This window comes from Heptranchias perlo, chromosome 10 (assembly GCF_035084215.1).
Source record: "Heptranchias perlo isolate sHepPer1 chromosome 10, sHepPer1.hap1, whole genome shotgun sequence".
In the NCBI taxonomy this organism is placed as follows: domain Eukaryota; kingdom Metazoa; phylum Chordata; class Chondrichthyes; order Hexanchiformes; family Hexanchidae; genus Heptranchias; species Heptranchias perlo.
In genome coordinates, this window is record NC_090334.1 from 1,769,602 (window position 1) to 1,911,853 (window position 142,252).

Genomic DNA, 142,252 nt, shown 5'->3' on the forward strand with positions numbered 1-142,252 from the left:
CCCTATCTCCCCCAGACAACAGCAGTCGTGAATAAGATACTTCCTTCCCCTCCCCCGCCCCCAACCAACTCACCCAGAACCCCTCTCTTCCCCTGCCACCCCAATAGGTACCTGTTGCTCTGATAACTTGTACCAACAGCACCCCAACAGATGATGATTAAAGTGTAAACAGGAAGCATCATTGAATCATCGGAGCTCTTCTCTCAAGAAATAGGATATAAGAAATAGGAGCAGGAGTAGGCCATCCGGTCCCTCGAGCCTGCTCCATATCTCCTTGTTCTTTTTCCCCACTCCCATGTGAGGAGGTGGGTCAGATCTTTTCTTGTTATTGTTCCCACCAGGTGGGGATGGTCTAAACGGGGCAGGAAGGGGGAGGTGATCAGGGGCCAGGGCTGAGAACTATCACTGGCCTGTAAACTACCACAGGCAGGCTCGGCTTATTGGAAACAACATTGATGCTGCTGCTCCACAGGGACTGGACAAAGTCCCCGCCTCTAGGTGGCCTTGGCAGGCACCATTGCTTCATTTATCTTGTGGTTGGTTAGCACCCAGTGCTGAACATAGGAACAGGAGGAGGCCATTCAGCCCCATTCAATTAGATCGTGACTGATCTGCATCTTAACTCCACTTACAACAACAACAACTTACATTTATATAGCGCCTTTAACATAGTAAGACGTCCCAAGGTGTTTCACTGGAGTGATATACAACAAAACTTGACACATAAGGAGATATTAGGACAAGTGACCAAAAGCTTGGTCAAAGAGGTAGGTTTTAGGGAACGTCTTAAAGGAGAGAGGGGGGAGAGATTTAGGGAGGGAATTCCAGCACTAGGGGCCTAGTCAGCGGAAGACACGGCCGTCAGTGGTGGAGCAATGAAAACTTACCTGCCTATACTCCATATCCCTCGATACCCTTACCTAACAAAAGTCTTATCGATCTCAGTCTTGAAAGCTCCAATTGACCCCCAGCATCCACAGCCTTTTGAGGGAGAGAGTTCCAGATTTCCACTCCCCTTTGTGTTTTTTTTTATTCGTTCACGGGATGTGGGCGTCGCTGGCAAGGCCGGCATTTATTGCCCATCCCTAAGTGCCCTTGAGAAGGTGGTGGTGAGCCGCCTTCTTGAACCGCTGCAGTCTGTGTGGTGACGGTTCTCCCACAGTGCTGTTAGGAAGGGAGTTCCAGGATTTTGACCCAGCGACAATGAAGGAACGGCGATATATTTCCAAGTCGGGATGGTGTGTGACTTGGAGGGGAACGTGCAGGTGGTGTTGTTCCCATGCGCCTGCTGCCCTTGTGAAGAAGTGCTTCCTGATTTCACCCCCTGAATGGCCCAGCTCTAATTTTAAGGTTATTCCCCCTTGTTCTGGACTCCCACAAGAGGAAATAGTTTCTCTCTATCTACCCTATTGGATACGTTTAAAGACCTCGATTAGATCTCACCTCAACCTTTTAAACTCAAGGGAATAGAAGCCCAGTTTATGGAACCTGTCCTCACAATTTAACCTTTTAAGCCCTGGTATCATTCTGTAAGGTCAATGCCCCATAAATATATTTCTGTTTCTCTAAGTTAGCACAATATTACAATATGTTTCTCTTTAACCCAGATGAATAAGAACAGTCACATCATTCTGTGTGGACAGATCTCCCAGTACAACAAAGATGTGCCTTACCCTCCTACACTGCCTCCCCACACGGAGGGTATCCTAAAGGAAAGAAATATCACAAGGTAAGGAAACCGTGTGGGGCGGAGGGGGCGCGGGGTGGCGGGGGCGGAGGGGTTGCGGGGGCGGGGGGCGGAGGGGGCGGGGGGCGGCGGGCGGGGGGGCGCGGGGGCGGGGGGGGCGCGGGGGTGGGGGGGGCGGAGGGGGTGCGGGGTGGAGTGGGGGGGGGGTTTGTATCTTCACACTCTTCCCATGGAGAATAGAGTGAAGTAGTGGAAGATCCGTAGGCTGATTAACAGTCTGACAGGCCGTGAACGCTCCTTCCATGGCTGTAACCATCTTTACACCAGCCATTAGGGGGGGAGGGTTTTACGGGCTTCCACATTCCGTACGATGTTGGGGGGGGCCACTCACACCCACCGGACGTGAGAATCCCGCTAGATGTTAATGCAGAATTCAGAGCCGGAGCTCCAGCCTCCCCTCGCCGGGACTGTCTGGAGTGGGGTTCAAACCCTGCACCTTCTGACTCAGGCAGAGAATGCTAAGTCAGAAGGTTGTGGGTTCAAATATAAACTAAATGGTACAATTTTTAAAGTGGGTGCAGGAACAGAGAGACCTGGAGGACTGACAGGGCAGGTTGGGATGGCTGTTAAAAAAGCATTTGGGATCCTGGGCTTTATTAATAGGGCATAGAGTACAAAAGCAAGGAAGTTATTCTAAACCTTTATAAAACACTGGTTAGGCCTAAGCTGGAGTATTATGTTCAATTCTGGGCACCACAATTTAGGAAGGATGTGAAGACCTTCGAGAGGGTGCAGAAGAGACTTAGTAGAATGGTTCAAGGGATGAGGGACTTCAATTATGTGGAGAGACTGGAGAAGCTGGGGTTGTTCTCCTTAGAACAGAGACTGTTAACAGGTGATTTGATAGAGGTTCAAAATCACAAAGGGTTTTGACAGAGTAAATAAGGAGAAACTGTTTCCAGTGGCAGAAGGGTTGGTGACCAGAGGACACAGATTTAAGGTGATCGGCAATAGAGCCAGAGGCGATATGAGGAAACATTTTTTAATGCAGCAAGTTGTTCTGATCTGGAATGCACTGTCTGAAAGGGCGATGGAAGCAAATTCAATAATAACTTTCAAAAGGGAGTTGGATAAATACTTGAAGGGAAAAAATTTACAGGGCTATGGGGAAAGAGCAGGGGAATGGGACTAGCACAGGCACAATAGGCCGAATGGCCTCCTTGTGTGTTGTATCATTCCATCATTCTAAGAATTGAAGTCCCGGTCCAAAGACTTGAGCCCATAACCTAGGCTGAATCTCCCAGCATAGTACTGAGGGAGTGCTGCAGTGCCGGAGGTGCCATCTTTTGGATGAGACGTTAAACTGAGGCCCCGTCTGTCCTCTGAGATGGACGTAAAAGATCCTATGGCACTATTCGAAGATCAGGGGAGTTCTCCCTGGTGTCCTGGCCAATATTTATCCCTCAACCAACATCACTAAAACACATTATCTGGTCATTATCTCGCTGCTGTTTGTGGGATCTCACTGTGCGCAAATTGGCTGCCACGTTTTCTACATTACAACAGTGACTACACTTCAAAAGTACTTCATTGGCTGTAAAGCACTTTGGGACGTCCTGAGGCTGTGAAAACCACTATAGAAATACAACTTTGTTTGCTCGCTCGTTCTTGCTATGATAAGGATACACCAGCAATGTATGTCGAACGTCGTTTAAAGGGGTTTCTCAATGTAATTAAAGGACGTATCTCCACACAGCTGGTGTCTCTCATTAGCAGTAGTGGTTTATGCTCTCAAATTGCTGGCAAGTAACATTTTACGCCAAACTCTTCCCGAGTGTGACGTGAAGTTCCACTCTCAATACTTGAATGGAGCTGATGGGGCTCTAAAGCCATTCTCCCTTTCATCAAAATGTAGGGGGAAATTTCTTAATGTAGGAGAATGCTTGCTCGTCCTCTAGTTAGTAGTCCGCTAACTATAGCACCGTAGAAAAGATACAGCACAGAAGGGGCCATCGTGTCCGCGCCGGCTCGAAGAACAACCAGGTGTCCATTCTAATCCCACCTTCCAGCACCCGGTCCGTAGCCCTGCAGCTTACAGTACTTTAGGTCCAGGTCCAGGTACTTTTTAAAAGAGTTGAGGGTCCCTGCCTCTACCACCAATTCGGGCAGCGAATTCCATACACCCACCACCCTCTGGGTAAAAAGGTTTTTCCTCATGTCCCCTCTAATCCTTCCGCCAATCAGCTTAAATCTATATCCTCTAGTTCTTGAACTCTCCGCTAGGAGAAACAGGTACTTCCTGTCTACTCTATCTAGGTCCCTCATAATTTTGTACACCTCAATCAAGTCACCCCTCAACCTCCTCTGCTCCAAGGAAAACAACCCCAGCCTATCCAATCTCTCCTCGTAGCTGCAATTTTCAAGCCCTGGCAACATTCTTGTAAATCTTCTCTGCACTCTCTCCACAGCAATTACGTCCTTCCTGTAATGTGGTGACCAGAGCTGCGCACAATACTCCATCTGTGGCCTTACCAGCGTTTTATACAGTTCCATCATTACATCCCTGCTTTTGTATTCTATACCTCGGCTAATAACGGAGAGCATTCCGTATGCCTTCTTCACAACCTTATCTACCTGTACTGCCACCTTCAGGGACCTGTGCACATGCACTCCAAGGTCTCTCACTTCCTCTGCCCCTCTCAATATATTTCCGTTTACTGCGTACTCCCTTTTACTGTTCGCCCTCCCTAAGTGCATTACCTCACACTTCTCCGGGTTGAACTCCATTTGCCACTTTTCCACCCACTCCACCAACCCATTGATATCTTCTTGGAGTCTACAGCTATCCTCTTCACTATCAACTACACGGCCAATTTTGGTGTCGTCTGCAAATTTGCCAATCATGCCCCCTACATTCAAGTCCAAATCTTTAATATATACCACAAACAGCAAGGGACCCAACACTGAGCCCTGTGGCACACCACTGGAAACGGATTTCCATTCACAAAGACATCCATTGACTTTTACCCTTTGTTTCCTGTTACTGAGCCAATTTTGGATCCAATTGGCCACATTTCCTGTATCCCATGGGCTTTTACCTTTCTGACCAGTCTGCCATGTGGGACCTTGTCAAATGCCTTACTAAAATCCATGTAGACAACATCCACTGCACTACCCTCATCAATTCTCCTTATCACTTCCTCAAAGAATTTAATCAGATTTGTAAGGCATGACCTTCCCTGAACAAATCCATGCTGACTATCCCTGATTAAACCATGCCTTTCCAAGTGACAGTTTATCCTATCTCTCAGTATTGATTCTAATAGTTTGCCCACCACCGAGGTAAGACTGACCGGCCTATAATTGTTCGGCCTTTCCCTCGTACCCTTTTTAAACAATGGTACTACGTTTGCAGTCTTCCAGTACCTCCGGTGCCTCCCCTGTATCTAGTGAGGATTGGAAAATGATCCTCAGAGCATCCACTATTTCCTCCCTGGCTTCCTTCAATAGCCTAGGAAATAATCCATCCGGCCCTGGTGACTTATCAACTTTCAAGGATTCCAGTCCCTCTAGTACTTCCTCTCTTGTTATGTTTACCTTATCCAATATTTCACACCTCTCCTCTTTAACTACTACATCTGGATCATCCCTTTCCGTTGTGAATAAGGAGACAAAATATTCATTTAAAACCCTACCCACATCCTCTGCTTCTACACACAAGTTACCCTTATCATCCCTGATAGGTCTCACCTTTTCCTTAGCTATCCTCTTGTTCTTAATGTACTGATAAAACATCTTTGGGTTTTCTTTAATCTTACTAGCTAATATTTTTTCATGCCCTCTCTTTGCTTTCCTTATTTCCTTTTTTACATCATCCCTGTACTTTCTATATCCTTTAGGCTTTCTGCAGTATTTACTTTTCTGTGACAGTCATAAGCTTTCTTTTTCTGCTTTATCTTGCTCCGTATACTTCTAGATCAGATTCTCAGAAATCGCATGCCTCAATTTCGTGGGGTCCTGGGTAGTTACAAATGAGGAAAAACAGCCATTCTTCCGTTCTTCATTGAGATTGATTGCACTTCCCCAGTGACTAGGGCTGATGATGAGACCATATTAATGCACAGGTGTCCCCTGTAAAGGCCATGGATGTGCTGTTGCATTGGTATTCGGGGTTATTGACACATGCAGCGTGCACTTCCCACTTTGGTTTGTCCCTTTAGAAAGGAACCTCTTCATCTTTGGTTGCTTAAAACCCATTCAAGGTCTTTTTGTTGGCGTCTTCAGACCGTGTTGGTCACAACTTGTTTCTCTCCAAGGCCTTCAGACTCGCTTCGTTTCCCAACCAATTGAAAAACATTTGGCAGTTTTTGTTTCTCCCCCAGCCTCCTCCTTGTCCCCCTCCTACCTCCATAAATCACTTAGAGGGTCGGTTTTAGGATTTTAAGATGGAGGGTCGTTAGACCAGTTTTACCCGTGCTGCTAATTTTGCTCCTGCATAGAAGTGTCAGCCTGGAATATGCACTCAAGTCTCTGGAGAGTGAGACTTGAACCCACAAGAGCATTGCACGTTTATGGGACAGGGTCCCTTGTCAATTTTCTCATCGCCCCACTTCCCTCCCCCACCACACTTCATGGGCAACCTCCGGTACCTGGCTATTATTCATAGCATGGGACTGGACAGAGAATGATGGTCAGCTATTTGACCGCCATGACCAATCCTGCCCTCTCCTACTGTCCACACATGGACCCTTCCAGTAGGGGTCACTGAGTAATGAAAAAAGAATGGGCGCCCAGGCTGAAAGGTTTCTCTTCTCTCCATTTTTATTATTAAAGCATCGATTTCTCGCCTTTAATGAGGAGGATGCCTTGCACCGTATCAAGTATTCTTATAATTTAATTGTTAGTAATGCACAGAACTGCAGTTGCCTCCCATTTCTTTCATTCTCGGGATGTGCGCATCGCTGGCAAGGCCAGCATTTATTGCCCATCCCTAATTGCCCTTGAGAAGGTGGTGGTGAGCCGCCTTCTTGAACCGCTGCAGTCCGTGTGGTGAAGGTTCTCCCACAGTGCTGTTAGGAAGGGAGTTCCAGGATTTTGACCCAGCGACGATGAAGGAACGGCGATATATTTCCAAGTCGGGATGGTGTGTGATTTGGAGGGGAACGTGCAGGTGGTGTTGTTCCCATGTGCCTGATGCCTTTGTCCTTCTAGGTGGTAGAGGTTGTGGGTTTGGGAGGTGCTGCCGAAGAAGCCTTGGCGAGTTGCTTGTAAATAGTACAGTTGTTCGTTTTCATTTTGGCACTAACTCTTCAATAATCGCACTCCATTTAAAGTCAGGATGTTCTATGTACAATGCTTTGTACCAGAGGGTATTGTAATGCAGGGACCTCCTCAGTCTCCATGCACGTACTTCTATCCAGCGGGCTGGCTGTTGTCCGGGGTCCTGGGGATCACACCTCGCTTGTGTTCGGTGAACGTGGCGTTGGTGTGTCGGCCTGTTCACCCGAGACTCTAGGTGCAAGATGAAGGCGTTGTGTTGGCGGAAGTACTTTGTGCTCTAATTGTGATTTTTGTTTCTTCCTCCCACCCCTTCCCCTCATTATCTTCTACAGAGAGAGATTCATAGTGTTAAATTATTCCGATAAATATGACACGGGCCTGGTCCAGTTGAGCCAGTGGCTGAAGGAGGGGAAGCTGAAGGTACTGTGCTGCACTGCTTTGTGCATTCTTTGTACAAAAAAACCGCTGTATATAGTGACACCACAAGCCCGGGCCAGAATGGAGATGATTGGCTAATTCCCCGTCAATCACACATTAAGTGACTGGGATTGATTTTACCCACAAAATTTGTATTATGTATCTATCCTCCACTCACTACATTCTGCTGGAGAAATAATCCTGTTTTTATCGAGAGACTTTGCAGTAGTTTCAGTCATGAGTTCTATTTGCAGTAGTTTGTAGTGACTCTGTTTAAATAGACTGGGGGAGAAATTGGATAGGGCCTATTAGTGGGCAGAAGTAGCGCAATCTGCTATTACCCCATGCCCAGTGGCCCCTGCGCAGGCAGGACGAGACTTTCGAGAGGCCTGAGGACTTACCTTCAAGCAGCGTTCCAAATCAGCGATGACGCGAGGATTCAATGCAATTTGCACTTTCCACCAGCAGGGGGAGCCCCAATCCCTTAAAGGCAGGCTGTCTCTTTAAAAATCTCTTAAAGGTAGCTGGTGCCTATTATTTGCTGAAAATAGCAGTCTTCTGTCTGCACAGAGTCTGAACAGAGATCTCATGCAAAACACAGATGCAAAACTCCTGTCCCTATGTTTACAAACTGATGAGTTATGTTAAAATATTGAATAAAGGTTGCGCACTACTAAATCCCACATCCTTCAATCTGCATGCCAGACCTCACCAATCTGCCGATCTGAGTTTGCACCAGGCCTGTGCAAGAGGTGGACAGATGGAGGGACATCCTATATCCACAGGGGTTGGGGGGGTGGGCAAGAGGCCCTCCAGATGTATGCCCAAAGGCAGTGGGAGGCAGTAGGGGACGAAGTCAATGCCAGGTGCACAGCATCATGAACATGGATGCAGTGCAGGAGGAGTTCAGTGCTTTGACGCGAGTGGTCAAGGTGAGTGAGGTCAAGTACCAACTACACCACGTACTACACCCCCTATCATCCACATACCAACAAACTCTTTCCATCAGTACTCATCTCTTCTAATCAGATGCTTCCTCTCACCCTTACACATTACCACTGTTGCAAGCTGCCCACCCACAACTCACAGGCCACACACACTGGCAACTATTCAACCATGACAGGCACATCACCCAGACACACGTCCCGCTTTCTCGCAGGAGAAGGTGGCGCATATCAAGAGGCAGCAAGTGGCAGTGGCATTTAGCCCCTCGAGCCTGTTCCGTCATTCAATGAGATCATGGTGGACCTGTGACCCATATACCCACTTTAGCCCCATGTCCCTTCATACCCTTGGTTCACAGAAATCGATCAATGTCAGATTTAGAATTCACAAGTGAGCTAGCATCAACTGCCATCTGCAGAAGAGCGTTCCAAACGTCTCCCACCCTAACTTCACTCCTGCATGTCCTGGCTCCAAATGTTAGGCTATATTCCCGAGACCTCCAAAAACAGTTACAAATGTCTTGGCAGCCAGAAGCAATAATCCAGCCACTAACCTGTAAATCCTGCATGGTCCCTTTAAATAGCGCTGGTGGGGGGTCCTTCAGGCACTCTAAGACACGTTCAGATGGTCGGGGTTGAGACTGTGCGTTGAGTTGAGCGTTAAGTCCCAAAATGGTGCCTATCACTTTAAATCAGCATTGCACAGTGATTGTATCCATTTTCTCCTTACTTCACATGATTCCAGCGTTCATTATCTGCGCCTGCTGTGAGTCCCACCCCCTGCCCCCAACTCATTGGCTGACACAGTAGCATCAATACTCACTTCAAAAAACAAACTTTCTCCCACTAGTTAAAGACGATTGTCTGTCTTTTATCCTCGTTGTAAAAGATCCTGAGGAAAGTGCTGTCCAATTGGAAATCTGCAACACTCATAGTTAAAAAGGTTGGAATCTGGCTTTGGACATTTCTGTTCTGATGACAGCTGCCGGGTTCCATGGAAAATCGGCATGGGTAGCTTTGGGCCTCTGGTGGTCAGACCCTCTAACGGTTGTTGGTGAAGCCGGGGTGAGGGGGTGGGGGAGAAACAACGGGCAGCTTTGGGCCTCTGGTGGTCAGACCCTCTAACGGTTGTTGGTGAAGCCGGGGTGAGGGGGTGGGGGAGGAACAACGGGCAGCTTTGGGCCTCTGGTGGTCAGACCCTCTAACGGTTGTTGGTGAAGCCGGGGTGAGGGGGTGGGGGAGGAACAACGGGCAGCTTTGGGCCTCTGGTGGTCAGACCCTCTAACGGTTGTTGGTGAAGCCGGGGTGAGGGGGTGGGGGAGGAACAACGTGACTGCTGTCCGTTGCCTTCCTTCTACATCACCGGGCACCTGGGCCTCAGCTTACAGGCTGCCTGTAACCGGTCAGTAGGTGGTGCCCAAAAGCAATGCAGATTGACTCTTGTGTGGGGTGGGGGGAGGGGGGGCGGTTCTAACCTTTCCATTTTACAGTCCCCCCCCCCCCCCCCCCCCCCCACCTCAGATTTTACTCTCCATTGAAGTCAAAATCAGGTGGGTTGTAAAAGAGGTGGCTGAACCAATCACACCAGCTTCCCGCAGGCAGGTTAGGATAAAATTGCCCTTGTTTCTTTCCCCCCCCCCCCCCCCCCCCCTACTTTTCCTAGTGTAAGAACATTGAATTTGTTGATATACACTCATGGTCGCTGCTACTGGTAACTCCCTGACAACTGACTGCCTCTATTCTGTTTCTGAGCATCACTTGTTAATCAAAACGATGGATGCATCTAGGATTCATTCTGGCTGATTCAAGTCTTGCCAATCCCATTACCTCACTCGGCTAATTCACTCCTAGCTGTCGGTGTCCAGTTTTCAAACCTTTCATCAGGTAATGAGCTGATTTCTTGCCAGTACTTCAGAACGAGCTGTAAACAGCGAGGAAGCCGGAATGCAGACAGTGGTCGCACCCCCACCCCCGCTCAGTTTTTCGGCCAATGTCTCGTGCTGCTGAATGGCACAGGTGAGAAATTGGATGAACTTTCTGGGGCCAATGGTTCACCCATTGGGTTACTAGCCAAGTTACCTGGATGTGGATTAATGAGGGTATCAGTGCTGGCTCAGAACTCAGGAAGAGATGGGAAAATGTGAGGAAGAAGCACCATAGCTGGAGGACCATCACAAGGTATTGCAGAAATGGAACTGCTGGAAGATCCCATGTTCGGTCTCTGGTCTGCACTAAGTTAGCTGTTCTCACCCAAGATGCTCATTGTTTTCGATGCTCCCTGGACTACATAGGGGACAAATACAAAGCAGAGTTCCCGCTCCTAATCCATGGACTTGTGCTGGGAAGTATGCGTGTTTGGTTGTTGAGTTAAAGACCGGGTCAGCTGTGATAATCTCCATGTTCAAATAGCAAGCTGACCCTTACTGGGCTCACACATGAACAATGGCCGATTAGTCCAGATGTACCTTTGGACCTGTAACCCCGCGACAATCAGGAGAGGAGTTGATGATGGGAAAGAAAATTTGGGTCAGGGGAAAAGGAAAAATAGATTTTTCTGACTTGAGTCCAACATTGTTGACTTGGTGCAAACACTTCCACTGTTACATTTCCATGGTAGGTGTGGATAGTATGAATGTGGAAGACGTGTTTGCAGCTCTCTCAAACACTTCTGTTCCTGCAGGTCCGTGAGACAGTGGTGAAAGGATTGGAAAACATTGGAGGTAAGGGAATGGTCAGCTTTAAGCCATCTTTTGTTTGCTGTGGTATTCTCCCCTCGTTTCCTTCTAATTGATGTCTCTCTGTGCCGCGCATTTTACCCCAGCTAAGAGAATGGTGGGGAGCTGACTTGCTCCAGGCCTCCGCCATGAATAGGTGTCCAAGACTGGCCAGATTAGGAGATTACCTTGAATCATGGGCTTTCAAAGGGCCTTCAATAAGGTCCAATACAGTAGACTCATGACTATGGTCAGAGCATGTAGAGTCAGGGGACAGGTAGCAGAATGGATAGAAAGCTGGCTACAAAAAAGAAAACAGAGTAAGGGTTAAAGGTAGTTACTCAGACTGGCAAAAGGTGGGAAGTGGTGTTCCACAGGGATCACTGTTGTTCACCATTTACATAAATTGACTTGGGAATTAGAAGTACAATATAAAAATTTGCAGATGACCTCAAATTGGGGAATATAGTTAATACTGAGGAAGACTGTGACAAAATACAAGAAGATGTTAACCAGCTTCCAGAATGGGTGAGTAATTAGCAAATGAATTTCAATATAGATAAGTGTGAGGTTGTGCATTTTAGTACGAGGAATAAGGAGGCTGCCTACTGCTTGGATAATAAGAGTCTAAATGAGATAGAGGCACAAAGGGATCTAGGAGTACAGGTACACAACTCACTAAAAGTAGCAACACAAGTTAACAAAGTCCATAAAAAGTGCAAACAAAGCACTAAGGTTCATTTCTAGATAAATAGAATTGAAAAGCAGAGGAGGGATCAAACGGGGCAAATGTGAGGCAGTCTAAGATGAGTTTGGCGTGCGTGTGTGTAAATGTACGTAGCATGGTAAATAAGGTTGGTGAGCTGCGGGCTCGAGTCGCCAAATGGGATTATGATATAGTGACAATAACAGAGAGCTGACTCAAAGAAAGGGAGGATTGGGTACTTAATATTCCTGGCTACAAGGTATTCAGGAAAGAAAGGGAAGGAAAGAAAGGAGAGGGGTGGTAGCATTGATCGAAGAAACTATTATGGCACTGGAAAGGGATTATGTACTTGACGGTCAAAAACCAAATCTATTTGGTTAGAACTAAGGAACAATAGAGGAGCTGTTACGCTACTGGGTGCATACTAAAGGCCACCAAATAATGGGAAGGAGTTGGAGGAGCAAACTTGCAGGCAAATTACCGAAAGATGCAAGAACTATAGACTAGTGATAATAGAGGACTTCAATTATCCTAATATAGACTGGGACAGTAACAGTGTAAAGGGCAAAGAGGGGGAATTCCTGAAATGTGTACAAGAGAACTTTGTTGATTAGTCCAACGAGGAAGGAAGCCGTGCTAGATCTAGTTCTGGGGAATGAAGTGGAGCGTGTTTCCATGGGGGAGCATTTGGGGAACAGTGATCATAATCACTGTTTTGAATAGTGATGGAAAAGGACAAGGAACAATCAAGCATAAAAATACTTAACTGGAGGAGGGCTGATTTCAGTGAGTTAAAAAGGGATCTTGCCCAGGAGAATTGGAATCAAAAATTGGTGGCAAAACAATAATTGAACAATGGGAGGCCTTCGAGGAGGAGATGGCTCAGGTACAGAGCAGACACATTCCCACGAGGGGGAAAGGAAGAGCATCTAAAGCTAGAGCTCCCTGGATGACTAAAGATATATAGATTAAAATGAAACAGAAAAAGGAGGCTTATGACAAATGTAAGGTTCATAATACAGTAGAGAACCAGGCTGAATACAGAAAGTACAGAGGAGATCTAAAAAAGGGAATAAGAGGGGCAAAGAGAGAGTATGAGGATGGATTAGCGGCTAACATAAAAAGGGAACCCAAGGGGGTGATTTTAAACCCCAAGAACGGGTGTGTTGGGGGGCGGGGGGGGGAGTTGAAAACAGTTGTTTTTTGGGTTGCGACCACATCCCGGCTTTATTTCCAGGTTTAACATCGGCGTGTAAAAGTACACGCTTCCCACTGGGAATGCCAAGTCCAAAACTTTTGCGGTCGTGACCCAAAAATACAACTATTTTCAACTCCCACCCACTCCCAAACCACCCGTTCTTGGGGTTTAAAATCACCCCCCAAAAGTCTTTTATAAACATATAAATAGTAAAATGGTAGTCAAAGGAAGGGTGGGACCGATTAAGGACAAAAAAGGAGATCTTGCAGAGGCAAAGTATATGGCTGAGATACTAAATGAATAAATCGCATCCGTCTTCACTAGAGAAGAGAATGCTGCCAATGTCTCAGTAAAGGAGGCGGTAGTAACGATATTGGACAGGATAAAAATAGATAAAGAGGTACTGAAAAGATTGGCAGCACTCAAAGTAGAAAAGTCACCCGGTCCAGATGGGATGCATCCTCGGTTACTGAGGGAAGTAAGGGTGGAAATTGCAGAGGCTCTGACCACAATCTTCCAATCCTCCTTAGATATGGGGATGGTGCCAGAGGACTGGAGGATTGCAAATGTCACACCCCTGTTTAAAGAAGGAGAGAGGGATGAACCCGGCAATTACAGCCCAGTCAGCCTAATGTCGGTGGTGGGGAAACTTATAGAGACAATAATCTGAGAAAAAATTAATTGGCACCTGGAAAGTACAGACTAATAAATGAAAGTCAGCACAGATTAGTTAAAGGAAAATCATGTTTGACTAGCTTGATTGAGTTCTTTGATGAAATAACAGAGAGAGTTGCTGAGGGTAGTGTGATTGATGTTGTGTACGTGGACTTTCAAACGGCATTTGATAAAGTACCACATAATAGATTTGTTATAAAATTAAAGCCCATGGGATTAAAGGGACAGCGGCAGAGTGGATACAAAATTGGCTAAAGGACAGAAAGCAAAGAGAAGGTGAACAGTTGTTTTTCAGACTGGAGGGAAGTATAGAATCTTGAAATTTACAGCACAGAAGGAGGCCATTTGGCCCATGGTGTCTCTGCCGGCCAAAAAAGAGCTATCCAGCCTAATCCCACTTTCCAGCACTTGGTCTGTAGTCCTGTAGGTTACGGCACTTCAGGTGCACATCCAGGTACTTTTTAAATGTGATGAGGGTTTCTGCCTCTACCACCCTCTCAGGCAGTGAGTTCCAGACCCCCACCACCCTCTGGGTGAAAAAAATTCTCCTCAACTCCCTCTAATCCTTCTACCAATTACTTGAAATCTATGCCCCCTGGTTATTGACCTCTCTGCTAAGGGAAACAAGTCCTTCCTGTCCAATCTATCTAGGCCTCTCATAATTTTATAAATCTCAATTAAATCTCCCCTCAGCCTCCTTTGTTCAAGGAAAGCAACAATCCAATCTTTCCTCATAGCTAAAATTCTCCAGTCCTGGCAACATCCTCGTAAATCTCCTCTGTACCCTCTCTAGTGCAATCACTACAGTGGTGTCCCCCAGGGGTCAGTATTAGGACCACTGCTCTTTTTTTGATATATATTAATGGCCTGGACTTGGGTATAGAGGGTATAATTTCAAAGTTTACAGATGACAGGAAACTTGAAATGTAGTAAACAATGTGGAGGATAGTAACAGACTTCAGGAGGATATAGACTGGTGAAATGGGCAGACACATGGCAGATGCAATTTAACGCTGCGAAGTGTGAAGTGATACATTTTGGTAGGAAGAATGAGGAGAGGCAATATAAACTAAATGGTACAATTTTAAAGGAAGTGCAGGAACAGAGAGATCTGGGGGTGTATGTACAGAAATCTTTGAAGGTAGCAGGACAAGTTGAGAACGCTGTTAAAAAAGCACATGGGATCCTTGGCTTTATAAATAGAGGCATATGAGCAAGAAAGTTATGCTAAACCTTTATAAAACACTGGTTAGGCCTCAGCTGGAGTATTGTGTTCAATTCTGGGCACCACACTTTAGAAATGATGTGAAGGCCTTAGAGAGGGTGCAGAAGAGATTTACTAGAATGGTTCCAGGGATGAGGAACTTTTAGTTATGTGGAGAAGCTGGAGTTGTTCTCCTTAGAACAGGGAAGGTTACCTCAGTGTGGGCAAACTATTAGAATCAATACTGAGAGATAGGATAAACTGTCACTTGAAAAGGCATGGTTTAATCAGGGATAGTCTTTGCGAATGGAAATCCGTTTCCAGTGGTGTGCCACAGGGCTCAGTGTTGGGTCCCTTGCTGCTTGTGGTATATATTAATGATTTGGACTTGAATGTAGGGGGGCATGATTGGCAAATTTGCAGACAACACAAAAATTGGCCGTGTAGTTGATAGTGAAGAGGATAGCTGTAGACTCCAAGAAGATATCAATGGATTGGTGGAGTGGGCGGAAAAGTGGCAAATTGAGTTCAACCCGGAGAAGTGTGAGATAATGCACTTAGGGAGGGCAAACAGTAAAAGGGAGTACGCAGTAAACGGGAATATATTGAGAGGGGCAGAGGAAGTGAGAGACCTTGGAGTGCATGTGCACAGGTCCCTGAAGGTGGGAGTACAGGTAGATAAGGTTGTGAAGAAGGCATACGGAATGCTCTCCGTTATTAGCCGAGGTATAGAATACAAAAGCAGGGATGTAATGATGGAACTGTATAAAACGCTGGTAAGGCCACAGCTGGAGTACTGTGCGCAGTTCTGGTCACCACATTACAGGAAGGATGTAATTGCTGTGGAGAGAGTGCAGAGAAGATTTACAAGAATGTTGCCAGGGCTTGAAAATTGCAGCTACGAGGAGAGATTGAATAGGCTGGTGTTGTTTTCCTTGGAGCAGAGGAGGCTGAGGGGAGACTTGATTGAGGTGTACAAAATTATGAGAGGCCCTGATAGAGTAGACAGGAAGTACCTGTTTCCCCTAGCGGAGAGTTCAAGAACTAGAGGACATAGATTTAAGCTGATTGGCGGAAGGATTAGAGGGGACATGAGGAAAAACCTTTTTACCCAGAGGGTGGTGGGTGTATGGAATTCGCTGCCCGAATTGGTGGTAGAGGCAGGGACCCTCAACTCTTTTAAAAAGTACCTGGACCAGCACCTAAAGTGCTGTAAGCTGCAGGGCTACGGACCGGGTGCTGGAAGGTGGGATTAGAATGGGCACCTGGTTGTTCTTCGAGCCGGCGCGGACACGATGGGCCGAATGGCCCCCTTCTGTGCTGTATCTTTTCTATGGTTCTATGCTACCAGAACTGAGAGAGTATACTTATCAGGAAAGATCGAACAGGCTGGGGCTCTTTTCTCTAGAAAAGAGAAGACTGAGTGGTGACCTGATAGAGGTCTTTATGATTATGAAGGAGTTTGATAGGATAGACATAGAATCATAGAAGTTTACAACATGGAAACAGGCCCTTCGGCCCAACATGTCCATGTCGCCCAGTTTATACCACTAAGCTAGCCCCAATTGCCTGCACTTGGCCCATATCCCTCTATACCCACCTTACCCATAGAGAAGATGTTTCCACTTGCGGGGGAGACCAAAACTAGGGGCCTTCAATATAAGATAGTCACCAATAAATCCAATGGGGAATTCAGGAGAAACTTCTTTATCCAGAGAGTGGTGAGAATGTGGAACTCGCTCCCACAAGGAGTGGTTGAGGCGAATAGTATAGATGCATTTAAAGGGAAGCTAGATAAACACGAGGGGGGAAGGAATAGAAAGGTATGCTGATATTGTGAGATGAAGTAGGGAGGGAGGAGGCTCGTGTGGAGCATAAACATTGGCAAAGACCTGTTGGCCTACTTCTATGCTGTAAAATTCTCTAACTTGTGGCAGAACAAGGATTTGTAAACCCAGTCTTGCCATTCCAACTTGCTGTACAGGAGCCTAAACTGAAGGCAGAGTCACGCAGTGGAATGCACTTGGTTTGTGCACTTCAGCGGATGATAAAAGTAGCAACGGGGTAGATTTTCTGTTGCTGTAATTCGGACACATGTTTGTGAATATGTATTGCAAAATTGTGTAACCCCAGCCTGTCCACCATTTTAAAGAGGTTGAGTTGCAGAAAACTTAACTCAAAACTGTTAAAGTTGCCATTTATCAGGATTTTAATATTTTTAAAAATAGATTTATTTCTTACGAAGTGCGTACTGAAGATAATTAACCCATTACGGACTTTTAGGTATACACACACACATTTGTTATTGTAATGTTTATATTTGTCAAACCTATGGGCTTCATATTTCCATTCAGCAGAAGTACTGTCTTTAATAGAAATTTGGACCTACGGTATTAATAAATGTTTGAACGTGTAAAATCTTGCAGTGTTTAATAACTGCAGTTCCAAAGTGAGGATGATAGTGTAGCATGAGATTAACTTAAATAAGAGTAATTGTTAACACTTCACATCTTATAGCTCTGAAATGGCAGATTCTATAAAAAGATTCTATACAGATTCTCTATTACAGGGAGCAGGGACCTTTTTTTTACAACATAGAGAAAAAACAATTCCATTTTAATAACCCAAACTTGTAATTGTGACATGTACTGAGCTCCACACAGGGTGTTGCTGTAATTTGGTAACTTTTAGAGAGTCCCTGGAGTGAGCCTTTGGTTTAGTGGTAGGATTGATAGAGGGAGAAAATAGAATATGAGTGAACTAGCAAGAAATATAAAAATGGATTGTAAGAGCTTCTACCAAGTATGTAAAAAAGGAAGAGAGTAGCCAAAGTAAACATGGGACCCTTAGAGGCAGAGACAGGAGAAATTATAATGGGGAATAAGGAAATGGTAGAGACTGTAAAGAAATATTTTGTATCTGTCTTCACAGTAGAAGACACAAAAAACATACCTGAAATAGTGGGGAACTAAGGGGCCAATGAGAGCAAGAAACTTAAAGTAATTAAGATTTGAAAAGAAAAAGTACTGGAGAAACTAATGGACCTGATAACCTACATCCTAGGGTTCTAAAAGAGGTGGCTGCGGAGATAGTGGATGTATTGGTTGTGATCTTCAAGAATTCCCTAGATTCTAGAACAATCCCAGCGGATTGGAAGGTAGCAAATGTAACCCTGTTATTCAAGAAAGGAGGGAGAGAGAAAACAGGGAACTTACAGGCCAGTTAGCCTGACATCAGTCGTCGGGAAAATACTGGAATCCATTATTAAGGACGTAGTAACAGGGCACTTAGAAAATCATAATATGATTAGGCAGAGTCAGGTTTTATGAAAGGGAAATCGTGTTTGACAAATCTATTAGAATTTTTTGAGGATGTAACGAGCAGGGTAGACAAGAGGGAACCAGTAGATGTAGTATATTTGGATTTTCAAAAGGCATTCGATAAGGTGCCACACAAGAGATTGTTACACAAGATAAGGGCTCATGGGATTGGGGGTAATATATTAGCATGGGTAGAGGATTGGTTAACGGTCAGAAAAGAGAGTAGGAAGAAATGGATCATTTTCGGGTTGGCGGGTTGTAACTAGTGGGGTGCCTTAAGGATCAGTGCTTGGGCCTCAGCTATTTACAATCTATATTAATGGCTTAGATGAAGGGACCGAGTGTAATGTATCCAAGTTTGCTGACTATACAAAGCTAGGTGGGAAAGTAAGCTGTGAGGAGGACACAAAGAGTCTGTAAAGGGATATGGAGAGGTTAAGTGAGTGGGCAAGAAGGTGGCAGATGGAGTATAATGTGGGGAAATGTGAGGTTATTCATTTTGATAGGAAGAATAGAAAAGCAGAATATTTTTTAAAAGGTGAGAGACTAAGAAAGGTTGGTATTCAGAGGGATTTGGGTGTCGTTGTACACGAATCACAGAAAGTTAACATGAAGGTACAACAAGCAATTAGGAAGGTAAATGATATGTTAACCTTTATTGCAAGGGGGTTGGAGTATAAGAGTAAGGAAATCTTGCTGCAATTATATAGGGCTCTGGTGAGACCTCACCTGGAGTACCGTGTACAGTTTTGGTCTCCTTACCTAAGGAAGTATATACTTGCCTTAGAGGGGGTGCGACGAAGGTTCACTAGATTGATTCCTGGGTTGAGAGGGTTGTCCTGTGAGGAGAGATTAAGTAGAATGGGCCTATACTCTCTGGAGTTTAGAAGAATGAGAGATGATCTCATTGAAACATATAAGATTCTGAGGGGGCTTGACAAGGTAGATGCTGAGAGGATGTTTCCCCTGGCTGGAGAGTATAGAACTAGGAGTCACAGTCTCAAGATAAGGAATTGGCCATTTAGGACTGAGATGAGGAAAAATTTCTTCACTCAGGGTTGTGAATCTTTGGAATTCTCTATCCCAGAGGACTGTGGATGCTCAGTCATTGAGTATGTTCAAGACTGAGATCAACAGACTTTTGGACATTAAGGGAATCAAGGGATATGGGGATAGGGCAGGAAAGTGGAGTTGAGGTAGAAGATCAGCCATGATCTTATTGAATGGCGGAGCAGGCTCGGGGGGCCGTATGGCCTACACTTGCTCCTATTTCTTATGTTCTTATTCCCACCTCTGATTCAGAAAGTCATGGGTTCTAGTCCCACTCCAGAGTCTTGAGCACAAAATCTAGGTTGACACTCCAGTGCAGTACTGAGGGAGTACTGTATTGTTGGAGGTGCCGTCTTTCGGATGAGACGTTAAACCGAGGCCCCGCCTGCCCTCTCAGGTGGATGTAAAAGATCCCATGGCACTATTGGAGGAAGAGCAGGGGAGTTCTTCCCAATGTCCTTGCCAAAATTCATCCTTCAGCCAACATCATTAAAACAGATTATCTGGTCACTAACACCTTGCTGTTTGTGGGATCTTGCTGTGCAAAAAATGGCTGCTGCATTTCCTATATTACAACAGTGATTACACTTCAAAAGTACTTCATTGGCTGGGAAGCGTTTTAGGACTTCCTGAGGTCGTGAAAGGCGCTATATAAATGCAAGTTCTTTAATTTGTTTTCTCTGAGTCAGAAGGGTTGGGTTTAGGCCTTACTGCAGGCCAGCTCTGGCTCTCAACACTGGATTAATGTCCAGTGGGGATCCTCGAGTCCCATGGATTAATGTCCAGCGGGGATACTAATGTCCCATGGATTACATAAGAACATAAGAAATAGGAGCAGGAGTAGGCCATCCGGCCCCTCGAGCCTGCTCCGCCATTCAACAAGATCATGGCTGATCTTCTACCTCAATGCTATTTTCCTGCACTATCCCCATATCCCTCGATGCCTTAAATATCGAGAAATCTATCAATCTCTGTTTTGAATGTACTCAATGACTGAGCCTCCACAGCCCTCTGGGGTAGAGAATTCTAAAGATTCACCACCCTCCGAGTCAAGAAATTTCTCCTCATCTCAGTCCTAAATGGCCAGCCCCTTATTCTGAGACTGTGACTCCAGCCCTGTAAGAATTTTGTGTGTTTCAATGAGATCACCTCTCATTCTTCTAAACTCTGGAGAATACAGGCCTAGTCTACTCAATCTCCCCTCATACGACAATCCCGCCATCCCAGGAATTGGTCTGGTGAACCTTCGTTGCTCTCCCTCTATGGGATGTATATCCTTTCTTAGGTAAGGAGACCAAAATTGTACACAATACTCCAGGTGTGGTCTCACCAAGGCCCTATATAATTGCAGTAAGACATCTTTACTTCTGTACTCAAATCCTCTTGTAATAAAGGCCAACGTACCATTTGCCTTCCTAATTGCTTGCTGCACCTGCATGTTTGCTTTCAGTGACTCATGTACAAGGACACCCAGGTCCCTTTGAACATCTACATTTCCCAATCTCTTACCATTTAAAAAATACTGTGCATTTCTGTTTTTCCTACTAAAGTGGATAACTTCACATTTTTCCACATTATATTCCATCTGCCATGTTCTTGCCCACTCACATAGCCTGTCTATATCCCCTTGAAGTCTTTTTGCATCCTCCTCACATTCCCATCCAGTTTTGTGTCATCAGCAAACTTGGAAATATTACATTTGTTCCCCTCATCCAAATCATTGATAGAGATTGTGAATAGCTGGGGCCCAAGCACTGATCCCTGCGGTACCCCACTAGTCACAGTCTGCCAACCTGAAAAAAACCGTTTATTCCTACTCTGTCTGTTAACCAATTCTCAATCCATGCCAGTATATTACCCCCAATTCCATGTGCTCTAACTTTGTTCACCAACCTCCTGTGTGGGACCTTATCGAAAGCCTTCTGAAAATCCAAATACACCACATCCACTGGTTCCCCGTTATCTATTCCACTAGTTACATCCTCAAAGAACTCCAATAGGTTTGTCAAACATGATTTCCCTTTCATAAATCCATGTTGATTCTGCCAAATCCTATTATTATTTTCTAAGTGTCCTGTTATCACAGCCTTTATAATAGAATCTAGCATTTTCCCTACTACTGATGTTAGGCTAACCGGTCTGTAGTTCCCTGTTTTCTCTCCCTCCTTTTCTTAAATAGTGGGGTTACATTTGCCACCCTCCAATCTGCAGGAACCATTCCAGAATCTATGGAATTTTGGAAGATGACCACCAATGCATCCACTATCTCTATAACCACCTCTTTCAAAACCCCGTAGATCATCAGGTCCTTGGGATTTATTGACTTTCAGTCCCATTAATTTCTCTAATACTATTTTTTTTACTAATACTAATTTCCTTCAGTTCCTCATTCTCGCCAGACCCTTGGTTCTCTAGTATTTCTGGGAGATTTTTTGTGTCTTCTTCCGTGAAGATAGAGACAAAGGGCTCGATTTTCGCGTCGGGTTTCCAGCGGGGGGGCCCCGAAAATCCCGATATCCGGTCACGTGACCGGATCGCGACGAAATCCCGGCCACTTCCGGGTACCGCGCTGACGTGCGGGGCTGCGCGCGCAAGCCCCGCTGGTGGGAATCCCGCAGGCAATTAATGCCAGCGGGGTTCCACTTGAGAGTACTTACCTTGCTTGTTGAGGTCAGTTAATGAGCTGAAGCAGCTGTCAAAAGAGGAAGTGTGGGATTTTAGGTTCAAGGCAGTGAGTTTCACACACTGGGTGAAACAGTCTCTGTCCAACCAGGCGTGTTGCAGCCAGCAGCCTGTGGCAGCTGCCAAGGTGCACTCCACGGGGGAGAGCCCTCACCCACGCAGGAGGCCACCGCGTCACATAGGGCAACCCCTGCCCCCCAACACCCCCCGCCAAGCCAGAGGACAGACCGACACGAAACCGCAGCCCCAGTCCGAGAAACCACCCACCTACCCTGCACAACCCCTCAGACCAACACCTGCTAGATGGGTGGTGCGTGGACACCCTCGGAGGACGAACAGCATGACCAGCCCCAGCAGCCTCGCAGTCCACGCCGTCCGCCGCAGAGACGTGGAGCCCCCCAACACGGGGTTGCTGCACGCCCACCTGCACAGCAGGAGGGAGGGCTACCGCAGAGAGAGACGCATCGCAGAGGGCACTACCCTCGCCACAGGGTCCACAGACCGAGGCGCAGCTCCCCGGACCTCTCCGAGCAGCAGTGCACACGGAGGCGCAGATTCGCTCGACATGTAGTCGTGGAGATCTGCAGGCTCTTTCATGCCGAGCTGCTCCTGGCTGGCCCCAGCACCAACTGCTTACCTGTCACTGTCAAAGTCACCACTGCCCTCCACAACTTCTCCTCCGCATCCTTCCAGGGTGCAGCCGGCTACACCGCCGATGTCTCTCAGTCATCGGGGCGGAAGAGCCCTGTAAATACACCTGCACCTACTCTGCAGTAACACGATGGATGGCATCAGTGGTGGGTCCTCATAGTGATACCCAGGAGCGGGCATTATTGGACACAACGGACAGGATTCGCGGAGACACGGCAGTGGTGGTGTCAATATAATGTGTGCTGTTTGTTGCTCTGAAATTCAATAGAGGTAACACCCATGACAAACCCTCAGACACCCTTGTGCACCCCCTTCATGCTCACGACACGTTTGCCTTACGCTGCCTACCGCACGTATGTGATGCATGCCCAGTGGCTGCAGCACAGGTGGTGGCAGGTTGAGTGAGGCTGGCCGTGAGGGAGATGCACGAGAGGGTGAGTATGGGATGGAGCAATGAGATTGTATGAGGATTGGGTTGCGTGTTAGTGGCAGGATGAGTACTGGCGAGGTGAGTAGGTGCAGGTAAGATGAGGATGGGGTTTGAGTGGGTATGAAGGGTGATGTGACACAGTAGTGTTGGCGGTGCCGAAGGAGATGTGGGGTGGGGGCAGTGTTGTGGCAGACGGAGTGTAGGGGAAAGACTTCGTGTTCTCACTGTGGCGGACCTACTGCGGTCATTGCAGCGCCTCCTGCACTGTATGCAGGTGGGCCATATGTTGGTGGCGCAGGTGACCCCCTCTGCCACCTCGAGCCAGGCCTTCTTGGTGGCAGAGGCAGGCCGCTTCCTCCCGCCCGCCGGGAGGAAGATCTCTGTCCTCCCCCTCCTCCTCACCCCATGTATTGATGCCTGGAGTAAGGCATCATTACACTGGGAGCAGCCTTCCCCCTGGGCTGCTCCATGCTGCAATTTGTTCCTTTGGTTGCAGCATCTGTCGTTGGAGGACTGCCCCTTTAACTAGAGAGCCTCCAGCTGACAGATCGTACTGCGCATGCGCAGCCCGCCCGACGCGCAGGCCAGCGCCGTGGACCCCGGAGGATCAGGTAATTGATGCCTATTAGTGTGTTGCCTGCTACGATCGCGCGGGCAACCCACTAATTTCGCCGAGTGCGTTGACCACGCTCCAGAAACCCAACCCGCCGGAAACCCGCAGGCCTGGCAAAATCGAGCCCAAAGTATTTGTTTAATTTCTCTGCCATTTCCTTATTCCCCATTATAAATTCTCCCGTCTCTGTCTGTAAGGGACCCACATTTGCCTTCACCAGTCTTTTCCTTTTTACAAACCTAGAGAAGCGTTTACAGTCTGTTTTTATGTTTCTCGCTAGTTCACTCTCATATTCTATTTTCCCTCTTTATCAATCTCTTGGTCCTCCTTTGCTGAATTCTAAAATGCTCCCAATCCTCAGGCTTACTACTTTTTCTGGCAACTTTATTTGCCTCTTCCTTTGATTTAATACTATCTTTAATTTCTCTAGTTCACCACGGTTGGGCCACTTTTCCTGTTGGGTTTTTGTGCCTTAAAGGAATAGATATATGTTGCACATTATGTATTAATTCTTTAAATGCTAGCCATTGCTGTCTACCATCATTCCTTTTAATGTGGTTCCCCAATCAACCACAGCCAACTTACGCCTCATACCTTTGTAGTTTCCTTTGTTTAGATTTAAGACCCTAGTTTCGGATTGAACTACATCACTTTCAAACTTAATGAAGAATTCTATCATATTATGGTCACTCTTCCCTAAGGGCTCCTTTACAACAAGATTATTAATTAACCCTTTCTCATTGCACAATACTAGATCTAAAATAGCCTGTTCCCTAGTTGGTTCCTCAACATACTGATCTAGAAAACCATCTCGTAAACATTCCAGGAATTCGTCCTCCACACTATCAGTGCTAATTTGGTTTGCCCAATCTATATATAGATTAAAGTCCAGTGGGGATACTTGTGTCTCATGGATTAATATCCAGCAGGGCTCCTTGTGTCCCATAAGAACATAAGAAATAGGAGCAGGAGTAGGCCATACGGCCCTGCGAGCCTGCTCCGCCATTCAATTAAATGATAGCTGATCTTCGACCTCAACTCCACTTTCCTGCCCGATCCCCATATCCCTTGATTCCCTTAGAGTCTAAAAATGTATCAATCTCAGCCTTGAATACACTCAACGACTCAGCATCCACAGCCCTCTGCATGAAGAAATTCCTCCTCATCTCAGTCTTGAATGGCCGACCCCTTATCCTGAGACTATGCCCCGTAGTTCTAGACTCTCCAGCCAGGTGAAACAGCCTCTCAGCATCTACCCTGTCAAGCCCTCTCAGAATCTTATATGTTTCAATGAGATCACCCCGCATTCTTCTAAACTCCAGAGAGTATAGGCCCATTCTACTCAATCTTTCCTCATAGGACAACCCTCTCATCCAAGGAATTAATCTAGTGAACCTTCATTGCACTGCCTGTAAGGCAAGTATATCCTTCCTTAGATAAGGAGACCAAAACTGTGCGCAGTACTCCAGGTGAGGTCTCACTAAAGTCCTATACAATTGTAGTAAGACTTCCTTACTCTTGTACTCCAACCCACTTGCAATAAAGGCCAATATGCCATTTGCTTTCTTAATTGCTTGCTGTACCTGCATGCTAACTTTTAGTGTTTCTTGTACAAGAACATCCAAGTTTCTCTAAACACCAACATTTAATAGTTTCTCACCATTTAAAAAAAAAAATTCTGTTTTTCTATTCTTCCTACCAAAGTGAATAACCTCACATTTTCCCACATTATACTCCATCTGCCACCTTCTTGCCCACTCACTTAACCTGTCTATATCCCTTTGCAGACTTTTTGTGCCCTCCTCAAAGCTTACTTTCCCACCTAGCTTTGTCTTGTCAGCAAACTTGGATACATTACACTTGGTCCCTTCATCTAAGTCATTAATATAGATTGTAAATAGCTGAGGCCCAAGCACCGATCCCTGTGGCACCCCACTAGTTACAGCCTGACAACCTGAGAATGACCCGTTTATCCCTACTCTCTGTTTTCTGTTCGTTAACCAATCCTCTATCCACACTAATATATTGCTCCCAATCCCATGAGCCCTTATCTTGTATAATGTCCCATGGATTAATGTCCAGCAAGGGGTACTCATGACCAGCAGATTAATGTCCAGCGGGGGTACTCATGTCCCATGGGTTAATGTCCAGCAGGGATACTAATGTCCAGCAGGGATACTAATGTCCAGCGGGGGTACTAATGTCCCATGTATTAATGTCCAGCAGGGATACTAATGTCCAGCGGGGATACTAATGTCCCATGTATTAATGTCCAGCGGGGATACTAATGTCCCATGTATTAATGTCCAGCAGGGATACTAATGTCTAGCGGGGATACTAATGTCCAGCGGGGGTACTCATGTCCCATGAGTTAATGTCCAGCAGGGATACTAATGTCCAGCGGGGATACTAATGTCCAGCAGGGATACTAATGTCCCATGGATTAATGTCCAGCAGGGATACTAATGTCCAGCAGGGATACTAATGTCCCATGGATTAATGTCCAGCAGGGATACTAATGTCTAGCGGGGATACTAATGTCCAGCGGGGGTACTCATGTCCCATGAGTTAATGTCCAGCGGGGATACTAATGTCCAGCGGGGATACTAATGTCCCATGTATTAATGTCCAGCAGGGATACTAATGTCTAGCGGGGATACTAATGTCCAGCGGGGGTACTCATGTCCAGCGGGGGTACTCATGTCCCATGAGTTAATGTCCAGCAGGGATACTAATGTCCAGCGGGGATACTAATGTCCAGCAGGGATACTAATGTCCCATGGATTAATGTCCAGCAGGGATACTAATGTCCAGCAGGGATACTAATGTCCAGCGGGGGTACTCATGTCCCATGGATTAATGTCCAGTGGGGATACTAATGTCCAGCTGGGATATTCATGTCCCATGGATTGATGTCCAGCGGGGGTACTAATGTCCCATGGATTAATGTCCAGTAGTGGGGGGGGGGGGGGGGTCCACGTGTCCCATTTACTAATGTCCAGTGGGGATATTCGTGTCCCATGGGTGCAGGTGCCCCTCCCCCATTTTAAAGAGTAGGTGGGAGAAGGTTTAAAAACTATGAGGAAGGTAAAGGGAAACCACCACAGCTGCTCTTCCCTAGTGAGTAGCTCCGGTATCTCCTGAGTGAGACATGAGTAAGGACCTGCCTGAGGGGCAGAACATGACAAACGGACTGAAGAGCCTACTGTCCTGTTGGCTAGTTCTTAAAATTAAAACTGTAAAGGCTGCCTGTGAACTTCAAATTTCAAAGTGAAGTTTTTAAAAACCAAATCTCCTCCCCTGTTGCAATTATATTGCCGCTGACTGGTCCGCGGGTGGCGGTGCGGTCGGCGGGGCGCGGTGCGGTCGGCGGGGCGTGGTGTGGGCCGCGGTGTGGTCGGCGGGGCGCGGTGCGGTCCGCGGTGTGGGGCGCGGTGTGGGCCGCGGTGTGGTCGGCGGGGCGCGGTGCGGTCCGCGGTGTGGGGCGCGGTGCGGTCGGCGGGGCGCGGTGCGGTCGGCGGGGCGCGGTGCGGTCCCCAGGATGATTTGCATGACTTCTGATGGGTTAAAAATTGGGTCTTTTTTTTGGAACAGAGGAGATCATGGGGTGATTTGTTAGAGGTGTTCAAAATTATGAAAGGATGGGACAGAGTGGTTGAGAGTTTGAGAACAACAGGACATGGATATTAGATTAAATGCAAGAGCTCTGGAACAGAGAGCAGGAGAAACTTCTTTACATGGAGTTATGGGGCTTTGGAATGTGCTACTGATGTTAGATTGATGCAGAGACCACGTCAACTCTTAGCTCTAGGTTACATAGGTGGTTCAAGGAAAAGGGGGATAAAGGGATATGGAAACTGAGTGGCAGCACTCGGGAGGCCATTCGGCCCATCGTGCCTGTGACGACTCTTTGAAAGAGCTATCCAATTAGCCCCATTCCCTGCACTTTCCCCCAGAGCCCTGTAAATTTTTCCACTTCAAGTATTTATCCAATTCCCTTTTGAAAGTCACTATTGAATCTGCTCCCATCACCCTTTCAGGCAGTGTATTCCAGATCATAACAACTCGCTGTGGAAAAAAAATTCTCCTCATCTCCCCTCTGGTTCTTTTGTCAATTATTATCCTAAATCTGTGTCCTCTAGTTACCGACCCTCCTTACAGTGAAAACAGTTTCTCCTTATTTACTCTATCAAAACCCTTCTTATTTTGAACATCTCTATTAAATCTCCCATTAACCTGCTCTACTCTAAGGAGACCAACCCCAGCTTCTCCAGTCTATCCAGGTAACTGAAGTCCCTCAGCCCTGGTACCATTTCAAATTACATTAAAATCTGATGCCTTAAACTGCAGCTGTATTGCAAATTCTGCACCAGTGTGACACAAAAATGGTATCGAATCAGCAGCATAGTCGCTATTGTATAGAATCATAAGAATCATAGAAGTTACAACATGGAAACAGGCCCTTCGGCCCAACATGTCCATGTCGCCCAGTTTATACCACTAAGCTAGTCCCAATTGCCTGCACTTGGCCCATATCCCTCTATACCCATCTTACCCATGTAACTGTCCAAATGCTTTTTAAAAGACAAAATTGTACCCGCCTCTACTACTGCCTCTGGCAGCTCATTCCAGACACTCACCACCCTTTGAGTGAAAAAATTGCCCCTCTGGACCCTTTTGTATCTCTCCCCTCTCACCTTAAATCTATGCCCCCTCGTTATAGACTCCCCTACCTTTGGGAAAAGTTACCAGTTAGTGAAAACAACTGTTGGAGATTATTCTCCGTTCATTCTCCATCCTGTTCTAAATCGCTATTCTCTTCTTACAGCTGCTTTTCAGTCCATGATGAAAGGAGGTAACATTGGGAAACAGATTGTCCTTGTCTCTGAGGGGTAATAACCCAATCGACCCAGTAGCCCCCGGGAACCCACCCACTGGCATTGTGGATGTCACCAACACCTTGTTGCTGTTGTGACTGGTGATGTCATACTGAACCTGACTCTACAATCAACTGAAGACACTAATGGTTTCTGACACCTTCATGTGTGATCAGACGGCAGGGAGAGAATCCATCTGTTAATGGAGCGGTTTAATTGTACACGACAAACCCCACTCCAGCATGCAACTGGACCTCATTGTCCCACCTGTTGTTTAGATCCTTGTTGCACAAAAGCAGTTCATATCAAATTAAAACTCTTGTACACTAGTCCATGTTGGAGTGATGAATGCCAATATTTTGCTAATTTAAAACCGAATGTTTAGATTTTCTCCTTATAATGATACCTGGTTTATGGAACCTTTTCTCAGGACTCTCTCATTGCCTCACACCCACTAATGACTGGAAAAGGCCAGAGAGTCACTTGAGGTAACTCTTTCTTTCTTCTCCCATCCCCCATGTATCTTTACCTGTTCTCACTAACCTCCGGATTGGTCGAGAGAGGCATTTTCGGTTCTAGCCAGAAGGTTTCTGGGACATTTTTCTACATTAAAGGCACTATTATAAATGTCAGTTCTTGTTTCTACCAAGTTTTCTGTTTCCAACCCTCTCCTGGCCGGCCTCCCATCTTCCACCCTCCATAAACTTGAACTCATCCAAAATTCTGCTGCCCGTATCCTAACTCGCACCAAGTCCTGTTTACCCATCACCCTTGTGCTCACTGACCTACATTGGCTCCCAGTCTGGCAACACCTCACATTTAAAATGCTCATCCTTGTTTTCAAATCCCTCCATGCCCCCCCCCCCCCTCCCTGTAACCTCCTCCAGCCCTACAACCCTCCGAGATCTCTGCGCTCCTTCAATTCTGGCCTCTTGCACATCCCCGATTTTAATCGCTCCACCATTGGCGGCCGTGCCTTCAGCTACCTAGACTCTAATCTCCGGAATTCCCTCCCGAAACCTCTCCGTCTCTCTACCTCACTCTCCTTTTAAGACACTTCTTAAAACCCATCTCTTTGACCAAGCATTCAGTCACCTGTCCTGATTTCTCCTTCTTTGGTTCGGTGTCAATTTTTGTCTGATTACGCTCCTGTGAAGCACCTTAATAAATGCAAGTTGTTGCTCTTAACAGCTCTGTTATGTATTTCCAGCATTTTCTGTTCTTATTTCAGATTTCCAACAGTTACAGGGTTTATTTTGCTTTTAGTTGATGCCAGTTGGCTGGGTAGGTCCATTATAGGTGGTGCTGCCTCTAGAGGCTTCAGTGAAAATCACTTCTTCGAAATGGGTCTCGACAGCTCCTGAACATAGGAACAGGAGTAGGCCATTCAGCCCCTTGAGCACGCTCTGCCACCTCGTTTACTAGGGGCTACCGATCGACAGCAACGGTGTGACATTATTGGACCTGAAGACCTGGTCCCGTTCCAATGGCCTTTCCTTTTATTTAATTAATTCTCGGGATGTGCAAAGCCAGCATTTATTGCCCATCGCTAGTTCCCCTGAGAAGGTGGTGGTGGGCCGCCTTCTTGAACTGCTAGTGGTTTGATACAACTGGGTGGCTTGCAAGGCTACTTCAGAAGGTAGTTGGTGTGGGTCTGGAGTCACATCTAGGCCAGACCGGGTAAGGTCAGCAGCTTTCCTTCCCTAAAGGACATTAGTGAAGCAGATGGGTTTTTACGACAATCTGATAGCTTCATGGTCACTTTTACTGATGCCAGCTTTTTATTTCCAGATTTTTAAAGAAACTGAATTCAAATTCTCAAATTGCTGTGGTGGGATTTGAACTCGTTCTCTGGATTATGAATCCAGTAACAGAAGCACTACACTACCGTACCCCCGGTAGTGTTTTTTTTTCCTGTAACTACGGTAACTAATATTGTCTATAAAATCACCCAATGGGAGTTTTATTTTTACGTGGGCTGGTACAAATACAGCAGCTCGAGTTCAGGATGTTTTATTCATTAAACCAAAGTGAAACACTCCACATGTTTCATGCCACTGTTAACTGGTTTTGTTCAGGCTGATGTACGACTGCACAGTTGTTTAAACAGCAGCAGTTTACACTGAGACTGAGTAATTCCAGCGAGACAAATCTAACAAAACCCATTCTCAGAGTGAATCATCACTAAAACAGATTATCTGGTTATTATTTCATTGCTGTTTATGGGACCTTGCTGTGCGTAAATTGGCGTTCCCTGTATTACAACAGTGACTGCACCGCAAAAGGACTTCATTGGCTGTCAAGTGCCTTGGGACATCCTGAGGTTGTGAAAGGCTCTGCAAGTCTTTTTTCCTTTTACTACGCCCATATTTGATCACCCCTTGTGTTGAAAGGCTCCTTGAGGCTGTTCTGAATTGTCTGTTCTGGGGTGAGTTTAAGGATTGCAGAATGTTCTGAAACTGACCTGACTGAGATAACAAGCAGAATGTGTCTCTCACTTAGAATTTTAAAAGTAATCCAAGCGCCCGTTTGATAACCTGCAATGTTACGCTGGGATACATTCACGAGTTACACCGGAATGGTGACTGTATGCTCTATTCTGTTCTACAGTGTGGAGCTCTCTTTAAATAATGGGCCATTTAATAAGTACTATCCACAGGATGCATTGCAGCAATTCGCCAAGGCTTCTTCGACAGCATCTCCCAAACCCGCGACCTCTACCACCTAGAAGGACAAGAGCAGCAGGCACATGGGAACAACACCACCTGCACGTTCCCCTCCAAGTCACACACCATCCCGACTTGGAAATATATCGCCGTTCCTTCATTGTCGCTGGGTCAGAATCCTGGAACTCCCTACAGCACTGTGGGAGAACCTTCACCACACGGACTGCAGCGGTTCAAGAAGACGGCTCACCACCACCTTCTCAAGGGCAATTAGGGATGGGCAATAAATGCCGGCCTCGCCAGCGAAGCCCACATCCCGAGAATATTTTTAAAAATAAGGATTTCTGGCAAGTTCTGGGACTCCAGTATGACTAGATGTTCTGGACACCAGTGTGATTCTCTGATCTCTGCTGTGCACTCAGGAGTACTAAACCGCTTCAACTCCTCAGGAAGGATATATTGGCCTGGGAGGGGGCGCAGCGCAGATTCACCAGAATGATACCGGGGCTTAGAGGTTTAGGTTATGAGAACAGGTTGCATAGCCTTAGGCTTGTATTCCCCTGAGTTTAGAAAGTTAAGGTGTGATCTAATTGAGCTGGTTAAAATTATAAAAAGATTTGATAGGGTAGATAGAAACCATTTCCTCTGGTCCCCAGAACCAGGAGCATAACCTTAAAATTAGAGCTCGGCCATTCAGGGGGTGATGTCAGGAAGCACTTAGTCACACAAAGGGGAGTGGAAATCTGGAACTCTCTCCCTCAAAAAGCTGTTGAGGCTGGAGGACAATCGAAAATTTGAAAACTGAGATTGATAGATTTTTGTTGGGTAAGAGTGTGGAATAGAGGCAGGTCAATGGGGTTGATTTACAGATCAGCCATGATCTAATTGAATGGTGGAGCAGGCTCGAGGGGCTGAATGGCCTCCTCCTGTTCCTATGGAATTATGGAGCACTCTCTACACCGACAGTCAACATTGCTGTTTCCTGAAAATGCCCTTCTCTGTGCTTAATGTGGAAGATAAAGAATCATCTAACGGTAATAGGAGAAAGCTAACATCAGTACAGCCATCGCCCTGGCCTTGTACCATATTAAAACAATATCTGTCCAACAAACTCAGTCCAATGTGATCATTTCAATAAACAAACTTTAATCAACAAAAATATAACACAGGCACACAGATAAAAGCAATGTAAAGGGGAACATTTTCAACAAATGAGAGTGGGCAGAAGACCAACCGGTCAATGAAGATCAAGGATGTAAACAGACTGGTCTCCATCACATTCTACTTTGAATTCTTGTTAAATCTCCCCTGCACTGTCTGAAGTTAAATCTATCCCATCATTCCGTCTATGCACTGTCTGAAGTTAATTCTCTCATCTGGCTCCATGCCCCCCCCCCCCCCCCCCGCTCTGTCTGATGTTTAATCTCTCAGCCGGTTTCCCCCCTGCATTATCTGAAGTTAAACCTTTCCTCTGGCTTCCCTTCCGCTGTGTGAAGTTAAATCTCTCCTCTGAATACCCCCCGGCACTGTCTGAACTTAAATCTCTCCTTTGGTTTCTCCCCCACCCCATGCTCTGTCCAATGTTTAATTTCTCCTCTGGTTTCCCCCCTGCATTATCTGAAGTTAAACCTCTCCTCTGGTACCCCCCCCCCGCACTGTCTAAAATTAAATATCTCCTTTGGTTTCCCCCTGCACTGTCTGATGTTAAATCACTCCTCTGTGCTGTCTAAAGTTAAATCTCTCATCTAGCTTCCCATGCACTGTCTGAATTTAATTCTCTCCTCTGGTTCCCGCTGTGCTTTCTGAACTTAAAGTTCATTCTGGAGGGTGAGGGTGAACAGCCTCGTGGTCCATATCTGTACCAACGACATCGGTAAAAAAAAGGGATGAGGTCCTGCAAGCAGAATATAGGGAGTTAGGTAATAAATTAAAAAGCAGGACCTCTAAGGTAGTAATCTCAGGATTACTCCCAGTGCCACGTGCTAGTGAGAGCAGAAATAGGAGAATAGACCAGATGAATCAATTACAGTTGTGAGAAGGGATGATGTGCTAAATGGGATCATCAATCGAGGCCATATGTTTGAACTAAGAAATAAAACTAGGAATGTACTATAGACCCCCGAAAAGCAAAAGGGAGATAGAACCCCCGAAAAGCGAAAGGGAGATAGAAGAACAAATATGCAGGCAAATTTCTGAGTGCAAAAATAAGAGGGCAATAATAGTCGGGGACTTCAACGACCCTAACATCAACTGGGATTCAAACATTGTGAGGGGTATAGAGGGTGCAACATTCTTGATTGGAGTCCAGGAGAACTTTTTTAGCCAGTACGTGACAAGCCCAACAAGAGGGGATGCAATTCTAGATTTAGTCCTGGGAAATGAAGATGGGCAAGTGGGTGAACTGACAGTGGGCGACCATATTGGGGATAGTGACCACAATTCAGTTAGTTTTAGCATTATTATGGAAAAGGACAGAGTTAAATCAGGAGTAAACATTTTAAATTGGGGGAAGGCAAATTTTACAGAACTAAGAGGTGATTTGGCAGAAGTGGACTGGACACGACTACTTGAGGAGAAATCAGTGGCAAGCCAGTGGGAGGCACTAAAAAGTGAAATTCTACAGGTACAATGCAGACACATCCCCTCAAAGAAAAAGGGTGGCACTGCCAAATTTAGAGCCCCCTGGTTGTCTAGAGGTATACGGGGCAAGATAAAGCAGAAAAAGAAAGCTTATGACTGTCACAGAAAACTAAATACTGCAGAAAGCCTAGAGGAAAGCAAAGAGAGGGCATGAAAATATATTAGCAAGTAAGATTAAAGAAAACCCAAAGATGTTCTATCAGTACATTAAGAACAAGAGGATAGCTGAGGAAAAGGTGGGACCTAACAGGGATGATAAGGGTAACTTGTGTGTAGAAGCAGAGGATGTGGGTAGGGTTTTAAATGAATATTTTGTCTCCATAGTCACAAAAGAAAGGGATGATCGGGATGTAGTAGTTAAAGAGGAGAGGTGTGAAATATTGGATAAGGTTAACATAACGAGAGAGGAAGTACTAGAGGGACTGGAATCCTTGAAAGTTGATAAGTCACCAGGGCCGGATGGATTATTTCCTAGGCTATTGAAGGAAGCCAGGGAGGAAATAGCGGATGCTCTGAGGATCATTTTCCAATCCTCACTAGATACAGGGGAGGTACCGGAGGACTGGAAGACTGCAAACATAGTACCATTGTTTAAAAAGGGTACGAGGGAAAGGCCGAACAATTATAGGCCGGTCAGTCTTACCTCGGTGGTGGGCAAACTATTAGAATCAATACTGGGAGATAGGATAAACTGTCACTTGGAAAGGCATGGTTTAATCAGGGATAGTCAGCATGGATTTGTTCAGGGAAGGTCATGCCTTACAAATCTGATTAAATTCTTTGAGGAAGTGACAAAGGAGGATTGATGAGGGTAGTGCAGTGGATGTTGTCTACATGGATTTTAGTAAGGCAATTGACAAAGTCCCACATGGCAGACTGGTCAGAAAGGTAAAAGCCCATGGGATACAGGGAAATGTGGTGAATTGGATCCAAAATTGGCTCAGTAACAGGAAACAAAGGGTAAAAGTCGATGGATGTCTTTGTGAATGGAAATCCGTCTCCAGTGGTGTGCCACAGGGCTCAGTGATGGGTCCCTTGCTGTTTGTGGTATATATTAATGATTTGGACTTGAATGCAGGGGGCACGATTGGCAAATTTGCAGTCAGCATAAAAATTGGCCGTGTAGTTGATAGTGAAGAGGATAGCTGTAGACTCCAAGAAGATATCAATGGGTTGGTGGAGTGGGCGGAAAAGTGGCAAATGGAGTTCAACCCGGAGAAGTCACTTCGGGAGGGCAAACAGTAAAAGGGAATACGCAGTAAGCGGGAATATATTGAGAGGGGTAGAGGAAGTGAGAGACCTTGGAGTGCATGTGCACAGGTCCCTGAAGGTGGCAGTACAGGTAGATAAGGTTGTGAAGAAGGCATACGGAATGCTCTCCGTTATTAGCCGAGGTATAGAACACAAAAGCAGGGATGTAATGATGGAACTGTATAAAACGCTGGTAAGGTTACAGCTGGAGTATTGTGCGCAATTCTGGTCAGCACATTACAGGAAGGACGTAATTGCTCTGGAGAGAGTGCAGAGAAGATTTACAAGAATGTTGCTTGAAAATTGCAGCGACAAGGAGAGATTGGATAGGCTGGGGTTGTTTTCCTTGGAGCAGAGGAGGCTGAGGGGTGACTTGATTGAGGTGTACAAAATTATGAGGGGCCCAGATAGAGTAGACAGGAAGTACCTGTTTCCCCTAGCGGAGAGTTCAAGAACTAGAGGACATAGATTTAAGCTGATTGGCGGAAGGATTAGAGGGAACATGAGGAAAAACCTTTTTACCCAGAGGGTGGTGGGTGTATGGAATTCGCTGCCCGAATTGGTGGTAGAGGCAGGGACCCTCAACTCTTTTAAAAAGTACCTGGACCTGCACCTAAAGTGCTGTAAGCTGCAGGGCTACAGACCGGGTGCTGGAAGGTGGGATTAGAATGGGCACCTGGTTGTTCTTCGAGCCGGCGCGGACACAATGGGCCGAATGGCCCCCCTTCTGTGCTGTATCTTTTCTATGGTTCTAAATCGTTCCTCTGGTTTCCCTGTGCTGAGTGACATTAAATCTCTCATTTGGGTCCCCTGCACTGTCTCAAGTTAAATATATCCTCCGGTATCCCCTTTGCACTGTCTGAATTTAAATCTCTCCTTTGTTTCCCACCGCACTGTCCGAAGTTAAAACTCTCCTCTGGTTTCTCCCCCACCCCCTGCTCTGTTTGATGTTTAGTATCTTCTCTGGTTTCCCCCCTGCATTATCTGAAGTTAACCTCTCCTCTGGCTTCCCCTCCATTATCTGAAGTTAACCTCTCCTCTGGCTTCCCCTCCATTGTCCGAAGTTAAATCTCTCCCCCGGTTATCCCTGCAATAGTTGAAGTTAAATCTCTCCTTTGATTTTCTCCCCAGTGTGTGAAGTTAAAACTCTTCTCTGGTTCACCCTGTGCTGACTGTTGATAATTCTTTCCTTTAGTTTCCCCCCTGCATGGTTCGTAGTTAAATCTCTCCTCTGCTTTCCCTGCACTGTCGGAACTTAAATCTTGCCTCTGGCATCCGCTCTGCCCTTTCTGAATTTAAATATCTCCTGTGGTTCTGTCTATGCACTCTCTGATGTTAAATCCCTCCGGTGCCCCCTGTGCTGTCTAAAGTTAAATCTTTCCTCTGGTTTCCTCGCTCCTGTGTGACACTAAATCTCTCCTCTGGTTTCCCCCCTGCTCTGTCTCAATTTAAATCTCTCCTCTGGTTCCCACTGCACTGTCTGAAGTTAAATCACTCCTCTGGTTTCCTTCCTGCTTTGTCTGAAGTAAATCTTTCCTCTTGATTCCTCTGCTCTATCTGACATTAAATCTCTCCTGTATTCTCTGCAATAGCTGAAGTTAAATATTTTCTCTGGTTCCCCCTGCACTGTCTGGAATTAAATCTCTCCTCTGGTCCCCCACCCCACCACTCGATCTGAAGATAAACCTGTCCTCTGGTTACCCCCTACTCTGTCTGAAGTTAAATCTCTCCTCGTTTCCCCCTGTGCAGTGTATAATTAAATCTCTCCTCTGATTTGCCCCCTGCACCATCTGAAGCTAATTCTCTCCTCTGGTTCCTTTGCACCATCCGAAGTTAAATCTCTCCCCTGTTTTCCCTCCTTCTGTCTGAAGTTAAGCCTCCCCTGTGCACTGCCTCGAGTTAAACCTCCCCTCTGGCTTCCCCCGTGCACTGGCTCAAGTTAAACCTCCCCTCTGGTTTCCCCCGTGCACTGCCTCGAGTTAAACCTCCCCTCTGGTTTCCCCCGTGCACTGCCTCGAGTTAAACCTCCCCTCTGGTTTCCCCCGTGCACTGCCTCGAGTTAAACCTCCCCTCTGGTTTCCCCCGTGCACTGCCTCGAGTTAAACCTCCCCTCTGGTTTCCCCCGTGCACTGCCTCGAGTTAAACCTCCCCTCTGGTTTCCCCCGTGCACTGGCTCGAGTTAAACCTCCCCTCTGGTTTCCCCCGTGCACTGCCTCGAGTTAAACCTCCCCTCTGGTTTCCCCCGTGCACTGCCTCGAGTTAAACCTCCCCTCTGGTTTCCCCCGTGCACTGTCAGGAGCAGGTTCAGGTTTTGACGTGGTATTCTATTCCTTAAATTGGTTCATCCTCCCCCCTCTTTCCACTTTTCATGACTGTTCTTTTATAAATTACTGATATAAGCCTGAGCCACAACACCCTTTAGCTGTGGTAGCTATGCCAACAGATGACCTTGTGTGTTAAATGAACATTTCACACTGAATTAATTGTACATTCTTGGAAAGTACCTAGTGTCTGTACACTTGAAAACAAGATCTTTGAAGGCTGCCTTTTCACATGACTCACTCGTAGCTCTTAAAAATATGGGATTTTTTTAAAAAATTGGATTTTAAAGCCTCGCGTTGGGTGATGCATTGCCCTGTAAACTTGATCTAGCAAGTTTGACCCTAATATTTTGCTCACAGCAGGTGCCTTATCCTCCCCATTCCGTGTTGGAGAAAGCCTGGGGAGAGGTACTTAGATAACATCCATTTGATGTAAATACTAGTGACTCTCCCGAGGAGTTGCTCAGTCATAATTCGATCAGAGGAAACAATGAGGCTTTTAGCTGTAATTAAAAAAAGAAAATGCTGGAAATACTCATGTCAAGAGGGAGAGACGGAGGGTTAATGTTCCAGGTCCACCATCTCTTGTCTTGTTTTTATTTTGGATTTTCAGCATCTTTGCTTTTTTGTCCTTTAGCTGCATTTGTTCTAAAGGGCTGAGGGTTACATCACTCCCTCGGGAGCAAGCAAGAATAACAGGCAGCCTTGGAACGTGTGTGTTTTGTTTTGAGAAGTAGCCATCTCTGGAACAAATAAGAATAGTGGGTGTTGCTGAGATCTCAATGGACTCAGAGCTTAACGGAGCAGTGTCACAATTGTGAGAACTTTAAGGATTTTAATTTACTATAGATGTATACAATACATAGGAACAGGAGGAGGCCATTCATCCCCTCGAGCCTGTTCCGCCATTCAATTAGATAATGGCTGATCTGTATCTTAACTCCATTTACCCGCCTTATTCACCTTAATCTCAGTTTTGAAAATTCCAATTGACCCCCAGCCGAAACAGCTTTTTGGGGGAGAGAGTTCCGGATTTCCACTCCCCTTTGTGTGAAGAAGTGCTTCCTGACATCACCCCTGAACAGCCTGGCTCTAATTTTAAGGTTCTGCCTGTTTGTTCTGGACTCTCCCACCAGAGGAAATAGTTTCTCTCTATCTACCCTATCAAATCCTTTAATCATCTTAAACATCTCAATTAGATCACCCCTTAATCTTCTATAGTCAAGGGAATACAAACCTAGTCTATGAAACCTATTCATTGCAAAGTTAAAAATTACACTACAGAAATCAGAGCTCAATCACTAAGGCCAGTGATTTGTTATCAGTTTATATCACAGTTATGAACCGATACTATCACTGCCCGCAGGTCTTGTTGTGGAACACTGCAGTTCTGGGGCAACAAAGCATGATACACGCATTCAGTGTACTAATTTACTGGATGTCTCACCACAACACATCACTTGTTGTAAAAACCGCACACCACAGTATGACATGTCAGCATTAACAATCAATGCTCTCACTAGCACCTGGTCATTATCTTCCCCCTCCCCTCATTGCTTGCGATTCATCCTCCTCCCCCCAGACAGTGTGTTTCTGAAATCTTGTGGGGGGTGTGGGGAGGAGGGACGTGGTTTATTAGTTGGAGACTGGGGCAGATCACTCACCCTGACCCACACAAACTCGGAGTAAGGGGAGACCCAGCTATGGTTCTCAACAGCTGCCCTGTTGGCTGGGGGAAGATGTGCTGGACCAGGAGGCATCAAGGGGAGACGGGTGCAGAGAATGAGGATAGCAGCTTGGCAATGGGAGGGGGGGGGGGGGGGGGGGGGGAGAAGAAATGGCAACATTTGGTCAAGATAAAACGTCATGGTTTTTAACTACAGCAAAATCTAAAAAGGAAAAAAAAAGTTAAAACTCTACATCCCAAACTAATAATTTATATAATCTCACAGTAGCACATTTACATACTGTCCTCAGCAATCCACAGGGAGAAAGGCCCTTTTACACATTCTACTGTGCAAAAGGATCTCGTTTTGGTTTCCTATCCAGCATTCCAAGAAAGTTCCAGAATGATTGCATCAGTTGCCTGTCCAGATAGTGATACAAGAGAACGATGCCTGTCTATATTTATATTGTTAATGGAGATGGATTCTTAATTTACTATAGATTTTTAGGATCCCATTTGTACAGAGAATTTTTGATAACATTTGGTGTCGCTATCTGTTCTACAATCCTCCGAAAACTCTGCGCTCCTCTTGTCTATCCTTGATTTTTATCGCTCCACCATTGGCGGCCGTGCCTTCAGCTGCCTAGGTCCTAAGCTCTGGAATTCCCTCCCTAAACCTCTCAGTCTCTCTCTCCTCCTTTAAACCTACCTCTTTGCCCAAGCTTTTGGTCCTATCCTGATATCTCCTTCTGTAGCTCGGTGTCAAATTTTGTTTGATAATCGCTCCTGAAAGCGCCTTGGGATGATTTACTGCGTTAAAGGCGCTATATAAATGTAAGTTGTTCCTAAAAGCCCAGCAGTGAAGTAGATGAGACATTAATGTTTTATACCAGGTGCGACAACATGCAAACAGCATTCATTTTGGCATTTTTTTCCCCAATATGGGTTCCTGTACGACAAGTAACATCCTCTCATACTAAAACGTCAACAGGAATTTCTTCCTTGCGAGAAGGCCCAGGTGATTCAACTTTTGTGTTCAAAATACATTAGAACTCTGCAGTAGTGGTCCCAGACTGTAGGAGGTTTGATTCGTTGCTTCGCTGGATAGTAATTTGGCAAATTCTTTAAAGGATTCTTTACCTTTTATGATTATAGTATTCACCTGAGATAAACTCACCAAATTAAAAATAAAAACAGAAAATGCTGGAAACACTCAGCAGGTCAGGCAGCAGCTGTGGAGAAAAAAGAACTTGTATTTATACAGCACCTTTCAAGACCTCAGGACGTCCCAAGGTGCTTTACAGCCTGTGAAGTACTTTTGAAGTGCAGTCACTGTCATAATGTGGGAAACACAGCAGCCAATTTGCACGCAGCAAGGTGCCACAAACAGCAATGTGATAAATGACCAGATAATCTGTTTCAGTGATGTTGCTTGAGGGATAAATATTGGCCAGGACACCAGGGAGAACTCCCCTGCTCTTCTTCAAAATAGTGCCATGGGACTTTTTATGTCCGTCTGAGAGGGAAGACGGGGCCTCAGTTTAACATCTCATCCACCTCCGACAGTGCAGCACTCGCTCAGTACAGAGAGTAACAGAGTTAACCATTCAGGTTGGTGACCTTTCACAGATGCTGCCTGACCTGCTGAATGTTTTCCTGCATTTTATTTTTTTTAATATCAGATTTCCAGCATCCACAGTACTTTGCTTTTATCTCACAAAATTAAATCTGTTCTTAAATTAAATTAATCAGAAGTAAGAATTACAGTGTGACACTTAAATATTCTTTGAAACATTTTCACATTGTGTTCAACACCCCTTGCTCTTCAAAGGACCCCTTGTGCTTTCAGAAAGAAATTGTTCTTGAAAACCAATGCAGGGATCAAGGGCAACAGCAGCTGCTTTACTAGAACCATTCGAGTCCTGTAGTGAAGGAATATTTGTGGAAAGGGAGCAATGTATTTTCCATCCCTAGAGAGCGCCCCTCCTCCACACACCACCACCACCACCACCAAACACCCACCCCCCCCCACCTTAGGTTCTGACCAGCAGGGACACTGTAAACCAAAAAGATGGGTGGGACAATGAGGTAAAATGTAAGATGCTTCTGCCAAGCTTCCTCTTAAGAATCATCTCCATGTTCATTTAAGTAGATTTGCAGTTTGTTTTCCTCGTTGCATTATGTTGGAGGTTTTTTTTTGGAGGAAGGAAATGAAACGAATAATTTGACTGCAATTATCTTCAGTCAGCCATGTGAATTCAGAGTTCCCAATAGGTTTGTTTGAGAAATGTAGCTGGGAATCACGATGTTCGATCACTGTGTGTTTGGCTCTTGGGCCGTCCTCAAAAGGGCATCAGGAGTAACGGCAGTTCTTCATTTCGGTTTTAAAGGTTCTGATGGCTGAGTTGTTGAGAGTCCAGGCCTTGTATACAAGGCCGACGGCCAGGACCACCGACCAGGTCCTCACTGGAGACAGGAAGAAGGCAGCTGTCCCGTAGGTTATCAGCAGGAAGTAGCAGGCGTAGACTTGCCACAAGAGGAGCGCAGCCAAGAACAGGTGCATGGGGACAGTGCGGATCCACCCCACGTACTTGACGTGCGTCCGAAAGCAGGCCCCTCGACAGCGCAGGAGCAGGCACCAGCACAGGTAGCATATCAGCGGGATGTTAAAAAATGTCAGCTGGATGAAGAAAAGGGGGAAAAAAATGAAAATATAGTAGTGGAAAGGGACATTGCCTGTTGAGATTAAAGCGGTGGTGTTCTGCCCAGTGAGATTACTCCTGTCAGAGGCACCAAGGTTGTTCTCCACGACTCTGACCATAGTGCTTCTTCACAAGAGAAGATACCCAGCGGCTCTTGCTGGAAAGATGGTGGTGGGCCACCTTCTTCATACAACTGAGTGTCTTGCTCGGCCACTTCAGAGGACAGTTAAAAGTCAACCACGATGGTGTGGGACTGGAGTCACATATAGGCCAGACCAGGTAAGGACAACAGGTTTCCTTCCCTAAAGGACATCAGTGAACCAGTTGGGTTTTTACAACAATCTAACAGCAGCTTTTTATTTCCAGATATTTTACACTGAATTCAAATTCTCGTGAGATTTGAACTCACATTCTCTGGATTACTAGTCCAGTAACAGAACCACTACACTACCATACCCGCTGACGAATGGAAATGCTGCTCTATAACAATCGGGGTGGTGCGCAATGTAATTCAAATTTTAGAGTCTATTGCTAGTTCAAAGTTGATTAACACAAATTACTAGATAATTGGGAGGTTTCTTGCATTTGTCTTAATCATAGAATCTTACAGCACAGAAAGAGGCCATTCAGCTTTGCTACCCAATTAGTCCCACTCCCCCGCTCTTTCACCGTAGCCCTGCAAATTTTTCTTTTCAAGTATATATCCTTTTGAAAGTTATTATTGAATCTACTTCCACCGCCCTTTCAGGCGGTGCATTCCAGATCATCACAACTCGCTGCATAAGAAAAATTCTCCTCATTTCCCCTCTGGTTCTTTTGCCAATGATCTTAATTCTATGTCCTCCAGTTATCAACCCTCCTGCCACTGGAAACAGTTTTTTCTCATCTATCAAAACAGAGGGGGCCCCCCCCCCGCGAGCGTGTAAAGCGGGGCGAGGGCCCCCACCCCCCCCCGCGAGCGTGTAAAGCGGGGCGAGGGGGCCGCCCCTCCCCCCCGCGAGCGTGTAAAGCGGGGCGAGGGGGCCGCCCCTCCCCCCCGCGAGCGTGTAAAGCGGGGCGAGGGGGCCGCCCCTCCCCCCCGCGAGCGTGTAAAGCGGGGCGAGGGGGCCGCCCCTCCCCCCCGCGAGCGTGTAAAGCGGGGCGAGGGGGCCGCCCCTCCCCCCCGCGAGCGTGTAAAGCGGGGCGAGGGGGCCGCCCCTCCCCCCCGCGAGCGTGTAAAGCGGGGCGAGGGGGCCGCCCCTCCCCCCCGCGAGCGTGTAAAGCGGGGCGAGGGGGCCGCCCCTCCCCCCCGCGAGCGTGTAAAGCGGGGCGAGGGGGCCGCCCCCCCACCGCGAGCGTGTAAAGCGGGGCGAGGGGGGCGCCCCCCCCCCCCGAGCGTGTAAAGCGGGGCGCCCCCCCCGAGCGTGTAAAGCGGGGCGAGGGGGGCGCCCCCCCCGAGCGTGTAAAGCGGGGCGAGGGGGGCGCCCCCCCCGAGCGTGTAAAGCGGGGCGAGGGGGGCGCCCCCCCCCGAGCGTGTAAAGCGGGGCGCCCCCCCGAGCGTGTAAAGCGGGGCGAGGGGGGCGCCCCCCCCGAGCGTGTAAAGCGGGGCGAGGGGGCCCCCCCCCCCGAGCGTGTAAAGCGGGGCGAGGGGGCCCCCCCCCCGAGCGTGTAAAGCGGGGCGAGGGGGCCCCCCCCCGCGAGCGTGTAAAGCGGGGCGAGGGGGACCTGTGTATAAAGCAGGAGAGCGGACCCTGAAAAATGTAAAATTGTGTCACACCCCTGCCACTCCAGCTCGTGTTAAGTTATAGATAAGTATTTAGTTCATTGGTTAGTGTTTTTAGTAATGGTTAGTGTTATTAGTGTTTGTGTTTTTGTGTTTTAGTGTCAGCTAAACAGTTAAATAGCCTTAAAGCTAAACAAACAGTTTTAAATATCTGTTAGCTAACATGGCAGGACAGCTGGGGCCTGTCACATGCACATCCTGTACCATGTGGGAACTCCAGAACACTGTGTCCTGAAAAACCACATGTGCAGGGAGTGCCGCCAACTGCTCGAGCTCAGAGTTTCTGAGCTTGAGGGGCAGCTGGTGTCACTACAGTGCATACAGGAAGCTGAGAGTTTCGGAAAAAGCAGGTTTCAGGAGGTGAATTCAGGATGGGTGACCACCAAACAGACTAGAAGGAACAGGCAGGCAATGCAGGAGTCCCTTCGGAGTATGGCACTCACTGACACTTCCAGGGAGTGCAGTCAAAAGCAAATCCATGGCACCATGCGAAACTCGAGTGCACAGCAGGGAGGGGGGGGCACAAGAAACCGTAGCAATACAGTTGTTATCGGGGATGCGATAGTCAGGGCGATAGACAGACAGTTCTACAACTGCCAACGTGAGTCCGCATCACGAGTTGCCTATCTGGTACCAGGGTAAAGGACATCACTGACCAGGTGCAGGATATTCTGCGAGGGGAACAGCCAGAAGTCGTGGTACATGTGGGAACCAATGACATCGGAAGGGAAAGAGTCGAGGTCCTGCAGTCAGAATTTCAGGAGCTAGGGAGGAAGCTAAAAAGCAGAACCTCAAAAAGGTAGTAATCTCTGGATTACTCCCAGTGCCACGGGGAGGTTAACTAGTGCTGTGCAGGAGAGTTTAAACGAATTTGACAGGGGAGTGAGCACCAGGATGAAACATTAGAGAGGAGAAACAAGGTGCACAGAGGACTGGGAGGGACAAATAGAACTAGAATAAAGAATAGTTCAGAAATGGGGAGGGATCAGACAGGGGGGGCAAATGCGAGTCAGTCTAAGATGAGTTTGGAGTGCATGTGTGTAAATGTACGTAGCGTGGTAAATAATGTTGGTGAGCTGCAGGCTCAAGTCGCCACATGGGACTATGATATAGTGACGATAACAGAGACCTGGTTTAAAGAAAGGGAGGATTGGGTACTTAATATTCCTGGTTACAAGGTATTCAGGAAAGATAGGGGGTGGCAGTATTGATCAAAGAATCTATTATAGCACTGGATTGTTGAGGGGTCAAAGACAGAATCTATTTGGTTAGAATTAAGGAATAATAGAAATAAAAACAGAAAATGCTGGAGAAGCTCAGCAAGTCAGGCAGCATCTGTGGAGAAAGAAACAGAGTTAAAGGTTCAGGTCGAAGACCTTTCATCAGAACTGGATGATGTTAAAGTTTTTGAGTAAGCACAGAGCCAGGGAAAGAAGGGGGGACGGTGGGGGGGGGGGGGGGGAGGGGAGGTAGGAAAGAACAAAAGGGAAGGTCTGCGATAGGGTAGAGGGCATGAGTGATTAAATGACAAAAGGGATGATGATGAAAGGCAATGAAGGCGGTAATGGGATAGATTATGAAACAAAAGACCGATCAGGAGTAGCTGTAAATGGCAGCAGCAGAACCTTTACCAGCACCTGCTGACCGAAAAAATGGGAGCAGTGATTATGATCTGAAATTATTGAAATCAGTGTTGAGTGGGGAAGGAAAGTAGAGGTGCTGTTCCTCGAGCTTACGTTGAGCTTCATTGGAACAGTGTAAGAGGCCGAGGACAGAGAAGTGAGAGTGGGAGTGGGGGAATTAAAATGGCAGAGTCACGCTTCCAGAGCGGAGGTGTTCAGCAAAGCGGTCACCCAATCTCTGTTTGATCTCCCCAATGTAGAGGAGACCTCATTGTGAGCAGTGAATACAGTATAAATTGAAAGAAGTACAAGTAAATCGCTGTTTCACCTGGAAGGAGTGTTTGGGACCCTGGACAGTGGGAAGGGAGGAGGTGAAGGGCTCACCACCACCTTCTCAAGGGCAATTAGGGATGGGCAATAAATGCCGGCCTCGCCAGCGACGCCCACATCCCATGAACGAATAAAAAAGTGTTGCATCTCCTGCACTCGCATGAGAAGGTGCCGTGGGGAGGAGAGCGGGTGTTGGGGGTGATGGAAGAGCGGACCAGGGTGTTGCGGAGGGAGTGGTCCCTTCGGAATGCTGAAAGGGGAGGGGAGGGGAAGATGTGTTTGGTGGTGGGATCGCGCTGGAGGTGGCGGAAATGGCGGAGGATGATCCGTTGAATGCGGAGGCTGGTGAGGAGGAAGGTGACCCTATCATGGTTCTGGGAGGGAGGGGAAGGGGTGAGGGCAGGTGCGGGAAATAGGACGGACACGGTCGAGGGCCCCATCAACTAGATTGGAGGGGAATCCTCAGTTGAGGAAAAAGGAAGACATATCGGAAGCACTGGTGTGGAAGGTGGCAACTTCAGAACAGATGTGACGGAGACGGAGAAACTGGGAGAAGGGAATAGAGTCCTTACAGGAAGCAGGGTGGGAGGAAGTGTAATCTAGGTAACTGTGGGAGTCAGTGGGCTTGTAATAGATATTGGTAGACAGCCTATTCCTAGAAATGGAGATAGAGAAATTGAGGAAGGGAAGGGAAGAGTCGGTGATGGACCATGTAAAGGCGAGGGAAGGGTGGAAATAGAAGCAAAGTTGTTGAAATTTTCCAGTTTGGGGCGAGAGCAGGAAACGGCAGCGATACTGTAATCAATGTACCGGAAAAAGAGGTGAGGGAGGGGACCTGAGTAGGACTGGAACAAGGAATAGTCCACGTATCCCACAAAAAGGCAGGCATAGCTAGGACCCATACGGGTTCCCGTAGCAACACCTTTTATTTAGAGGAGGTGTGCGGAGTCAAAGGAGAACTTGTTCAACATAAGAACAAGTTCAGCCAGGCGGAGAGTAGTGATAATGGGGACTTCAATTAGCCCAATATAGACTGGGTCAGTAACAGTGTAAAGGGCAAAGAGGGGCAGGAATTCCTGAAATGTGTTCAAGAGAACTTTCTTGATCAGTATGTTTCCAGCCCAATGAGGAAGGAAGCAGTGCCGGATCTAATTCTAGGGAATGAAGTGGGGCAAGTAGAGCATGTTTCAGTGGGGGAGCATTTGGGGAACAGTGATCACACTATCATCAGGTTTTGAATAGTTATAGAAAAGGACAAGGAACAATCAAATGTGAAAATACTTAACTGGAGGAGGGCAAATTTCAGTGAGTTAAAAAGGGAACTTGCCCTGGTGGATTGGAATCAAAAATTGGTAGGCAAAACAGTAATTGAACAATGAGAGGCCTTCAAGAAGGAGATGGTTCGGGTACAGAGCAGACACATTCCCACGAGGGAGAAAGGAAGGGCATCCAAAGCTAGAGCTCCCTGGATGACTGAAGATATAGAGATTAAAATTAAACAGAAAAAGGAGGCTTATGACAAATGTAAAAATTGTTACATAGTAGAGAACCAAGCTAAATAGAAAAAGTACAGAGGAGATCTAAAAAAGGAAATAAGAGGGGCAAAGAGAGAGTATGAGGATAGATTAGTGGCTAACATAAAAGGGAACCCAAAAGTCTTTTATAAACATATAAATAGTAAAAGAGCAGACAAAGGAAGGATGGGGCCGATTAGGGACAAAGAAGGAGATTTTCTTATGGAGGAGAGGGCATGGTTGAGGTACTAAATGAATACTTCCCATTGGTCTTCACTAGAGAAGAGGATGCTGCCAATGTAGCAGCAAAGGAGGAGGTAGTAGCGATATTGGATAAAAATAGATAAAGAGGAGGTACTTAAAAGATTGGCAGTACTCAAAGTAGAAAAGTCACCCGGTCCAGATGGGATGCATCCTCGGTTACTGAGGGAAGTAAGGGTGGAAATTGCGGAGGCTCTGGCCACAATTTTCCAATCCTCCTTAGATATGGGGATGGTGCCAAAGAACTGGAGGATTGCAAATGTTACAACCCTGTTCAAAAAAGGGGAGAGGGATAAACCCAGCAATTACAGGCCAGTCAGCCTAACATCGGTGGTGGGGAAATTTTTGAGACACAATAATCTGGGACAAAATTAATTAGCACTTGGAAAAGTATGGGCTAATAAATGAAAGTCAGCACGGATTTGTTAAAGGAAAATCATGTTTGACTAACTTGATTGAGTTCTTTGATGAAGTAACGGATGTTATAAATTGGATAGCCAGGTGGGGAATGATAGATCTCTATCCTAGTCTTCAGTTGCTTCCAAGCCTTTATTCACAGCGATCCATATTACCAGCTCCACTCTCTAGCTAAGCTCTCATATAAATGGATACCAGAGAGTCCCCAATTGATACGCATCACCTGGAACATGGAATCAAGGGAAAAGTACGGACTTGGTTCGGAAGTTGGCTGAGTGAAAGGCGACAGAGAGTAGGGATAATGGGTAGGTACTCACATTGGCAGGATATGACTAGTGGAGTCCCGCAGGGATCTGTCTTGGGGCCTCAATTATTCACAATATTTATTAACGACTTAGATGAAGGCATAGAAAGTCTCATATCTAAGTTTGCCGATGACACAAAGATTGTGGCATTGTAAGCAGTGTAGATGAAAACATAAAATTACAAAGTGATATTGATAGATTAGGTGAATGGGCAAAACTGTGGCAAATGGAATTCAATGTAGACAAATGTGAGGTCATCCACTTTGGATCAAAAAAGGATAGAACAGGGTACTTTCTAAATGGTAAAAAGTTAAAAACAGTGGATGTCCAAAGGGACTTAGGTGTTCAGGTACATAGATCATTGAAGTGTCATGAACAGGTGCAGAAAATAATCAATAAGGCTAATGGAATGCTGGCCTTTATATCTAGAGGACTAGAGTACAAGGGGACAGAAGTTATGCTGCAGATATACAAAACCCTGGTTAGACCGCACCTGGAGTATTGTGAGCAGTTCTGGGCACCGCACCTTCGGAAGGACATATTGGCTTTGGAGGGAGTGCAGCGCAGGATTACTAGAATGATATCCGGACTTCAAGGGTTCAGTTACGAGGAGAGATTACACAAATTGGGGTTGTATTCTCTGGAGTTTCGAAGGTTAAGGGGTGATCTGATCGAAGTTTACAACATATTAAAGGGGAACAGATAGGGTGGATAGAGAGAAACTATTTCCGCTGGTTGGGGATTCTAGGAGTAGGGGGCACAGTCTAAAAATTAGAGCCAGACCTTTCAGGAGTGAGATTAGAAAACATTTCTACACACAAAGGGTGGTGGAAGTTTGGAACTTTCTTCCGCAAATGGCAATTGATGCTAGCTCAATTGCTAAATTTAAATCTGAGATAGATAGCTTTTTGGCAATCAATGGTATTAAGGGAAATGGGCCAAAGGCAGGTATATGGAGTTAGATCACAGATCAGCCATGATCTTATCAAATGGCGGAGCAGGCACGAGGGGCTGAATGGCCTACTCCTGTTCCTAACACTAATTGATATTGAATCATAGAAAGGTTACAGCCACTTGGCCCATCGAGTCCGCACCGGCTTTATGCAAGAGCAATCCAGCTAGTCCCGCTACCCTGCCCTTTCCCCATAGCCCTGCAAATTTTTGTCTTTCAAGTACTTATCCAGTTCCCTTTTGAAGGCCATGATTGAATCTGCCTCCACCACCCCCTCGGGCAGTGCATTCCAGATCTTAACCATACAATTAACAATGGAGGGGGTTGATGTGTATATGGACTTTCAAAAGGCATTTGATAAAGTGTCACATGATGGGCTTTAATTTTGCTAACAAGTCTATGAGATTAAAGGGACAATGGCAGCGTGCATACAAAATTGGCTAAAGGACAGCTAGCAGAGAGTAGTGGTGAACGATTGTTTTTCAGACTGGAGGGGAGTATCCAGTGATGTTCCCCAGGGGTCAGTATTAGGACCACTGCTCTTTTTGATATATATTAATGCCCTGGACTTGGGTATAGAGGGTATAATTTCAAAGTTTGCAAATGATACGAAACTTGGAAATGTAGTAAAGAATGTGGAGGATAGTAACAGACTTCAGGAGGACAGAGACAGACTGGTGAAATGGGCAAACATATGACAGATGAAATTTAATGCAGAGAAATGTGAAGTGATACATTTTGGAAGAATGAGGGAAGGCAATATAAATTAAATGGTACAATTTTAAAGGGAGCACAGGAACAGAGACACCTGGGGGTGAATGTACACAAATCTTTGAAGGTGACAGGACAAGTTGAGAAGGCTGTTTTAAAAAAAAACATATGGGATCCTGGGCTTCATTAATAGAGGCATAGAGTACAAAAGCAATGAAGTTATGCTAAACCTTTATAAAACACTGGTTAGGCCTCAGCTGGAGTATGGTGTTCAATTCTGGGCACCACACTTCAAGAAAGATGTCAGGGCCTTAGAGAGGGTGCAGAAGAGATTTACTAGAATGGTACCAGGGATGAGGGACTCCAGTTATAAGGAGAGACTGGAGAAGCTGGGGTTGTTCTCCTTAGAACAGAGAACGTTAAGGGGAGATTTGATAGAGGTGTTCAAAATCATAAATGGTTTTAATAGATTAAATAAAGAGAAACCATTGTGGCAGAAGGGTCGGTAACCAGAGGACACAGATTTAAGGTGATCAGCAAAAGAGCCAGAGGTAACATGAGGAAACATTTTTTTTTACGGATCGAGTTGTAATGATCTGGAACGCACTGCCTGAAAGGGCGGTGGAAACAGATTCAACAGAAACCTTCAAAAGGGAATTGGATAAATACTTGAAGGGAAAAAATTTACAGAGCTGTGGGGAAAGATCGGGAGAATGGGACTAAAAATAGAAAATGCTGGAAAAATTAGACAGCTTAAAGAGCTGGCACAGGCATGATGGGCCGAATAGCTTTAAATTGTGCTGTACCATACTATGATACTCTGAAAACCCATCATAATTTTGAACACCTCTATAACCTTCTCTGCTCTAAGGAGAACAATCCCAGCTTCTCTAGTCTCTACACATAATTAACGCTGCCAATTTCATTACATTGGTTAATTCAAATTAACGGATAATCCAAAAAAGATTTGTGCAAAAGCCTACTTTGAATTATTAGCAGTAGACTACCGGGTTTTCTAACTGTCTGTTTTGCTTATGATTTGTACTTTCCCTAGCTCTACAGTTTCAATTGACTGCTGTTTTACTTTGAGCCAATCATCAAAGCGTGACAGCTGAAGTGTGCCAATTATCTGAAATGTGCGCTCCACACACACTATTAATGTTGGATCAATACTACACAACATGTAACCGGGAATGTTAATGTTGGATCAATACTACACAACATGTAACCGGGAATGTTAATGTTGGATCAATACTACACAACATGTAACCGGGAATGTTAATGTTGGATCAATACTACACAACATGTAACCGGGAATGTTAATGTTGGATCAATACTACACAACATGTAACTGGGAATGTTAATGTTGGATCAATACTACACAACATGTAACCGGGAATGTTAATGTTGGATCAATACTACACAACATGTAACCGGGAATGTTAATGTTGGATCAATACTACACAACATGTAACTGGGAATGTTAATGTTGGATCAATACTACACAACATGTAACCGGGAATGTTAATGTTGGATCAATACTACACAACATGTAACTGGGAATGTTAATGTTGGATCAATACTACACAACATGTAACTGGGAATGTTAATGTTGGATCAATACTACACAACATGTAACCGGGAATGTTAATGTTGGATCAATACTACACAACATGTAACTGGGAATGTTAATGTTGGATCAATACTACACAACATGTAACCGGGAATGTTAATGTTGGATCAATAATACACAACATGTAACTGGGAATGTTAATCTCGACGTTGGCTTCATCTACATTTAACAATCGGTGCAGTGTTTGAGGGGATATTGTGATCCGTTGCCCGTCCATTTACCTGAAGGATTCCAATGAAGAAAGTTAGGCTTCCCTCCAAGAAGTGGCCATCCACTACGATACCAAAGACAAAGCAGGCTCCAAACCGGCCGTCTATCACCTCACCGATGAACCAGGGCCCTGCAAGATTGGAAAAGTGAATGCCAAGGAATTTACATCCAACCTCTGCTTGATGTTGACACTGGGTTCAAAAATGATGGGTCGGGTGTAAGTATTCCCTTCTACACCAGTGCCTCACCTTTGTGAACAAAACTTCCATGAGGAATATAAATATCCGAGGGCATTTACCAGTGACTAATCCTATGATTTGTTCCATTTTTATACAAAGTACAGGTTGGGTCACAACGACAGCTTCATTAAACACAATGCACAGCGCCAGCCATGAAAATGCATTTTTAGGAATGAATCACATTTCCTTAATGGTTGAGACGGTATGATTTAAGTGGCAAGCTGTGAAGGACGAAAGGATGCAATCAAATTTATCAAAAGGTTTCTGTATATTGAAACTTTTTGCAATCCACATCTGGTCTTCCACAGACCTGAACTGGATGATTATAAATTTCTTTGTTTTGTAATCTTCTCTTTCTTCTTCCCTCCCCTCACTCGGAAGTGTTTTATATCTTCTAAATTATATCTAATGTGATAAATGATAATAAATGGATTGTTAAGTAGTGTTTAAGAGTAATCACAAAAATGTGTTCTGTGTTAGACTGGCATGGTCAGACCAAGAGCTTTGAAGATGCACTGTGTGGCGTCAACAACAACTTGCATTTATATAACGCCTTTAATATAGTAAAACATCTCAAGGCACTTCACAAGAACGTAATCGGACAAAAAGGAGACATTAGGACAAGTGACCAAAAGCTTGAACAAAGAGGTAGGTTTTAAGGAGTGTCTTAACATAAGAAATAGGAGCGGGAGTAGGCCATCCGGCCCCTCGAGCCTGCTCCGCCAATCAACAAGATCATAGCTGATCTTCTACCTCAACACCATTCTCCTGCACCATCCCCATATCCCTTGATGCCTTTAATATCTAGAAATCTATCAATCTCTGTTTTGAATGTACTCAATGACTGAGCCTCCACAGCCCTCTGGGGTAGAGAATTCCAAAGATTCACCACCCTCTGAGCGAAGAAATTTCTCCTCATCTCAATCCTAAATGGCCTACCCCTTAATCTGAGACTCTGACCCCTGGTTCTAGACTCCCCAGCCAGGGGAAACATCCTCCCTGCATCTACCCTGTCGAGCCTTGTAAGAATTTTGTATCTTTCAATGAGATCACCTCTCATTCTTCTAAACTCCAGAGAATACAGGCCTAGTCTACTCAATCTCTCCTCATACGACAATCCCGCCATCCCAGGAATCAGTCTGGTGAACCTCCATTGCACTCCCTCAATGGCAACTACATCCTCTCTTAGGTAAGAAGACCAAAATTGTACACAATACTCCAGGTGTGGTCTCACCAAGGCCCTATATAATTGCAGTAAGACATCTTTACTCCTGTACTCAAATCCTCTTGTAATAAAGGCCAACATACTATTTGCCTTCCTAATTGCTTGCTGCACCTGCATGTTAGCTTTTAGTGACTCATGTGCAAGGACACCCAGGTCCCTTTGAATATCAACATTTCCCAATCTCTCACCATTTAAAAAAACTCTGCATTTCTGTTTTCCCTACCAAAGTGGATAACTTCACATTTTTCCACATTATATTCCATCTGCCATGTTCTTGCCCATTCACTTAGCCTGTCTATATTCCCATGAAGCCTCTTTGCATCCTCCTCACAACTCACATTCCCATCCAGTTTTGTGTCATCAGCAAACTTGGAAATATTACATTTGGTTCCCTCATCCAAATCATTGATTTAGATTGTGAATAGCTGGGGCCCAAGCACTGATCCCTGCGGTACCCCATTAGTCACAGTCTGCCAACCTGAAAAAGACCCGTTTATTCCTACTCTCTGTTTTCTGTCTGTAAACCAATTCTCAATCCATGCCAGTATATTACCCCCAATTCCATGTGCTCTAACTTTGTTCACCAACCTCCTGGGATCTTATCGAAAGCCTTCTGAAAATCCAAATACAACACATCCACTGGTTCCCCCTTATCTATTCTACTAGTTACATCCTCAAAGAACTCCAATAGGTTTGTCAAACATGATTTCCCTTTCATAAATCCATGTTGATTCTGCCAAATCCTATTATTATTTTCTAAGTGTCCTGTTATCACATCCTTTATAATAGATTCTAGCATTTTCCCTATTACTGATGTCTGTAGTTCCCTGTTTTCTCTCCCTCCTTTCTTAAAGAATGGGGTTACATTTGCCACCCTCCAATCTACAGGAACTGTTCCAGAATCTATAGAATTTTGGAAGATGACAACCAATGCATCCACTATCTCTATAGCCACCTCTTTCAAAACCCCATAGATCATCAGGTCCTTGGGATCTATCGACTTTCAGTCCCATTAATTTCTCTGATACTATTTTTTTACTAATACTAATTTCCTTCAGTTCCTCATATACTTGCCATCGAGGGAGTGCAACGAAGGTTCACCAGACTGATTCCTGGGATGGCGGGATTGTCGTATGAGGAGAGATTGAGTAGACTAGGCCTGTATTCTCCAGAGTTTAGAAGAATGAGAGGTGATCTCATTGAAAGATACAAAATTCTTACAGGGCTCGACAGGGTAGTTGCAGGGAGGATGTTTCCCCTGGCTGGGGAGTCTAGAACCAGGGGTCACAGTCTCAGAATAAGGGGCTGGCCATTTAGGATTGAGATGAGGAGAAATTTCTTCACTCAGAGGGTGGTGAATCTTTGGAATTCCCTACCCCAGAGGACTGTGGAGGCTCAGTCATTGAGTACATTCAAAACAGAGATCGACAGATTTCTAGTATTTCTGGGAGATTTTTTATATCTTCTTCAGTGAAGATAGACACAAAGTATTTGTTTAATTTCTCTGCCATTTCCTTATGCCCCATTATAAATTCTCCCGTCTCTGAATGTAAGAGACCCACATTTGCCTTCTACGGTCTTTTCCTTTTTACATACCTAGAGAAGCTTTTACAGTCTGTTTTTATGTTTCTCGCTAGTTCACTCTCATATTCTATTTTCCCTTTCTTTGTCAATTTCTTGGTCCTCCTTTGCTGAATTCTAAAATACTCCCAATCCTCAGGCTTACTGCTTTTTCTGGTAACTTTATTTGCCTCTTTCTTTGATTTAATACTATCTTTAATTTCTCTTGTTAGCCACAGTTGGGCCACTTTCCCTATTGGGTTTTTGTGCCTTAAAGGAATATATATTTGTTGCAAATTATGTATTAATTCTTTAAATGCTAGCCATTGCCTGTCTACCATCATTCCTTTTAATGTAGCTCCCCAATCAAACACAGCCAACTTGCCCCTCATACCTTTGTAGTTTCCTTTGTTTAGATTTAAGACCCTAGTTTCAGAATGAACTACATCACTTTCAAACTTAATGAAAAGTTCTATCATATTATGGTCACTCTTCCCTAAGGGCTCCTTTACAACAAGATTATTAATTAACCCTTTCTCATCACACAATACTAGATAATAGCCTAGTCCTTAGTTGGTTCCTCAACATTCGGATCTAGAAAACCATCTCGTATAAATTCCAGGAATTCGTCCTCCACAGTATTAGTGCTAATTTGGTTTGCCCAATCTATATGTAGATTAAAGTCCCCCATGATTACAGTGTTACCCTTGTTACATGCACTTCTAAATTCCTTCCTAATACCATGCCCTACATTGCCACTACTGTTTAGTGGCCTATAAACAACTCCCGCCAATGTTTTCTGGGAGAGAGGTGGAGAAATGGAAAGGTTTAGGTAGAGAATTCCAGAGATTAGGGCTTAGGCAGCTGAAGGCATGGCCGTCAATGGTGGAGCGACTAAAATTGGGGATGCGCCAGAGGCCAGAATTGGAGGTGCGCAGCTATCTCGGAGGGTTATAGGGCTGGAGGAGGTTACAGAAAGAGGGAGGCATGGAGTGGAGGCCAAGAACTAGACAACAGGGAGGGAATAAATGGAGGGTGGGTCATTCCAGGCTACTTCATCCATCTCCCACACTAGAATGGCAGTGCCACTTGTTTTCTGTTACCCACACTCTGTCTGGGGATGCACGTAGTGTTGCCAACCCTCCAGGATTATCCTGGAGTCTCCAGGAATTAAAGGTTAATCTCCGAGACACTGCTGCGAGCAAACAGGGAGAAAAATCATAGGAGCATTAAAAAAAAAGTGATTTATTTTTCCATTTTCTTTAATCACTTTTGTTGATTAGTTCTAAAAATATTGAGATGGGACGGGGGGAGAAACAGGCTGTTTGACTGATGGCGAAGAATCATCCAATCGGGAAACGAAGGGTGTTCTCTTTCCATTTGGCCATGGGAAGGCAGGGCACCAGGAGGATGGACGTGTCAGGCGACCAATTGTGGGAGCCTTGGGGCAGGGCTGTTGGAGGTGGGAGGTCATGTGACAAATCTTCCAGGAATACATCCAACTGCAGTTGAGAACCCGAGGTGCACGGTGTGGGAAGAGATGAGAGGACAACAAAATATCTCACGCAACCAAAAGTGAGGACGGTCAAGGAGAAATAATGCTCCAAAGGCTTTTAAAATGAAACGTATTGGAGGCAATGTCGCCATGACAACACTGAACCATTTGTTTAAAAAGAAACCCAACAAGACTTGTTAAAATACACAATACACCAGTCGACAGATTGTATATAAATCGAGAGGGGCTCGCAATGTTATTTGGGATAACTGATACATACTGAGAGTTAAATACTCACCCACCGCAGTGTAGCAAGTGAACAGCAGCACAGGATAGTAGAATACACTTGTCTTACTGAACATATGAAACGAAAAAATTGTCAAAGTGAAGAAACCAGGGCTCTCTGGAGGGGAAAAGAGATTGAAACTATTTTACAAGAAATTAATACAATTTTAAGTTTTAAAAGAGAGCTCAGAGTTATCCAGCACAGAAGGAGGCCATTCAGCCCATCGTGCCTGTGCTCTTTGAAAGAGCTATCCAATTAGTCGCACTCCCTCACTCTTTCTCCATTGCCCTGCAAATTTTTGCTTTTCAAGTATATATCCAATTCCCTTTTGAAAGTTACTATTGAATCTGCTTCCACCCCCCGTTTAGGCAGTGCATTCCAGATCAGAACAACTCGCTGTGTAAAAAGATTCTCTCATCTCCCCTCTGGTTCTGTCGTTTTCTCATTTTTTCTGGATTTTTTTGAACTCTCACTCTCCTCTCTCCTTCCATCCAATATTCTAGCCTCATTTCCAGGAACCACTGGCTGAAGTACTGTCCCACAAACAACATTACCCCTCCCAATTGGCTTTTCTTCAGGTGCGAGCTTTAACAGTAAGTATTGGTGGGATATTCCATCACAGGAGTGGGGGAAGAGGAATCGTAGGACGGACATGTACCTGCGTTGGACGGACATGTACCTGCGTTGGACGGACATGTACCTGCGTTGGACGGACATGTACCTGCGTTGGACGGACATGTACCTGCGTTGGACGGACATGTACCTGCGTTGGACGGACATGTACCTGCGTTGGACGGACATGTACCTGCGTTGGACGGACATGTACCTGCGTTGGACGGACATGTACCTGCGTTGGACGGACATGTACCTGCGTTGGACGGACATGTACCTGCGTTGGACGGACATGTACCTGCGTTGGACGGACATGTACCTGCGTTGGACGGACATGTACCTGCGTTGGACGGACATGTACCTGCGTTGGACGGACATGTACTTGAACATTGCTGTGGAGAAGTGCTTCATTTCTAAATGGGAACAAACACTACAAGGAAAAGTCCAGCCCTGTCCAAGATGTGTCTCTGTGGTTCCTGCTAGCTTAGTGAGTGTGCGCAGCGAGCTTTACACACCGGGGGAGGGCAGGGTCATTTTAACTATGAACAGTTGCTGAGAGCCACTGAACAAAATAAACATTTTCAACGGCATCTATTATCGAACCCATAAATATAAACTTGCCTTTAAGCTGTGGTTTCCTTTGGTATCGGAAGGCAATGATTAGCATGATATTAGCCAGCAAAACCATAACAAATACAACTCTGGCCTGGAAAATAAAAAGGCACATCATCATTTCAAAATCTCCAGTTCACAGACTGCCCTGCTTCAACACTGACCATAAATCTCCACATGCTTATCTTCCTTTAGATTGGTCCTCCTAGACCCATTCAGAATGGTGCCATGTTTCGGGTGAGCATTGATATGTTTCCAATCTCTATGGAGAGCAGTGCTGAGTGAGATAATACAATATTAATGGGGGAGAGTTATCAGGTAATATAATATGGCGGCATGGGCGGGGAGGGGGAGGGGAGGTGTGGCGGCATGGGCGGGGAGGGGGAGGGGAGGTGTGGCGGCGTGGGCGGGGAGGGGGAGGGGAGGTGTGGCGGCATGGGCGGGGAGGGGGAGGGGAGGTGTGGCGGCATGGGCGGGGAGGGGGAGGGGAGGTGTGGCGGCGTGGGCGGGGAGGGGGAGGGGAGGTGTGGCGGCATGGGCGGGGAGGGGGAGGGGAGGTGTGGCGGCATGGGCGGGGAGGGGGAGGGGAGGTGTGGCGGCATGGGCGGGGAGGGGGAGGGGAGGTGTGGCGGCATGGGCGGGGAGGGGGAGGGGAGGTGTGGCGGCGTGGGCGGGGAGGGGGAGGGGAGGTGTGGCGGCGTGGGCGGGGAGGGGGGGTTGGAGGGTGAGGAATGTATCCTTGTGGAAGGACAGGGTCAGTGCATCTGTGAACTGGGGTTGTGGGAGAGCAACCGTTGAGGTAACTTTTGGATAAGTGACGGGCTGATGAAAATCCAAATGTGAAGTAGTTATTTTGTTGGTTTAAAAAAAAAAAATCAATAATTGGGAAATATGAAAATGCTTAAAATTTAACAGAATGCATCATTGTTAAAAATTCAAAATTTTCCATGGGAGCTCACCTCCAGCAACCCCCCAGAAATGCACCGTGAAGGTGTAGAGGTACCTACAGCTCTTGACAGTTCAACAGGAGCCCACAGGTCAAATCTGGCCTGCAAGCTCCTTTCACGCAGCCCACGTGTCGCTTTTATTACAACTATAAAATCTCATTCCTGCGAACATTCTTGTGAATCTTGGCTGTACCCTCTCCATTTCTCTAATATCATTGCTGTAATGAAGTGCCCAGAACTGCACACAACACTCCAACTATGACCTAACCAATGTCCTGTATAAATGCAAGGCCCTCTGCAGTGCTTCTGAAGTCTGCAGATACACCTACCATGATGTAGTGGTGAGCCAGGAGGATGAATGAGGACACAATGTCAAAATGGAGCACTCTGTTCTCTTCCACTGCAAACTCGTGACCTTCGATCGTAGTTCTTCCAGCTGTGTCCTGAAAACGGGAAAAGAGGAGATGTGATGTGTGTGTGGAACAGTGAGTGTGAGCGATACACCTGGCAATGGTTCAGGGAGATTTATATTAAAGGGAGGCAACTCTGAAATGTCAAGGGTTCCAGCAAGGGTGCTGGCAAACAGATCCAAGCCCTGCTTGAGCAGATACCTGACTGGGCAGGAGAAGTCAGGAGCAAGGCTAAATGGCTCCTGCAGGCATCGCTTATAACATGGCCCGGTGTCTTGGGTCTGATCACAGGCAGGCTGACCTCTCAGACCACCTGTACAGGCCAATCATTCATCATTGGCACTGCTGTCCTGCGTGTTACCCTCCCCCGACATGGCCAGGTCAGCAAGGTTGCACATTGCTGACTCTGCACGTGCTCAGTCAATGTGGAAAACGGGGTAACGAGAAGGGACATGATTACAGATTGGCTTGTAACGGAAATACTTCAGTGATGCAAAAGGGCCACATCTGTTGGTTAGATTTTGGACAATCCCGAGTTAGCAACAGACAAAGACATGAGGCGAGTCAGGCTCACAACTGTAGCATCATTCCTTCAAAAACCCGCAGTAACCCAATGTTGCAGTAGATCAGTGAATGTTTTAATATATATTTGCTTTTGACCATTTTCTCATCCTACCCTTTACCTTTTAGGGGGACTGTCCATGGACATCAGGCACTTTGTCACTGCCATTCTTCATGTGTGAGCCAAGACATTGTGGGCGGGCAATTCCACCGCAGGAGGAATCACAGTCAAGCCCAATTCACTCATTCGATGTCCACACATGCACTTTTGAGCATCGCGATTAAGAACAGAAATTCTGGCTAATTTACCCGTCCTAAATGCCCCAATAAACCACTGTGGCTGAGATCAACTAACAATACAGACTGGGAATCAAGCCCATGACCTTCTGTTCTCTGCAGCTGTTACACGTTGCCTTAGTCATGGTGTATATTGATAATGCTGCATATATGACCCTGGAGTGATTTCAGTACAGCATTCTAACCACCGGGCTCAGTGCCTTCTAATTTCTCTCTGATAACCCATTATTCTCTCCAACCATCACAACTGCTTAATTTCTCAAAAGATCTGCTGCAATTTGCAGTTAATCAACAGTAAATTCAATGGTCAGTGTATACTGTAGAACTGTCATAATGTTCCAGCATTCCACGTGTAAGGGAAGCTCTGTCACCATGGCTTTGGGACTGCTAAATAAAAGAAAGGATTTACATTTATTAGCGCCTTTTCACAACCTCAGGACAGCCCAAAGCCCTTTACAGCCAATTAAGTACTTTTGAAGTGTAGCCAAAAGAATATAAGAAATAGGAGCAGGAGTAGGAGTAGGCCATACGGCCCCTCGAGCCTGCTCCACCATTCAATAAGACCGTGGCTGATCTTCGACCTCAACTCCACTTTCCTGCCTGATCCCCGTATCCCTTGATTCCCCTAAAGTCCAAAAATCTATCCATCTCAGCCTTGAATATACTCAACGACTCAGCATCCTCAGCCCTCGAGTGGAGAATTCCAAAGATTCACAACCCTCTGGGTGAAGAAATTCCTCCTCATCTCAGTCTTAATTGGCCGACCCCTTTTCCTGCAATTATGCCCCCTAGTTCTGGACTCTCCAGCCAGGGAAACAACCTCTCAGCAAATTACTGTTGTAATTTTGGAAACGCGGCAGCCAATTTGCACACAGCAAGCTCCCACAAACAGCAAGGTGATAATCTGTTTTTAGCGATGTTGGTTGAGGGATAAATAAATATTGGCCAGGACACTGGGCTCTTCTTCGAAATAGTGCCACGGGATCTTTTACATCCCAGAGGCAGATATGCCTTCAATTTAATGTCTCATCCGAAAGACGGCACCTCCGACAGTGCAGCACTCCTTCAGTATTATACTGGGAGTGTCGGCCTAGATTTTGTGTTAAAGTCTCTGGAGTGGGACTTGAACCCACGACCTTCTGACTCAGAGGCGAGAGTGCTACCACTGAGCCAAGGCTGACTACTTAGTCATAATAAGATTAATAGTGTTATGCTTCTGCTAAAATAGAGGACAAAGGAATCACAGATTGTATTCATGAACTTATAACACCAACAGTAATTTCTAGGCTAAAACGTTGGCACTCAGACTATCTTTAACCAGCACCCTGAAGCATAAAAGCAGGAGTAACTGCAAGACATCAGCAAGTGTACACTTTTCTGCTTTTTGTAACACTGAGGATCATGGGGCACATCAGCAGAATATACTTCAAGATTCACACATACACCCTGCGCAGGCAGAGAATTCACAATTTTTCTGAAACAGTTTAATTCTGACTAAAAAAGTTGATGTTCAGTTTTATTTCATGCTGTGCAATGCTTTGCAAATCCAGCAGGTGGGGCCAAGCCATTGGCAAGAGAAATTAAGGTGATTTAAACAATAAACACAGTGGAAGATTTAAAAAACTATCAACTATAGGGACTGGCTGACCAGAATGCAATAAAAATCTCCTGTCCAGCCGAGTCCCTGCATGTCTGTAACCCACCCCACATCATGTCTATTACTCAGTATTGATACAAGATCTTGCTTTTCTTTATATCTATTGATGAATGACGCCCATTGACCAGTCATTATGAGTGAACTATACAGCTGAGGAGGCCTTCAGCAATGAAGAATAAGGTCAGTGTGACAATGTTGTACATGGCATAGTAGGTAGCATTCTCACCTCTGAGTCAGAAGGTCTCAGGTTTAAATCTCACTCCAGAGACTTGAGCAAAAAACGCCCCAGGGAGGGCCGCACTGTCGGAGGTGCCGTTAAACGCCCCAGGGAGGGCCGCACTGTCGGAGGTGCCGTTAAACGCCCCAGGGAGGGCCGCACTGTCGGAGGTGCCGTTAAACGCCCCAGGGAGGGCCGCACTGTCGGAGGTGCCGTTAAACGCCCCAGGGAGGGCTGCACTGTCGGAGGTGCCGTTAAACGCCCCAGGGAGGGCCGCACTGTCGGAGGTGCCGTTAAACGCCCCAGGGAGGGCCGCACTGTCGGAGGTGCCGTTAAACGCCCCAGGGAGGGCCGCACTGTCGGAGGTGCCGTTAAACGCCCCAGGGAGGGCCGCACTGTCGGAGGTGCCGTTAAACGCCCCAGGGAGGGCCGCACTGTCGGAGGTGCCGTTAAACGCCCCAGGGAGGGCCGCACTGTCGGAGGTGCCGTTAAACGCCCCAGGGAGGGCCGCACTGTCGGAGGTGCCGTTAAACGCCCCAGGGAGGGCCGCACTGTCGGAGGTGCCGTTAAACGCCCCAGGGAAGGCCGCACTGTCGGAGGTGCCGTTAAACAGAGACCCCGTTTGCCCTCTCAGGTGGATTTAAGAGAACCCGTGGCACTATATCAAAGTGCAGAAGAGTTCTTTCTCCATGGTGTCCTGGGCCAATATTTATCCCTCAACCAACATCACTAAAAACAGATTATCTGGTCATAATCGCATTGCTGTTTGTGGGATCTTGCTGTGTGCAAATTGACTGCCATGTTTCCTACATTTCCCCAACAGTGACCATATTTCAAAAGTACTTCATTGATTGTAAAGCGCTTTGGAATGTCCTGAGGTCATAAAAGTTGCTGTATAATGCAAGTTCTTTCCTTTCTTAGTAGCAGTATGGATCAGTTCCATACTGAGGGAGTGCTGTACTATACGAGGTGACGCTGAATCCAAGGCCCCATCTGTCTGTTTTAAGTGATTCGGATGGATGTTAAGGGTCCCCTGACACTGTCCTGAGAAGAGAAGGGAGTTCTCCTGGTGTCTAGGCCACCATTTTTCCCTCAATTAAACACCACCAAAAACAGGTTAACTGGCCATCAATCGGATCTTGCTGTGCTCAGAATGGCAGCTACATTACAACTGCACTTCAAAATAATTTGCCGAATGTGGAGTACTTTGGAGCATTCCTGAGATGTGATTAGGAACACATTAAGCCGTATATTCAAACATCAACATTAGCGCATAAGGATGATACGTTGGCAGAGTCAGTTAGTGCTCTAATGTAGCACAACATGATATCCACCCAAGGGTCCTCAGGGAGATGGGACACGTGCTGTGCGAGCCCCTTGCCAGTATTTTTAATAGCTCGCTGCACTCTGGGACGGTTCCCGTAGACAGGAAGGAGGCTAATGTCGTCCCCATTGTTAAAAAAGGAGAGACGACAGGCCCAGGGAACTATAGGCCCATCAGGTTGACATTAGTAATAGGTAAGATGCTTAAGGGAATCATTACGGATGAGATATAGGATTTTTTTTTTACGGGGGGAGGAGCTAAATACGATTAAAATCACTCAGGAGATGGTACTCAGTAAAATAATGGGACTCAAAGCGGATAAATCCCCTGGACCTGATGGCTTCCATCCTAGGGTCTTGAGGGAAGTGGCAGTAGGGATTGTGGATGCTTTGGTGATAGTTTTCCAAAATTCCCTGGACTCAGGAGAGGTCCCGGCAGATTGAAAAACTGCTAATATAACACCGTTATTTAAAAAGGGTAGTAGGCAGAAGGCTGGAAATTATAGGCCAGTTAGCTTAACATCTGTGGTGGGTAAAATTTTGGAGTCTATTATTAAGGAGACAGTAACGGAACATTTAGATAAGCATAATTTAATAGGACAAAGTCAGCATGGCTTTATGAAGGGGAAGTCATGTCTGACAAATTTGCTTGAGTTCTTTGAGGATATAACGTACAGGGTGGATAAAGGGGAACCAGTGGACATAGTGTATTTAGACTTCCAGAAGGCATTCGACAAGGTGCCACATAAAAGATTATTACTCAAGATAAAAAATCACGGGATTGGGGGTAATATTCTGGCATGGGTGGAGGATTGGTTATCGAACAGGAAGCAGAGAGTTGGGATAAATGGTTCATTTTCGGACTGGCAACCAGTAACCAGTGGTGTTCCACAGGGGTCGGTGCTGGGTCCCCAACTCTTTACAATCTATATTAACGATTTGGAGGAGGGGACCGAGTGCAACATATCAAAATTTGCAGATGATACAAAGATGGGAGGGAAAGTAGAGAGTGAGGAGGACATAAAAAACCTGCAGGGGGATATAGACAAGCTGGGTGAGTGGGCGGAGATTTGGCAGATGCAATATAATATTGGAAAATGTGAGGTTATGCACTTTGGCAGGAAAAATCAGAGAGCAAGTTATTTTCTTAATGGCGAGAGACTGGAAAGTACTGCAGGACAAAGGGATCTGGGGGTCCTAGTGCAAGAAAATCAAAAAGTTGGTATGCAGGTGCAGCAGGTGATCAAGAAAGCCAACGGAATGTTGGCTTTTATTGCCAGGGGGATAGAATATAAAAACAGGGAGGTATTGCTGCAGTTATATAGGGTATTGGTGAGACCACACCTGGAATACTGCATACAGTTTTGGTCTCCATACTTAAGAAAAGACATACTTGCTCTCGAGGCAGTACAAAGAAGGTTCACTCGGTTAATCCCGGGGATGAGGGGGCGGACATATGAGGAGAGGTTGAGTAGATTGGGACTCTACTCATTGGAGTTCAGAAGAATGAGAGGCGATCTTATTGAAACATATAAGATTGTGAAGGGGCTTGATCGGGTGGATGCAGTAAGGATGTTCCCAAAGATGGGTGAAACTAGAACTAGGGGGCATAATCTTAGAATAAGGGGCTGCTCTTTCAAAACTGAGATGAGGAGAAACTTCTTCACTCAGAGGGTGGTAGGTCTGTGGAATTTGCTGCCCCAGGAAGCTGTGGAAGCTACATCATTAAATAAATTTAAAACAGAAATAGACAGTTTTCTAGAAGTAAAGGGAATTAGGGGTTATGGGGAGCGGGCAGGAAATTGGACATGAAGCTGAGTTCGGATCGGTCAATGCCCTGTGGGTGGCGGAGGGGGCCCAGGGGCTGTGTGGCCGGGTCCTGCTCCTACTTCTTGTGTTCTTTAGATTTGTGGTTGGGATCAGATCAGCCATGATCTTATTGAATGGCGGAGCAGGCTCGAGGGGCCGATTGGCCTACTCCTGCTCCAATTTCTTATGTTCTTATGTTCTTAAAATTCGTTCATGGGATGTGGGCGTCGCTGGCGAGGTCGGCATTTATTGCCCATCCCTAGTTGCCCTTGAGAAGGTGGTGGTGAGCCGCCTTCTTGAACCGCTGCAGTCCATGTGGTGAAGGTTCTCCCACAGTGCTGTTAGGAAGGGAGTTTCAGGATTTTGACCCAGCGACGATGAAGGAACGGCGATATATTTCCAAGTCGGGATGGTGTGTGATTTGGAGGGGAACGTGCAGGTGGGAGGTGCTGTCGAAGAAGCCTTGGTGAGTTGCTGCAGTGCATCCTGTGGATGGTGCACACTGCAGCCACAGTGCTCTGGTGGTGAAGGGAGTGAATGTTTAGGGTGGTGGATGGGGTGCCAATCAAGCGGGCTGCTTTGTCCTGGATGGTGTCGAGCTTCTTGAGTGTTGTTGGAGCTGCACTCATCCAGGCAAGTGGAGAGTATTCCATCACACTCCTGACTTGTGCCTTGTAGATGGTGGAAAGGCTTTGGGGAGTCAGGAGGTGAGTCACTCACTGCAGAATACCCAGCCTTTACTGTGGCTACAAGAGCAGGTCATTTATGTTAAGTTTCTGGTCAATGGTGACCCCCAGGATGTTGATGGTGGGGGATTCGGTGATGTTAACGCCGTTGAATGTCAAGGGGAGGTGGTTAGACTCTCTTATTGGAGATGGTCATTGCCTGGCACTTGTCTGGCGCGAATGTTACTTGCCACTTATCAGCCCAAGCCTGGATGTTGTCCAGGTCTTGCTGCATGCGGGCTCGGACTGCTTCATTATCTGAGGGGTTGCAAATGGAACTGAACACTGTGCAATCATCAGCGAATTGGATATCTCATACTTGGATAGAGAGGGACATATTCGGGACACCCAACATGACCTCAAAATAAAGTCACGTCTTACAAATTTGATTATATTTTTTGAAGAAGTCACCAAGACGGTGGATGAGGGAAGCCCAGTAGACATTGTCTATTTAGACTTCCAAAAAGCTTTTGATAAGGTATCGCACAAGAGGCTTCTCTCCAACGTCGAAGCCTCTGGTATTAGTAGTAAAATATCGAGCTGGATTGAGAACTGGCTGGAAGGCCGCAGACAGAAAATAGTTACAGGTGGGTTTGGATCTGTTTGGAGACCAGTCACTAGTGGTGTCTCATGGGGATCAGTGCGAGGACCGTTGCTCTTTACAATTTTTATTAATGATCTAGATATTGGTGTTGGGGGCACAATCAGCAAATCTGCAGATGATACCAAGATCTGTGCGAGTGTCAGGACTGTAGAAGATGCTCGACTGCTTCAGGTGGATCTTGATGTGTTGGGGGATTGGGCTCGTGACTGGCAAATGATGTTTAATTTGGAAAAGTGCAGTGTTATGCACGTGGGCAAGGCAAGTGCTCAACATGCATACACCCTTCAGGGAACAGTATTAGACCGGGTGGAGAAATAGAGAGATCTGGGCATTCTAGTGCAGAGATCTCTGAAGGTTCATGACCAATGCCGTGAAGCGATATCTACAGTGAAGAGTGTGTTGGGGTGCATTTATAGGACAATTGACTATAAGACTAAGCATACTAATTTGTCCTTGTACAAGACCTTGGTCAGGCCTCAGTTAGAATACAGTGTCCAGTTTTGGTCTCCTCATATGGTGGGTGATAGAGGCTTTGGAAAGGGTGCAGAGGAGGGTCACAAGATTAATTCACAGCTTGAAGCATCTTAGTTATCAAAATAGGCTAAAAGAGTTGGGACTCTACACTTTAGAGAAGCACAGACTTAGAGGTGACTTAGGCTAATATAAAAACAGATAGCAAGAGTTTCTATAGTTATATAAAAAGAAAAAGGGTGGCTAAGGCAAACATAGGTCCCTTAGAGGATGAGACCGGGAAATTAATGGTGGGAAACATGGAGATGGCAAAAATGCTGAACAAATATTTTGTTTCAGTCTTTACAGTAGAGGACACTAAGAATATCCCAACACTGGACAAACAGGGGACTCTACGGGGGGGGAGGAGCTAAATACGATTAAAATCACTCAAGAGATGGTACTCAGTAAAATAATGGGACTCAAGGCGGATAAATCCCCTGGACCTGATGGCTTCCATCCTAGGGTCTTGAGGGAAGTGGCAGTAGGGATTGTGGATGCTTTGGTGATGGTTTTCCAAAATTCCCTGGACTCAGGAGAGGTCCCGGCAGATTGGAAAACTGCTAATGTAACACCGTTATTTAAAAAGGGTAGTAGGCAGAAGGCTGGAAATTATAGGCCAGTTCGCTTAACATCTGTGGTGGGTAAAATTTTGGAGTCTATTATTAAGGAGACAGTAACGGAACATTTAGATAAGCATAATTTAATAGGACAAAGTCAGCATGGCTTTATGAAGGGGAAGTCATGTCTGACAAATTTGCTTGAGTTCTTCGAGGATATAACGTATAGGGTGGATAAAGGGGAACCAGTGGACGTAGTGTATTTAGACTTCCAGAAGGCATTCGACAAGGTGCCACATAAAAGATTATTACTTAAGATAAAAAATCACGGGATTGGGGGTAATATTCTGGCATGGGTGGAGGATTGGTTATCCAACAGGAAGCAGAGAGTTGGGATAAATGGTTCATTCTCGGACTGGCAACCAGTGACCAGTGGTGTTCCACAGGGGTCGGTGCTGGGTCCCCAACTCTTTACAATCTATATTAACGATTTGGAGGAGGGGACCGAGTGCAACATATCAAAGTTTGCAGATGATACAAAGATGGGAGGGAAAGTGGAGAGTGAGGAGGACATAAAAAACCTGCAAGGGGATATAGACAGGCTGGGTGAGTGGGCGGAGATTTGGCAGATGCAATATAATATTGGAAAATGTGAGGTTATGCACTTTGGCAGGAAAAATCAGAGAGCAAGTTATTTTCTTAATGGCGAGAGACTGGAAAGTACTGCAGTACAAAGGGATCTGGGGGTCCTAGTGCAAGAAAATCAAAAAGTTGGTATGCAGGTGCAGCAGGTGATCAAGAAAGCCAACGGAATGTTGGCTTTTATTGCTAGGGGGATAGAATATAAAAACAAGGAGGTATTGCTGCAGTTATATAAGGTATTGGTGAGACCGCACCTGGAATACTGCATACAGTTTTGGTCTCCATACTTAAGAAAAGACATACTTGCTCTCGAGGCAGTACAAAGAAGGTTCACTCGGTTAATCCCGGGGATGAGGGGGCGGACATATGAGGAGAGGTTGAGTAGATTGGGACTCTACTCATTGGAGTTCAGAAGAATGAGAGGCGATCTTATTGAAACATATAAGATTGTGAAGGGTCTTGATCGGGTGGATGCAGTAAGGATGTTCCCAAAGATGGGTGAAACTAGAACTAGGGGGCATAATCTTAGAATAAGGGGCTGCTCTTTCAAAACTGAGATGAGGAGAAACTTCTTCACTCAGAGGGTGGTAGGTCTGTGGAATTTGCTGCCCCAGGAAGCTGTGGAAGCTACATCATTAGATAAATTTAAAACAGAAATAGACAGTTTCCTAGAAGTAAAGGGAATTAGGGGTTATGGGGAGCGGGCAGGAAATTGGACATGAAGCTGAGTTCGGATCGGTCAATGCCCTGTGGGTGGCGGAGAGGGCCCAGGGGCTATGTGGCCGGGTCCTGCTCCGACTTCTTGTGTTCTTTAGATTTGTGGTTGGGATCAGATCAGCCATGATCTTATTGAATGGCGGAGCAGGCTCGAGGGGCCGATTGGCCTACTCCTGCTCCAATTTCTTATGTTCTTATGTTCTTATGTTTATAACAAAAACAACTTGCATTTATATAGTGCCTTTAACATGGTAAATGACGCTTCACAGGAGCAATTATCAAACAAAATTTGACACCGAGCCACATAAGGAGATATTAGGACAGGTGACCAAAAGCTTGGTCAAAGAGGTAGGTTTTAAGGAGCATCTGAAAGTAGGAGAGAGAGGTAGAGAGATGGAGAGGTTTAGGGAGAAAATTCCAGAGCTTAGGGCCTAGGCAGCTGAAAGCACAGTGCCAATAGTGGAGCGGTGAAAATCGGGGATGCACAAGAGGCAAGAATTGGAGGAATGCAGAGATCTCCAAAGGTCGTACGGCTGGAGGAGGTTACAGAGATAGGGAGGGGCATGGAGGGATTTTAAAACAAGGATAAGAACTTTAAAATCGAGGTATTGCCGGAATGGTCAGCAAGCACGGGGGTGCTGGGTGAACAGGATTTCAGGACTTGGTGCAAGTAAGAATACAGGCAGCAGAGCTTTGGATGATCTCAAGTTTACGGATGATGAAAGGAATAGATTGTGTTCGATTAGATAGTTTGTCCCAAATAAAAGGGTTAGGGAGGTCCAATTACATCATGACTGATCTGTACCTCAACATCTTCCCACCTTTGCTCTCTTGATAACCTTACGAACAAAATTCTATCAATTTTAGTCTTGAAAGCAACAACTGACCCCCAGCATCAACAGCCTTTGTGTGAAAAAGTGCTTCCTGATTTTGGTCGGCCTAGCTCTAATTTTAAGATTATTCCCCCTTGTTCTGGATTTCCCCACCAGAGGAAATAGTTTCTCCGTATCTACCCTATCAAATGCTTTTATCATTTTAAAGATATCAATTGGATCAACCTTCTAAACTCAAGGAAATAGTCAAGTTTGTGGACATTGTCCACATCTGTGGAGACTGAAGAGGGACAGAACAGATGTTAGCAGTGATGCCCTCCACAGCCAAATATCCTGCTGACACTCACATGAAAATGACTAATTGGGCAGGGTGACAATATAGAGTGGCTGGTGCCTCTGGAACTGTACCTGCACACATCAACAAAGAGGGGGAAAATTAGGTTTGGTGGGGTGGAGAAAGAGAGCACAAACAATCTTTTAAGGATCTTGTGAACTGGTAATTTTTTACCCAAATCATTGAACAGCAAATTTATTCATACACGGATTCGTGCAAACAGTCTCACAACAGGCATGTCAGTGAGAAAAATGTGTATCTTGTTACCTGTGCTCGGACTTCAATGTAGTGCATTCCACTACTGTAATCCTCGGCCCTCCAGAGGAGCGAGAAGAGTGGGCCTCTGATGTGGACCGCACTGCCTATAGTCATACCGTCAATACTGACCAGGACCGAGGTAATTTGTGACGGGGAGAAGACTAGGATCCTAAGGAGGAAATATAAACCTCGTTATCAGCAATAACTAAATTACAAAACCGGATTAAATCCCCCAGTTGATAATTGTGTACTTTTTACTGGCCACTGAATTTCAAAGTAATCCACTGCAAACTTAAGGAAGGATGTCAAGGACTTGAGAGAGGGTGCAGAGGAGATTTACTAGAATGGTGCCAGGAATGAGGGACTTCAGTTATGTGGAGAGACTGGAGAAGCTGTGGTTGTTCTCCTTAGGGCAGAGAAGGTTAAGGGGAGATTTAGTAGAAGTGTTCAAAATTATGAGTGGTTTTGATAGATTATCATAGTATGTTGCAGCACAGAAGGAGGCTATTCGGCCCATTGTGCCTGTGCCGGCTCTTTGAAAGAACTATTCAATTCGTCCCAATCCCCTGCTCTTTCCCCATAGGAGTAATTGTAAACAATTTTACAACACCAAGTTATAGTCCAGCAATTTTATTTTAAATTCACAAGCTTTCGGAGGCTTCCTCCTTCCTCAGGTGAACGATGTGGAAACATCGTCCACATCGTTCACCTGAGGAAGGAGGAAGCCTCCGAAAGCTTGTGAATTTAAAATAAAATTGCTGGACTATAACTTGGTGTTGTAAAATTGTTTACAATTGTCAACCCCAGTCCATCACCGGCATCTCCACATCATGACTCCCATAGGAGTAGACAGGGAGGAATTGTTTCCACTGGCACGAGGGTCGGTAACCAGAGGACACAGATTTAAGATAATTGACAAAAGACCCAGTGGGAGATGAGGAGAAGTTGTTTTTTTTTTATAAACGCAGTGAGTTGTTCTGATCTGGAATGCGCTGCCTGAAAGGGTGGTGGAAGCAGATTCAATAATAACTTGCAAAGGGGAATTGGATCAATACTAGAAAAGGAAAAATTTACAGGGCTACGGGTGTAAGATTCTGTGATTCTATAAATTGGCTCTTGATTGTGGATTTGTTGCACGCATTCAAAAAGGAGCTGGATGAGTGAGGAACATATCGAGTTACATAAGGTAGGTGGGTTAACAGCAGGGATGCCAACCCTCTAGGATTGCCCTGGAATCTCCAGGAATTAAAGATTAATCTCAGGGACACTGCTGCGAGCGATCCTGGAGAAAAATCATAGGGTCATTAAAAAAATGTTTTTCTCATTCTCTTTGAACACTTTTGTTTATTGGTTATAAAAATATTGGAGATGGGTGGGGGGGGGAGGAAACGATTGTTTGATTGACACTCAGGAATCATTGGGTAACAAGAGTCTGTTCACTTTCCAATTGGCCGTGGGAAAGTGGGGCACTGCGAGGACGGACGTGTTAGGTGACCAATGGCAGGGTGGTTGGAGGTCATGTGATAAAATCTCCCAGAATACGTCCAACCAGAGTTGGCAACCGTGGTTAATGGGGGATTGTAGCACCAGTCACCTCAATCTCTGGAGTTTGTTTGATTGTCTGTAGGGGCGTGGGGGTGGTCAGAGAGGAATTTCTCATTCACTTTTGTTTTTTGCCTCTTCCTGATGATTGCAGGGGAGGGGTGTGTGGAACAGGTTTGATGGGGATGCGTAGTTTACAACGTGTTGGGATGGGACAGGCTTAATGCACCATCTGGTGTTGTCCTGTCCTTTATTGTATGCTCATATGAACCTTCAGTAATGATGTGACGACAACTGATTTGTTCCTTGTGAACATCAACCTCCATCAATGCTCCCCAAACAAACAAAGGCCTCGGAAACTGAACTAAACCACTCAGGAGAGCTCATAGTAAAGGAATTATTACAAACTGGTGATCCTGGCATGATTTTAAGGCAGTAATCTCACCAGGGTGCAGATGACTGTTATAAAGTATTCAAACGTTGGTTTTGTGGTTTGAGATGTCAACTGAACCCCTCATTTTAGGTTACTGACTTGTGGTCACTCTCAAATATCCATTGTACTCTTCCAACAGGGACTTCCTGCTAAGTTTCTCCTCACTCTAGAACAACAACAACTTGCATTTATATAGTGCCTTTAACTTAGAAAAAACATCACAAAATGCTTCACAGAGCCAAAGGACCCAATAGCTGGGTCATAGGAGGGTTTTAAGGAGGGTCTTAAGGGAGGAGAGGGAGGTGGAGAGGCAGAGAGGTTTGGGGAGAGAATTCCAGATCATAGGGCCTAGACGGCTGAAGGCAATGATGGACAAAGGGAGGGTGGGATGCACAAGTGGCAGAATCAGAGGGACAGAGAATTTGCGGGATGGGGGAGGATTGTAGGGTTGGAGTAAGGCCAGAGAACTGGACAGTTTTAGCCGAGAGGCTCAGTATCAAATTGAGCAGCTCTATACATGGGTCCAATCACTTGGGGAGGAAATGAAGGGGATGTTCTTCCTCCCCCTTTTTTTTGTGATATGGTTTATATTCCTCTTCTCTCCCCTGCTCCAGCTCCAAACCCCAGAATGATCCATAATGTTCCTCTCCCAACTCTTTTTATAGGTGTTTGGGATTCTGCCTCTGATATTTTCAGAAAATCTACGAGGGACTTGAGAAACATTCACTTCAGCCCTTGAATTATATATCTCTGGTGGGGGGAGGGGGAACCTAACCATCATGATGGAAAGAGGATACATTTTGCCAGAAAGCTGCAGGCAACTCTCCACCCATTAAATCTACCAATAATGTAAGCTGGGGCTGCCCACTGCGATGAAATGGCATGGCAGCTTATAACTTTACCTATGAGCTGCACCATCAAGCCACAGCCTGCTCTTGCATACCTCCTGTTGATACCTCAGGCCGGCAATGTCAAAAGTCAGGAATATGTTCTCTTGCTCTCTTTCTTCGTTGGACAATGATGCACAAAATGGAATGTAATTACCCTGTAAAGCTTAAGAAGGTGGTGGATTCCAAGCTGAGCTAGCAGCTCAGATGTGCAAAAATAGTCCTTCACTTCACCATCTCTCCGTCCCAAACATCTGTTGAGGTGTGGGCCGTGGTTCAGTGGTAGCACTCTCGACTCCGAGTAAGAAGGTCATAGGTTCAAGAGACTTGAGCACATAGTCTAGGCTGACAATCCCAGTGCTGTACTGAGGGAGTGCCGCACTGTCAGAGGTGCCGTCTTTCAAATGAGACATTAAACCAAGGTCCCGTCTGCCCTCAGATGGACGTGAAAGATCTTGTGTCACTATTCGAAGAAGAGCAGGGGAGTTCTCCCCGGTATCCTGGCCAATATTTATTCCTCAACCAACATCACTAAATCTGATTATCTGGTCATTATCACATTACTGTTTGTGGGATCTTGCTGTGCACAAATTAGCTGCCGTGTTTTCTACATTACAATAGTGACTACACTTCAAAAGTATTTCATTGGCTGTAAAGCGCTATGGGACGTCCTGAGGTCGTGAAATGCAAGTCTTTTCTTTTTCTTGTCAAACACTAGTGCTTTTCCACCAATGAAAATTGAAAGTGTTGCATTTGCAACTGCTCAATTTAGAGTCTGCCATGGAAATGAGCATATTCTGCATTATTCCATGGGTGACATCATTACCATTAAATACTCTGTATCCAGCAAAGAAAATGCCATCAAATGACCGAATACTGCACTGGAGTGTTGGCCTAGATTATGCATATAGCATGGGGGTCGAGCTGTAAGTGTGCGTGCTCCTAACTGAGTCCTAACCATGTGTCTCACTGGCCAGCTCCATCTATATGAAGCAGCCAAAACGCACCACTTTAGATTAGACTGAGGTGAGTGGTTTCAGCTCGACAAAGTGATGAGAACTGCTATCATTAAGAATATGAGCGATGACAGAATAAATGGATGAAAGTGCTCAAGCAGGTAAGGGGTGTAGTGGTTATAGACTTGCAACCTAAAGGTTTAGAGCTCATATCCCACCATAGCAAGTTTGTGTAATTAAATTCAATAAATCTGACCCAAAAGGTTCACCCATATCCTTCAAGGAAGGGAACTTGCCACCCCCACCTGGTCTAGTCAACATGTGATTCAGGATTGGGTGGAAAGGACAAATCTTGTATCAGGAATACAAGGGTTGACACTCCACATTTTAATTTTCCACAGGATATGCATGTTGACTGCACGCTGGGAATCTGGGCTTGGTAAAATAAACAATGATCGTGCATTGATCTTGTAACTGTCACACTATTAAAACTGCAAATCATTTGACTGAAGACTCGTTTTGGAAAAAAAAAGCGACCAAAAGGAATGTAACTGAGAATAACAGAAGAGAAGCCAGCTCATACCTGATGTGTGTAGAGTGTTTGATTTTCCCCAGGGGCTCATGTCCAGGGCTACTATACAGAGTGGACTTTGGATTTGTGATGAGAGTTGCTGGCCACTTGTCAAACGTCAGATCCACAAAGCTAAACAGATCGTGGTCAAACGCCAGGATACGGTACCTGCCAGGAGCAAACCAACAAGGACATAGACTTTTTAGGAATGGGACAACACCTTTCAGCCCAAACAAACCCAAGTACTAAACTGACCGACTTTGGGTGTGACCAGAAGACGACTTTATCCTCCCATCAAAAGCAGTGACTAAGCTCTCCAGGTGACCCGACTGATTCCAGCCCAGGAAGGTTCAGGTTTGATTCCTGATCTATGATGAATTTGCCGAGTCATGGACTGGAAAAACAATTGGCCAGATTCAACTCTTGTGATCGTGTCCCTTTGTCTCCTCCTTGATCCTTTCTGTTGCTGACTACTCAATCCTCCTCAGACGCCTCTCCTCCACAGTCCATCTCAGTGACATTGCTCACTCCTGCTTTCACTCCTACCTGTTGCACGATAGTTATTACAATGCCTCAAATGGTTTCTCCTCTTGTACCCACACACTTATCTCTGGCGGACCCCAGGGTTCCATCTTTTCTCCCCCCACCACATCACTTCATTATTTACATAATGGCAATGTTATCCTAAAGTATGGAGTCAGCTTTCAGATGTATGCTGCTGATAGCCTACTGTACCTTGTCCCTCAACACTATAGCTGTTGCCAACATCTCCAGTTGCTTATCCAACAGCCAAAACCTCCTCCAGCTTTTAAGGTTGGCAAAGTCCTAAGCCGTCCTCATTGGCTCGACTCCATCCCCCTCCCTGGCTGCCACCTCAGGTTCAGGTCAAAGGTCCCGAATCACGGTGGACTGCGATCCCAAAGTCCACTTCCTCCCCATGTTCAACCTGTTGCCAAGACAGCTTCTTTCTTTTACCTCTGCAACATCGCACACATCCTCTGCCACTGAAGCCCTAATCCACACTTTTAACACCTAGACTCCTCCAACGCCCCACTTCCTGCCTTCCCATCATTCATAGAATACAAGTCATCCAGGAGGCTCTCGGGTCTGTAACCCCCATGGACCCTTGTCCTTGCCGAGCCCCACTGGCTTCCTGTGCCCCAGAAAATCATTTAAGATTCTTGTCCGCATCCCCAAACATGTCCACGGCCTTGCCCCTACAAACCTCTGATCCCCTCCACTCACGCATACTCTCCACTCCAACATCGGCCCACGTCTCATTCTCCACTCATCATTCACCTCTGCCCCCTGGAACTCCCTCCCTCGGCATCGCTGCCTTGCCACCTTCCTCAAGACCCTCCACATTGTGTTTTCTCCCCCTCATTATCTTTGCTTCCCTTACTTCAGGTAATTGGCAAAAGAACCAGAGAAGAGATGAGGAGAATTATTTTTTTTAAACACAGCGAGATGTAATGATCTGTTACGCACTGCCTGAAAGGGTAGTGGAAGCAGATTCAGTATTAGCTTTCAAAAGGAAACTGGATAAATAATTGAAGGGGAGAAAATTGCAGGGCTATGGGGAAAGAGCAGGGGAATAGGACTAATTGGATAGCTCTTTCAACCTGCCGGCAGAGGTATGATGGGCCGAATGGTCTCCTCCTGTGCCGTACAATTCTATGATTCTATGTTTGGTTTATGTCCAGCAGTGACGTCAGCAGAGTGTCCGAGAAAGTGTGCCACTTGTAAACCCCTCCCTCACCATACTTAACACCCCCAGTTCTAAGGAGGGGAAAAGTGCCCCATGGTAATTTGGTATGTGCAGTACCACCTAGGCTCCATCAGGCTTCTTCCACTGATAACTTGGAAAGAGGTGCTGCATATGTGAAACTGTGGGCTTAGACCCATGATTTATCATTCCACCATAGTTAGGAACGTAGGAATTGCTAGACGGAAAAAGATCATGGTCCATCCAGTTTGCCCAGTTCACAAATACCCCCCCGAACACTATGTAGAGTCTCTTAACTGTTATGCTACCAACATAAAACCTTCAACAGTGAATTATGCTAAGAGAACACTGTTCCAAAGTTTTTCTCATGCACTATTTTATTTGTTACTTCAATGATACTAACTTCCGGTTCTCCATCCAGTCGGCTAGCTCCAGTTCCAGTGTCCCTTGTGAGTGTCTGCCGTGCAGAACAGGCATCAGGCCACCCAGTGTGTGCAGGTGTCCACACAGGTATGCAATAGCAGTGCTGTAAAGTATAGAAAAGTTTCATTTGCAAAGCTCGTGCTGCAGGTTTAGTTTGTTTCTCTCCTCCCCTCACCCCTATTAGCTTGTTTGAATTTTTATAGGAACATGGGGGACAATTTTGTAGGAAACAGAGTAGCAGTGAACGGTTGTTTTTCAGTCTGGAGGAAGATGTACAGTGGTGTTCCCCAGGGGTCAGTACTGGGACCACTGCTTTTCTTGATATATATTAATGACTTGGACTTGGGTGAAAAGGGCACAATTTCAAAATTTGCAGATGACATAAACTTGGAAGTGTAATGAACAGTGAGGAGGATAGTGATAGACATCAAGAGGATATAGACAGGCTGGTGGAATGGGCAGACACGTGACAGATGAAATTTAACGCAGAGAAGTGCAAAGTGATACATTTTGGTAGGAAGATTGAATAGAGACAATATAAACTAAAGGGTACAATTCTAAATGGGGTGCAGGAACAGAAACCTGGGGGTATATGTGCACAAATCTTTGAAGGTGGCAAGACAGGTTGAGAAGGCGGTTAAAAAAGCATACGGGATCCTTTATAATAGAGGCATAGAGTACAAAAGCAAGGCAGTTATGATGAACCTTTATAAAACACTGGTTCGGCCACAACTGGAGTATTGTGTTCAATTCTGGGCACCGCACTTTAGGAAGGATGTGAAGGCCTTAGAGAGGGTGCAGAAAAGATTTACTAGAAGATTCCAGGGATGAGGGACTTCAGTTACATGGAGAGACTGGAGAAGCTGGGGTTGTTCTCCTTAGAGCTGAGAAGGTTGAGAGGAGATTTGATAGAGGTATTCAAAATCATGAATGGTCAAGACAGAGTAGATAGAGAGAAACTGTTCCCATTGGTGGAAGGGTCAAGAATCAGAGGACACAGATTTAAGGTAATTGGCAAAAGAACCAAAGGTGACATGAGGAAAAACTTTTTTACGCAGCGAGTGGTTATGATCTGGAATACACTGCCTGAGGGGGTGGTGGAGACAGATTCAATCGTGACTTTCAAAAGGGAACTGGATAAGTACTTGAAGGAAAAAAATGTGCAGGCCTACAGGGAAAGGGCAGAGGAGTGGGACTAGCTGGATTGCTCTTGCAGAGAGCCAGAACAGGCTTGATGGGCCGAATGGCCTCCTTCTGTGCTGTAACCATTCTATGATTCTAACATAGGAACAGGAGTAGACCATTCAGCCCTTGCAGCCTTTTCCTCCATTCAATAAGATCATGGCTGATCTATATCTTATCTCCATCTACCTGCCTTGGTTCCATATCCCTTAATACCATTGCCCAACAAAAATCTATCAATTTCAGTTTTGAAATTATCAATTGACAGCTTTTTGGGGGGGCGGAGTTCCAGATTTCCACTAGATTTTGTGTGAAGAAGTGCTTCCCGACATCACCCTTGAACGCCCTAGCTCTAATTTTAAGGTTACGCCCCCTTGTTCTGGACTCTCCGGCCACAGGAAATAGTTTCTCTCTATCTATCCTATCAAATCCTTTAATCATCTTAAACACCTCAATTAGATCACCCCTTAATCTTCTAAATGCAAGGGATTACAAGCATAGACTATGCAAACTGTCCTCATAAATGAACCCTTTTATGTTCATTAATCAGAAATAATACTGATTCATGATGTACAACAGATTCACACAATGATTTACATTCGAAGTGTATTGATTGCTGTTATGTAGGCTAAGGTTAGGGTGCGAGGTGGTGCTGGGGAATTAATTGTTTCCCCACTGTCGCCAGTGAACACTCAGGTCAGGAGTAAATCTCCCACCACTTAAAAAGTCACACAGATCTTCACAACACTTTGCTATAGAATAGAGGGCATAGTGATGATTATTATAATTGTGTAAACTGGGCATGTTCTCACTAGAACAGAGAAGGTTGAAAGATGTGATATAATTGCTGTTTTTAGGATTCTAAAGGGGCTAGATAATATAGATCATGACAAGCTGTTTCACCTTGTCCAGAACAGTAGAACCAGTGATGGAGAGCTCTGGGAACCACAGGTCTAAAGTCACCTGTTCCTCCCGAGCACATTACACTTACCACATGTCATGTCTCAAATTACTCAGATAAATTATCTAATTTACATTTGAATGAATCAATACTAACTACTTCCACCTTCTCCCTGGGGAATCTGTTCCACTTGCTCACTGAAATATTGTTTCTGCAGATTAGTGTTGAATTTACCCCCTTCCAGCCCGGCAAATAGAAATTAGGTAGATTTCTTTCAGAAAATAACATTTTGGGATCCAGTATATGAGTAATCTGAGACATGACACGTGGTAAGTGTAACAGGCTCGGGAGGAACAGGTGACTTTAGAACTATGGTTCCCAAAGCTCTCCCCCACTGGGTTTTCTCCTCGTGTCATGTCTACTTCTGTTGTAGAGTAATTAGTGGTGCATTGGGTTGGACACTGACTCTTTTACAACAACAACAACTTGCATTTATATAGCACCTTTAACATAGTAACAACATACCAAGGCACTTCACAGGAGTGTAAATCAGACAAAAATTGACACCACGCCAAAGGAGACGACATTAGGGCAGGTGACCAAAAGCTTGGTCAAAGAAGTAGGTTTAAGGAGTGTCTTAAAGGGGGAGAGTGGGGTGGGAAGGTTTAGGGAGGGAATCCCAGAGCTTAGGACCTAGGCAGCTGAAGGCACAGCCACCAATGGTGGAGCGATTAAAATCGGGGATTCACAAGAGGCCAGAATTGGAGGAGCACAGAGATCTCGGAGGGTTGTTGGGCTGGAGGAGGTTACAGAGATAGGGAGGGGTGAGGCCATGGAGGGATTTGAACACAAGGATGAGAATTTTAAATTTGAGGTTTTGATGGACACCTTAATGTAAGTCAGCAAGCACAGGGGTGATGGGTGAACAGGGACCTGGGTACAAAGCCAGCCCAGATCAATGGAATGAAAGTTCCCATTCACTGCCAGCTGTACGGTTTCTACGTAAAATGAACTTGTGTTCTCAACGAAGTTCTTGTTGGGTGGCACAAAACTGCATGAAGTAGCAAATCCTGTCAGAGAGAATGATGAGGGAAGTGGTCGTGTCACACAGTGGCAGAACGGCCTTGCCCTTCTGATGTTGTGGCTGTGGTGGAGTGGAGGGGATATTACTGTGCTGAGAATGACCTGAGAATGCTTGATACTGACACCGGGCATGAAGTTTCCACCTTGGGCCTAACCCGGGAGTTAGACCCGAAAATGCGGCCAATGTCGCGTTCATTTTGCCGATGTCACGTTACGCCCAAGTATTCTCCCAATCTCGTTAGAAAGACCCGAATTTAAAGTGGGCGGAAATCCGGGTAAACAATCAGGGCCCACACTAATATATTTCTTCTTTGAGTCTTAAGATTTAAAGTTTCAACTCACTTCACCATCATTCATGCACATCAGGCACAGCATGTTTAAGAATCTGCAATCGGGGAAGCTTTTCAATTTTTAATGTGACTTATACTGATGCCATAAAAATCCATTCAAAGAAACAGAAAATACAGAGCAGGCCTCAGGATAAATTTTTTTTTAAAAACTCAAAAAAATTCCTGCTGCCCCTGAAAACTGGTGGCATTGAGAATCCCTACGTGGTCAGTTTTTTGGTAAAATATTAAGATGCCTACGTGGCAAAGAAGCAGAATGCAAAATGGTTAGAAAGGGTTAATTAGTTAGTAACTGAGATTGGTACAGGTGGCCTGGCCCCCTGCTGGGCCATATTTTTGCTTAGTCAGCAGGCCTGCATTGTCTTATCAATGATAGGTCTTTGATGTGATTCAAGGACTGGTCTGAATGTCTCCATGTTTATGGCAGATCAATATAGGTAACGAGCTTAGCCAAAGTTGAAAGACATTCCAGGTTGGGGGATAAGGAACAGAAGGAACAGGGAAGAACATTCCAAGTTGGAAGGTGAGGAAGTATCCCCTTTGATGTCCAACAGCAACATGGTCAGCACATGGATTATCTATGATTGGCCGGAAATAATGTAACCCCGCATGGCAACCTGTGCCCGGCTTATGATTGGTGTTGACTCTTGTGTTAATGATGTTCCAACCCCTACTGATTTGTATAAAGGTATGAGTTTTTGTCTTTGTCTCCTTATTCTGTTAGAATCGTTCGGATTCTCTCAGGAATCTGAATTGAAGCTACAGACTAAGACCTGCTATTAAAGTTGTGCTGAACTTTAAAATGTATTCAACTTCAGTTTTTACTGAACCAGACTGAGGGGAAAGAATCCGGATCGTCATTTGGTGGCCCGTACGGGGATCTTAACGGTTGTTCACCGAGAGTTCGCGGAGTAAGAGGCGGATTGTCTCAGACACGGAGGAAGGAAATGGCGCCCCGATGTAAGTAGTCTTAATTTACTACATCGGTTTTCCTCCAATCAGTCAGTCTGACGACGAATCGTCCAATCGCTAACACTCGTGTGGCGTCCTTACAAGATTCAGGTCAGTCTGGCGAATACACAGAAATAGCAGGAAGAGGTCGTGGTCGAATATCACTGAGGGTCAGCTCCGGCTGAGGGTCAGCGTACGTACTGAGTGAATAACTTGTAAGCGGTAGGTCAGTGGTTAATATCACTGAGGGTAGTCAGGGTTCGAATTCCTGGTGATTGGGTATAAACAGGAACTTCGAGTCCCTGGGGATTGGGTATGAACGGGAACTGATTGCTTGTGCTGATCGACTAAGGGAGGAAGTGCCTGTCTTAACCCGCAGCCTTAGACTGGTTGTTAAGAGGGGAGATCCCCCACGCGAAGGTCAGGACCCTGAAGTGGGCGTAGGGACCAAGGGCACTTAGGATTGTGAGGCACAAGCATCAGGTCCGTCCTCAAATTCTGTAATAAGCAACTGAGTGGCGATAATACGGTTGTGTTGACTAGTTGAATAAGAATAAAAGACTGGGGAATGTCAATGGCCATTGGGAGGAACTAAAAACTTAGATGCCGCCAAAAAAGGCTCAGGAATTAATTTGGTAAAATAACAGGTACCACAGCCAAAGAACTAATTGCTTTATGGAGACAGTACTGTCAAAAAAAAATATGGATAGAATTAAGTGACTAGACAAACGTTTAAAAGACAGAGACCCGAAAAAGAAAGGCTCTGTTGTTTAAGTGTACTGTCCCTTTAAAAAGCCTGTCTTGATCAGTGTTTTTTTTGTCGGTGTTGTGGGCCACGCCCCCTTCTTACTGTGTCTTATGTGTTTTCTTCCTTTGTGTAATGTATCTGTCTTGTCGTATGTTTAATTCTGATACTGCTGAATTAAAATTGGAGTTATTGAGGTTAAGTGACCTATTAAATTCTGGTTCTTATAAAGTGTGGGCATGTTAAATTCCAGACATGGGATCTTCAAAAAATTGGCATTTTGAATGTTTATTTTGTGATTGGCTGTGGTTTAAAAAGGTTAAAAATTAACGGGATAGATTAAAAAACTATCTGGTATCACTGTGATAGGAAAAGTCGGAAAGCTGGAACAGCTCGGAGCGTTGATTGTAATCACACCCACTAAAAGTATGTGAAAAAATAGTGTGCAAAAATATAGTATAAAGCAATCCACAAATGTGAGAAGTAAAAAATCAGTCAAACCTGTGTGAAGAGAGATTTTGAAGGTGGGAACTTAATCTCAAAGGGAGAAGGATCAAGTTACTCCAACCACAAGAGCAAGTTAATATTAACCCCTTCCATCCCAAGAAGCCAGACTGTCATGCCAAGAGCAGTTCAAACAGATAGAAATGACCCAGTCGGTTGAGAACTGTCTGAGGCTTGCCCAGAACACAGGTGAACATGAGGTAATAATTGGTATAGGTTATATTAGTAAAATTGTCCCAATTACTCGGAAATGCCAAAGGCTACAATTGACTGAGATATAAGTTTTCACGCTACAGTGAAAAATTGATAAGAAAGGAATGTAAAACAAATCATATGAAAAGGAAGTCCATTGCTTGAGCTATGTACTGACACAGGGTACTAAACACCTATCAGTTTTACCCTGCCACAGTATGATAAGGAAGTTTTGACAAGTTCTGGGGCTATTCAATTTTATTTGAAATTAATAGTAGAATACAAGATCTGACCAAAGAGGGGAGACCTTCCCTGACAAATTATATAACTCACATTGAGAATGCTAAGAAAACTCAACAATTAGATCAACACCTCCTAACTCAAGTGTTAAAACAAAGAGCGACATGGAATGGAGGAGGGACATCGTAAAAAGAGATAGGCAAATATGGAGACGTAAAGATCTGTGATGAGTGATCTAGCTACTGCCTTTGCCTCAGTTGTTAACACCATTGATTTGACAACATTAGATCAAAAGGTCAGAGATTTAGGGTCTCGCATTAAAGATATATTAAAAGATAAATGAAAATACAGATAAGGAATTGTCTGAGGATCAAATGCTGACCATATATTTGCAAAGGATAGCTACAGTGCTAGAAACACATGCCCAAACCATTAATAAATTAATAAAAGAGGAATATAACGTATCTTAGCAGGCGGCTGCTAATGATATCTGCTTAATGTGGTTACATCTTGAAAGCACGGAGATTAGGACTTGGAGTTAGAAATTCCAGTCTGCAGCCCTACGTACATCTGTATGTGGGAGAGAAGTGTTTATTTCAGACAGGCTGCGTGCTTCAGAGAGAGAGCGAGAGAGGGACTAGGCAAATTCTCTCTCCTGTTTTGTTTTCTGAATTTGTTTCGGGTAAAGGGATTATTCCTTTGGATAAATAAATAATAAATGAAGATTTGACAAATTAATCACTTGGGCTCTCAAGAAGAGCCGCAATGGATTTTCTGCGTTTCTTTTAAAACAGGTGACCCTGGTTTTTTTTGGGACCACGTGAGTGTTGATGGTGCAGGATTACCAAGAGTAGTTACAAAGTTACGGTGCAACCTTTGCTGGAGAAATTTGGTCCAGGAAACGATCCAGTGGTGTTAAAGATTTAAGACTTTAGCTGCAGACATCAGCGGATACCAAATATCACAGCGTGGTGATATCAACCTGATTCTCTTCTTTTGAAAACATTTTGATTTGTTTTGTTTTAACCTATTTAATGTCTTCCAAGACAGATTGCTCGAGGTGGGGAGATATGGGCGTTGCATCCAAAAGTAATTACAAGCACTTCATCTCTATTATAAAACCACAAAGCCTGGACAGAATTTGTTTCTGAAATTGGAATTGATAAGAAAAATTTATATAAGTTGCTATTTAAGCCCTCGAGAAAGGAAAAAATTTACTTGTAATTTAAGGGGATAATCAAATTATATTTTAAAATAAAGGAAGTCCAGTCTAAATGGTTCCTATTGAATGCTGTGTATCAAAGAAGAATTCTTTTCGAGAGGGAAGAAAATTTTACATTGACAAGTCCTGTCAGTCCAACAATACTGCTCTCAAGTTGGGATAATTGTGAAATGATAGAAGGGACTCGGGCACAATATAGTGGGATATTTTGGGAAATGAAAAGCGGTTCAAGAAAAATTACATAAGATGAATAAATTTTGGGATATTGGACCGGACTGTAAATATCGTATCGGACAGTAACGTTCCTCCAGGGCTCATGATAGGTAATATAATGGGTTATGTAAAATTGGATGAGAGGAAGTGATTAAGAATTAAAGTAAGAAACAGAGAAATTACACCAAATGGGAATTTCTCTAAAGTCATTGAATTGGGCATGATAAAAAAATCAATCTGGCATAAATATACAATCTCGTGGAAGTCAGGAAAGTGTAGTTGAGAATAGTAAATTGATAGCTTTCTCGGAGATATTTGTGTCCTTGCCTATAATGAATAATGAGAAAACTACACTCAATAGCCTGGCCACTACCCTGACATCGGGACCATGCAGGGGTAGATAAGCACTCTAGACACCCCTGATCTTTTTGATAAGATAACCTGAAAACCTAAGAATGGCTACAGTGGACATAAAAGATACAAATGTATGTTGCCATCATCTGAAACGGAGACCAGGATGAAGAACATGATTACAAAGGCCTATGGCCTGGTGAGCTATTGCAACCACTCTTTAAACAAACCAGTTGCTTTTACAGGACTGAATCCTACAGGACATATGATGTGTGCCATGGAAAATGTTCGGAAATACCATGAGGAAGAAGAGACTGGCCAGCAGAAAGTTAATATCCAAGAACACTAAGCTCATTCCTATGAGATGCTGCTAGTATGCGGAGATACATGAAGAAGATACATTGAAGAATGAGTCTCAGACAGGCTGAGTTACTTGACAACAGCACAACAGGAAAATGGTTAATGTGGTCCAGGCGAGTGGGAAATCCTTTTAAACAAGGCACTGACACATGGTCCATAGAGAAACCAACTAATTAATGAAACAGTCAGGAAACACTGGTATCAATCAAAAGGACTGAAATTAAAGGTTAGGTTCCCATCAGTTAATAATAAAATTGGGAGAAACAATATTTAGAAGATATCCGCACGATGGATACAAAATTACAAGATTATGAGGGGCCCAGATAAAGTAGACAGGAAGTACCTGTTTCCCCTAGCAGAGGGTTCAAGAACTAGAGGACGTAGATTTAAGCTGATTGGCTGGAACAAAATTAAAGGGATGTGTTACTAGACATGTTGTCACTGTGTGTCCACATAGTGTTGGACACAGCCTAGAAGCACAGTGTGGGTTTAATAATACCGGTACCAATCGGGATATTAACTGTACCATGGAGGCCCTAGAGGCGGATCTAAAACCCACTTAAGTGGCATATGCCGGAGAGGGCGAATACTGTGTTACAACTAATTTGAAAACGTTTAAATATGCCAATCTAACTTGTGATATTTTAAGTCCAGAATTCTACTCCATTTCTGAAGTCCTGGTTCGGATTGGACCCGAGGAACTGGTAGAGATACACCGGCATAACCTCACCACCTTACAAGTTTCTGAGAATGTCAGAAAGGACTTAAAAGCATATCAGGACACATTTGGGTATCTGACACCCCTGTTGCCTAAATACTTGAAAGCATTGCGAATGGAGATACGCCTCTCCCAGAAGGTTTATTATAACCTACAACAGGACAATAACAACATTAAGCATGACATTGACCAAATTAAAGTCACCACCTGGTGAAATGACCTCTGGAATTTGGGACTGAATATACAGATCCATCTTTGGATTAGATTAATTTCATATGTATTAGTCGTAGTGCAGTTTGTTGTAATGTGCTTCTTGATTTTCATTGCATGTTAAAAATGTAAGTAGAGGATGAAGGGTTTGGCAAAGATAGTAAAACAGAGCCTGGGTGAGAATGTCCCCATTGTCTCTGTGGTTTCAACTAAGAACACATCTTAATGGTACCGGGAGCAGCACCCGCTGGGGTAAGGTGCATGTAAAAGGGAAAACAATTATAGTTTGATAGGATTATCAGATGCTCTGCCTCTCTTCCACCCGGACTGGTGGCCAACACGAAGGGAACCTGGTTAAGATGAGGTACAGCATCTAACGGGATATAGTAGGGAGAATTTGGATTAAGGGATATAATGGGGAGGGCCCCAATTCACCGGTATAAAATGGTCTGAAAGGTACCATTCAGTCTAGTTAGGCTGGAAACAAAATATAAAGCACCATGAGATATTTGACTATGTTAGCCTTTTCAAACTAACATGAATAGGTTTAGCTGACCAAGGACATTCGCAGCTTACTTGACAGATATTTGGAAGGAGTCTGTTCCTGAGAACAGATAAGAGTACAAAGGCGTATTGATGAAACATGTCTGTGTTCTATTGGGACTTCTCTAGTTCAAGGGCTAGTTATATTCATTGTTATAATTCTTAGTTTATTGCTTACTTAAATGTTGCTGCGCTGCAGAACCTGCAGAACCAGTGAGCACCGTAATAATTGGTTATCATGAAATGATAAAAGGGGGGAATGAGAATCCCTAAGTGGTCAGTTTTTTGGTAAAATATTAAGATGCCTACGTGGCAAAGAAGCAGAATGCAAAATGGTTAGAAAGGGTTAATTAGTTAGTAACTGAGATTGGTACAGGTGGCCTGGCCCCCTGCTGGGCCATATTTTTGCTTAGTCAGCAGGCCTGCATTGTCTTATCAATGATAGGTCTTTGATGTGATTCAAGGACTGGTCTGAATGTCTCCATGTTTATGACAGATCAATATAGGTAACGAGCTTAGCCAAAGTTGAAAGACATTCCAGGTTGGGAGATAAGGAACAGGGAAGAACATTCCAAGTTGGAAGGTGAGGAAGTATCCCCTTTGATGTCCAACAGCAACATGGTCAGCACATGGATTATCTATGATTGGCCGGAAATAATGTAACCCCACATGGCAACCTGTGCCCGGCTTATGATTGGTGTTGACTCTTGTGTTAATGATGTTCCAACCCCTACTGATTTGTATAAAGATATGAGTTTTTGTCTTTGTCTCCTTATTCTGTTAGAATCGTTCGGATTCTCTCAGGAATCTGAATTGAAGCTACAGACTAAGACCTGCTATTGAAGTTATGTTGAACTTTAAAATGTATTCGACTTCAGTTTTTACGGAACCAGACTGAGGGGAAAGAATCCGGATCATCAGCATTGTGAGAGACGCCTGAACAAGTGTGATTGGAGGATACTCCTATTTGAGGTTCATGGGGGGGGGGGGGGTGGTGGGAGGCCAGATCCCGGGGGGGGGGGGAGGGGGGGGGGGGGGGGGTGGGAGGCCAGATCCCTGGGGAGGGGTGGGGGGGGGGGGGTGGAGGGGAGGCCGGGTCCAGGGGTGGGGGAGATTCATTCAGAGGGAGGGTTTGATGGACGGGCGTAAAAGATAGAGTAGACTTGAGCGTGTTGTAGTTACGCGGGTATCTCACTTGCGCCCGAATTTCCGCGATCTTTTAAGCCACGTAATTTATTTTCCCCCCAGATTACGGGTGCTGGCTGCAAATGCGGAGGAAACTCCGAGCCTGGATGTCCAATGTGTGTAAATATTTTGTTCCCCAATGCGAGCATCCCTCACTTTTATGTACCAAAAAAAGCACTCAAATCTCCCCTCCCGGAGTTTGTCGAGTGAAGCAAAGCTTGGAGCTAAACAATCAGCATCAGCAGCAAGTCCTTGTTCCAACTGCAATAGAAAGGCTTAGAATTTATAGAACTATTGAAAAACAGCTGGCTACATACACGCCCTTGAGGGACAGCTTTGTCTGTCAATGGTTCAAGTTTCTCTCTCATGATTTATGATGACATAAGTACATTAAATATGGAAGAAGAGAAAGTATTTAGCAGATCAAGACTACTCCTTCTACAGTCAATATAAGGGCTCCCGCATTCCCAGGTATTCAAATACTCTTCCGTGTCAGCAGCTTAAAATGAACTCCATTGTTCAACCCTGACCAGTTGCATTCCACAAATACATTTGCCTGGCCCAGGCAATGCAGGAATGAGAACCGTTGCAGTTCACTGGGTGTTTGATCATATGTGTTTGCACTTGGTTGCTTTACATTTGTGTGCTGCAGTTCTATGATTAGTCCATTGAATTTCATAGAATTTACAGCACAGGAACAGGCCACTCGGCCCAACTGGTCAGTGCCAGTGTCTATGCTCCACACGAGTCTCCTCCCTTCTAAATCCAAGTTAAATATAACACAAACATCTACATTATCCGCGTCTTGCAACGTTTTAAAACCTGGATCATGTCACCATCCCCTCTCCCTCTCAACTGTTTTCCTCCAGTGAAAGATTCAGTTCTATGGGACTTGCTCAGTGAGTTATGAGGAATTGTCCTCCTTTCTTTGAATCATCTCTAGTGTGTTAATGTCCTAGCGTGGCCTTCTCAATCAGTTCTATTGGGTCAAAATAACATGTTCTGATTTACAATCAAATGCCCACAAGGTGTTCACAGCGTTTGGTTAGCTTTGTTGCTAAGAACTTTACTCGGAGGGAGTGGGATTAATTGGATAGCTCTTCCAAAGAGCCGGCACAACCATGATGGGCTGAATGGCCTCCTTCTGTGCTCTATGATTCCATTTTTTCTTTGCCAATTTTTCTCCTTTACTCCTCTACTGAAGGTGCTGACCTGTACTACAACACAGTTTCACAGGAGCCGCTAGCCCTCCAGTACCTTCCCCTCCCTCCCCAATGACCATTATTCATGTGCAAGTCTAAACATGGGAAACGATATTAGATCCTGATCTTGCCAACTGTTCCTTCTCCCCTGCCCCCCCCCCCCCCCCAACTCCAAAAAAAAAGTGGGATGCTCTGTTTCCATGAGGAAGTCCAATGGAGAAAGGACAAGAATTTGCTTCCTTCTCTCAATTTGAGCTCCGGCAAGCATTTAAATTCACAGCCTCCTGACCAACATGGTGTTACAACCGAGAGCCACAAAAAGTGCATTTAAAACCGGTCCCTTATGGAAGCGAAACATTCCACTTTTTTTTTTGAGGCGGGGAGATTGCAAGTAAAAGGAAGTAACACTGTTTCAGATCCAAGTGTGCATTCAGCGTTTGACTGCCTGCTGTTGGCTGTCCTCCTATGTTGTGGAGATGCCGGTGATGGACTGGGGTTGACAATTGTAAACAATTTTACAACACCAAGTTATAGTCCAACAAAGCTTGTGGATTTTAAAATAAAATTGTTGGACTATAACTTGGTGTTGTAAAATTGTTTACAACAGTCCTCCGATGTGATAGTGACTTACATTTAAATTAAAACACAAATTACTGGACAAGCACGGTAGGTACGTCAGCATTTTGAAAAGAGGAAAGATAGCTTAGGCGTTTCGAGTGGGGACTGTGTCAGGGTCCAGCCCCCCCTGAGCAGAGATACTAACCCACCATTTCTCTCTAAAGCTGCTGACAGACTTGTTGTGCATGTCCAGTGCCGTCTGTTTTTATTTTCCGTTTCCAGGATTTGCAAGTTAAGTGAGAATATGTGGACTCGGAGAGTCCAGAACAAGGGGGCAAAACCTTAAAATTAGAGCTAGGCCATTCAGGGGTGGTCAGGAAATACTTCTTCACACAAAGGGGAGTGGAAATCTGGAAATCCCACCACCCCACAAAAAAAAAATGTGGATGCTGGGGGGGGTCAACGGAAAATTTCAAAACTGAAATTGCTAGATTTTTGTTAGGCTGGGTATTGAGGGATTAGTATCATTGTATTTTACAGCACAGGAGGAGGCCATTCAGTCTATCATGTCCTTGCCGGCTCTTTGAAATTGCCATCCAATCAGTCCCACTTCCCTGCTCTTTCCCCATAGCCATGTAAATTTTTTCTCTTCAAGTATTTATCTAATTCCCTTTTGAAAGTTATTATTGAATCTGCTTCCACCACCCTTTCAGGCAGTGCATTCCAGATCATAACAACTTGCTGCGTTAAAAAATGTTTCCTCATGTCGCCTCTTTTTTTTGCCAATCACCTTAAATCTCTGGTTACAGACTCGTCTGCCCCTGGAAACAGTTTCTCCTTGTTTATCAAAACAGTTCATGATTTTGAACCTCTATCAAATCTCCTCTTAACCTTCTCTGTTCTAAGGAGAAAAATCCCAGCTTCTCCAGTCTCTCCACATAACTGAAGTCCCTCATCCCTTGGTACCATTCTAGTAAATCTCTTCTGCACCCTCTCTAAGGCCTTGACATCCTTCCTAAAGTGTGGTGCCCAGAATTGAACACAATACTCCAGCTGAGGCCTAACCAGTGTTTTATAGAGGTTTAGCATAACTTCCTTGCTCTATGGGCATAATTTTAGCTCTAAGCCGGGGACTCAGCCTGTCTTTAGATATTTGCTTGGGGAACCCGGAAGGCGAGTGAGTGCGTTGCAGTCTATGATTGCCATTCAATTAACGGTAAATGTTTGTGCTTCTGGGTTTCCCACGCGCCAGGCAGCCAGATTGACAGGCTGGCCTTAAATATGATCGGGGGGGTGGGGTCCAGCATATCGGGCGGTGGGGGGGGAAAAAAAAAAACGGCCAATTCCGGGGGTCCGATGATGCCAGGTGAGCTTGTTGGGCTTGGATGAAGCACTCCTGCTCCTTCTGGCCCACAAGTAGTGCTATAAAGGCACTCACCTCATGCCTCCTTTCACCTGACGTGAATTAGAAACGATGGGAAACCCGAACAGATAAGGTTAAATTTATTTTCTTTTCTCAATACATAAAAAATTAAGTACCTCAACTATCGCAATATGGTAAATTGCCACTTTAAATATTGGCCCGCCAGCTTAAAGTGGGGCCGATCCTCTGAGTGTCTGTTGTGCACGCACATCCTGGGTCAAACCCAGAAGTGGGCACGATGGAGCCAGGATGCGGTCCATCTCCAAAAATCAACTATTTTTACTGCCCATCTGCCCCCAACCCCCCCGTTCCTGGGGGTTAAAATTATGTCTATTAATAAAACCCAGGATCTCATATGCTTTTTTTTAAAACCAGCCTTCTCAACTTGTCCTGCCACCTTCAAAGATTTGTGTACATACACCCCCAGGTCTCTCTGTTCCTGCACCCCCTTTAAAATTGTACCATTTAGTTTATATTGCCTCTCCTCATTCTTCCTACCAAAATGAACCACTTCACACTTCTCTGCATTAAATTTCATCTGCCATACGTCTGCCCATTTTAACAGTCTGTCTGTGTCCTCCTGAAGTCTGTTACTATCCTCCACATTGTTTACTATATTTGAGTTTTGTGTCATCGCAAACTTTGAAAATACATCCAAGTCCAGGACACCAATATAAATCAAAAAGTGTAGTGGTCCTAATACTGACCCTTGGGGAACACCACTGTATACTTCCCTCCAGTCTGAAAACAACTGTTCACCACTACTCTCTGCTTTCTGTCCGTTAGCCAATTTTGTATCCCTTTTATCCCATGGTCTTTAATTTTGCTAACAAGTCTATTATGTGGTACTTTATCAAATGCCTTTTGAAAATCCATATACACAACATGGGTGGAGGATTGGTTATCGAACAGGAAGCAGAGAGTTGGGATAAATGGTTCATTTTCGGACTGGCAACCAGTAACCAGTGGTGTTCCACAGGGGTCGGTGCTGGGTCCCCAACTCTTTACAATCTATATTAACGATTTGGAGGAGGGGACCGAGTGCAACATATCAAAATTTGCAGATGATACAAAGATGGGAGGGAAAGTAGAGAGTGAGGAGGACATAAAAAACCTGCAAGGGGATATAGACAGGCTGGGTGAGTGGGCGGAGATTTGGCAGATGCAATATAATATTGGAAAATGTGAGGTTATGCACTTTGGCAGGAAAAATCAGAGAGCAAGTTATTTTCTTAATGGCGAGAGACTGGAAAGTACTGCAGTACAAAGGGATCTGGGGGTCCTAGTGCAAGAAAATCAAAAAGTTGGTATGCAGGTGCAGCAGGTGATCAAGAAAGCCAACGGAATGTTGGCTTTTATTGCTAGGGGGATAGAATATAAAAACAAGGAGGTATTGCTGCAGTTATATAAGGTATTGGTGAGACCGCACCTGGAATACTGCATACAGTTTTGGTCTCCATACTTAAGAAAAGACATACTTGCTCTCGAGGCAGTACAAAGAAGGTTCACTCGGTTAATCCCGGGGATGAGGGGGCGGACATATGAGGAGAGGTTGAGTAGATTGGGACTCTACTCATTGGAGTTCAGAAGAATGAGAGGCGATCTTATTGAAACATATAAGATTGTGAAGGGTCTTGATCGGGTGGATGCAGTAAGGATGTTCCCAAAGATGGGTGAAACTAGAACTAGGGGGCATAATCTTAGAATAAGGGGCTGCTCTTTCAAAACTGAGATGAGGAGAAACTTCTTCACTCAGAGGGTGGTAGGTCTGTGGAATTTGCTGCCCCAGGAAGCTGTGGAAGCTACATCATTAGATAAATTTAAAACAGAAATAGACAGTTTCCTAGAAGTAAAGGGAATTAGGGGTTATGGGGAGCGGGCAGGAAATTGGACATGAAGCTGAGTTCGGATCGGTCAATGCCCTGTGGGTGGCGGAGAGGGCCCAGGGGCTATGTGGCCGGGTCCTGCTCCGACTTCTTGTGTTCTTTAGATTTGTGGTTGGGATCAGATCAGCCATGATCTTATTGAATGGCGGAGCAGGCTCGAGGGGCCGATTGGCCTACTCCTGCTCCAATTTCTTATGTTCTTATGTTCTTATCAGCCGCACTACCCTCATCAACCCTCAAAGAACTCAATCAAGTTGGTCAAACACGATTTCCCTTTAATAAATCAGTGTTGACTTTCATTTATTAGCCCATACTTCTCCAAGTGCCAATTAATTTTGTCCCAGAATATTGTCTCTCAAAGTTTCCCCAACACCAACATTAAGTTGACTGGACTGTAATTGCCAGGTTTATCCCTCTCCCCTTTTTTGAACAAGGTTGTAACATTTGCAATCCTCCAGTCCTTCGGCACCGACCCCATATCTAAGGAGGATTGGAAGAGTGTGGCCAGAGCCTCCGCAACTTTCACCCTTACTTCCCTCAGTAACCGAGGATGTATCTGGACCGGGTGACTGTTCTACTTTGAGTGTTGCTGATGTTTTATGAACTTTATATTTGTCATAAGCCTCCTTTTTCTGTTTCATTTTAATCTCTGCATCTTTAATCTTTCAGGGAGCTCTAGCTTTGGATGCCCTTCCTTTCCCCCAGTGGGAATGTGTCTGCTCTGTATCCAAAGCATCTCCGCTTTGAAGGCCTCCCATTGTTCAATTACTGTTTTGCCTGCCAACTTTTGATTCCAATCCACCTGGGAAAGATCCCTTTTTAATTCACTGAAATTAGCCCTCCTCCAGTTAAGTATTTTCACATTTGATTGTTCCTTGTCCTTTCCCATAACTATTCTAAACCTGATGATATTATGATCACTGTTCCCCAAATGCTCCCCCACTGAAACATGCTCCACCTGCCCCACTTCATTCCCCAGAACTAGATCCAGCACTGCTTCCGTCCTCGTTGAGCTGGAAACACACTGATCAAGTAGAAAAAGAGGACATATGACAGAAGTCAGGTTGATAATTCAAGTGAGAACGAGGATGAATGTAGAAAGTACAGAGAAGCGAAAAAGAAAATAAGAAGGGCAAAAGAGAGTATGAAAATAGACTGACGGCTAACATAAAAGGGAATCCAAAAGTCTTCTCTAGACATATAAATTCTAACCAGGTAGTAAGAGGAGGGGTGGGGCTGATTAGGGACCAAAAAGGAGATCTATGCATGGAGGCAGAGGGCATGGCTGAAGTACTAAATGAGTACTTTGCATCTGTCTTTACCAAGGAAGATGCTGCTGTAAAAGTCATGGTAAAGGAAGAAGTAGCTGAGATACTGGCCGGGCTAAAAATTGATAAAGAGGAGGTACTAGAAAGGTTGGCTGTACTTAAAGTAGCTAAGTCACCCGGTCCAGATGGGATGAATCCTCGGTTCCTGAGGGAAGTAAGGGTGGAAATTGCGGAGGTACTGGCCATAATCTTCCAATCATCCTTAGATATGAGGGTGGTGCCAGAGGACTGGAGAATTGCAAATGTCACACCCTTGTTCAAAAAATAAACTCGGCAACTACAGGTCAGTCAGTTTCACCTCGGTGGTGGAGAAGCTTTTAAAAACGATAATCCAGGACAAAATTAATGGTCACTTGGACAAGTATGGATTAATAAAGGAAAGTCAGCATGGATTTGTTAAAGACAAATCATGTTTAACTAACTTGATGAGTTTTCTTATGAGGTAACAGAGAGAGTTGATGAGGGCAATGCAGTTGAGGTTATGTATATGGACTTTCAAAAGGTGTTTGACAAAATGCCGCATAATAGGCTTGTCAGCAAAATTGAAGCCCTTGGAATAAAAGGGGCAGTGGCAGCATGGATACGAAATTTGCTAAGTGACAGAAAACAGAGAGTGAATGGTTGTTTTTCGGACTGGAGGGAGGTGTACAGTGGTGTTCCCCAGGGGTCGGTGCTGGGACCACTGTTTTTTTGATATATATTAATGACTTGGACTTGGGTGTACAGGGCACAATTTCAAAATTTGCAGATGAAAGTGTAGCAAATAATGAGGAGGATAGTGATAGACTTCAAGAGGATATAGACAGGCTGGTGGAATGGACGGAAACATGAAAGGTGAAATTTAACGCAGAGAAATGCGAGGTGATACATTTTGGTAGGAAGAATGAGACGACAATATAAACTAAATGGTACAATTCTAAAAGGGGATGCAGGAACAGAGAGATCTGGGGGTATATGTGCACAAATCTTTGAAGGTGGCAGGGCAGGTTGAGAAAACGGTTAAAAAGCATACAGGATCCTGGGCTTTATAAATAGAGGCATAGAGTACAAAAGCAAGGAGGTTACGTTGAACCTTTATAAAACACTGATTCGGCCACAATTGGAGTATTGTGTCCAATCCTGGCACCGCACTTTAGGAAGAATGTGAAGGCCTTAGAGAGGGTGCAGAAGAGATTTACTAGAATGATTCCAGGGATGTGGGACTTCAGTTATGTGGATAGACTGGAGAAGCTGGGGTTGTTCTCCTTAGAACAGAGATGGTTGCGAGGAGATTTGATAGAGGTACTCAAAATCATGAAGGGTATAGACAGAATAGATAGAGAGAAACTGTTCCCATTGGTGGAAGGGTCAAGAACCAGAGGACATAGATTTAAGGTGATCGGCAAAAGAACCAAAGACGACATGAGGAAAAACTTTTTTACACAGTGAGTGGTTATGATCTGGAATGCACTGCCTGAAGTGAGGGGCACAGATAGGATGGATACTAAGGAGCTTTTTCCCTTCGTTGAGGGTTCTATAACAAGGGGACATAGATTCAAGGTAAAAGGCGGGAGGTTTAGAGGGGATTTGAGAAAGAACTTTTTCACCCAGAGGGTGGTTGGAGTCTGGAACTCACTGCCTGAAAGGGTTGTGGAGGCAGGAACCCTCACAACATTCAAGAAGCATTTGGATGAGCACTTGAAATGCCATAGCATACAAGGCTACGGACCAAATGCTGGAATATGGGATTAGAGTAGACAGGGCTGATGGCCGGCGCGGACACGATGGGCCGAAGGGCCTCTATCCGTGCTGTATAACTCTATGACTCTATGACTCCAAGTGTTGGTGGAGGCAGATTCAATCGCAGCTTTCAAAAGGGAATTGGATAAATACCTGCAGGAAGAAAATTTGCAGGGCTACAGGGAAAGAGCAGAGGAAATGGGACTAACTAGATTGCTCTTAAGTACTTGAAGGGAAAAAATTTGCTGGGCTACAGGGAAATGGTGGAGGGGTGGGACGAGCTGGATTGCTCTTGCAGGGAGCTGGCACGGACTCGATGGGCCCAATGGCCTCCTTCCGTGCTGTAACCATTCTATGATTCGATGATTGGTGGAAGGATCGAGAACCAGAGGGCACAGATTTAAGGTGATTGGCAAAAGAACTAGAGGCCACATGAAGAGAAACATTTTTACGTAGCAAGTGGTTTTGATCTAGAATGCGCTGCCTGAAAGTGTGGTGGAAGCAGATTCAATCGTGGCTTTCAAAAAGGAATTGGATAAATACTTGAAAGAAGAAAATTTGCAGAGCTACAGGGAAAGAGCGGGCGAATGGGACTAACTAGATTGCTCTCAATAAGAGCCGGCTTGGGCTCGATGGGTCGAATGGCCTCCTTCTGTGCTGTAACCATTCTATAATTCTAAGAAAGTTCTCTTGTACACATTTCAGGCATTCTTCCCCTTCTTTACCCTTTACACTGTTACTGTCCCAGTCTATATTAGGATAATTGAAGTCCTCCATTATCACTAGTCTATAGTTCTTGCATCTTTCTGTAATTTGCCTGCAAATTTGCTCCTCCAACTCCTTCCCATTATTTGGTGGCCTTTAGTATGCACCCAGTAGCGTAACAGCTCCTCTATTGTTCCTTAGTTCTGTCCAAATAGATTCTGTCTTTGACCCCCCCCAACGACATCATCCCTTTCCAGTGCCATAATAGTTTCTTCGATCAATGCTACCACGCCTCTCCTTTCTTTCCTTCCCTATCTTTGCTGAATACCTTGTAGCCAGGAATATTAAGTACACAATCCTCCCTTTCTTTGAGCCAGGTCTCTGTTATTGTCACTATATCATAGTCCCATGTGGCGACTTGAGCCTGCAGCTCACCAACATTATTTACCACGCTACATACATTTACGCACACGCACGCCAAACTCATCTTAGACTGACTCGCATTTGCCCCCTGTCTGAACCCTCCTATTTCTGAACTATTCTTTATTCTAGTGCTATTTGTCTCTCCCAGTCCTCTGTGCACCTTGTTTCTCCTCTCTAACGTTTCATCCTAGTTCACATCCCCTGCCAAATTAGTTTAACCCCTCCCCCACAGCACTAGTTAACCTCCCTGCGAGGACACTGGTCCCAGCTCTGTTGAGGTGTAACCCGACCGGCTTGTACGAAGCTCTCCTGCCTCAGAACTGGAGGGATTATGGAGCTAAGGTGGGTAAATGGAGTTAAGATACAGATCAGCCATGATCAAACTGAATGATGGAACAGGCTTGGAGGGCTGAATGGCCTCTTCCTGTTCCTATATTATATAAGGCTCTGGTGAGCCCACACCTGCAGTACTGTGTACAGTTTTGGCCTCCTTACCTAAGGAAGGATATACTTGCCTTAGAGGGGGTGCAACGAAGGTTCACTAGATTGATTCCTGGGATGAGATAGTTGTCTTATGAGGAGAGATTGAGTAAAATGGGCCTATACTCTGTGGAGTTTGGAAGAATGAGAGGTGATCTCATTGAAACGTATAAAATTCTTAAAGGGATTGACAGGGTAGATGCTGAGAGGCTGTTTCCCCTGACTGGAGAGTCTAGAACTAGGGGACATAGTCTCAGGATAAGGGGTCAGTCATTTCGGGACCGAGATGAGGAAAAATTTCTTCACTCAGAGAGTTTGTGAATCTTTGGAATTCTCTATCCCAGAAGGCTGTGGATGCTCAGTCATTGAGTATATTCAAGGCTGAGAGTGATAGATTTTTGGATTCTAGGGGAATCAAGGGATATGGGGATCATGTGGGAAGTGGAGTTAAGGTTGAAGATCAGCCATGATCTGATTGAATGGCAGAGCAGGCTCGAGGGGCTGGGTGGCCTACTCCTGCTCCTATTTCTTATTTCCTTATATCAGCGCATGTATTTAAAAAAAAAACAAAAGCCCTTACCTCATGACTTGCTGTATGCCAGGAGAGGCGGAGATGATAGTGGAGGTGGTATAATGGCCAAACCAAATAGTTTGATTACTGTGGACTGTTTCAGACGCTAGCTTTGACAATTCATTCATCTTATTCTGCAAAGTACAGGACACATGTTACTGACGCTATAGTTTTCTAAGCTTCCCCTCCCTGCTCCATTTTCCAGCAGTTGTCTTCTCATCCCAACCCGTGTAAAGCGGATTGTATTCCTAGATTATATGCTGCTGTCCTCGATTGAGAGGATAGAGCACCGGAGCTGCAGATATCTCTGCCATGGGATGATCTGTACTGTTGGCAGTTGGCTCGTATGTTGGTACCTATACACTAAAGAAGGAACTTGCAATTATATTTGAAACTTCAGGACTTCCCAAAGCACTTTACATCCAATTCATTACTTTTGAAGTGTAGTCACTGTTGTAATGTAGGGAAATGCGGCAGCCAATTTGCACACAGCAAGATCCCACAAACAGCAGTGAAATGATAACCAGATAATCTGCTTTTAGTGATGTTGGTTGAGGGACAAATATTAGCCAGGACACCGGGGAGAACTCCCCTGCTCTTCTTCAAATGGTGCCATGGGATCTTTTACGTCCACTTGAGGGCAGTCGGGGCCTTGGTTTAACGTATCATCTGAAAGACGGCACCTCCGACAGTGCAGCACTCCCTCAGTACTGCACTGTGAGTGTCAGCCTAGATTACGTGCTCAAGTCTCTGGAGTGGGGACTTGAACCCACGACCTTCTGTGTTATCCCTCAACCAACATCACTAAAACAGGTTATCAGGTGGTCGTTATCTCATTGCTGTTTGTGGGATCTTGCTGTGCGCAAATTGGCTGCCGCCTTGCCATACATTACGACAATGACTACACTTCAACAGTACTTCATTGGCTGTAGAGACTTTGGGACGTCCTGAGGTCGTGAAAGGTGCTGTATAAAAGTTCTTTCTATTCATTTAATGCATGTTTTCTATTTTTCCTTCTCTCATACCGAATGACCTATTTTTATCGTTAGTGGATTATTGCAGTGAAAATACAAAATGCTGGAAATCCACAGCAGGTTGCATACAAAAAGATGTGTTAATATCCCAACAGGACAGGCCCTGTCAGACTGGGGAAGCCCCTATAGGACTGAATAGATCGGGTGGGATGGGATGTAAAGGTTAAAAGGTCAAATATGCTACGGGTTTTCAAACTGGGGAACCGCAGCAGCCAATTGGCACACAGCAAGAGCCCACAAACATCAATGAAATGACAATCGGTTAATCTGTTTTGTGGTGGTTTTGGTTGAGGGATAAATGATAGCCAGGACACTGGGAGAACTACCCTGCTCTTCTTCCAATAGTTCCGTGGGATCTTTTAGGTCCATCTGGACTAGCAGATAGTGTTTCTGACAATGCAGCAGTACAAACCAGCACAGATAATGTACTCAAGTCCCTGGAGTGAGACTTAAACCCACGACCTCCTGACTCAGAGGCGAGAGTGCTACCACTGGTACAACATAAGGGTGTGGTGGTGTAATGGTTCTCTTGCTGGACCAGTGATCCAGAGGCCTGGACTAATAATCCAGAGGACGTGAGTTCCACTCCCACTGTGGCAGTTTGAGAATTTGAATTCAGTTTTAAAAATCTGGAAATAAAAAGCTGGTATCAGTAAAAGTGACCACGAGGCTGTCGGATTATCGTAAAAATCCCAACTGGTTCACTAATGTCCTTTAGGGAAAGAAATCTGCCGCCCTTACCCGGTCTGTCAATGTGGTTGACGCTTAACTACCGTCTGAAGTGGCCTAGCAAGACACTCAAGGGCAACCAGGGATGGGCAATAAATGCCGGCCTTGCCAGTGACGCTCACATCCCAAGAATGAATTTTAAAAAAACAAAGTAAGCTTTAATTCTCTGAAATACACTGAAACATGTTCCTCACCTGGTTCAAGAGCCCAAAGAAATTGAATGGTCTTTTGGGACCAGGGCTCAGGGTGGCATCGGCACAGATGAAGGAGTAATTTCCAAAATGAGTCTGATGTACATAATGAAAGGAACCTTCCCGTCGAAAGGCTGAGTATTTCCTGTAAAATGAGCATCATAAGGTTCACAGTCGCTATGTATTAACAACTGGAGTATTTTTTTTAAAATGTCAATCTTGCCCAGACAATTTTTTTTAAAACTGTCATCCAAAATCTTATGAGTGAGTTATTATGAGTCATAAGTTAAGCATTGTGTCCCACAGGTTTTCCTAGTGTGTCTTCTACCCACTTAGCATGTTCATAGAATCATACTGCACAGAGGAGGCCATTCGGCCCATCATGCCTGTGCCAGCTCTTTGAAAGAGGCAATTAGTCCCACTCCCCTGCTCTTTCCCCATAGCCCTGCAAATTTCTCAGTTTCAAGTATATGATTTTTTTCCTTTTCAAGTGTATCTAAAATCTAAAAGATGTATTGACAGGGTCTGTCAGAGAAATCTTATTCAAACCAGTTAAGTGAGAATTTCCAGCGCTATTTAAAACCCATTGTGGTGATTCCAATGTCTCTATTCTCAAGCACACTTCCTCCCCCCCAGCATGAGGCGGTTTGGTACTCTTTATTCTTGCCCCACCCCTCTATTCATACCATTCCGAAGAGCTGCTATTGAGAGCAAATCAAATGGAAAGTTCTCTTTGTTCCTAGTCTTGTGCGTCTCCAACCAGACTGTTTGAGTGGCAATGATGGTAGCTCGAGTGAGAACAGATTACTGGTTTAGCCGCAGATGGCACTTGGCACAGGGAGAGCCAAGAGAGAAAACACCTCGAGGGAGTTTCACCCTTTAAGTGAGCCAAAAAAATTGTGCTGGCTGCATTTTTTCTAGCTTAGATCAGTCGCTCAGCATAGCCCAGGAATTGAACTGTGCAGCTCAACACTATATCACAGTGCATTTGAGCCCCCAATTTTAGATAGACTTTAAGCACAATACCTGTAGTAGTTATTGGCGCTTTTAAGCGATGGAACGTTGAAAGTATCTGTAATGAGAAAGAGGGAGACTGCATCACAGTGGGTATAACAACAACTTGCATTTATATAGTACCTTTAACATAGTAAAACGTCCCAAGACCAAGTGACCAAAAGAGGTAGGTTTTAAGGAGCGTCTTAAAGGAGGAGAGACACGAGGCGAGGTGGAGGGGTTTACAGAGGGAATTCCAGATCTTGGGGCCCAGATGACTGATGGCACGGCTGCCAATGGTAGGGCGAAGGGAGTGGGGGATGCACAAGGGGACAGAATTGGAGCAGTGCAGAGGTTGCGGAAGGTTTTAGCGCTGGAGGAGGTTACAGAGATAGGGAGGGGCGAGGCCATGGAGGGATTTGAACACAAGGATGAGAATTTTAAACTTGAGATGCTTCCTAAGCACTATAAAGCTCAAATTCATGACAATATCCTGAATGGCTACCTATGCTGGACCACTTGAAGTGAACACTGCCTTCTTTGTTTGATCCCCAACATCAGCTCCTGGAAGATCAAAATGGTTTCAATGTGGCCTGGTGTTGTTCGGCCAAAACGTCCCACAGTATAAGCTTTATGCCTGTGAACATTTGCAAGCCAAACTGAGTTGTGGGACTGAGGGGAGAAGAGGAGGGGAGTGGGAGGAGCGAGTAAAAGAAGAGCCCAAATCTAGGATAATTTTGTTTCTTCCTTTAGGGCCGTCCAGGCCACTTGCTAGGCCTGGTGTCCACGTGCAGTCTTGTGGAGGCTGGTAGACTTCATCTCTCGTTACAACAATAGGTTCCCCAGTCAGCCCTTGGACCAGCAACTCTAGCTCAGGGGTGTCTCTGCCCAGTGGCTCCGGCTCATTGCCCAATTTGTATGGGCAAGGCCACCAAGAAACTCCCAGAAACTGCAGAGACCCAATGTAACTGGTTTGCCCTTTTTCTTGGCGGGGATTCCACCAATCTCCTGCTGTAGCTCAGTGGGTAACACTCTCCCCTCTGAGTAAGAAAGCTATGGGTTCAGGTCCCACTCCAGAGACTTCAGCGTATAAACTAGGCCAACACACCCAGTGCAGTACTGAGGGAGTGCTACACTGTCGGAGGTGCCACCTTTCGGATGAGACGTTAAACCAAGAGCCCGATTGCCCTCTCAGGTGGGCATAAAAGATCCCATGGCACTATTCGAAAAAGAGCAGGAGCGCTCTCCCCGGTGTCCTGGCCAATATATATCCCTTGCCCAACATCACTAAAACAGATTATCTGGTCATTATCTCATTGCTGTTTGTGGGACCTTGCTGTGCGCAAATTGGCTGCTGCGTTTCCTACATCACAACAATGACTACTCTATAAAAGTACTTCATTGGTTGTAAAGCACTTTAGGACTGAGATCGTGAAAGGTGCTAGATAAATGCAATCTTTCATTTTTTGCCCAAGTTATGGTGAGGGGGGTATGGGAGGAATTTCTGGTTTGAACTGCACTGTTGGATTCATGTAGGTGAGTCTGGGCAGTACTGCTAACTTGTGCGAAATCTGATTTAGGAGTGTCACAGGATGAAAGTGGAATAATTAGTTTCAATCTTGGGCATTCCCCTTACTGAAGTAACAAAAAAAAATGGAATTGCAGTCTACTTTACTATAGCTGGATTCACATTATTCAATTCCATCATTCAGAATTGCACAATGAAACCTTATAGTTTGGTGTTTTTTTAAAAAATGACTCATTCTAATTACAGGGCCTCCTGTTCCACAGATTCCAGTGGGAATAACCCCAAGTGTCACGGTGTTAGCAGTGGGAAGCACTCGCACCTCTGAGTCAGAAGACTTGAGCACAAAATCTAGGCTGACACTCCAGTGCAGTACTGAGGGAGTGCTGCACTGTCGGAGGTGCCGTCTTTCGGATGAGGCGTTAAACCGAGGCCCCGTCTGCCCTCTCAGGTGGATGTAAAAAGGAGACAACAAATAAGCAAGAATTCACAAAGTGGACTCTTTAAAACTGGAGTACCTGTACCAATCAAGAAAAAAATGTCAGAACTTGTAAATGAGCATAAATTTATACTACTCCCCTCTGCTTCCTTATATTAATTCCAGTTTCTGGAACCATGAAGCAGCAGATGGATTTTATGAATCTATAAGATTCCATGGCACTATTCAAAAAAGAGCAGGGGAGTTCCAGCTGGTACCCTGGCCAATATTTATGCCATTGCTAAAAAAAGATTATCCAGTCATTATCACATCGCTGTGTATGGGATCTTGCTGTGCACAAATTGGCTGTCACGTTTCCTACATTACAACAGTGACTACACTTCAAAAATTACGCCATTGGCTGTAAAGCGCTTTGGGACGTCTTAAGATTGTGAAAGGTGAGAGATAAATGCCAGTCTTTCTTTCTTTTCAAGTACTATTATAGTGGAGTTAATAACAGAGTTGCTGCATTACAACCTTAGGGAGATATGTCAGAAATAAACCACGATGACTGTCGTACCATGATTTCCCTTGATATCAATCCATTTTGTCTTTTCCAAAACTCTGGATTGCTTCAGGATAGTCTGGTAGGTTTGCCACTCAATCTCATGTTGAACAGATCCGATCTTGTTCTTCGTCTTGGCGTCTGTAAGATCTCCTGCGAGACACAACGCAATCTAAACATGAAATCAAGCAGAGTGCAAGCACGGTCAGGAAAGGACCCTGCTCCCTCCGCCACGCCCAGGACCTGGAGCTGCCTATCTCTCAGCATCTACTGCCACAGTTGGAGTTGGGTTTTGTCAGTTTTCCTTGCTCCTGTGTATTTTTCCCTGTTCTTTCGATCAGTCACGCTGAGTCATACAACATTCTCTGACTCAAAAGGATGACCCGTTGATGGGCTCCATCAATAGTACTTTGGGGTCCAGGAGACGCACATGGGCAGGATGGTAGCAGGTAAACTAGATGGTCCTTGGTCTTTTTTCATCTATCAATTCCTATGTTCCTAAGATGTGGAGATGCCGGTGATGGACTGGGGTTGACAATTGTAAACAATTTTACAACACCAAGTTATAGTCCAACGATTTTATTTGAAATTTACAAGCTTTCGGAGGCTTCCTCCTTCCTCAGGTAAATGTCAGGAACTCAGGAGTTCCTGACATTTACCTGAGGAAGGAGGAAGCCTCCGAAAGCTTGTAAATTTCAAATAAAATCGTTGGACTATAACTTGGTGTTGTAAAATTGTTTACAATCATGTTCCTAAGGGCAGCTTTTTTATGTCGAGTTATATAGAATTTACAGCAAAGAAACTAGCCATTCGGCCCAACTAGTCCACACCGATGTTTATGCTCCACACGAGCTCCTCCCACCCTACTTCATCTAAGCCTATCAGCATATCCTTCTATTCCTTTCTCCCTCATGCATTTATCTAGCTTCCCCTTAAATGCATCTATGCTATTTGCCTCAACCACTCCATGTGGTAGTGAGTTCCACGTTCTCACCACTCTCTGGGTAAAGAAGTTTCTCCTGAATTCCCTATTGGATTTATTAGTGAGTCTCTTATGTTTATGGCCCCTAGCCCCTAGTTTTGGATTCCCCCACAAGTGGAAACATCTTCTCTACATGTACCCTATCAAACCCTTTCATAAGTTTAAAGACCTCTATCAGGTCACCCCTCAGCCTTTTTTCTAGAGAAAAGAGCCCCAGCCTGTTCAATCTTTCCTGATGGGTACAACCTCTTAATTCTGGTATCATCCTTGTAAATCTATTTTGCATCTTCTCCAATGCCTCTACATCTTTTTTGTAATATGGAGACCAGAACTGTGCACAATACTCCAAGTGTGGTCTAACCAAGTAGATTTAAGTTGCCTTTTGATTTTTTTTCTACCAATATGGCACAGTGCTTTGGTGTACCAACATGCTGTTAAGGTGGAAGCTTTGAATGTTGACTGCTGTTCCACTGTCAGACAAGGGTGGGAGTCAGGAAGAATTACACAGGCTAGAGCACCTTACTCTAGCAGCTTAAGGGGCAGCACACTGGCACTAGTTTCTGAGAGGGACTTTAAAACAACATGCAGTTTCTAAAAGAACATTTTAAGATGTGGTACGTTTATACATATTAGCCAACCTCCCGTGATTTGCTCTTGGTGACTCAGGGCAGTGGAGGTGGTGTTTAGCAGTGGAAACAGGGAGATAGATTAATAAATAAGTTTGTTCCTCATTTCGCAGTTACATAAATCTGTCCATGTCTCACAAGAAGAGAAGGCACTTCCATTTTTTGTTATGAAACCAGACATTTGGCCTTCCAAAAGACTAGTCTGGGTTGTAGCTCTTTAGCATAAATTCATGTCTCTCTATCTAAGCACATTTTTTATATATAATTAGGTGCAGGAGCCGGCTGAGTGTGATTAAATCTTTAACTCAGCTACAGAGGTGGTTTCATTGAGGCCAGCCCATCACTGGCTGCAACAATATTAAACTGATTAAAAAGTCACGTACAGAAATACAATACGAAAATTACATTTAACTGACCAGTTTTACATAAATTAAAACACATTAACCGGGTTAAGTAAGCCTGCATAACCATCAGTTTTTCTAAACACGGACTTAAACGCCAATATTTTGCCTTACAGTTCCTTCTGTTTCTTTTGTACGCAAGAGGTACAGTCCCCACCACCTACATCGTCCCCACTTATCCCGGACAGCCTCCTATATTGGGCAAATGGCGCTAACCATTTGCTATTACCGTAGAATGACAAAGAATTTATAGCACAGAAACAGGCCATTCAGCCCAACATGTAAAACGTCAGGATATTTTGTCTATGCCGGTGTTTTTGCTCCATTCGAGCCTCCTTCCTCCTTACTTCCTCTCATCTGATCAAGATATCCTTCTATTCCTTTCTCCCTCATGTGTTTATCTAGCTTCCCCTTAAATGCATCTATGCTATTCGCTACAACTATTCTATATGGTAGCAAGTCCCACATTCTGATCTCTCGCTGGGTAAAGAACATGTCAATCACGAAGACGGCGCTTAAACCGTATTAAGTGTTCTTGAACGATGATTTCAATTGAAATGGGAGGTTATTGGGAATGGGACAATTAGTGTTATCGTTTGCTCTGGAATCGGGCTTCATTTAACTCATCCTCCTACCAGACCTCCGTCCCCCCCGTCGCAGTCTGACCACCTCTTAAAAGGTTCCAAGGCCAAACAAAATATCCTGACGTTTTACATGTTCTTCTAGAATTATCCTGAGTTCTTTTATGTCTCCACTACTTCACACCCATCGTTTATTTGCTACACTGGCCACAGCGTATAAGCAGCCAAATAGCGTTGACACCAACGAGCCTACTATAAGCGGTGGGGACATAAGTACATTGTTATGAGAGCAAAAATAATACAAATTATAATTCTTTTCAAAGACTGCTCCTCAGCTATAATATCAAATCGTCAGACTTTCCCATGTGTTTAAGATGCAAGTTATTAGTGAAGGCCAATATAAAAGTGAAGAATAATTATAAACCAATTTGCATCTAATCCCTCTCCCAAATTGTAACACCCAAAGTATGACTGGCAAAATGTGCACTAGATGCAAGACTTCTTTTTACATGCTAGTAGGGCATTACTCACAGTAAGTCCGATATACATTGTTTTACAAAGACATGACTGTTATTCCATACAATACAAACGTGCTGTCAGAGTGAAACTGTATCTCTTCAAGGCCACAAACTCTAACTGCTATTAAGTAAAATTGGGTGAGTTCATCCAGAGCTTAATTACAATTCGTACTATAGGTCAGAACCCTAGCTCTGTCTTTATTTGTCAATGGGTACAGGGGTGTAGTGGTTATGTTACTGGACCAGTTATCCCGTGGCCTGCACTAATAATCCAGGGAACATGACAGTTTGAGAATTTGAATTCAGTTAAATAAATAAATCTGGAAATAAAAAGCTAGTCTCAGTAGAAGTGACCATGAAGCTGTCAGTTTGTCGTAAAAACCCAACTGGTTCACTAATGTCCTTTAGGAAAGGAAACCATACCTGGTCTGGCCGACATGTGACTCCAATATCACACCAACGTGGTTGACTCTTAACTGCCCTCTGAAGTGGCAAGCTACTTGGTTGTATCAAACCACAACTAAGAATACACCTTGGAATGGGCAATAAATTGCGTCCTTGCCTGCATCCCGAGAATGAATTAAACGAGGCTGTGGATATTCTGACTCCAGTATTTTCTGTTGCTACAAACTTTCATTCCAAATACTGTCTTTGTTTACTTTTGTTTTTAAGTATGACAGAGAACAGTGATTGATACCTTTTTATTACATGGCTAGCGAGTTTCATCTGGTGCTACTCCTGGTAAGTAACAGAATGTGCATTTTTTCCTAAGTGCCGGCCATGGCTCAGTGGTAGCACTCTTGCCTCTGTGTCAGAGGGTTGTGATTTCAAGCCCCACTCAAGTGACTTTAGCACATAATCCAGGCTGACACTCAAATGCAGTACTGAGGTAGTGCTGCACTGTCGGAGGTGCCATCTTTCAGATGAGATGCTAAATCGAGGACCCGTCTGCCCTCTGAGGCGGATATAAAAGATCCCAAGGCATTATTTGAAGAGCAGGGGAGCTCTCCCCGGTGTTCAGGCCAATATTTATCCCTCAATCAACATCACAAACAAATTATCTGGTCATTATCACATTGCTGTTTGCGGGGCCTTGCTGTGCGCAAATTGGCTGCTGCGTTTCCTACATTACAACAGTGACTACGTTTCAAAAGTATTTAATTGGCTGTAAAGCGCTTTGGGATGTCCTGAGGTCATGAAAGGCGCTATATAAATGCAAGATGTGATTCGTAGCACGTAGCATTCGTAACAAATGGACGAGTTAACAACACAAATAACTACGTATGGGTATGATCTTGTGGCCATTACAGAAACATGGCTGCAGGTTGACAACGACTGGGAATTAAATATGCCAGGGTATTTAACAATCAGGAAGGACAGGCAGGAAGGAAGGGGAGGTGGGGTGGCTATGTTAATAAAGGAAGGAATCACTGTAATACAGAGAAATAATATTGGGACAAAGGATCAGGATAATGAAACAGTTTGGGTAGAGATAAGGAATAATAAGGGGTAAAAAACACTATTGGGCGTAGTATATAGGCCTCCTAATAGTTGCAACTCTGCTGGAAGAAGTATTAATCAGGAAATAGTCAGGGCATGTAATAAGGGAACAGCTATAATTATGGGGGATTTTAACTATCATATTAACTGAACAAATCAAATTGGGCAGGGCAGCCTTGAGGAAGAGTTTATTGAGTGTATTAGGGATGGATTTCTTGAGCAGTATGTAACTGATCCTACAAGGGGGCAAGCAACCTTGGACCTGGTCCTGTGTAATGAGCCAGGATTAATTAATAATGTCCTAGTTAAGGATCCCCTTGGAATGAGTGACCATAACATGGTTACATTCCATATCCAAGTAGAGAGTGAGAAGGTTGGTTCTCAAACAAGCGTACTGAGCTTGAATAAAGGAGACTATGATGGTATGAGAGCGGAATTGATTAAAGTGGACTGGGAAAATAGATTAAAGGGTAAGACGGTATATGAGCAGTGGTGTTCATTCAAAGAGTTATTTTACAACTTTCAAAAAATATATATTCCACTGAGGAAAAAAGGGTGTAAAAGAAATGACAGCCATCCGTGGCTAAGTAAAGAAATTAAGGATAGTATCCGACTAAAAACAAGGACATATAAGGTAGCCAAACTTAGTGGGAGGATAGAAGATTGAGAAGTCTTCAAAAGACAGCAAAAAGTAACTAAAGGATTGATTAAGAAAAGGAAGATAGATTATGAAAATAAATTAGCAAAAAATATAAAAACAGATAGCAAGAGTTTCTACAGTTATATAAAAAGAAAAAGGGTGGCTAAGGCAAACATAGGTCCCTTAGAGGATGAGACCGGTAAATTAATGGTGGGAAACATGGAGATGGCAAAAATGCTGAACAAATATTTTGTTTCAGTCTTTACGGTAGAGGACACTAAGAATATCCCAACACTGGACAAACAGGGGGCTGTGGGAGGGGAGGAGCTAAATACGATTAAAATCACTAAGGAATTGGTACTCAGTACGGATAAATCCCCTGGACCTGATGGCTTACATCCTAGGGTCTTGAGGGAAGTGGCAGCAGGGATTGTGGATGCTTTGGTAATAATTTTCCAAAATTCTCTGGACTCGGCAAAGGTCCCGGCAGATTGGAAAACTGCTAATGTAACACAATTATTTAAAAAGGGTAGTTGGCAGAAGGCTGGAAATTATAGACCAGTTAGCCTAACATCTGTGGTGGGTAAAATTTTGGAGTCTATTATTAAGGAGACAGTAACGGAACATTTAGATAAACATAATTTAATAGGACAAAGTCAGCATGGCTTTATGAAGGGGAAGTCATGTCTGACAAATTTTGCTTGAATTCTTTGAGTACATAATGTACAGGGTGGATAAAGGGGAACCAGTGGACGTAGTGTATTTAGACTTCCAGAAGGCATTCGACAAGGTGCCACATAAAAGATTATTGCTCAAGATAAAGAATCACTGGATTGGGGGTAATATTCTGGCATGGGTGGAGGATTGGTTATCCAACAGGAAGCAGAGAGTTGGGATAAATGGTTCATTCTCGGACTGGCAACCAGTAGCCAGTGGTGTTCCGCAGGGGTCGGTGCTGGGTCCCCAACTCTTTACAATCTATATTAACGATTTGGAGGAGGGGACCGAGTGTAACATATCAAAGTTTGCAGATGATACAAAGATGGGAGGGAAAGTAGAGAGTGAGGAGGACATAAAAAACCTACAAGGGGATATAGACAGGCTGGGTGAGTGGGCGGAGATTTGGCAGATGCAATACAATATTAGAAAATGTGAAGTTATGCACTTTGGCAGGAAAAATCAGAGAGCAAGTTATTATCTTAATGGCGAGAAACTGGAAAGTACTGCAGTACAAAGGGATCTGGGGGTCCTAGTGCAAGAAAATCAAAAAGTTAGTATGCAGGTGCAGCAGGTGATCAAGAAGGTCAACGGAATGTTGGCTTTTATTGCTCGGGGGATAGAATATAAAAACAGGGAGGTATTGCTGCAGTTATGTAAGGTATTGGTGAGACCACACCTGGAATACTGCATACAGTTTTGGTGTCCATACTTAAGAAAAGACATACTTGCTCTCGAGGCAGTACAAAGAAGGTTCACTCGGCTAATCCCGGGGACGAGGGGGTGGACATATGAGGAGAGGTTGAGTAGATTGGGACTCTACTCATTGGAGTTCAGAAGAATGAGAGGCGATCTTATTGAAACATATAAGATTGTGAAGGGGCTTGATCGGGTGGATGCGGTAAGGATGTTCCCAAGGATGGGTGAAACTAGAACTAGAGGGCATAATCTTAGAATAAGGGGCTGCTCTTTCAAAACTGAGATGAGGAGAAACTTCTTCACTCAGAGGGTAGTGGGTCTGTGGAATTTGATGCCCCAGGAAGCTGTGGAAGCTACATCATTAAATAAATTTAAAACAGAAATAGACAGTTTCCTAGAAGTAAAGGGAATTAGGGGTTACGGGGAGCGAGCAGGAAATTGGACATGAAGCTGAGTTCAGATCGGTCAAGGCCCTGTGGGTGGCGGAGCGGGCCCAGGGGCTGAGTGGTCCTGCTCCTACTTCTTGTGTTCCTTAGATTTGAGGTTAGGACCAGATCAGCCATGATCTTATTGAATGGCGGAGCAGGCTCGAGGGGCCGATTGGCCTACTCTTGCTTCTATTTCTTATATTCTTAAATCTTTCTTCTTTTAGGTTGGACGATACACTTTTTTAAGGATGGGTGTGTTGTTCATGTGAACAACGTATCATTCTGCTGCCAAGATAGAGCTGTGTCCCTTTTAGGGCATCAAGTCTAATTGACCTCACGCTGTTTACTTAACAGCAATCCGATTTTAATTGCTCTTGAGGCTGCAAGTCAGAACCCAGGATGAAGTGGCTGGCTTCCTTTCTCTTTCTGTGTGGTTATAACGTCAGTGAGAGGCTACAGACATTCTGGCTTGTGTGTCAATTTACCGACCGACCATCTGTCTGTCTGTGTGTCTGTGTCTGTCTATCTATATATATACTTTTATGCGTGAAGAACATGGGTGCATAGACAAACCATTATTATATTACCAGTGGATTTCATTGGCAATGCTGATGGTAAATCATAATATGTTGTTTTACAATGACAGGAGTGTTATACCAAGTAATGCAGGATGTACCATTCTGCTGCTAAGGTGAAGCTCTGTCTCGATAAGGTCACAAATGGTAACTGTTAAGTAAAGAGAGCCCTAGGTTAATCATTGGTGAGGGAATTATGGGGATCGAGGTCAACCAGAGTTTAATTGCTCTTCAGGTTGCAAGTCAGAACTCAGGACGAATTATCTCGCTTTCCTTTTTTTTGTAGTGTAATTTTAAAGGTTATTTTCTAAGTCAGAGCCTATTAACATTCTGACTCCTGTGTTACTCAGATGTTCTGTTGTTGGAGGAATTCCTCTGTACATTTCAAATTACTGGCATTTTAAAAATAAATAACATTTGGAAGAAATATGAGCCTATCAGCTGTAATAAATTTATCTATAATTAAATTCAACACAGTAAAGATGATGGGAAATACAGGAAAAGTTGTAAATTGTATCCCTGTGATTTATATCAATTAGTGTTAATTGTATTCAGGTGGTGCATATCAACTGGGGACTCTTGTATCCATTTATAGGAGGGAGCTTATCTAGGGGTTGGGGGTGGGGGGTGGGGGGTGGGGGAGTAAAACAGGGATCTGAGAATAAAGGCTTGGAAGCAACTGAAGACCAGGCTCTCGTATACTATCCTTCACCACCTGGCCATCCAATTTATTACAAAAGTGTGCATATTACCATTTTATTTACATTCGTGGCTATCCTGTGGCATTGCTCATAGTGAGTCAGAGAATGCGCTATAGAATCAGAGACTCAATACAACACAGGAGGCCATTTGGCCTATCGGCCCTTGCCGGCACTTTGAAACGGCTATCTAATTCGTCCCATTCCCTTGCTCTTTCTTCATAGCCCTGCAAATTTCCCCCCTTCAAGTATTCATTCGATTCTCTTTTGACAGTAATTATTGAATCTGCCTCCACCACGCTTTCAGGCAGTGCAATCCAGATCATAACTCGCTGCGTAAAAATGTTTCCTCATGTCACCTCTGGCTCTTTTGCCAATCACCTTAAATCTGTGTCCTCTGGATACTGACCCTTCTGCCACTGGAAACAGTTTCTCCTTACCTACTCTATCAAAACTCTTCATGATTTTGAACACCGCCACCAAATCTCCTCTCAACCTTCTCTGTTCTAAGGAGAACAACCCCAGCTTCTCCACATAACTGAAGTCCCTCATCCCTGGTACCATTCTAGTAAATCTCTTCCGAACCCTCTCTAAGGCCTTGACATCCTTCCTAAAGTATGGTGGCCAGAGTTGGCCATAATACTCCAGCTGGGGCCTAACCAATGTTTTATAAAGATTTGGCATAATTTCCTTGCTTTTGTACTCTATACCTCTATTAATAAAGCCAAGGATCCCATATGCCTTTTTAACAGCCTTCTCAACTTGTCCTGCCACCTTCGACTTGTGTACATACACCCCAGGTCTCTCTGTTCCTGCAACCCCTTTAAATTGGACCATTTAGTTTATATTGCCCCTCCTCATTCTTCCCACCAAAATGCATCACTTCACACTTCTCTACATTGAATTTCATCTGCCATGTGTCTGCCCATTTCACCAATCTGTCCATGGCCTCCTGAAGTCTGTTACTATCCTCCTCACAGTTTACTACATTTCCAAGTTTGATGTCATCTGCAAAATTTGAAATTATGCCCTGTACACTCAAGTCCAGGTCATTAAAATATATCAAAAAGAGCAGTGGTCCTAATACCGACCCCTCGGGAACACCGTTGTATACTTCCCTCCAGACTGAAAAACAACCGTTCATCACTACTCTCTGCTTTCTGTCCCTTAGCCAATTTTGTATGCACGCAGCCACTGCCCCTTTAATCCCATGGGCTTTAATTTTGCTAACAAATCTATCATGTGATGCTTTATCAAACACCTTTTGAAAGTCCATATACACAACATCAACTGCACTACCTGCATCAACCTTCTCTGTTACTTCATCAAAGAACTCAATCAAGTTCGTCAAACACGATTTGCCTTTAACAAATCCGTGCTAGCTTTCATTTATTAACCCATATTTTTCAAGTGTCAATTAATTTTATCCCTGATTATTGTCTCTAAAAGTTTCCCCACCACTGACGTTAGGCTGACTGGCCTGTAATTGCCGGGTTCATCCCTCTCCCCTTTTTTGAACAGGGGTGTAACATTTGCAATCCTCCAGTCCTCCCATATCTAAGGAGGATCGGAAGATTGTGGCCAGAGCCTCTGCAATTTCCACCCTTACTTCCCTCAGTAACCTAGGATGCACCCAATCTGAACAGGGTTACTTTTATAAACTTTGAGTACTGCCAACCTTTTTAGTACCAACTCTTCATCTATTTTTATCCTATCCAATTTCTCGACTACCTCCTGCTTTACTGTGACATTTTCAGCATCCTCTTTAGTGAAGACAGATGCAAAGTATTCATTTAGTACCTCAACCATGCCCTCTGCCTCCACAAGATGATCTTTTTTGTCCCTAATTGACTCCACCCTTCCTTTGACTACCTTTTTACTGTTTATAAAAGACTTTTGGGTTCCCTTTTATGTTATCCACTAATCTGTTCTCAAGCTCTCTTTTTGCCCCTCATTCCCTTTTTTTAGATCTCTCCTGTAATTTTTGTATTCAGCTTGGTTCTTCACTGAATTATGAACCTGACATTTATCATAAGCCTCCTTTTTCTGTTTCATTTTAATCTCTATATCTTTAGTCATCCAGGGAGCTCTAGCTTTAGACGTCCTTCCTTTCCCCCTCGTGGGAATGTGTCTGATCTGTACCCGAACTATCTCCTCTTTGAAGGTCTCCCATTGCTCATTACCATTATCCATGCCAATCTTTGATTCAAATCCACCTGGGCCAGATCTCTTTTCAACTCACTGAAATTAGCTCTCCTCCAGTTTAGTATTTTCACATTTGATTTTTCCTTGTCCTTTTCCATAACTACTCTAAACCTAATGATATTATGATCACTGTTTCCCAAATGCTCCCCCACTGAAACATGCTCCACCTGCCCCACTTCATTCTCCATAACTAGATCCAGCACTGCTTCCTTCCTTGTTGAGCTGGAAACATACCAATCAAGAAAGTTCTCTTGTGCATATTTCAGGAATTCATCCCCCTCTTTGCCCTTTACACTGTTATTTTCCCAGACTATATTGGGATCATTGAAGTCCTCCATTATCACTACTCTAAAGTTCTTGCATCTTTCTGCAATTTGCTCCTCTATGTCCTTCCCATTATTTGGTGCCCTATGTTATACACCCAGTAGCGTAATAGCTCCTCTATTGTTCCTTAATTCTAACCAAATAGATTTTGTCTTTGAACCCCTAAGTACATCATCCCTTTCTAGTACTGTAACAGTATCTTTGATCAGCACTGCCAAACCCCTCCCTCCTTTTTTCCTTCCCTATCTTTCCTGAAAACATTGTAGCCAGAAATATTAAGTGCCCATTCATCCCCTTCTTTGAGCCAGGTCTCTGTTATTGCCACTATATCATAATCCCATGTGGCTACTTGTGCCTGCAGCTCACCAACCTTATTTACCACACATGCATTTACGCACATGCACTCCAAATCCATCTTAGTCTGCCACGCATTTCCCCCATTTGATCCCTCCTATTTCTGAACTACTCTTTATTCTAACGCTGTTTGTCTCTCCCAGTCCTCTGTGCACTTTGTATCTCCTCTGATACATCCTGGTGCCCCTCCCCCTGCCAAATTAGTTTAAACCCTCCCCCACAGCACCAGTTAACCTCCCCGCAAGGACATTGGTCCAAACCCTGTTGAGGTACAACCCGTCCGGCCTGTACAGTTCCCTTCTACCCCAAAACTGATCCCAATGCCCCAGGAATCTGAAGCCCTCCCTCCTGCACCATTTTGTTAACCTGTCTTGTCTTACTGCTCCTATATGCTCACTAGCACATGGCACTGGGAGTAATCCAGAGATTACTACCTTTGAGGTCCTACTCTTTTAACTTCCTCCTTAGCTCCTGAAACACTGTCTGCAGGACCTCGATCCTTTTCCTTCCTATGTCATTGGTTCCAACATGGACCACGACTTCTGGCTGTTCCCCCTTCCCACCTATCTTCTTTTACCTGTCTCTGTTGTCTTCATGTCGTGGGCAACTGGGAATGTCGGTGGGCTGCTTCCCTTCTGCCTTTTTGCTTGTATTTCTCTCTCCTTTTTTGGTTTTCTGGCTCTTTAGCTCCTCCCGTGCTTTTGCTGCACTTTGTGCTCTTTTGCTGGTCTCTGTTCTGCTTCCCTCCTCTTTACCTTCTGTGTCTGTTCTTTTGTGATTTTTTTTGTTCTTTCTCTCTCTCGCCTCTTCTGCTCTTCTTTCTCTCTTCCTCCCCGTCCCTCTCTCGTCTTTCTGTATTATTAGGGAGGAATCCAGCCAGGGTCACTATTCCAGACACAGTTGCCAGGTTGGGAAGGTAGCAACCAGGGCCGTGGAATGGCGGGAGGGGCGCAGGAGGAATCTGCCAGGGCTCCAGGTCAGCATTGAGGAGCAAGGAGTGGGGGGGTGGGAAAAATCAGGCCAGGGTCAAAAAAAAGGTTAGACAAATGATACAGTGGAGCACGGTGTCACCTTTCCTGGAGACACGAAGCAGGAGATGGGAGGAAAGGTAAGCTAAGCAGATTGTAAGCTATGCTATAAATTTAACTATGACAGCCTGGCATTTGACATGATACATCCAGATAATACAGAATTGCTTGCTATAAACAAGAGTGCAAGTTTTGTCATTTTGGGCATTATACATGTATATGTGTATTTTTAAAAAAAAATCACACTGCATTTGCTACCATTTCATATAAAAATTGCAACAAATTACAACCAAACAGGTGTGGAAAATACCAATCAAACATGCCAAGGTGTCAGTCAGTAACACTCTTGCCTCTGTCAGAAGGTTGTGGGTTCAAGCCACACTCCAGGGACTTGAGCATATAATCCAGGCTGACGCTCCAGTGCAGTACGGAGGGAGTGCTGCACTGTCAGAGGTGCCATCTTTTGGATGAGACGTTAAACTAAGGTCCTGTCTTCCCTCTCAGGTGGACGTAAAAGATCCCCTGGCAATTTTCGAAGAGCAGGGGAGTTCTCCCCGGTGTCCTGGCCAATATTTATCCCTCAACCAACATCACTAAAACACATTATCTGGTCATTATCACATTGTTGTTTGTGGGAGCTTGCTTTGCACAAATTGGCTGCTGCATTTCCTACATTACAACAGTGACTGAACTCAAAATTACTTAATTGACTGTGAAGTGCTATGGGAAGTCCTGAGGTCCTGAAAGGTGCTATATAAATGCAAGAGTTTACCAGTGTCATCACTGTCAACTGAAGAAATTCAACAAGGTTTGCAGGCTATAATTCCCAGCATGCATCTGTGATGATAACTCAGAAGTTTTTGATGGACAGAACAACTGACCATGAACTGACCATACCAGGATTTGCTGCTTGTAAACCCTTCCTCCTGTGTATCAATGGAAAATTACTTCAGATGAAAACACCCAGATAAATAATTTTAGGAGCAATGAATGTAACTGGAATTTAAAACCAAAACAAGGTAAAGCATGAACTTGACAATTTTTATCATCACTTTCTTGCAAAATAAACGTAAGCTACTATATTCAAGGGGTTGGTTATTTAGTGAATGCAGCATATTACAGGTATGACAAATGATACCATTCACTTTGAATTTTATATTGTTTAATCTTTATATTTTGTAATGTATTCTAAACGGTTACACCAAGTGTATTTTATGTTTATTATCGAACACAAAATCAACCAGCAAAACAAAATGATTAATATAAACAGCAGACATTCTGGAACAACTGTACCATTTTTCAAGTTTGAAGAAAGGTTCTGAATAAAAATCGTGAATTTTAAACTTGTTTATTTAAGCAGAACCGTTTAGTAACACTAAGTAATTTTGCAGCGATATTGAGTAAAGAAAGAAATATACCAGTTAGTTTATGGGTCTGTTTTATCTATTTCCTGGCCATCCATATTAAAAACCATTACCCTAAACAAACTGCTCCCTCCAGTGAGACATGACCAGATTTGTTTATGTAACTGCGGTGTACGAGGGAACACATTTATCTACCTGCAGTCAATACAGCTATTGTCCAGCAACCAAATAAACACTTCCTGTGCCTTCTCTGAGGAAACATCTTATAGAATTGCTTCTGTAGAGATGTGCACCCTTTTGCATTAGTGTAACCTTTGACACAGTGACCAATGTCTACTAATGTATATAATCTACAAATTCTTCTTTAAACGAAAATACTTATCACACTGTTTTCATTGTGACTCATTCTTAGCCAGAACCTTAAAACTGTGGAGCCTTTTCTGACATTCCATATCCTTTTCAAACCCAAGCTGCATCCCACCTAACCACCACTACTTAATCTCTCTCATCTTCTCTCTCACTCTTTATAACCTTGGTGAACCTTGGGCTTTACCTAGGTTTCTCAATTTAATAAAAACCTAGAACCTGATGTAATGGACCACCACTAATCTGTCTCTCTCACTTGAAGCTTATTTTGGGCACCTCAGTGTGATATATCACTACCTTGACTCAGTTGGTAGCACTCTCACCTCAGTCAGAAGATTGTGGGTCCAAACCCCACTCATGAGACTTGAACACATAATCTAGGCAGCCACCTCAGTGCAATACTGAGGGAGTGCTGTACTGTCTGAGATGCCGTCTTTTGGATGAGATGTTAAAACGAGGCCCCGCCTACCCTGGACTTCAAAGGCCCCATGGCACTAATTCAAAGAAGAGCAGGGGAGTTCTCCACGGTGTCCTGATCAATATTTATCCCTCAACCAACATCACTAAAACAGATGTTCTGGTCATTCTCTCATTGCTGTTAGTGGGACCTTGCTGTGTGTAAATTGGCTGCCGCCTTTCCATACATTATGACAGTGACTACACTTCAACAGTACTTCATTGGCTGTAAAGCACTTTGAGATGCCCTGAGGTCGTGAAAGGTGCTGTATAAACGTTCTTTCTATTCATTTAATGCATGTTTTCTATTTTTCCTTTTTCTCATACAGTGACTACACTTCAAAAGTACTTAAAAGCGTTTTGGGATATCCTGAGGTCATGAAAGGCGCTATACAAATGCAAGTTCTTTCTTTCTTCATCTATGTCACAGCATGGTGTATTGGTTCTGTAACGCACTATACCACAGACTGGTGTGATACAAGTTAGCGACCATGAGTTTCTGCAGTGCGAGTACCAAACCTCAGAGGCTGTCTGCTTCCCATTACGGTATGGTTAACCAGGCACTTCCCACAGGGAGGGATGATAGGTCACTCTAGACTGCACTTACACATAGACCGGCAGGCAGCTATGTGTCAGGATTTGTAGGGTTCTTGACTATCTGTCCTTTAAACTGGAGAACAGTGTGGGCAGATATGGGAAAAAAATGTAAAAATAATTCAGACCCCATCTGGAGTACTGCGTTCAGTTTTGGGCACTGCACCTCAGGAAAGATATATTGGCCTTGGAGGGGGTGCAGCACAGATTCATCAGAATTATACTGGGCCTACAATTATTTAATTACGAGGACATGATTTTTCTATGATTTCTATTTTACAGGGCTACGGGGAAAGGGTGGGGGAGTGGGACTAGCTGGATTGCTCTTGCATAGAGCCGGCGCGGGCTCGATGGGCTGAATGGCCTCCTTCCGTGCTGTAACCTTTATGATTTCTTTCTGGTTTGCATAAATTTGGCTTGTATACCCTTGAGTTTAGAAGGTTGAGGGATGATCTAATCGCCATCTTTAAAATATTTAAGGGTAGATGCAGAGGAGCTATTTCCTCTGATGGGGGAAATCCAGAACAAGGGGGCATAACCTTAGAATTAGAGCTAGGCCATTCAGAAGTGAAATCAGGAAGCACTTTTTTTTTACACAAAGGGTAGTGGAAATCTGGAACTCTTCCCCCAAAATGTTATGGATGTTGGGGGTCAATTGACATTTTCAAGACTGAGACTATCAGATTTTTATTAGGTAAGGGTATCAAAAGGCAGGTAATTGGAATTAAGATACAGATCAGCCATGATCTCATTGAACAGGCTCGAGGGGCTGAGTGGCCTACCCCTGTTCCTGTTATTTAAAATGTACACTTGTTAGTTTTATGACCTTTCTCCTCTTCCCGCCCCTTAAAACATTTACACAGTTAACTCAGCCAATTATTCACTATGACAAAAAGGTCTAATACCAGGGGACACAAATTTAAGCACCGGGAGATTAGGAATAAGAGAAGTCAAGTGAAGCCAAAGGCTAATATCGTTTCCCGAGAAGACTCTTGAAGCAGACGATTTAATGGAACGAAGAAGCAATTAGAAAAAGGGGAGGGATAGGGTAAGAAGACAAGTTAGAGCTTAACAGTCTTTTCCTGTTCCTACAAATCAATGTTCTAAAGTCAATGTTAACACTTTTACCAACCAGTCAGATTTATTTACAACAGCTCTAAACTCTTGTTATTTTTCTCCTATCTGAACTTTTTATGCAAAAAGGTCTCACTGAACTCCACCTAATTCATTAATAATGGAACATGTAATTTAAACTTTACAAGGGCTCGAGTGAATGTCACCTCCAACAGTTTACTTAAACTCAAGTACAGGTCAAGGTCGGTCAAAGGCTGTTACTATACAATTAAATTTCCAAAGCCTTGAAAATGATAGTGCCATGTTTCTCACGGTGAGTATAAAATGTCTCCAACATTTTTATTGAAGCACTGTCAGTACCGTACTTGTACTCTTTGATGTATATTGTTTTCCCTTGAATAACCCTATTTTCAACAAACATTACACAGCCCTGTCATTTTATTTATTGACTGCTCATTAACCTCCATTTAAATTAAAAAAAACTTATAAATGGTCTCAGAAATCAACAATAATTGAAAATATAGGTTCGAATCAACTCTCTGGTTGAGAACATGGTCTAGAGTCCTATAATATTGCTGCCAGTTTGTTGGACGCCCCTATGCAGATTTAGAATAGTTGAGCAACCGCAAATCAATTGAAAACCAAACTATTTTTTTTATTGGGTTTGATGACCTACCTGTGACGAAAACGATTGCTGGCTTAATTACGTCAATGGTCTCTGTGCAAAATTTCTGAAAGTCAAGGGTTCTTTGGGGATCTACAAACCTACTGATATGGATGTCAGACACCTGAGCAGAAAAACATTTTGAGTTAAATCCACCATGAACAAAGCCAGTACATATATACTTTTAAAGGCAAGGTTAAAAATTCAGCATGATCAAAGCCTGAGTTTTTTTCCTCTACTACTTCCTTTAATAAACAAAAAAAAACACCAGCCACTGCCACCAAAACACACTGAACCTCCAGGTGTGTAATTCTACATTATGCCAATATATCTAGTATATCATGCGAATCTGTCCTTAATATTGTATGAATGTATCCTTCCACATCTCTCAGCAACAAGCAGAATGACTCTCTTAGCATGCTAACTACTATAAGATTCAGGGCAAGAAAAAAGATATATAAACTGCCCAAACAAGTCCAATGGTCTAGGTGAGTTGATGTTTTAAGTGGATTGTACTGCTGAAGATGCAGACTTTGTTGAATCTGGCAAATGGACATTTCTGTTTCTGCATGTTCCGCTAGGACCAGCATTTTCTTCTATATATTAGAGGCACTTGAGATGCTGGTCGTGAGATGATCTTGAATATCGGACTGTTCTAGTGCTGTGCCTCGATGTGTACTAGTTATAAAATGTGAGAAAAACCAAAAGAAAGCAGCAAAAATTAATTCAATCTCGCAGCAAGCTGCGTTGGTTCAGATTCACTTGTGCACCTGTCCCGTAAAGTGGTCCATGTTTGGGGGCAGAGAACAGAGGGAAAGACTGGTTATGGGATTAATTCATCTTAAATCTCAAAGGGCTTTTACATACCATGTGAATCTACCCTTGATATTGTATAAACCTCTCCTTCCTCATCTCTCAGCAGCTTGACTCTGTTACTATGCAAAGTACTATAAAGAGAGAGAGATGGTTTTTAAAAGGGTTCATTCATCTTAATTGAGAGCGGGTTTGCAGACTCAGTCTCCCTCTTGCTGCTCCTCCCCCGCTCGGGGTGCCCTGGCCCAGACAGGACGGGGAAGGGGCAGAAGCACCAGCCGGCGCGGTTTGGACGCAGACTATTGACTGACAGTCCGTGAGGGTGGGGGGGGGTGAGGGGGGGGGGGTGAGGGGGGGGGTGAGGGTGTGAGGGGGGGGGGTGAGGGTGTGAGGGGGGGGGGGTGAGGGTGTGAGGGGGGGGGTGAGGGTGGGGGGGGGGTGAGGGTGGGGGGGGGTGAGGGTGGGGGGGGGTGAGGGTGGTGAGGGGGGGGGTGAGGGGGGGGGTGAGGGGGGGGGTGAGGGGGGGGGGGGGGTGGGGGTGTGAGGGGGGGGGGTGGGGGTGTGAGGGGGGGGGGTGGGGGTGTGAGGGGGGGGGGGGGTGAGGGTGTGAGGGGGGGGGTGAGGGTGTGAGGGGGGGGGGGTGAGGGTGTGAGGGGGGGGGTGAGGGTGTGAGGGGGGGTGAGGGGGAGAGCCCGGGTATACAGGGTGACCCGCGGGCCTCTTTCAGCGGGCGGCTGTGGCCTGCGGTCCTTTACCTGTATGAACCAGAAGATGTTGTCCATGCCGGGGCCCGGGTAGGGCGGTTGACCGGCCCGCGGGTGGCCGCCGGCCCCGGAGATGGTGGGCTGCACGGTGTAATTCTCCAAGACGTAAGCGGTGAGGCAGGCCAACGACAGGCCGGCCGCGATCACCATGCTGAAGAGACGGAGCATCCTTGGCAGGTGGCGGCGGCGGTGAAATGGAGAATGCTCCACAACCCGGCTGGGCTTACAGCTCCCTGACAACCGGCGCACTTCCGGCATCCCGAGCTAGACATCCAAGAGCGACAATACAGCGCAGGGGGACAAGAGCCGCCCGGAGCACTAGGGATGGTAACCATGGGAACGCTGAGGCTGGAGGACAATAAGGAACTTGAGCTATATGGAGAGACTGGAGATGTCCTGCTTAGAGCAGAGAAGGTAAAGGGGAGACTTAACAGGGATGTTCAAAATCATGAAGGGTTTTGATAGGGTAAATAAGGAGAAACTGTTTCCACTGTCAGAAGGATGGGTAACCAGAGGACACAGATTTAAGGTGATGGGCAAAAGAAACAAGGGGGAGATGATGAGAATTTTTTTTAAAGCAGCAATTTGTTATGATTGGGAATGCACTGCCTGAAAGGGTGGCGTAAGCTTTCAAGAGGGAATTGGATATATACTTGAAAATGAAAATTTGCAGGGCAAGGGGGAAAGAATAGGAGAGTGGGACTAATTGGATAGCTCTTTCAAAGAGGCGGCACAGGCACAGTGGGTCGAATGGCCTCCTTCTGTGCTGTGGGACTATATGATTCTAAGAGTGACTGGGAAAACTGAAAACTGAGGGTGGGGAAATTAAAGAGAGAACTTGCATTTATAAAGCATTTCAGGACCTCAGAAGGTTCCAAAGCGCTTTACAGCCAATTAAATACTTTTTGAAGTGTAGTCACTGTTGTAATGAAATTCAGCAGCCAATTTGCACACAGCAAGCTCCCACAAACAGCATTGCAATAAATGACCAGATGATCTGTTTTAATGCTGTTGGTTTTGGGATTGGCCAGAACACCAGGAGAACTCCCCTGCTCTTTTCAAATAGTGCCACGAGATCTTTTACGTCCACCTGAGGGCAGAGGGGACCTCAGCTTAACATCTCATCCGAAAGACAGCATTTCCTACAGTGCAGCACTCCCTCAGTCTAGATTATGTGCTCAAGTCTGGAGTGGGGCTTGAACCTCAACCCTCTGACTAAGAGGTAAGAGTGATACCAATGAGCCAAGGCTGATATCTTACACTGAGCGAATTGAGTTGAGGATGGAGTGAAAGGAAAAGAGTTACACTGGAAGAACTCCAAGGAGAGCTAAAGGTAACACTTGGAGTGAGAGATGTGCATTGGGAGGATTGAGGGTGGCTAACTTGGATTCATCGAGTGTCGCTCAGTACCAATGACTCAATTTTTGAGTGTTGACCAAAACCAACTGATCATAAATGTCAGTACTAATATATGGCCTATATTAATAAATATGGCAGTGGAGGAGGTACCATACTGGGAGGACTAAGAATTAGGATTCATACTGGGAAGTACAGGGAGAACTGAAAACCCAAACATGTGATATTTGGCAATTTTGCTTCCAAAATTAATACAACATCTAATATTAATAGAAGAAATACGGGCTCAAGAGGGAGAACAGAAGGATTATGCTGATAGGGTTAGATGAAGAGGGGTGGGAGGAGGCTTGTGTGGAGCATAAACACCGCATGGACCTGTTGGCCTGAATGGTCTGTTCCTGTACTGTACATTCTATGTAAGGCATGGGTCCAATGATCTCTCGTACTGTAATCTCTATGAAACTAAGTTAGGGTTGGTTCAGCATGCTCAATAATCTCACTGAAATTAAGTTCCCAAATCTTAAAGACACCAACATGAGCAATTACTGCATTAATTGTACCAAATATACAGTCAGGATATTTAATGAACTCTTTCACTTTCTCATTTGCTTTTAAGTCTTCAAAGTTATTACAGGATCTATTACCACTGAGCAACTGAAAAGCTTGGATAAACCTTAGAACAGAGCTTACAAAGGGAGGCTTCCACTGAGGTCAATATGATTTTTTTTTCAAACTAAAATAACTATCATAGTTGTGCTTCTCAGACAAAAGAAAAAAGTATGCAAAGTATTTGTGAAATGGAGAGGATGCGCTTCTTGTGAAAGAATGTGGACTTGAAAACGCTGCAAACAGACATAGACAGGCTGGTGGAATGGGCGGACGCACGACAGATGAAAGTTAGCGCTGAGAAGTGTGAAGTGATACATTTTGATAGGAAGAATGAGGAGAGGCAATTTAAACTAAATGGTACAATTCTAAACGGGGTGCAGGAACAGAGAGATCTGGGGGTATATGTGCACAAATCTTTGAAGGTGGCAGGACAGATTGAGAAAGCGATTAAAAAAGCATATGGGATCCTGGGCTTTATAAATAAGAGTCATATTGTACAAAACCAAGGCAGTTATGTTGAACCTTTATAAAACCCTGGTTCGGCCACAACTGGAGAATTGTGTCCAATTCTGGGCACCGCTCTTTTATAAGGATGTGAAGGCCTTAGAGAGGGTGCAGAAAAGATTTACGAGAATGGTTCCAGGGATGAGAGACTTAAGTTAGGTGGATAGACTGGAGAAGCTGGAGTTGTTCTCCTTAGAGCAGAGAAGGTTGAGAGGAGATTTAATAGAAGTGTTCAAGATCATTACGGGTTTAGATAAAGTAAATAAAAAGAAACTGTTCCCATTGGTGGAAGGTTCAAGAACCAGGGGACACAGATTTAAGATGATTGGCAAAAGAATCAAAGGCCACATGAGGAATATCTTTTTTACACAGCGAGTGGTTAGGATCTGAAATGCACTGCCCGAGGGGGTGGTGGAGGCAGATTCAATCATGGCCTTCAAAAGGGAACTGGATAAGTACTTGAAAGGAAAAAATTTGCAGGGCTACAGGGAAAGGGGCGGGGGAGTGGGACTAGCTGGATTGCTCTTACAAAGAGCCGACACAGGCTTGATGGTTCTCAATGATGGCGGAGTCCAGCACATGAGTGCAAAAGACAAGGCTGAAGCGTTTGCAACCATCTTCACCCAGAAGTGCCGAGTAGATGATCCATCTCAGCTTCCTCCCGATATCCCCACCATCACAGAAGCCAGTCTTCAGCCAATTCGATTCACTCCACATGATATCAAAAAACGGCTGATTGCACTGGATACAGCAAAGGCTATGGGCCCCGACAACATCCCGGCTGTAGTGCTGAAGTCTTGTGCTCCAGAACTAGCCATGCCTCTAGCCAAACTGTTCCAGTACAACTACAACACTGGCATCTACCCAGCAATGTGGAAAATTGCCCACGTATGTCCTGTCCACAAAAAGCAGGACAAATCCAATCTGGACAATTACCGCCCCATCAGTCTACTCTCAATCATCAGCAAAGTGATGGAAGGTGTCGTCGACAGTGCTACCAAGCGGCACTTACTCACCAATAACCTGCTCACCGATGCTCAGTTTGGGTTCCGCCAGGACCACTCGGCTCCAGTCCTCACTACAGCCTTGGTCCAAACATGGACAAAAGAGCTGAATTCCAGAGGTGAGGTGAGAGTGACTGCCCTTGACATTAAGGCAGCATTTGACCAAGTGTGGCACCAAGGAGCCCGAGTAAAATTGAAGTCAATGGGAATCAGGGGGAAAACTCTCCAGTGGCTGGAGTCATACCTAGCATAAAGGAAGATGGTAGTGGTTGTTGGAGGCCAATCATCTCAGCCCCAGGACATTGCTGCAGGAGTTCCTCAAGGCAGTGTCCAAGGCCCAACCATCTTCAGCTGCTTCATCAATGACCTTCTCTCCATCATAAGGTCAAAATTGGGAATGTTTGCTGATGATTGCACAGTGTTCAGTTCCATTCGCAACCCCTCAGATAATGAAGCAGTCCGTGCCCACATGCAGCAAGACCTGGACAACATCCAGGCTTGGGCTGATAAGTGGCAAGTAACATTCGCGCCAGACAAGTGCCAGGCAATGACCATCTCCGACAAGAGAGAGTCTAACCACCTCCCCTTGACATTCAATGGCATTACCATCGCCGAATCCCCCACCATCAACAACCTGTGGGTCACCATTGACCAGAAACTTAACTGGACCAACCACGTAAATTCTGTGGCTACAATAGCAGGTCAGAGGCTGGGTATTCTGCAGCGAGTGACTCACCTCCTGACTCCCCAAAGCCTTTCCACCATCTACAAGGCACAAGTCAGTTGTGTGATGGAATACACTCCACTTGCCTGGATGAGTGCAGCTCCAACAACACTCAAGAAGCTCGATACCATCCAGGACAAAGCAGCCTGCTTGATTGGCACCCCATCCACCACCCTAAACATTCACTCCCTCCACCACCAGCGCACAGTGGCTGCAGTGTGTACCATCCACAGGATGCACTGCAGCAACTCGCCAAGGCTTCTTCGACAGCATCTCCCAAACCCGCGACCTCTACCACCTAGAAGGACAAGGGCAGCAGGCACATGGGAACAACACCACCTGCACGTTCCCCTCCAAATGACACACCATCCCGACTTGGAAATATATCGCCGTTCCTTCATCGTCGCTGGGTCAAAATCCTGGAACACCCTATAAACAGCACTGTGGGAGAACCTTCACCACACGGACTGCAGCGGTTCAAGAAGGCGGCTCAAGGGCAATTAGGGATGGGCAATAAATGCTGGCCTCACCAGCGACGCCCACACCCCATGAACGAATTTAAAAAATGGCCTCCTTCTGTGCTGTAACCGCTGTATGATTCTATGAAGGGGAAGCCATCAAAGCTTGCAACGTGTGTGAATGAGGATTTAATAGGTATTGCTGTATTAAGGCATTTTTGGCCAGACTCTCTTCTCACGGCCTGCTGGAAATTTGTTTTAAATACCTGATCAAACCAGTTGCTTGATATGATAATAGAGCATACTAACAGCAGGGGGCAGCAGGAAGCGATTGTAACAAGAAAGAAAGATGAAAGAAAGACTTGCATTTATATCACACGTTCCCGGCCTCAGGCTGTCCTAAAGCATTTCATAGCAATGAAGTACTTTTGAAGTGTAGTCACCGACATCGACCAGTTGGGCCAAATGGCTTTTTTTCTGTGCTGTACATTCTATGAAATTCTACATTAAGTAGCCAATTACGCGCAGCAAGGTCCCACAAAAGCAATGTGGTAACGACCAGATAATCTGTTTTAGTGATGTTAGTTGAGGAATAAATATTGGACAGGATGACGACGAAAACAAGTTGCATTTATATAGCGCCTTTAACATTGTAAAACGTCCCACATCGCTTCACAGAAGTGTAATCAAACAAAATTTGACACCGAGCCACATAAGGAGATATTAGGTGATCAAAAGCTTGGTCAAAGAGGTAGGTTTTAAGGAGCGACTTAAGGGAGGAGAGGTAGAGAGGCAGGGAGGTTTAGCAAGGAAATTCCAGAGCTTAGAGCCTAGGCAGCTGAAAGCACGGCCGCCAATGGTGGAGCGATTAAAATCAGGGATGCGCAAGAGGCCAGAATTGGAGGAGCGCAGAGATCGCAGAGGGTTGTAGGGCTGGAGAAGGTTTCAGAGATAGGGAGGGGGCGAGGCCATGGAGGAATTTAAAAACAGGGATGAGAATTTTAAAATTGAGGCATTGCTGGACTGGGAGCCAATGTAGGTCAGCGAGCCCCGGGGTGATGGGTGAACGGGACTTGGTGCGAGTTAGGATACGGGCAGCAGAGTTTTGAATGAGCTCAAGTTTATGGAGTGTGGAAGATGTGAGGCCAGTCAGGATGGCACTGGAATAGTTAAGTCTAGAATTAACAAAGGCATGGATGAGGGTTTCAGCAGCAGATGAGCTGAGGCAGGGGCGGAGACGGGTGATGTTACGGAGGTGGAGATAGGCGGTCTTGGTGATCAAACGGATATGAGGTCAGAAGCTCATTTCAGGATCAAATGGCACACTGAGGTTGCGAACGGTCAGGTTCAGTCTCAGACAGTGACCAAGGAGGGTGGGGGGAGGGGAACGGAGGGAGGGATGGAAGGGGGGAGGTGGGGGAAGGAGAGGGGAGGGAGGGGAGAAATTGCTGCTGCACCTTGCCACAATGTAATGTGGCCAACTGAAGAATGGAAATTGTTTTTCAATTTTTAAAGTTGAATTTTCTGCACCAATACATGCATTTAAGGCGAAACTAAATAAGTACATGAAGGAGAAAGGAACAAAAGGATATGTTGATGGGGTGAGCTGAAGTAGCGTGGGAGGAGGCTCGGGTGGAGCATGAAAACCGGCATGGCCTGTTTCTGTGCTGTAAAATTCCATGGTGGATGTGAAAGATCCCATGGCACTATTTTGAAGAAGAGCAGGAGAGTTCGCTCCGGTGTCCTGGCCAATAATTATCCCTCAACCAACATCACTAAAACAGATGATCTGGACAGAGGTGAGAAAGGATCTTGGTTCGGAAGATCAGGAAGTAGAATCAGTATGGGTGGAAATAAGAAATAACAAGGGGCAGAAAACATTGGTGGGAGTAGTTTATAGGCTCCCTAACAGTAGATATACTGTTGGACTTAGTAATCAAGAAATAATAGGAGCTTGTAGCAGAGGTAATGCAATAATCATGGGGGACTTTAAACTTCATATAGACTGGACAAATCAAATTGGCAAAGGCAGTCTGGAGGACGAGTTCATGGAATGCATTGGAGACAGTTTCCTAGAACAATACGTCATGGAACTAACCAGGGAACAGGCTATTTTAGATCTTGTATTGTGTAATGAGAAAGGGTTAATTAGTAATCTCATAGTAAAGAATCCTCTGGGGAAGAGTGATCATAAGATGATAGAATTTCACATTAACTTTGAGAGTGACGTACTTAAGTCAGAAACTAATCTTAAACTTAAATAAAGAAAATTGCATAGGTATGAGGGGCGAGTTGGCTAAGGTAGCTTGGGAAATTAGATTAAAAGGTATGACGGTAGATGAGCAATGGCAAACATTTAAATAAATATTTCAGTAGTCTCAACAAATATCCATTCCATTGCGAAATAAAAACTCCACGGGAAAAGCCGGTTTTCATGCTCCACCCGAGCCTCCTCCCACGGGAAAACTAAAGAAGTTAAGGATAGTATTAGATTAAAAGAAGAGGCCTATAATGTTGCAAAGAAGAGTAGTAAACCTGAGGATTGGGAGAGTTTTAGAAACCAGCAAAGGATGACCAAAAAATTGATACAGAGAGAGAAAATAGAATATGAAAGTAAACTAGCAAGAAATATAACAACAGATTGTAAGAGCTTCTACAAGTATGTAAAAAGGAAGAGAGTAGCGAAAGTAAACGTGGGTCCCTTAGAGGCTGAGACAGGAGAAATTATAATGGGGAATAAGGAAATGTCAGAGATATTAAACAAATATTTTGTATCTGTCTTCACAGTAGAAGACACAAAAAGCATACCAAAAATAGCAGGGAACCAAGGGGCTAATGAGAGTGAGGAACTTAAAGTAATTAATATCAATAGAGAATAAGTACTGGAGAAACTAATGGGACTAAAAGCTGATAAATCCCTTGGACTTGGTGGCCTACATCCTAGGGCTCTAAAAGAGGTGGCTGCAGAGTTAGTGGATGCATTGGTTGTGATCTTCTAAAATTCCCTAGATTCTAGAACAGTCCCAGAGGATTGGAAGTTAGCAAATGTAACCCTGTTATTCAAGAAAGGAGGGAGAGAGAAAACAGGGAACTACAGGCCAGTTAGTTTGACATCGGTCATCAGGAAAATGCTGGAATCCATTATTAAGGAAGTGATAACAGGGCACTTAGAAAATGCTTAGGCAGAGTCAGCATGGTTTTATGAAAGGGAAAGTGAGTTTGACAAATTTATTAGAATTTTTTGAGGATGTAACTAGCAGGGTAAATAAAGGGGAATCAGTGGATGTAGTATATTTGGATTTTCAAAACGCATTCGATAAGGTGCCACATAAAAGGTTGTTAGACAAGATAAGGGATCATGGGGTTGGGGGTAATATATCAGCATGGATAGAGGATTGGTTAACAGACAGAAAACAGAGAGTAGGGATAAACGGATCATTTTCAGGTTGTCAGGCTGTAACTAGTGGGGTGCCTTAAGGATCAGTGCTTGGGCCTCAGCTATTTACAATCTATATTAATGGCTTAGATGAAGCCATTAATGTATCCAAGTTTGCTGACGATACAAAGCTAGGTGGGAAAGTAAGCTGTGAGGAGGACACAAAGAATCTGCAAAGGGATATAGACAGATTAAGTGAGTGGGCAAGAAGGTGGCAGATAGAGTATAACATGGGGAAATGTGAGGTTATTCACTTTTAGGAAGAATAGAAAAACAGAATATTTTTTAAATGGCGAGAAACTAATAAATGTTAGTGTTCAGAAGGAGTTGGGTGTCCTAATATGCGAAACACAGAAAGTTAACATGTAGATACAGCAGGCAATTAGAAAGGCAAAAGGATTGTTGGCCTTTATTGCAAGGGGTTGGAGTACAAGAGTAAGGCTGTGTTGCTACAATTGTACAGGGCTTTGGTGAGACCACACATGGAATACTGTGTACAGTTTTGGTCTCCTTATCTAAGGAAGGATACACTTGCCTTCGAGGCAGTGCAACAAAGGTTCACTGGATTGATTCCTGGGATGAGAGGGTTGTCCTATGAGGAAAGATTGAGTAGAATGGGCCTATACTCTCTGGAGTTTAGAAGAATAAGAGGTGATCTCATTGAAACATACAAGATTCTGAGCGGGCTTAACAGGGTAGATGCTGAGTCGTTGTTTCCCCTGGCTGGAGAATCTAGAACTAGGGGGTATCGTCTCAGGATAAGGAATCAGCCATTTAAGACTGAGATGAGGTGGGATTTTTTCAGTCTGAGGTTTGTGAATCTTTGGAATTCTGTGCCCTAGAGGGCTGTGGATGCTGAGTCGTTGAATATGTTCAAGACTGCGATCGATAGATTTTTGGACTCTAGGGGAATCAAGGGATATGGGGATTGGGCGGGAAAGTGGAGTTGAGGTTAAAGATCAGCCATGTTCTTATTGAATGGCAGAGCAAGCTCGAGGGGCCATATGGCCTACTCCTGCTCCTATTTCTTATGTTCTTATGTTCTTATCCCACGTACCTGAGAGGGGAGAAATGAAAGGTAGCACAGTCCAGTGACAGGAAGGAGAGGAGATAAGAGCCCGAGCGGGCAAAGTGAGTGAGGTGTTTAAGATGATTAAAGGATTTGATAGGGTAGATAGAGATAAATTATTTCCTCTGGTGAGGGAGTCCAGAACAAAGGGCATAATCAAATTGGAGGGTATGACATGATAGCTATTACTGAGAGATTGCTATAGGATGGTCAGGATTGGGAACTAAATATACCGGGTTATAAGGTCTACAGGAGAGATAGGGAAAATGGAAGAGGAGGAGGAGTAGCCTTAGTGATTAGAGATGAAATCACTTCAATGATAAAGGAGGATATAACGAGAGGTAAGCAGCCAACAGAGACCTTATGGGTTGAATTGAGAAATAGGAAAGGATCTAAGACTATAGTGGGAATTGTGTATAGGACACCTGGCAGCAGCTCTGAAGTGCTAGATTGTATAAATGCAGAGATTAGACAAGCGTGTAACAAAGGCATAGTGGTCTTAATGGGGGACTTTAACCTTCACATAGATTGGGAAAAGCAGACTAGCAACTATCAGAAAGGTAGTGAATTTCTTGAGTGTGTCCACGATAGTTTTCTACAGCAGTATGTCCGAGAGGCAACAAGGGGGCAAGCCATACTAGATTTAGTAATGAGTAATGAACCAGATTAACAGCGTAACTGTGCGTGAACATCTATCCAATAGCAATCATAACATGTAGTGTTTGAAAGGGAAAAAAGTGAATCAGCTGCTAAGATTCTAGACTTGGGTAAGGCCGACTTCAATGGGATGAGACAGAGACTGTCCACAGTAAACTGGGCAAATCTGTTAATGAGTAAAACGACAGATAATCAGTGGGAAATGTTTAAAGAAACATTTAATGAGATACAGAACCGGTTTATACCCCTGAGGGGCAAGAACTCTACTTGCCAAAAAAAACAGCCATGGACAACTAAACAGGTAAGGGACTCAATAAAATTAACATAAGTAAAGCAACAGTAATGAAGAAAATAATAGCACTAAAGTGTGACAAATCCCCAGGACCAGATGGTTTCCATCCCAGGGTTTTAAAGGAAGTAGGTGAGCACATTGCAGATGCCCTAACTGTAATCTTTCAAAGTTCTCTAGATTCAGGAACTGTCCCTCTAGATTGGAAAATTGCACATGTCACACCGCTTTTTAAGAAAGGAGAGAGAGGGAAACCAGGGAATCATAGCCCAGTTAGCCAAACATCTGTTGTGGGGAAAATGCTGGAGTCTATAATTAAGGATAGGGTGACTGAACACCTCGAGAATTTTCAGTTAATCAGAGAGAGTCAGCATGGATTTGTGAAAGGTAGGTTGTGCCTGACAAACCTGATGGAATTTTTTGAAGAGGTGACTAAAGTAGTGGACAGGGGAATGTCAATGGATGTTATTCATATGGACTTCCCGAAGGCATTTGATAAAGTCTCACATAAGAGACTGTTAGCTAAGATTCAAGCCCATGGAATCGAGGGAAAAGTATGGATTTGGTTCGGAAGTTGGCTGAGTGAAAGGCGACAGAGAGTAGGGATAATGGGTAGGTACTCACATTGGCAGGATGTGACCAGTGGAGTCCCACAGGAATCTGTCTTGGGGCCTCAATTATTCACAATATTTATTAACGACTTAGGTGAAGGCATAGAAAGTCTCATATCTAAGTTTGCCGATGACACAAAGATTGGTGGCATTGTAAGCAGTGTAGATGAAAACATAAAATTACAAAGGGATATTGATAGATTAGGTGAATGGGCAAAACTGTGGCAAATGGAATTCAATGTAGACAAATGTGAGGTCATCCACTTTGGATCAAAAAAAGATAGAACAGGGTACTTTCTAAATGATAAAAAGTTAAAAACAGTGGATGTCCAAAGGGACTTAGGGGTTCAGGAACCTCGATCATTGAAGTGTCATGAACAGGTGCAGAAAATAATCAATAAGGCTAATGGAATGCTGGCCTTTATATCTGGAGGACTGGAGTACAAGGGGGCAGAAGTTATGCTGCAGCTATACAAAACCTTGGTTAGGCCTCACCTGGAGTACTGTGAGCAGTTCTGGGCACCGCACCTTCGGAAGGACATATTGGCCTTGGAGGGAGTGCAGCGTAGGTTTACTGGAATGGTACCCGGACTTCAAGGGTTAAGTTACGAGGAGAGATTACACAAATTGGGGTTGTATTCTCTGGAGTTTCGAAGGTTAAGGGGTGATCTGATCGAAGTTTAAAAGATATTAAGGGGAACAGATAGGGTGGATAGAGTGAAACTATTTCCGCTGGTTGGGGATTCTAGGAGTAGGGGGCACAGTCTAAAAATTAGAGCCAGACCTTTCAGGAGTGAGATTGGAAAACATTTCTACACACAAAGGGTGGTAGAAGTTTGGAACTCTCTTCCGCAAACGGCAATTGATACTAGCTCAATTGCTAAATTTAAATCTGAGATAGATAGCTTTTTGGCAACCAAAGGTATTAAGGGATATGGGCCAAAGGCAGGTATATGGAGTTAGATCACAGATCAGCCATGATCTTATCAAATGGCAGAGCAGGCACGAGGGGCTGAATGGCCTACTCCTGTTCCTGTGTTCCTATAATTTTAAAATTAGAGCTTGGCCGTTCAGGGGTGATGTCAGGAAGCATTTCTTCACATAAAAGGTAGTGGAAATCTGGAACTCTCTTCCGCAAAAAAGCTGTTGAGGCTGGGGGTCAATTGTAAATTTCAAAACCAAGATTGATAGATTTTTGTTAGGCAAGGGTATTAAGAGTTACGGAACCAAGGCAGGTAGATGGAGTTAAGATACAGATCAGTCATGATCTAATTGAATGGCAGAACAGGCTTGAGGGGCTGATTGGCCTACTCCTGTTCCTACGTTCCTATGTTCCTAACCCAAGGATAGAGCAGTGAAGACCATGGAGTTAGGAAAGGGTAAAGCCAAGGGATCAGTGCAGGCGATGGAGCTGGTGGGAAGGTTGATGAGAAGCACTCAAGATCAGCACGAGTTTGAGGAAGCAGGTCCAACGCAGTCCAGCAAAGGGTGATGACGGAGTTCTGAAGGACGAGCGGAGCAGAGCAGAGTCAACGGTTGTGGGAAGCAAGCAGACAGCACCAAAGCAGAGATCGGTCAGCAGCATGGGGGCAGAATCCAGAGCAAGATGGGGACCAGCAGGAACGGATCAGAGTTTCTCACATAGTGTGAAACGTCCCAGTGAAGGAACAGAAAATGAACCTGCAGGAGCATTTTGCGTACACCCCTTTCAGCCAGCAGAAAGAGGAGACTTTCATCCTATCAGCCTGGGATGGATTTGAAACCAGCTCCCAGAAGTGAAAGGCCAATATCTAATCAACTGCCCCCCTACCCCCGCATCCTAATAAATTTGGACTCTTTATTATTTTTGTAATAGTTTAAGTCAAATATTTCACTACTAATTTCTTGCTGTACATCTTCTGTTTCTGTGTAATTATTTCAACTATAAATAAATTTAATTTAGCGTAAACATTTTGGTTTGCTATTTTCTGCCCCTTGAGGTGGACAGGAGCGATACACAGCTCATGTGTTTTCCAGTGCAAAATCCCATGGGAAAAGGGTAATTGTTAGTCCTGTAGCACAGTATCCCATTCATGCCATGAATAAGATTGCAAGTTTTGGTTCATAAGAGATGCAGGTTAAAAGAAGTGTTTAAAAGGGAGATAGATATTTACTTGGGTAGTAAGGATCTTGAAAGAAATGGAGAAAGGCGGGAATTGAGTTAGACGTGCCATAGCTAAGAAAGTGATGGAGTATGTTTGATTGGCCAGTTGACCTAATCCTGCTCCTTGGATTTTGATGTATTTCCACAAATGCTTAACAGAAGTGAAGGAAGCTCCCTTAGTGGCTCAACTGGTTAAGTTAGCGAGTCACTGAGTCATAGAGACCAGGAATGACCCCGGGTTTCATCCTTGGTCTGTAGGGCGTTAGCTTACCTCTGCGGGGGTTGGCAATGGGGACACTAGAATTGGCTTCCTGGCTCCTGAGGGAAGATCAGCCAGGAACACTGCTCCTGATCGCTACTGAGCAGCCCTTGCCAGATGTGCAAATGTGTGTGGAGATCAGGCGAGAATAACATTGGGCTCGGCTGTGGCACAATCTGCGGTCGAATAACCTGCTGACACTCACTGTCAATGCCCTCCCAGCTGGCCTCCCACCTTTCACCCTCCGTAAACTTGAGCTCATCCAAACCTCTGCTGCCTGTATCCTAACTTGCACCAAGTCCCGTTCACCCATCACCCCTGTACTCACTGACCTACATGGCTCCCAGTCTGGGAATTCCTCAATTTTAAATTCTCATCCTTGTTTTCAAATCCTCCCTATCTCTGTGACCTTCTACAACCCTCCGAGATCTCTGCGCTCCTCCAATTCTGCCCTCTTGCCCATCCCCGATTTGAATCGCCCCACCATTGGCGGCCGTGCCTTCAGCTGCTCAGGCCGTAAGCTCTGGAATTCCCTCCCTAAACCACTCGGTCTCTCTACCTCTCTATCCTCCTTTAAGATGCTCCTTAAAACCTACCTCTTTGACTAAGCTTTTGGCCACCTGTCCTAATATCTCCTTATGTGGCTCGGTGTCAAATTTTGTTTGATTACGCTCCTGTGAAGCACCTTGAGACTTTTTACCACGTTAAAGGCGCTATATAAATGCAAGTTGTTGTTGTCTAGGTTCACACTTGAAGAATGGACTTGTGAGCGAGGTATCAAAGGATGTTTGTGGTACTAAAGCAGCAGGCATCAGTGGCTTCATAAAAGTGGAGAAAATTAGGAAGGAAAAGTGGACAAAATATTGCCACAATCTTTTTGTAATAAGATATTGCTCTTGCATGGTATAGTGAACTGTGCAGAATCAGGAGCTGTATTGTTAAACCTGGTTGTATATCAGTCCTTGTATCTATAAACCTGTACATATGCAATTAGATGCTCAAAACCCTTTGTGTGACCAAGGCAACCAATCTCTGGTAAGTGAGGAGATAACTATCGCTTGAACACATTTTGAATTTTACCTAATAGAAATGTTAAAACACATACAACATTAACACAAGATACTTCATCAGCATTTTTAATATTTGAACACCTGCAGGGGGGAGCTTATTATCAAAATGTTGTCAACAGCCCCTTCTAAATGACTGCAGGCTTTTATTCTGCAGCCACATGACAGTGACATAGTGGAAAAATACAATGAGAAAAATAACATGTTCTGCCCCCAGTTAACATTGGATCTAAATTATTGTCATAGGAATGATTTTACTGTGGTTAGAAAAACATTTTTTACCCAGTGCTATGTAAAGATTCCCAGTACAATAATTGAAGGCAACCAACGTGTACATTTTTTATAGCCTCACACACCTTCCATTGGATTGGTTCACACATCATTCAGTCTTAAAAGGGGCTAAAATTGCACAAAATGAGAGGTCCTCCAATAGTTCAGTTAGTAAGTGCACCATAAAGTTGGCTTGTATTCCCTTGAGTTTAGAGGGGTGATCTAATTGACTTTCAGATGAGACGTTAAACCGAGGCCCTGTTTGCCCTGTCAGGTGGATGTGAAAGATCCCACGGAGCTATTTCGAAAAAGAGCAGATTAGTTCTCCCTGGTGTCCTGGCCAATATTTATCCCTCAACCAACATCATTAAAAATACGGATTATCTGGTCATTATCTCATTGCTGTTTGTGGGAGCTCGCTTTGCTCAAATTGGCTGCTACATTACAACAGTGACGCCACTTCAAAAGTACTTCATTGGCTGTAAAGTGTTTTGGGTCGTTCTGAGGTTGTGAAATGGATGCATCTGTCCATGACAGTATTGGTAGGAGTGACCACCACACAGTCCTTGTGGAGACTAAGTCCCGTCTTCACACTTAGGACACCATCCAACGCGTTGTGTGGCACTACCACCGTGCTAAATGGGATAGATTCAGAACAGATCTAGCAGCTCAAAACTGGGCATCCATGAGGCGCTGTGGGCCTTCAGCAGCAGCAGAATTGTATTCCAGCACAATCTGTAACTTCATGACCCGGCATATTCCTCACTCTACCATTACCTACAAGCCAGGGGATCAACTCTGGTTCAATGAGGAGTGTGGAAGAGCATACCAGGAGCAGTACCAGGCGCACCTAAAAATGAGGTGCCAACCTGGTGAAGCTACAACTCAGGACTACATGCATGCTAAACAGCGGAAGCAACATGCTATAGACAGAGCTAAGCGATTCCACAACCAACGGATCAGATCAAAGCTCTGCAGTCCTGCCACATCCAGTCGTGAATGGTGTTGGACAATTAAACAGCTAACGGGAGGAGAAGGCTCCATGAACATCCCCATCCTCAATGATGGCAGAGTCCAGCACGTGGGTGCAAAAGACAAGGCTGAAGTGTTTGCAACCGTCTTCAGCCAGAAGTGCCGAGTAGATGATCCATCTCAGCTTCCTCCCGATATCCCCACCATCACAGAAGCCAGTCTTCAGCCAATTCGATTCACTCCACGTGATATCAAGAAACGGCTGAGTGCACTGGATACAGCAAAGGCTATGGGCCCCGACAACATCCTGGCTGTAATGCTGAAGACTTGTGCTCCAGAACTAGCCACGCCTCTAGCCAAACTGTTCCAGTACAGCTACAACACTTGCAGCTACCCGACAATGTGGAAAATTGCCCAGGTATGTCCTGTCCACAAAAAGCAGGACAAATCCAATCCGGCCAATTACCGCCCCATCAGTCTACTCTCAATCATCAGCAAAGTGATAGAAGATGTTGTCGACAGTGCTATCTAGCGGCACTTACCTCACCAATAACCTGCTCACCGATGCTCAGTTTGGGTTCCGCCAGGACCACTTGGCTCCAGACCTCATTACAGCCTTGGTCCAAACATGGACAAAAGAGCTGAATTCCAGGGATGAGGTGAGAGTGACTGCCCTTGACCTCAAGGCAACATTTGACCAAGTGTGGCACCAAGGAGCCCGAGTAAAATTGAAGTCAATGGGAATCAGGGGGAAAACTCTCCAATGGCTGGAATCATAAGGAAGATGGTAGTGGTTGTTAGAGGCCAATCATCTCAGCCCCAGGACATTGCTGCAGGAGTTCCTCAGCGCAGTGTCCTAGGCCCAACCATCTTCAGCTGCTTCATCAATGACCTTCCCTCCATCATAAGGTCAGAAATGAGGATGATGGCTGATGATTGCACAGTGTTCAGTTCCATTCGTAACCCCTCAGATAACGAAGCAGTCCGTGCTTGCATGCAGCAAGACCTGGACAACATCCAGGCTTGGGCTGATAAGTGGCAAGCAACATTCGCGCCAGACAAGTGCCAGGCAATGACCATCTCCAACAAGAGAAAATCTAACCACCTCCCCTTGACATTCAACGGCATTACCATCACCGAATCCCCCACCATCAATATCCTGGGGGGTCACCATTGACCAGAAACTTAACTGGACCAGCCACATAAATACTGTGGCGACAAGAGCAGGTCAGAGGCTGGGTATTCTGTGGCGAGTGACTCACCTCCTGACTCTCCGAAGCCTTTCCACCATCTTCAAGGCTCAAGTCAGGAATGTGATGGAATACTCTCCACTTGCCTGGATGAGTGCAGCTCCAACAACACTCAAGAAGCTCAACACCATCCAGGACAAAGCAGCCCGCTTGATTGGCACCCCATCCACCACCTTAAACATTCACTCCCTTCACCACCAGCGCACCGTGGCTACAGTGTGTACCATCTACAGGATGCACTGCAGCAACTCGCCAAGGCTTCTTCGACAGCACCTCCCAAACCCGCAACCTCTACCACCTAGAAGGACAAGGGCAGCAGGCACATGGGAACAACACCATCTGTAAGTTTCCCTCCAAGTCACACACCATCCTGACTTGGAAATATATCGCCGTTCCTTCATCGTCGCTGGGTCAAAATCCTGGAACTCCCTTCCTAACAGCACTGTGGGAGAACCTTCACCACACGGACTGCAGCGGTTCAAGAAGGCGGCTCACCACCACCTTCTCAAGGGCAATTAGGGATGGGCAATAAATGCTGGCCTTGCCAGTGACGCCTACATCCCATGAACGAATAAAAAAATATATAAATGCAAGTTATTTCTTTCTTAATTGAGGCATTTGGAATGATAAAGGGATTTGATAGGGTAGATGCAGGGAAAGTATTTCCTCTGGTGGAGGAATCCAGAACAAGAGGACACAATCTTAAAATTAGAGCCAGGCCATTCAGGAGGGAAATCAGGAAATCGGTTTTCAACACAGGGCAGTGGAAATCTCACTCTCTCCCCCAAAAGGCTGTAGATGCTGGGTGAAATGTTAATTTTCAAGACTGAGATCGACAGATTTTTTTAATGTAACGGTATCAAGTGATATGGAGCAACGGCAGCTAAATGGAGTTGAGGTAAAGAAAGAAGAAGAACGAACTTGCATTTACATAACGCCTTTCACAATCTTAGGACATCCCAAAGCACGTTATAGCCAATGAAAGTACTTATTAAAAAAGAATCTCACCCAAGTCACTTACAGCGGCACTTTCAAGTTCCCAACTGTCTAGCCTTTGGCCCTCCATTCATCACAACATTTCTGTAGCTACCAATCTACTCAATCAAATCGTCACCTCCATCTTTGATGCCCTTGTCCCTATCAAAACCATTTCTCTCACCATGGTCGTTCCCCCTGGTACGGCCCTCATCTCTGCTCCCTTAAGTCCAAGGGACACAGACGAGAACATTTATGGCAGACAACTGGGTTTAGCCATTCATCTGATCCCCAGTGGACCACATAATGCACTGTCGGGTCCTGATCTCTTCTGCCAAAACTGGATCATCCTGGAATGCAAAGATAACTCCCGGCTTCTCTTCTCCACTACAAACCATCTTCTTAAATCCCTCTCCCCTGCCTCCTCCACCCTCACCTCCAATGAAAAGTGCGAGGAGATCATGGACTTCTTTGTCACTAAGATTGAGACCATCTGTTCAGCTGACCATCTCTGCCGCTTCCCTCCCTGCCCTAGCCCTGAACTCCCATCTTTCTCCAGTTTCCCTCCTATCTCCCCTCATGCCCTCTCCCAGCTCATCTTGACCATGAGTGCCACCTCCTGCTCCCCCAACACTATTCCCACTAAACTGCTGACCACCCAACTTCCCTTCCTGGCCCCCTATTAGCTGATATTGTTAAAGGTTAACCTCTCCCCTTCAAATCTGCTGTCATCACTCCCCTCCTCAGAAAAACCACCCATGACCCCTCTGTCCTTGTAAACTACCGCCTAATCTCCAACCTCCCTTACCTCTCCAAAGTCCTTGAACATTTTGTCACCTCCCAAATCCGTGCCCATCTTTCCCGCAACACCATGTTTGAACCCCTCCAATCAGGTTTCTGTCCCCGCCACAGTACTGAAACAGCCCTTATCAAAGTCATCATTGACATCCTATGTGACTGTGACCGTGGTGAACTATCCCTCCTCATCCTTCTCGACCTATCTGCAGCATCTGACACGGTTGACCACACCATCCTCCTCCAACATCATCCCTCCATCGCCTAGCTGAGTGGGACTGTGCTTGCCTGGTTCCATTCTTATCTATCCATTTGTAGCCAGAGAATCACCTGCAATGGCTTCTCTTCCCACTCCCGCACCATTACCTCTGGAGTCCCCCGTGGATCTATCCTTGGCCCCCTCCTATTTCTCATCTAAATGCTGCCCCTCGCCGATATCATCCGAAAACACAACATCAGATTCCACATGTAAGTTGACGACACCCAGCTCTACCTCACCACCACCTCCCTCGATCACTCCACTGGCTCTCACTTGTCACATTGCTTGTCTGACATCCAGTTCTGGATGAGCAAAAATTCCCTCCAACTAAATATTGGGAAGACTGAAGCCATTGTCTTTGGTCCCCGCTGCAAACTTCGTTCCCTAGCCACCGACTGCATTCCTCTCCCTGGTCACTGTCTGAGGCTGAACCCGACTGTTCACAACCTTGGGCTCCTATTTGACCCTGAGGTGAGCTTCCGATTACATATCCGCTCTATCACCAAGACCGCCTACTTCCACCTCAATAACATCGCCTGTCTCCACCCCTGCCTCAGCTCATCTGCTGCTGAAGCCTTCATCCATGCCTTTGTTATCTCCAGACTGGACTATTCCCCTGGCTGGCCTCCTATCTTCCACCCTCCATAAACTTGAGCTCATCCAAAACTCTGCTGCCCGTATCCTAACTCATACCAAGTCCTAGTCACCCATCAAGGATGTGATAACAGGACACTTAGAAAATATCAATGGGATTAGACAAAGCCAACATGGATATATGAAAGGGAAATCATGTTTGACAAACCTACTGGAGTTTTTTGAGGATGTAACTGGTAGATTAGATAAGTAGGTGTGGTTTATTTGGATTTTCAGAAGGCCTTTGATAAAGTCCCACATAAGAGGTTAGTGTGCAAAATTGAAGCACATGGGATTGGTGGTAATATACTGGCATGGATTGAAAATTGGTTAACAGACAGGAAACAGAGAGTAGGAATAAATGGGTCTTTTTCGGGATGGCAGGCAGTGACTAGTGGGGTACCGCAGGGATCAGTGCTTGGGCCCCAGCTATTCACAATATATATCAATGATTTGGATGAGGGAACCAAATGTAATATTTCCAGGTTTGCTGATGACACAAAACTAGGTGGGATCGTGAGTTGTGAGGAGGATGCAAAGAGGCTTCAAGGCGATTTAGACAAGTTGAGTGAGTGGGCAAATACATGGCAGATGCAGTATAATGTGGATACTTGTGAAGTTATCCACTTCGGAAGGAAAAACAGAAAGGCAGAGTATTATTTAAATGATGATAGATTGGGAAATGTTGATGTACAAAGGGAACTGGGTGTCCTTGTACACCAGTCACTGAAAGCAAACATGCAGTTTCAGCAAGCAGTTAGGAAGGCAAATGGTATGTTGGCCTTATACAGGGCCTTGGTGAGACCACACCTGGAGTATTGTGTGCAGTTTTGGTCTCCTTACCTAAGAAAGGATATACTTGCCATAGAGGGAGTGCAGCGAAGGTTCACCAGACTGATTGCTGGGATGGTAGGACTGTCGTATCAGGAGAGATTGGGTCGACTCGGCCTGTATTCACTCGAGTTTAGAAGAATGAGAGGGGATCTCATTGAAACATATAAAATTCTGACAGGGAGGATGCTTCCCCTGGCTGGGGAGTCCAGAACGAGGGGTCACAGTCTCAGGATAGGGGGTAGGACATTTAGGACTGAGATGAGGAGAAATCTCTTCACTCAGAGGGCGGTGAACCTGTGGAATTCTCTACCGCAGAAGACTGTGGAGGCCAAGTCACTGAATATATTTAAGAAGGAGCTGGATAGATTTCTAGACACAAAAGGCATCAAGGGGTATGGGGAGAGAATGGGAATATGGTATTGAGATAGAGGATCAGCCATGATCATATTGAATGGCAGAGCAGGCCCGAAGGGCCGAATGGCCTACTCCTGCTCCTATTTTCTGTGTTTTCTATATAAATGCAAGTTGTTGTTCTTATAGAATCATAGAATCTTATCGCACAGAAGGAGGCCATTTGGGCCATCATGCCTGTGCTGGCTCTTTGAAAGAGCTGTCCAATTTAGTCCCA

At 44.9% G+C, this 142,252-nt stretch overlaps 2 protein-coding genes across 10 annotated transcripts in view; one reads left to right on the forward strand and one right to left on the reverse strand.

Annotated features, from left to right (window-relative positions):
• Positions 1–29,651, forward strand: part of ptgr2 (prostaglandin reductase 2) — an 81,969-nt gene extending 52,318 nt beyond the window's left edge. For all 7 annotated transcript variants that reach the window (XM_067991108.1, XM_067991109.1, XM_067991111.1 and 4 more), the window contains 4 exons: positions 1,608–1,729; positions 7,300–7,387; positions 11,009–11,048; positions 28,400–29,651. In XM_067991108.1, coding sequence (XP_067847209.1) covers positions 1,608–1,729; positions 7,300–7,387; positions 11,009–11,048; positions 28,400–28,467 — 318 coding nt within the window. In that variant the 3' untranslated portion in view covers positions 28,468–29,651. The remainder of the gene's footprint in view (positions 1–1,607; positions 1,730–7,299; positions 7,388–11,008; positions 11,049–28,399) is intronic.
• Positions 29,652–41,020: 11,369 nt separating this feature from the next.
• tmem62 (transmembrane protein 62) lies at positions 41,021–121,679 on the reverse strand. Of its 3 annotated transcripts, XM_067991116.1 has the most exons (14): positions 121,442–121,679; positions 119,886–119,997; positions 103,095–103,232; positions 100,605–100,650; positions 99,582–99,723; positions 97,634–97,758; positions 76,363–76,485; positions 74,246–74,401; positions 69,854–70,013; positions 58,717–58,830; positions 57,450–57,534; positions 56,229–56,333; positions 51,423–51,541; positions 41,021–41,672 (listed from the first exon to the last, which is right to left on the reverse strand). In XM_067991116.1, the coding sequence occupies exons 1-14, from the start codon at positions 121,616–121,618 to the stop codon at positions 41,346–41,348; spliced, it is 1,929 nt and encodes a 642-aa protein (XP_067847217.1). In that variant the 5' UTR covers positions 121,619–121,679; the 3' UTR covers positions 41,021–41,345. The 3 variants fall into 3 exon arrangements, with proteins under 3 accessions (XP_067847217.1, XP_067847219.1, XP_067847218.1); XM_067991118.1 differs by lacking the exon at positions 119,886–119,997 and having other exon boundaries at positions 121,442–121,665; XM_067991117.1 differs by lacking the exons at positions 119,886–119,997; positions 121,442–121,679 and adding an exon at positions 114,905–115,038.
• Between the last annotated feature and the right edge of the window lie 20,573 nt (positions 121,680–142,252).

Excerpts from the sequence above, each read along its gene's own strand:
- tmem62 (XM_067991116.1), bottom strand. The coding sequence starts at position 121,618 with ATGCTCCGTCTCTTCAGCATGGTGATCGCGGCCGGCCTGTCGTTGGCC. Across the intron at positions 100,651-103,094 it reads TGATATCAAGGGAAATCATG|ATACTTTCAACGTTCCATCG; the intron begins GTACGACAGTCA and ends TTCTCATTACAG. Across the intron at positions 57,535-58,716 it reads TGGCTCACCACTACATCATG|GCCAGAGTTGTATTTGTTAT; the intron begins GTAGGTGTATCT and ends TTTATTTTCCAG.